General features: G+C 45.3%; 1 protein-coding gene and 1 long non-coding RNA gene across 2 annotated transcripts; one reads left to right on the forward strand and one right to left on the reverse strand.

Moving 5' to 3' along the window:
* Positions 1-22,085: 22,085 nt before the first annotated feature.
* smad6b (SMAD family member 6b) lies at positions 22,086-101,922 on the forward strand. Its single transcript, XM_072278026.1, has 4 exons — positions 22,086-23,278; positions 25,831-25,887; positions 27,753-27,821; positions 101,018-101,922. The coding sequence occupies exons 1-4, from the start codon at positions 22,861-22,863 to the stop codon at positions 101,554-101,556; spliced, it is 1,083 nt and encodes a 360-aa protein (XP_072134127.1). The 5' UTR covers positions 22,086-22,860; the 3' UTR covers positions 101,557-101,922.
* On the reverse strand, positions 28,301-48,923 carry LOC140209671 (uncharacterized). Its single transcript, XR_011889044.1, has 4 exons — positions 48,843-48,923; positions 39,603-39,775; positions 30,221-30,366; positions 28,301-28,737 (listed from the first exon to the last, which is right to left on the reverse strand). It is a non-coding gene; the product is annotated as an uncharacterized lncRNA (long non-coding RNA).
* Positions 101,923-144,179: the final 42,257 nt, after the last annotated feature.

Consider the following 144,179-nt stretch of genomic DNA (forward strand, 5'->3'; position numbering starts at 1 on the left):
TCTCCTCTCTCTCCTGACCCAAACATTGAGCAATTGTCACAGAAAATAGGAACACTTCCAGTCGGCTCGGAATCTATTGGACTTTCCTGTAAAATTTATAGCTCCTGGTCCACATGTACAATTTGAAGAAGGTCCAGGTATCATCATTTGAAATTCAAGGGAACTTCAGAGCTCAGATCTTATGAGGAGTCCTGGAGTGGAAACTCCAGGCCCTAATATACTTCATTCTTATTAGCTGGGTCAGACAACCCAAAAGTTTACTGTGGGACCTTTAGGTGTCTCAGTACGACTATTGATCACCACTTGTCCATTCTGTGGATGGGAGGAGTCAATGTTCCACATTTATATGGAGTATGAGAGGTTGAAGTCCCTATTTGAATATCTGAAGGGGCTTGTCCTCAGGTTTTGGCTGCATTCCAGCCCTGCACTCCTAATAGATGAGGACCGAGTACAGAAGGGACGGGTCGCTCGGAGGACCTACTGGTGGGCTTGTTCTTGGGCCTGGCCAAGATAGCCATTCACAGGTCGAAGCTACCAGCAGTCACAGGCTCTGCCTGGGCCTACTGTCTGCCACTCTTCTGGAGATACGTTCGTGCATGGGTGCCCTTGGAGAGGGAGCACGCAATCACCATGGGTACAGTGGGAGACTTCCAGCAATGGTGGCCCCTCAGAAAATTGACTGTTTATACACATAATGATCATATTTTAATTCGAATTTGTTCACTGCCTTGAAAATGATTGATGTTTGTATTTTGTGTATTTTTGCGTGAATAAATTTTTGTAGTTTCGATGTGCTAGAGCTTTTGAAAAGCATTAAGTTAGATAAGTCACCGGGACCGGATGAGATATTCCCCAGGCTGCTGTGGGAAGCGAGGGAGGAGATTGCTGAGCCTCTTGCAATGATCTTTGCATCATCAATAGGGATGTGAGAAGTACCAGAGGGTTGAAGGTTTGCAAATGTTGTTCCCTTGTTCAAGAAAGGGAGTAGAGATAACCCAGGAAATTATAGGCCAGTGAGTCTGACTTCAGTGGTGGACAAGTTGTTGGAGAAGATCCTGAGAGGCAGGATTTATGAGCATTTGGAGAGACATAATCTGATTAGGGATAGTCAGCATGGCTTTGTCAAGGGCAGGTCGTGCCTTACGAGCTTGGTTGGCTTCTTCGAGCTCTTCCGAAAAGAGCTCTTCCGAAAAGTTTGAGTGTGTGTCTTCATGCTCCTGTCCCTCCTCCTCGATGAAAGTAATGAGAAGGGGGAATGTCCTGGATGGTGAGGATCCTGTCACGTGATCAGCAACAACGAATATATCGAGTCAGGATTTATAAACAAACAAACATTTATTAAACCCTGATAAACAACGAAAAAAAAACGAAAACCCTAACCGGAAGTAAACAGCTATGCGGCCATTCACTAAACCACTACTCAGTACTAGTTCTTAAAGCGATAAATGCGAAACCGGTTCTTAAAGAGATAAATTCTTCGAATGGTAAATTTTGAAGTCCAAGAGATTTATATAGTCAATTAGGAGAGACTTTCATGAAGTAACGAATTCCTCGAAGACACGACGTCACTGCCACTCCCAGTCGGATCCTGCCTCGTCCACAGGATTCACGACGACGGGAATAAAACGGTTTTAAAGGCACTGACCTTCCTCCTCCGTAGAATAGATCCTGCACAGCCTTTTCTGCTGCCTTTTTAGCAGAGACTATCTCATGCAGATCACTTTCTTAAACAAATTCAATAATGATCGATCCTTTCCAAACCCATCAAACGTCTCCTTCAGGGTCCCGTCTTCGCTCTCTAATGTAACTGAACTGCTGGCTCAAAGTTCTGTACCTTACATTAGAACATAAAACTCCGTTTAAAATCAAAACTGCGTCATAATGCAAATAAACATAGAAACATAGAAAATAGGTGCAGGAGTAGGCCATTCTCTAATGTAACTGAACTGCTGGCTCAAAGTTCTGTACCTTACATTAGAACATAAAACTCCGTTTAAAATCAAAACTGCGTCATAATGCAAATAAACATAGAAACATAGAAAATAGGTGCAGGAGTAGGCCATTCAGCCCTTCGAGCCTGCACCGCCATTTATTATGATCATGGCTGATCATCCAACTCAGAACCCCGCCCCAGCCTTCCCTCTATACCCCCTGATCACCGTAGCCACAAGGGCCATATCTAACTCCCTCTTAAATATAGCCAATGAACTGGCCTCAACTGTTTCAGTATCGCATTGATGTTCTAACTGGAAAACTAACTGCGTCACCAGGGGTCTTCCCTTTTATACCCGTGGTGAACATGTCATCACGTGACCTCACGTCGGCAGGAAAATTACATCAGGTGACCTCCAAAAGACCATTACATCATTCTCACAAGATCTCCTTGAGGTATGTAACACTCCTTAATGGCAGGTGCCTCCTTTTTAGGGGTATTGCCTTTTGAAGATGTCCTCAATGGTGGGGAGGCTTGTGCCCATGATGGAGGTGGTTGAGTTTGTACAACCCTCTGCAGCTTTTTCCAATCCTGTGCAGTGGCCCCTCCAAGCCTGATGGCGATGCAACCAGTTGGAATGCTCTCCAGTTCTTCAGTGACATTCCAATTCTCCTCAACCTCTGAATGAAATTTAGCCGCTGTCGTGCCTCCTCTGTAATTGCATCAATATGTCGGGCCCAGGACAGATGTTCAGAGATGTTGATATCCAGGAACTTGATGAGGACGGACGTGTGTTCCCTCAACTTCACCTTCCTGAGGTCCACAATCAATTCCTTGGTCTTCCTGACATTGAGTGCAAGGTTGTTGCTGCAACATCACTTAACTGGCTGATCCATCTCACTCCTGTGTACCTCTCCTTACCATCTGAGTTTCGGCCCACAACAGTGGTGTCATATGCGTTTGAGCTGTGCCTAGTCAGAGAGTAGAGCAATGGGAATAATTTTAAGGTGATTGGAAGAATGTACAGACAGGATGTCAGAGGTAAGTTTTTCTTTACACAGAGGGTGGTGGGTGCAGGCGGGGTGGGGATAAAGGAAAACACATTAGTGGCATTAAGATACTTTTAGATAGGCACATGGATGATAGGAAAATGGAGGGCTATGTGGGAGGGAAAGGTTAGAATGACCTTGGAGATGGTTAAAAGGTTGGCATTACATCGTGAGCCAAAGTGTCTGTATTTTACTGCACAGTTCTATATTCGTTCAAGAGCTGCTCCTTCTAGTTGAGGGCATGGGGATGAGTTAGTGCAGATTGAAGTTTTTGGGCAAGAGTTCAGGTGATTTCAAGGAAGAACTTCCAATGCCATGTGTGAAATGACGTACAACTCACGGCCTGGGAGTGTAATGGAAATTGAGATGATCATTCACTTTGAAAGGAGTTTGGATTTCCACATGAGGGAAATACATACACATGTGGATATGAGGACAGTGCGGAGGAATCTGACTGAAAAACCGCTCCAATGTCAGTCCACGGCCTCCTCTTCTGCCAAAATAAGGCCACACCCGAGTTGGAGGAACAACATCTTATATTTTGTCTGAGTAGTCTCCAAACTGATGGCATGAACAATAATCTATCGAGCTTCCGGTAATTATCCCCCCTCCTGTCCTTCACCATTCCCCATTCCTGTTTACCTCTCTCACCTTCTTTTCTTACCTGCCCATCACCTCCCTTTGGGCTCCTCCCCCACTCCCTTTCTCCCACGGCCTTGTGCCCTCTCCTATCAGATTCCCTCTACTCCAGCCATCCCCCTCTCTCAGTTTCACCTATCACCTGCCACCTTGTACTTCTTCCTCCCCTCTCCCCACCTTCTTATTCTGGCTTCTTCCCCCTTCGTTTCCAGTCCTGATGAAGGGTCTCGGCTCGAAATATTGACCGTTTGTTCCCATCCACAAACGCTGTCTGACCGGCTGAGCTCCAGCACATTGTGTGTACTGCTCTAATGGTAGCCATCGTGGATTCCATGGCCTATACAGCCCCCCGATAAAGGCTGAGTTATTATCCCTCTCAACCCTATTCTCCTGCCTTCTCCTCGAGATTCTTTGACCCCCTTACTAATCAAGAACATATCAAGTTCCATTTAAACATACCCAATGACTTGGACTCCACAGCCAATGAATTCCACAGATTCACCGCCTTCTGCCTAAAGAAATTCCTCCACAAAGTTCAAAATAAATTTATTATCTAAGTATATAAACCACATAAAACCTGGAGATTTATTTTCTTGGAGGCTCCCACAATGAAATACTTACAATAGAATCCATGAAAAACCATACATAATAAAGTCAGAGTCCCCGAATCTGTGTAGTCAGTTCGGCATTGAGAGAATTGAATTTATTTAAATCTTACATCCGCCCCACAACATGAGGGAGTAAAAATCTTTGCATATGACTCTGTCGCGATGTACAGACATGTGAATTTATAAGTCTAATGACTTGAGGAAGAAGCTGTCCTGTAGCCTGTTGCTCCTGGCTTTAACACTGTGGGGCCGTTTGCCAGACGTAAGCGGCTGTAACGGTTTATGGTTGGGGTGACTGGTGTCCCCAATGATCTTGCAGGCCTTCTTTCTGCACCTGCTGCTGTAAATGTCCTCAATGGAGGGAAGTTCACATCCACTGATGCGCTGGGCTGTTTATACCACTCTCTGCAGTGCCCAGTGATGAAGTGAAGACATCCATGCTGGTTCTCATCGCTGTTCTGAAGAGATGTCCTTCTGGAAATATTTCTGAAGATGTGTAGCTCGGCTGATTGATGGTTGGGTTGAGTTGTCCTCTGATTTTGGCAATTTACTTGCATCACTCTTGTGGGCATCCTGGGTTTCTTGTTCTGGTCTCACTGGTCTCAATAAGGCATTGAAGGATGTGTTGCATGTCATAGTCAGTACAATTGTTTGTCTTATCTGCCTTTGCATTTCTTCTGGTAATCTGTTTGACCTAAGCAAGTGTTCTAAACTGGCTGGATAATCTTTGTCTGCCGCTCCTTTGCCAAGATCGGAGGATGTCCTATTCTGAGGCTGTGCTTCAGGACAACTTAAGAAGGAGATGTGTTTGCCCAGAAGAAAGAGTGAGTTGCATATTGAAGATACATGGGTACTGTACTGAAGAAGAAGATTTTTCCCGGTGTCCTGCTTGATCAACATCGCCAAAACAAATAACTTTACCGTTAAGAGATTGCACTCAAACGGTAAATGGTGTTCATAAATTGCTTGTCACATTTTTTTTACAGAAAAAGTTATTGGAGCGTCATGTAATATATAAAAAACACTTTATTTTTGATGGAAGAAGGAGCAGTGAAAATTCAATATGGCAATATACAGTACACTCAGTGGCCACTTTATTAGTTGCCTCCTGTACCTAATAAAGCGGAAACTCTGTGTACGTCGGCGGTCTTCTGCTACTGTAGCCCACTTCAGGGTTCAATGTGTCGTGCATTCAGAAACGCTCTTCTGTACACCACTGTAATAAGGCGTGGTTATTTGTTTTTTTTCTGTAATTTATTTTTTATTGAATTTCATCATCGAACAAACATTCCCATAAGATGTATTTCAGATACTGTACATATATATCATATCATCATATTTGTCACAAATCTCCACATAATATTTATCCGAGGTATACACTTATAGAAAGGAGAGGAAAGAAAGAACAATCGAAAGAAGAAAACTATGTACAGAGTAGGGAGTGATCTTTTTTACAACATATTCATTGACTTGTGAGAATAAAATCAGGCCTATGAGGTGTTATGTAGTTAAACCATTTTTCCCAGTATGAATAAAATTGTTCCAACTTATGATTAACAGATGCTGTTATCTTCTCCAATTTGTAAATGTCCATTGTAATTTCCATCCATACATTTAAAGTTGGGCTCTCCTGTGATAACCATTTCCTGGTAAGGGTCTTTTTACCAGCCACCAGCAGTACATTCATTAAATATTTTTCTCTTTTCAACCATTCTTGAGGTATATACCCAAAATATATGGTCTTACTCTCTAAAGGTATTTCACATTTAAAGATATCTTCTAGGGCATTATGTATCCCACTCCAATAGTCTTTCATAATGGGCAATTTCTGGAAAATATGATAATTGTTTGCATTTTGATTTCCACAATTCCTCCAGCCAACAGGGGGGTTACTATCGTAATGGGATTCCTGAGAGGGCGTAATAAAATATCTTATCAAGTTTTTCCACCCGAACTCCCTCCATTTCTGTGAACTGGTACACTTCCATTGATACCTCCATATTATTGTCCAGTCTTCCTCAGATATTATTATCCCTCCTTCCTTCTCCCATTTTGTTTTAATATATGAAGTCGAATGTGTTTTAAGATTTGACAAACACTTATACACACTTGAAATGATTCTACTACCATTGTCTGAATTATATGCTTTCCTAAATAGCTCTATCAGACATGTACTTGCCTTGGTTACATTTTTAAAGGTAGATAGATAGATATACTTTATTAATCCCGAGGGTAATTTGGTTTCGTTACAGCCGCACCAACCAAGAATAGAGCGTAAATATAGCAATACAAAAACCACAAACAATCAAACAACAAAATGCAAACTATGCCAGATGGAAAATAAGTCTAGGACCAGTCGATTGGCTCAGGGTGTCTGACCCTCCACGGGAGGAGCTGCACGTTTGATGGCCACAGGCAGGAACGACCTCTTATTAGCATACTGTCGCATCTGTAAATACCAGTAAAAGTCTTGTTTTTCTAACAAGTGTTTCTCTTTGAGCATTTCAAAACTGAGCAGTGTTCCTTCTTTCATTACATTGCAAATAGCTGTTATTCCTTTGGCTGTCCAGTCCTTAAATCTAGTATCCAGTTTATTCGGCATAAAATCCAAGTCATATGCACACCATTTAAGAATTGCAATGTCTCTCTCTAGTTTATATTCTTTTATAATAGTTTTCCACATTTTAAGAGTCCATTTCACCCATAGGTTATCAATAGTATTTATGTAACTTTGTAGGTTGTTATCAGCCAAAATTGCCTGTATGGGGATGGAAAGTATCCTCTCCTCAATGTTTTTCCATTGAGCGTCATATGATGGGTTGCACCAGCGTATCATAGCTCTCAACTGTGTTGCAAAATAATAATCTCTAAGAGAAGGTAGGCCCCAATCCCTCTTTTCCTTGGCCAATTACAAAGTTTTGAGACGAACCCTAGGCCTCTTACCTTGCCATATATATCTTGATAGCATCTTATTCCATTCATTGAATCGATTTTGGTTAATCTCTATTGGTAGGGTCTGAAAGAGATATAGTAGTCTGGGCAATATATTCATTTTAATAGATTCAATCCTTGAACTGAGACCAAGAAAAGGAATTAGGTTCCATCTTGTTATATCTTCCTTAATTTTTTTATATATGGGCTGATAATTGCATTCTGATAATTTTGCCAAATCTTTTTGGCATAATGATGCCCAAATATTTGACAGACTCTGTTTGCCATGCCCGAGGATATCTACTTTCAATTTCTCTTGGTGGGCTATAGTTATATGAAAGTAGTTGGGTTTTATCTATGCTGATCTTGTATCCTGATAATTGGCCATACTGTTCAAAGGATTGCATCAATTTAGGTAAAAAGTGTATTGGTTGCCCTAGATAGATCAAAATGTCATCTGCATAACAGGCCAATTTATGCTCTGTCCCTTTGATAATAGTTCCCCTAATATCATCATTTTGTCTGATGTATTGAGCTAATGGTTCCAGATATAATGCGAAGAGTAGCGGTGACCATGCACAACCCTGTCTCGTGCCCCTTTCTAGGGTAAAACTATTAGGTAAATATCCATCGATTTTAATCCTAGCAGTAGGATTGTCATATAATGCCTGTATAGTTTTAATAATTCTGTCACGTAGACCAAATCCATGTAAAACTCTGTAAAGAAAATTCCAATTAACCAAATCAAATGCCTTTTCAGCATCCACGCTTATCACTATTGCTTCAATTTCATTTTTTCGTATATGATCCATAATGTGAAGTGTCCTTCGTATATTGTCTTGTGTTTGGCGTTGTTGCATAAAACCTGTCTGATCATTATGTATCACTGTGGGTAGAAACTCTTCTAATCGTTTGGCCATGATGGAGGTAAATAATCTATAATCCACGTTAAGGACAAATATTAGTCTAAATGACCCACATTCCATTTTATCCTTGCCTTCTTTGGGTATAGCTGAGATTATCGCCCCCTTCCAGCTGGGTGGCCTTTCTTAGAGCCCAGTTCAGTGTGGGGAGTAAAACAGGGATTAGCTCATTTCTAAACTCCTTATACCACTCTGCCGTACATCCATCTGATCCTGGTGACTTGCTTAATTTAAGCCTACTAATTGTAGTTTTTAGTTCAGCTTCAGTTATGTCAGCAGTCATCGTTCTATTTTGTTCTTTACTTAAAGTGGGCAACTCTAAAGAATTCAGGAAGGTGTCAATTTGGGTTATGCTTCCCCCTGGAACTTTGGAATATAGAGTTTTGTAAAATATTTCAAAAGCTTCTTGAATTTCACTTAACTTATTTTTTATTACTTTTGTTCTTGGATCTATGAATTGTATTTCTGCTATCTTTTTTTTCAGTTTCCACACCAGTATTTTCATAGATTTAGATCCACTTTCATAGTGTCTCTGTTCCAGAAACATTAAATTTTTTCTCATTTCTTGTGTAGTCAAACTATTAATATCATTCCCAATTTCTTAAATGTCCTCTAGTGTATCCTGTGCCAAACTCAATTTGTGTTTTTCTTCTAGTTCCTTCAGCCTATTTTGTAATTCCTCTAATGTTTTATTCCTTATTTTTTTCTTACATGAAGATATCGCTATAATTTTCCCTCTTAAGACAGCCTTCAGAATATCCCATAGAATGGGAGGTGAAACCTCTCCATTATCATTGAATTCTAAGTAAAGACCAATTTCTTTTTTAATTTGTTCCTTAAAACAGGGATCATTGAGTAGAGTTGAATTTAGTTTCCAAATAGTATTTTTTGGTTGTAGGTCAAAATCATCAGATAAATATATAGTTGCATGGTCACTTACATCTATTGTCCCAATTCCACAGGTGATTATTTTGCCTTTATCTTTTCCAAATCTTATGAAATAGTCTATTCTTGTATATACAGAATGGGGGGCAGAATAATGAGTGTAATCCCTTCTGTCAGGGAAAAGGTCCCTCCATATATCAATTAGACCAACATCTTCAAAGAGTGTTAACCTTCTTATGTAAGGACTTTGTTTCATAAGTTTTTCTATTGGAAGAGTCTAACTCTGGTTGTAATTGTAAACTTAAGTCTCCCCCACATATCAAGAGACCTTCTGTTTCCGTTACCATAATATTAGTAATTTTCTGGAAGAAACTAATATCACTTCCTTGAGGTGTGTATATATTCAATAAAGTGACTGGATTTCCGTCTGTATTCCCCCTTACCAGAATATATCTGCCCTCTTTATCTCCCATTTCGAATACTTTTTCAAAATTTAGCTTGCTTGCGATGAGAATAGCAACTCCTCTTCTATGTCCTGATTTATATGAGGAGAAAAACAAATTATTGAAACTCATTCTCTTTAATTTTCCATGCTCATTATCACTTAATTGAGTTTCCTGTAAATATACTACATGGGCTTGTTCTTCCTACCTGTGAGTTGAGGGCCCTCATTGCAGTACCTATAAAAGTAAGTTAAAAAATCTATGTCCATTACACAGAAATGATTTCCCTGTGTTTTCCTCCCATGTATATATTCTCATTTAGGTGGGGAAAAAGGAGTGATTGAATGAATTTAAAAAATTGAGTAATATAAGATCCACATTATAATACGTATTTCTCGAGATAGGTATATCACCGTCTATTTTTGCTTCTGTTTAGTTTATCAGCACTTTTAAAGTTAGCCAAGCCTTATGGTTCTTCTGGAGGAGGTGAGGGCTGCCCTCGGAGAACTCACAGTCTCTTCCTAATATCCTTCTCTGTCCTCCTCCTGTCCCCTGCTTTCTCGGTTCTCTTACTAGTTCCCAGGCAGATCGGGATAACTGCTCAGCCAGACTTTCCCTTGGTTTGACCACACTAACAGGCAGCCCTCTGTTCTTCACGTCTGTAGTTGCTTCTTCCACCGTCTGATATAGTTGTATCCCTTCTTCGTAAAATACCTTCAGTTTAGCAGGGTACGGGGTTTGGAATTTAATCTTTTCTTGCTTTAATATTTGTTTCACAAGGCATGATTATTTGAATTACTGTTTCCTTCCTGTCAGCTTGAACCAGTCCGGCCATTCTCCTTTGATCTTTCTCATTAACAAGGCATTTTTGCCCACAGAACTGCCACTCACTGAATGTTTTATTTTGTTTTTCACACCATTCCCTGAAAGCTCTGTAAGCATGAAAATCCCAGGAGAACAGCAGTTTCTGAGATACTCAGGCCCCCCCGGCTGGCACCAACAATCATTCCACACACTTAGATCACATCTCTTCCCCATTCTGTTGTTTTTTCCTTAACAACAACTGAACCCCTTGACCATGTCTGCATGCATTTATGCATTGAGTTGCTGCCACATGATTGGCTGATTAGATACCTACATTAATGAGCAGGTGTACAGATGTACCTAATAAAGTGGGCACTAAGTGTACAGTATAATAATTAATGGAGATAGAAATGAAAAGGCACGCCAGCAGCTATATTTCATTAGGATTTTGAGGACATCTGGTATGCCACCAAAGATTCTAACAAATTTCTACAGGTGTAGCATGAGGAGAACTCTGGTCAGTTTCATCACCATCTGCTATGGAGGATCCAATGCACAGGACTGAAAAAAGCTGCAGAGATTTATAAACTTGGCTCCTTTATCGGCACCAGCTTTCTCAACATTCTCTTACATCGTCAAAAGGCAATGCCTGAAGAAATTGGCATCTGTCGTAAAGGACCCCCTCCAGCCAGGGCATGCTTGCTTCTCATCAAGGCGGAGGTACAGGGGCTTGTACAGCCTCTTCTGGGTACAGCACATTTGCAATGTTTTAGGAACAGTTTCCTCTCCTCCTCCATCAGATATTTGAACGGTCCATGAGCACTTCATCTTAACTGTGTTTTACAGGAGCACCATTGAGCAACCCGACAAGCTGTATCTCCATCTGCTATGGGATCGGCAGAGCGTCAGCCTGGAAGACCCTACGAAGGCCTGTGATAATGGTCTCGCTGCCATCTATCAAAGACATTTATCAGGCGTGCTGTGTATGAGGGCCCTTAGTATTATGAAGATCTCATCCATTCATCCAGCATCCTCTTTGACTTTCCACTCTCAGGCAGGAGACTCCGATGCATTAAGACAAGGACAGTCCGGATGGGAAACAGTTTCTTCCCCCAGGCTTTGAACTCCCTGTCGCGTCGCATTCGAATTTTCATTGATGAATCTGTTCTGTACACTGTACTTTTGTCGCGGAAAAAAGAATACTCGGACCCGGAGGGAGAGTGCCGTCGAAAATTCTTTATTTGTCACATGATATCATGGGGTGCCCAGCACCTAAAAGCCGGATCCCAGAGCTCCGTCGAACAAGAAAACTCAGTCGTATTTATATGTGAATGGTACGTGACGAGAGACACAGGTGGATTTTTACAGAAGTGAAGGTCACGTGCCTCGGGACATTGTATGACCAGATAATCGCTTATCGGACCTTTGTCTAGCATTTTTGAGAACAATGTTTAATTAGTCCACCGCATCCTGCATGACGACTTCAAGGAAAAGCTTAGCGATCAGATCCTCCATATTTAGCGGAACTCCAGCAACGCTACCGAATGGCGAAATGGCAAAATTATGTCCTTGAGGAGCTGCACATTTTACTTCAGTGTTAGTTCTCAAAAAATATATCAGGCAAGCTGTCTGAACCGCAGACATATAAAAATTCCCAGAACAAAGAAGTACAGATACAGTTATTTTTATGTCTCGGTTGCGAGGCACATTTCAGTCACACAGAGCACATTAGTTACAGATAAATAATTGGAGACTTCGAATTCACATCTTAAAACAAATCATGAGCCCCTCAATGCCCATTACAATGCAAGGCCTTGATATTTTCTCCCACAACTTTACTTGGTTTATTTATGCGTAATTCATTTGCAGATTTAATTCTACTTCCCCAGGTTATTGTGTTATTGTTGTGTGTGCTACCATACTTTACACCCTGGTTTAGAGAAACGTTGTCTCGTTTGACGGTACACATGTATATAGTTAAATGACAATAAATTTGACTTGACCACCACCTTTGTTGCTCTCTTCTTGCATTACTGATTTTATATATACAGTCTAAATATATAAATATAAATATATAATCACACTTTATAAGTAGAATACTTATACATAATATATAGATTTAAATAGATTATATATCATATATATTTATTATTGTAACTTACAGTATTTTTATATATTACATCGTCCCGATGCTACAATAAATTTCATGCCACAGGTTAGTGATAATAAACCTGATTCTGAGACTGGTTCTGAGAAATTATCAGTGTACAGAAATAAAGATGAAGTTATATAAGGCCTTGGCGAGTCTGTACTTGGACCTTTGGACTCTGTACTTAAAAAGGAGAAATGACACAGGGAGCGCATCAAAGATTTACTAGTTACAGGAATGGAAAGTTTCCATATGGGAAGCAATTGAGTCATCTAGACCCATATTCTTTCGAGTATAAAAGAATGAGAAATGATCACGTTGATGCTTACAATATTCTTATAGGGCTTGGCAGACTGGATGCCGGGAAGAAAACAAGAAATTCTGTATGTATTCGCAGAGCAATTATGTCATTTACCAAGAGGTCATTTTGTGGATAGAGTTGACAAGGATTAGTTTTATTTGAACATAAAGGCATTGAAACATGCAGGTGAAATGCATCATCTGGTCAAGTCAAAGCAATGAGGTTTGTGCTGCACAGCCCTGAAGTGTTGCCAGGCCTCTGGTGCTGACACAGCATGCCCACAGTTTACTACCTCTTTGGAATGTGGGAGAGACTGGAGCGCCCAACCAAAACCCATGCATGGGGAAAATGTACAAACTCCTTACAGACATTGGTGGAAGTCCAACCTCAATCGGCGATTGGTGATCGCTGGCGCTGTAAAGCGAGTGCGCTAACTGCCATTGCACCACCGTTTCTGAAAGGAATTGATCTAATATGCTTCTAAATTGATTCGTTTAGAGGGAAGTTAGATAGATTCCCTTCAGGAAGTAACATTTTGGGAAATAGCGCATCAAGAAATGGGTCATACAGTGAAATGGTGGTGGGGTTCATGTGAATGATTGGGATGGGTGTGGTGCCAAAACTCTACACAACCATCAATCCATGATGACATAGAATTTAAGATTTATGTAGAATTGATGACACAAAAGGAGTAGATTCAACCCATTGTAGAACGTAGAAGACACAGGAACAGATCCCCTGTATTCATCATCAAGCCCGCCATAACCAATAGACAAAAACAATATTCATTTCAGTTTGATCTGAACCCCAACTCTCAATCAGAGCCCTTGGGGATTATGAAGAAGCCAGAAAAGAACTCAAGATTGGAATTAGGAAAGCCAGGAGCAGCCATGAAATGTCCTTGGCAAGTAAATTAAAGAGATTCCCAAGGCATTCTACACGTCGGTCAAGAGCAAGAGGATAACTAGTGAGAGGGTAGAACCTCACGGGGGGAACATTTGCTTTGTTGTGCAGGATGTGGGTGAGGTCCTTAATGAGTGCATTACATTAGTATTTACCAGGGTGAAAGATATGGAGGATAGGGAGATCAGTGCCAAGCATATTGGTATACGAGGTCATTTTGAGGTAAAGGAGGAGTTGTGTCTCTTAAAGAGCATTAAGGTATATAAGTCCACAGGGACTGGTGGGATATACCCCAGATTACTGAGAGAGGCAAGAGAAGACATTGCAGGGGCCTTGACCAATATCTTTGTGTCCTCCCTGGCCAAAAGTCCCAGAGGACGAGCGAGTAGCTAGTGTTGTTCCATTATTCAAGAAGGGAACCAGGATAATCCGGTGAGTCTTATGTCAGTGGTGGGAAGTTACTGGAAAAAAAATTCTTAAGGATAGGATTTATGAGCACTTGGAGAGCCAGCATGGCTTTGTGTGGGGCAAGTCGTGTCTTACTAACTTGACAGAGTTTTTTGAGAAGGTGATGAGGGTGATTGATGAAAGTAGAGCTATGGATGTTGTCTACATGGACTTTAGTAAGGTGTTTGATAAGGGCACTCATGGGAGACTCATCCAGAGGATTAGGATGCATGGGATCCATAGAGAATTGGATTCAGAAATGGCTTGTGCATAGAAGACAGAGGGTAGTGGTCAAGAGGACTTGTTCAAGCTAGAGGTCTGTGATTAGTGGTGTCCTGCAGGGATCTGTACTGGGACCCTTGCTATTTGTGATGTATGTAAATGAGTTTGGTGAAAATTTAGATTTGTGGGTTATTAAGTTTGCATATGATATGAAGATTGGTGGTGTTGCGCATCGTGTAGAAGACTGGTAAAGAATACAGCATTGTCACGTGATCGGCAACAATGAATACCAATCGAGTCAGGTTTTATAAAAATAATCAAACATTTATTAAACTCTGCTCAATATTAAAAAAAATAAACAAACGAAAATCTTAACTGGAAATAAACTGCTATGCGGCCATTTAACAAACCGCCACTCAGTACTAGTTCTTAAAGCGATAGATGAGAAAACAGTTCTTAAAGTGGTAAATTCAAACGCAGAATGGTAAATTCGAAAGTCCAAGAGATTTATACAGCCAATTAGGAGAGACTTTCCTGAAGTAAAGAATTCCTCGAAGACACGACGTCACTGCCGATCCCAGCCGGAACCTGCCTTGTCTGCAGGATTCACAATGATGGAAATAAAATGGTTTAAGGGCACTGACCTTTCCCTCTGGATACTAGATACTGCACAGCTTTTTCTGCTGCTTTTAGCAGAGGCTATCTCATGCAGATCATTCTTTCTTGAACGAATTCAATAATGGTCGATACTATCCAAAACTGCTGAACAACTCCTTCAGGTTCCCGTCTTCACTCTTCAATACTACTGAAAAGATACATCAACAAACCTGGCAGCAATTGGTTAAACTGCTGGCCCAACACTTTTGTATCTTACAAAAGAACGTAAAACTCCCTTTTAAAACGGAACTGCGTCATAAAAAATACACAGCAGAGTGGAGTATCTGGCTGACGTTCTAACTGGAAAACTAACTGCGTCACCCCAGGGGTCTCCTTTTATACCCGAGGTGAACATGTCATCACGTGACCTCACATCGGCGGGAAAATTACATCAGGTGACCTCCAAAAGACCATTACGTCATGCTCATCAGCTACTCAATTACATCATGGTCATAAGACAGTCACAAGATATCCATGAGGTATGTAACAGCATAATCAGTTGTCGATATGGGCAAAGAAGCGGCAGATGGAGTTTAACCCAGCCAAGTACAAAGTGTTGCACCTTGGTAGGTCAAATGTAAAGAGATGGAATAGAGTTGATGAGCAGAAGGATCTTGAGGTCCAAACTCATAGATCCCTGAAAGTGGCTACCCAAGTTGATAGCCTGGTTAGAGTCATATGGCATGCTTGCTTTTATTATTCGAGGCATTGAGTCAAAAGTTAGAAAGTTATGTTGCAGCTTTATAAAACTCTATATGAAGTTATATAAGGTCATATCAGCGGGATTGCATACATTTCTGGCCACCCCACTATAGGAAGAATATTGAGGCTTTGGAGAGGGTGCAGAAAACGTTTACCAGAATGTTGCCTGGATTAGAGGGCAGGTTGGACAAACTTGGGCTGTTTTCTCTGGAATGATGAAGGCTCAGGGGAGATCAAACAGAGGTTTTAAGATTATGAGAAGCATAGACAGAGTAGGCAAGCAATTCCAAAGATTTGAAATGTCTAAAACCAGAAGAAATGTATTCAAAGTGAGAGAGGGTAATTTCAAAGGAGATGTCAGAGGCAAGTTTTAATGCAGAGAGTGCTGGGTGCCTGGGATGGTGGTAGAGGTGGGAACACTAGAGACTTTTAAGTGACACTTAGATAGGCACGTGAATGTGGGGAATGGAAGGACCGGGACATTGAGATTAGGTTAGTTGGCCATTTCATTACTAATATAATTGGTTCAGTTCAACATTGTGGGCTGAAGGGCCTGTTCCCGTACTGTACTGTTCTATCATCTTGCAGCTCATAGCTCCGTGTCAAATGTCAGGATGGTCCTACCTCTAGCAATTCCTTAAGGTTGTTACAGCCAGGGGTGGTGGTGGGGAGAGGCTCCCACTACCAATTAAAAGCTCCCAATGGCGTGTGTCTCAAATAGCCTCTGACAACCAAGTCCAGCTCCTGGTCTTCACGTGTAGCTTAGCTACTAATCCCAGTGGAATCATTTTTACTGACAGGAGAAGAGGCAAAGGCACCTTAGAATCAGTCCCTTCAGGCAGATGGGGCTCGTCAGCCATGGTTGGCAGCTCACCTAGGACAAGGAAAACCATGATCTCAAACCTCCTTTGTCCTGCAGCTATACCCACTCATGAGGAAGGCTTTCGGAATAAACCCCAGGGGAAAAGTGTGGAGCCAGAGTCTCTAAGGCAATCCTACATTGAGTTCAATGCTGTCTGGCAACCCCCATGTTTGGAGGCGAAAGATCTCTTCTGTCTTCTCTTCTACTAATTACCTTAAATCTATACTCCTAGTTACTAACCTATCTTTTCAGCGAATTAGGTTCCTCCTGTTCATCCTGTCTGAGCCACTGGTAATTTTAGACGCCACGTGTAAACCACCCTTTCTGCTCCCAGAAAAAAAACAACTCAGTCTAGCCGGTCTCTCCTCATAACTATAATTCTCCTGATCTGGCAACATTTTTGTAAAGCCTTCTATGTCCTGCCTAGTACTATCACATCCTTCCTGTAGTGTGATGACCAGAGCTATAGCCTAACTAGTATTTTCTGCAATTTCCACATAACCTCCAAGTCAGTATATTGTACAACCTGGTTAACAACAGTAACTGTGTTTTACCTCTTAGCTATTTTATCAACAACCCTGCTACCTTCAGGAACAGGTGTACCTTCTGTGCCTAATGAATTGGCCAGTGAGTGTATGTTTGTGGTCTTCTGCTGCTGTAACCCATCCACTTCAAGGTTTGACGTGTTGTGTGTTCAGAGATGCTTTTCTGCACACAACTGATGTAACGTGTGGTTATTTGAGTTGCTGCCAACTTCACTCTATTTTTTTTTGTTTTTCACCCCAGTCCCTGCAAACTTTAGAAGAGGTAAAACTCTAACCTTTTACCTCTTCTCACCTGCCTATTACTTCACTCTGGGTCCTCTCCTCCCTCCCTTTCTCCTATGGTTCACTCTTCTTTCTTAACAGATTCATTCTTCCCCAGCCTCCTGGCTTCACCCTTCACCTTCTAGATTGTCCTCCTCCCCTCCCCCCACCAAACTTTTTATTCTGGCATTTCCCCCCCCCCCTTTCCTTCTCAGTCCTGAAAACAGTCCATAGATGCTGCCTGACCTGCTGAGTTCCTTCAGCATTTTATGTGTGTAACTTTAGAGACCGCACGAAAATCCCAAGAGATCAGCAGTTTCTGCGATACTCAAACCACCCCATCTGGCACCAACAACCATTATACAGTCAAAATTAATTTGATCATATTTCTTTCACATTCTGATGTTTGGTCTGAACAACCACTGAACCTTTTGCCCATGTCTACATTCCTTTATGCATTGAGTTGCTGCAACAGGATTGGCTGGATAGATACTTCCATTAACGATCAGGTGTAGAAGTGTAAATAATCAAGTGGCCACTGGTGTACATGTTGTCGTGGTTATCCCTCGACGTCGAGGATGATGGTCTTCATTCTGAAGAAGTGGCCTGCAGAGTGAAGACACCTGTGCGTGTATTTGTTTAACGTGTACTTGATGTTGCACTCCAAGAAGCACACAATACTTCACAAATCAACCAACTGATTCCAATGGCATGGAAACTATGACGATTGCAGCTGATGGATTTGTTGCAGCCTTCATCCGCCTTCACAGCCGTTGAGTTTAAAGTAACTTCGTCCGCCTGTTCCACCGTTGAGGTCTTGGTTGGATTGTTCTTTGTCAGGGACCTCACCCTCGACCTTACCGCCATGGGTGACCCTACCAGGAGCACAGCTCCAGACGGCATTGCTCTTGGGATCACAGGACCACACAAGCTTCTCCACCACGACAAGGTGACAATCCATGGAGAAGATGTATATGTACATGTGCAAGTAATTAAAGGTACAGTGGATGTTCGGGAACATGTGTAAATGGAGAGGCAGATACATTGGGGGATTTAAGAAATCCTTAGGTAGGCACATGGATGATAGAAAAATGGAAGGCTTTGTCGGGGGGAAGAGTTGGTTTGATCTTACAGGAAGTTAAAAGGTCAGCACAACATTGTGGGCTGAAGAGCCTGTACTGTGTTGTAATATTCTGTTCAATGTTCAGTGTGGAAATGTACTCCAAGACGTCTGTTCTGTACATTGAGTGTTCATGGGACAATTGTGACATTACTGGTAAGACCTGGTTCCTTAAGGTTGTTATATCCGGGAGTGGTAGTGGGGATAAGCTCCCACTACCGACTGAATGACTGAATGCGCTCAACGGCATGAATCTCAAACAGCCTCTGACAACCAAGTCCAGCTCCTGGCCTTCACATGTGGCTTAGCTACTAAGCCCAATGGAACTGTTTCTATTGACACAAGGAGGGGCAAAGACGGGTTACTGGCACCTTAAAGCCAGTCGCTGTGGGCAGATGAGGCTGAACAACTGTGGTTGGCAGCTCACCTAGGAGAAGGAAAGCTCTGATCTCTAACCTTGCGGCTACACCCACTCATGGGGAAGGCTTCGTGAGTAAACCCCAAGGAAAATTCCGGACCTAGAATCCCTATGCCTTTCCTTTGGATTCATCAGCTGCGTGGAGGAGGGAGCCTGCTACATTGGCACAGCTTGCTCTCCATATTGTACTGCCTTGATTTACGTATCATGTAGACAGCTAGGGCACAACGTCCATGCTCGACCCTGACCAATGGAAGGGCCCACTGGCCCTTTGGTAAGACAACTTCCCAATAAGGGTGGCAAAATGTATCCACTCTCATTTTTCCATTTTGTAACTGAAGTATTTTGTCATTCTGCAACTTGGTTTTATTTAATTATTGCAATTTTAATCCTGTGCCAATTTCCTCCTTCGAGGCACTGCCCATAACCTCTCCAGCCAGGCTTCTCGTCTCCTGTCCTGATGTCTCTCTCTCTGTCTTTGGCTCATTGTCAATTTTGTTCTTCTGGTAATGCTCCTGGGAAACGCCTGGGGTTATTTTGCTAAATAAATCTTGAGTGGCTGCTTTTGTTGGTGATGATTATCCCTCCACCACATTTCTGCAAAATGGTAATTAACTTCTTCACTGGAAAGGCTTTCAAATTGGTGATTTCGATGTCGGAAATATAGCATATAGCATATTTCCCTTATAATATTGGGTCAGACTCAGACCTCTTCAGTATGAACAAAACTAACTACTTATTAAAAAGGGAGTCTGCATCAGAGAATAATATTTATCAATTTTGTTTAAGGCATCCTTAATGGTTGCCTTTATATTGGCAGTAGAACTGAGATAAAATGAGGAATGTCTTATGTTTGCTTCTCTGGGGATGTTGTAATATGCTCCACCATTTCTGATCTAAAAAGGGAGGGAAGTGTTGGGTAGGGTTTCCAGATTTGCTTTGGTGTGTTCCTCGAGATTCTATAATTCCTCCTCTCACTTCAGTACACTCCAGCTGGACACACCATAGAGTCATAACTTAAAGCTGAAGTACAAAGATTAAGCAACAGTGACTTGAGGTCATAATTAATTGGCACACTTATCATATCATAGACAACACACACAGAATGCCCGAGGAACTCAGCAGGCCAGGCAGCATCTATGGAAAGGAGTAAACAGTTGACGTTCAGGGCTGAGACCCTTCATCAGGACTGGAAAAAAAAGACACCACATTTTTTTTCCAGTCCTGATAGAGGGTCTCAGCTTGAAACATCAGTTGTTTATTCCTTTTGATAGATGCTGCCTGGCCTGCTGATTTTCTCCCACGTTTTGTGTGTGTTGCCTTTGATTTCCGGCATCTGTTGATTTGTGTTATCATATCAGAGTCATCGAGCGTGACAGCACAGAACATCGATTTCCCCTTCTGGTAATTTTCTTCTTTCCCCTACCATTTTTCTTTGTTTTATTCTTCACTTTGGCCTCTTGCCTCTTCTCCTCACCTACCTATCATCTCCCCATGGCACCCCTCCTTCTCCCTCTCCTCCCAGCTTTTTATTCTAGTGTCTTCCTCCTTCCTTTCCAGTCCTGAAGAAGGACCCTGCTTCAAAACGTTATTCATATTCATAGATGCTACCTGACCTGCTGAGTTCCTCCAGCATTTTGTGTGCGTGTGTGTAAAACACAGAAACAGGCCCTTCAGTCCATCTAGTCTGTGCCAAACTGTTATTGTGCCTAGTCCCATTGACCTGCACCTGGTCCATAGCCCTCTATACTCCTTCCACCCATGTACCTATCCAAACTTCTCTGAAATGTTGCGATCGAAACCTCATCCACACTTCCACAGGCAGATGGTTCCATGCCAGTTCCCACCTGGCATGATGAGCCATTGATCTAAGAGATTTACCAGCACATCAGTCAATAGCTGGATTTCCAATGCTTACTCCCGAAACTTAAACACAAGAATACAATGCAGTGCCCAGGGCCAGTCCGATTGAATGGGCCGAATGGCCTAATCTACAAGATTCAAGATTGTTCAGTACACAAATGTAAGGGTCAAGGAAATTATTGTTACTCCGTATCTGATGCAGCGTAAAAAAAACACAGCATAAAGTGTAAGTGCCCACTCATCAGAAACACAAGGGATTCCGCAGTTGCTGGGAATCTTGAGCAAAGTACACAAAACCCTGGAGGAACTCAGCAGATCGGGCAGATTCTATCATCATCGTCGTGTGCCATGTCGTATAACGTGGGCGATCATGGTCTTATCTATGACCATGATTGTTCTTGGCAATTATTTTTACATAAGTGGTTTGTCACTGCCTTCTTCTGGGGCCACCCGTCTTCTGCCAAGACGGGTGACCCCAGCCATTATCAATTCTCTTCAGAGATTGTCTACCTGGCGTCATAACCAGGACTTGTGATGTGCATCGGTTGCTCATACCACCAGCTCCCCCGGTTTCATGTCACCCTGATCGGGGGTCTAAGCAGGTGCTACACCTTGCCCAAGGGTGACCTGAAGGCGAGCGGAGGAAAGGGGTGTCTTACACCACCTTTGGTTGAGTCGTATCTCCACCCCGCAGAATCTGTGCAGGGGAATAAGCAGCTGATGTTGCCGGCGAAGACCCTTCACATTGGTGCGTTCTGTAGCTTCCCTCAGTTGGACATTAAACGATCGTTTGACGTTATTTCAAAGGGAAGGTATATCGCCGGTGCGAAACTTACCGTACAATCAGCATCGCCAACCAGATTTTTTCCTAGATCATGGACTTGAAACTTTATTGTCTCTCTCACTACGCTTACTGACTGACCCGCTGACTATGTCTCTAACTATAAATACAGATTATTAATGCATTATCACATTCCCAAATCCTATATTACAAAATTTGTGGTTAATAGCTTGGGATGTCCAACGCATAAATCCAGTGGACTGGGTGGACCCAGGCGGACAAGAAGCGGTGTGGCCGGGGATGGAACCTCGACGCTTAAGGCGGTCAGTGTGTGGTTGAAAACCCGATCCTCCGGTCCAACAGGAGGGAGAGGACAGGTCGGAATCCTGTTTAGCTGGCGCTCTTTGTCAATCCTTTCTTTTGCTTTGCGTCATTATTTATGCAAACATAAAAACTGCGGTCAACGCCACGGGAAAAAAGGCTTGCAATAAGACCTCTGGTGCACGAAGAGTTAAGAAACTAGAAACCTTGTTTGCGCAACAATCAGTAAAGATCTGAGCCGCGCCAAAATGTCTAGACTACCACATGATTGCAGACAGCCAATGGCTGGGATGTAACCTAGGAGGCCCAGTGTGTTGTAAAGAGAGAGAGTGAGAGAGAGAAAATCTGCACAGTGCAGTCTAACTGTCCGTACAGGGTGCATGAACGGACCCACAGATTTCTACTCTACCACTCTACTTGTGTCCAATTTTTTTAAAAAAACTTGGGATTATTGCATACATCTGTAACTAGCACGTTGCACCGGTGGTCTGCGGTGTGCATTACTTGGAAAGAATCGAAATTACTCCAAGATCTCGCTTGCAAATTATTTGGATCTATTACAGAGGAGGCAAAAAAGAGCATTTGAAGACTGCGGCTTGAACGAAGAGAAAGCGAGAGGTGTTTTGTTTCTGAGGGAGGGGAACGGGGCAGTGCATTGAACAAGGAATTGCAAATCTCACGGAGGAAAATTGTTAAATATAAATTTCTGCCCTTCGTGCATTGCGTTTGTGGATGTGATAGTTTGTTGCAATTATTTTTTTTTGCATTGGTTGCTGTTGGAGTGTTTTTTTTACCCCAGTACCCTTTGCACAGTGCCCTTTTACAGCCGAATGTTGCAGATTGGTAAACTGTGTAGGTGTAATCTGGTCCCGGAGCTGCCTGGCTGTGCTGGCGCACGGCTCTCTCCCCGGCTTGATGCCGTCTGATCTCCCTTTTTAAAAGATCCCCTTCCCTCTCTCCCCCTCCCACCCCCCCTCCAAAGAAAAGACGAGAGCGTTAGAGGGGGGAAGAGGAAAAAAAAAGGACAAGGTTGCATTCTGAAGCTGCGGGGTTATAAATTGCACTCCCCGGCTATCGCGATCATAATCGTCGCATGTTCAGATCTAAACGCTCGGGCCTTGTACGGCGACTTTGGCGAAGCCGGGTAACGGGGAGCAATGGGCAGGAGACGGAGGATTGGAGCGACCCGGCCGGATCGCTAAATGAGCTCAAGTCGGTAACGCACTCGCTGCTGAAGAGGCTGAAGGAGAAGCCCCTGGAGCTGCTGTCTCAGGCGGTGGAAAGCAAAGGGGGGCTGCACACCGCTTGCGTCCTGATGGCTAGGAACGAAGTCAGGGTCGGCAAGCAGACCCTGGCCCCCCAGCTGCTGCTGTGCAGACTTTTCAGGTGGCCTGACCTCAAGCAGCTCTTCGAACTCAAGAGGCTTTATCCCTGCGAGGCTTTTAACAGGAGTGCGGACCACGCTACTGTATGCTGCAACCCCTATCATTTCAGCCGGCTCTATGGCCCAGGTGAACTTTTTTCTCTTTCTTCACCCCTCCACCTCCCCTTCCAGTTTGAAATCCCCCCCCCTCGAGATCCATCGCCTTAATGTATTTGCATTCGTATTAAGCTCCCCCCTGTTCAAATGGCAGAGGGCCGTGTGTGGCTGGGTGACTCGCTAGCCACGGGGGTTTCAGAATTTTCTTTTTCGGCCATGCACACACTTGCAGTTTAAAGAACCACAAAGCCCCTCCGGGGTTACGAGTAAAAAAAGGGCTCTCATCTGAACCCCAAGAACCAGGTTTGGGGAGGTCACGTGTTCGCCTCGCTACCTGGGAGCTCAATATTTATTTTGAGCACATGGGTTTAATCTCAGCCAGCCCGCCACGAATGTCACATTTTTTTTTGGAAACGATTCCGAGCCTGAAGTTCAGTGTAAATTAAGGGTCAGTACATTAAACACCCCCTCCCCGAATCAATTATAAAATATGCCAACAGCCAGTCTCAAGGTTTATTCAGGATTCAAGACTGTTTGTCATCTCCAGTACACAAGTGTAAAGGAGAACGGAATAATTGAACTCTCTTTTCCAAAGTTCACTCGTATCATTTTGTGGAACCTAAATTTGCAATGTTTTTTTTAAAGTCAGGAATTGTGCAGCGTATTCGCAATGTGCACTTTCTTCTGGAATGTGCATTTAGAAATAGATTTGGCGTGAATCATTTAAATAGCAAAAATAAATGCAAATTTATCAAGTCGATAGGCCTGGCTATACTTCATTCATGAGAGCCGTAGCTTTCATTCATTAGGGGATGAATTTTTTCAAGCCATTTGTAAATTGGTTGTCTGTCTCACTCATTCATAAGGTTTCGACAAATATATCCCAGACAGATAATGACAGGGCCGGCGAACAGGTGAAATCTGATGTCCTTGGGTCTAGATTAGTGGGGTTCTGGGAGGAGGGGGGGGCGAAGGAGAAAGATAATTCTACGCTCGGCAATCTAATCACTCTGAAGTGATTGAAATGAAACGGGGTGTGCGGCCCCAGGCGTTTTAATGCACTTTTTTTTGTGATTTTTTTTCCTCTTCCCCACAAGCAACATTAAGACTGGAACCATGAAACTGTCAACAGCATGTCTCAATAAATAAATGTTTTTAAAAAATGTCCCAGCAGACGGGATCTGGTGGGCTACCTAATTTAATCTGTGTCAGCGCCTCGTGAGGACGAGGCGTTGGGTTTGTCGAGGTTTTCACAACACTGGATTAGAGTTCGGTTTGTGTTTCAAACTTCTGCAAATATGGCAAGTGATTTTATTTTGGATACCCCAGTATACAACAACCGGAATGAAATTTGATCTGATTTAAGTATATTTGCATAGTTTAGAATTTAATTGCAGATATTTTCATTGTTTGGGTCACGGTCATACAGAAGGAACTTTAGAACTCATCCCTTCAAAATTTAATTTGTCATATTAATGTTCACAATGCAAGTTTCCATAATTGTAATGAACTGACGGGTGCTCTCTGCAATTCTCGAGGACATAAGGGTTTGGAGTAACTGGGTTTTACGGTTTTATATATAGTAGTATACCAGCTAATCTGAGTTTTGCCTCTTCATTATTGTACCTTTATTGAACGCCAGACTCCATAGCTGACAGAAGGCATGTGGACGGGGGTGGGTGGGGGGGGGAGGACAAATTAAAAAAAAATCTAAGTGTATGTCTCACCTTGTGAAACACCTTGGAATGCTAGTTGGCCTACTGATGTTCCTGGGAAAATTCATGGTGAAAATTTATTTAAAAAATCACGAGTATGTTACATTTTGGCCCAATATAAAGGAACCTGTGTCTCCTTTTATGTAAAAAAACTGCCTTGTCTCAAGTTCCGTTGAGTTTTTACAAATGGCTGAGTTACTGGTGCGTGACGCGACAACTTTTTAATGTCACCGATGCAAGGTATCAGTCTTATTAGAAGAATCTGCCAGTGTTGAGGTCTTTCCCTCGCCCCACATTTTATTTTAATGGGAAAAAGTAGATCATTTGGATGGCAGGTTTTTCTTGCTTTCTCCCGAGATCCGGTTGGAGAGAGGTTGTTGATCCCAAGCAGTTTGGGAAGGCTGGCGAGTCTCCTTTCACCTGGCCGCGCCCTTTCACGTGGTGCTCACAGAAACTCCCTTTTCTGGATCTCCCGATCCTGCCAAACGGTTCGTTTGAAACTCCCAGTTGCACAGAGTGCTCCAAAATTCCAGCGAACGTGACTGAAAGATTTTGTCTCTCTCTTTCCTCTCCCCTCTCTCTTTGTGGGAGGAGATTAAATCTGGAATCATCCCTTTGAAATGAGATCGATTTCAACTCGTGTTTTTTTTCTCCCCCCCCCCCCCAAGAAGTTCGAAAGCTATTTAGGTGAAGGAGTGGCGGTAATATGCAGTTTGCATATGCCTGGCGCCAGCCTGGCTCCTGGTTCATCTGACGACTGAATCTGGGCAATTACTGCACGCTCCCTCTCTCCACATTTAAACAGGATTTTTTTCCCCTCTCTCTTTACTTTTTTTCTTTCTGTTAATTCCCATGTCCTCATTTTCAGATTCTCCACCTCCTCCTTACTCCAGATTCTCTCCGAGCGACGAGGAAAAGCCATTGGGTACGTTTTTGTTTATAAAATTATAACTTTGCGGAAAGTCAATGTAAAGTTTTCAAGGAAGTGGTTGTAACACTGAAGCCAGTATCACTGCAGGGATATGCGAATCTCTAATGAGTATTACGATGTTTTTCTAGCTAAATATTTTAAATATCTTGTGTGAAGTTAAGGATTTGTCAATGGGCACCTGCCGTATCAGAACCAGTGGTTTTGGGAAGGTTGTTGGATTTACAAAGATTCTGTTTTCATTTGTTTTTGTAACAAGGGTTTTGTTATAGCAGTGATTTTTCTTGGAAGGATTTTAACTGGAATTAAGCAGAGCAGCTATGCATTGCTCAGTTGAACTGGCCCTTTACCCTGACGGAGAGGAAGGCTGTGGCTATCAGGACAGCTCGTGAGTTAGTTTGGTGGCCAAACTCCGAAGCTTCAGCGAGGCTGGCTGTGGTTACGAGTGTGTACTACTGGGCTTGCAAGCACTCAACTTAGCTTCAGTTTGGCCTAGATTAAACTCTCCTTCTGTTCCATAGTGAAAGTATTTCCCAATTTGAATGATGTTTAAATAATTTGTGCGGGAAAAAAAGAACTTTTAACGGTCATTTAATAAAACATACAGAAGTACTGCTCATAATACAGGGACGTTTCCCCTGATGTATTCAGATGCCCATGAATTGGATGAGTGAGGAACTGAAGACTGAGCCTTTCAGAGGTTCCCAGCCTGGGTCCCACAGACCCCTCGGTTACTAGTGGCAGTCTATGGCATAAAAAAATGTTTGGAGCCCCTAGTTGGAACAGTGCAGCACAATACAGGTCCTTTGGCCCCAATCTTGTGCCGTCCCTTTAATCTACTCTTAAGATTGATCTAACTCTTCTCTCTCACATCGCCTTCCACTTTACCACATATAAACAACACAGGCCCTTCAGGCCACAATATTGTGCTGTCCTATTAACCTACTCCAAGATCAATTTAACCCTTCGCTCTCACACAGCACCCCATTTTTCTATCATCCACATGCCTATCTAAGAGTTTCTTAAATGTCCCTGATGTATCTTTCTAGCAGTGGGCTCTGTGCATACTGCCCTCTCTGTAAAAATAAAATCCCCTCTTTAAACTGTCCAATCACCTTAAAAATCTGCCCCCTGGTATTATCCATTTCTGCCCTGGGAAGAAGTTTTTGGCTGGCCACTGAATCTGTGCCTCTTGACAGCCTGTACACCTCTGTACAGTCACCTCTCATTCTTCTTCACTCCACAGAGTAAAGTCCCATCTCATTCAACCTAGTCTCAGAAGACTTTCGTTTCTTTCGTTGGAAGTTTTATGGATTTCTCCACCTACCAATAACATCTAAAACCTTGTGAATATTATAAGATGTATGTCCAGTGTTGGGCCGGAGATACAACCCTACCAAAGGAGGTGTAAGGCACTCCTTCTCTCTGCTAGCCTGCAGGTCACCCTTGGACAAGGTGTAGCACCTGCTTAGTAACCCCCCCCTTCCCCTTTCAGGGCCACGTAAAGCCATGGGAGCAGGTGGTGGATGGTCATATGAGCAGCCGGTGCACATCACAAGCCCTGGTTATGTGACCACTGATGCCAGGCAGACAATCTCTGAAGAATATTGATAATGGCTGGGGGGGGTGGGGGTCACCCATCTTGTAAAGGCACTGCCCGGAAGAAGGCAATGATAATGTATCTGCAGGCCCACTGAAATTGTAATATGGTTGAGTAAGCCTGTTTCTCTACAACATTGTGGGTTTGAAGAAGGGTAGTATTGCAAAAGATTTGCCCTTTGAGGCTGGCCAGGGGGGCTGCATAATCTAACAGGCATTTTAATTGGTGCACCCATAAAATCCTGTAATTCTTATTTCCTCAGAATGTACAGTGTCCTACACTGAAACAGAAGCCACCAATTCTCCAAACATCACACCTGGAGATTTCTCAGGTAAGCTGTCTTCTATTTTGTCAATGTAGTGTGCAAATTGTTGGGAAACCTGCATTAGATTGGTACAGTCAGCAATATAGTAAGTATTGTGCACAGTTTTATTTTTAAATGGTTTGGTAGTTCCTTCTGAGAACATTCATGAGGTTTTACCTGGTATGCGATGGACTGATTGCTTTTGAACATCCAATGCCAGTCTGCTTTGATGCTGCGTGGAGTCACTTGAATCCTCGTCATGTTGTGTTGCTTTGTGGTGAATTTACTGTTTTGTGCTTGAAGGACTGGTTGCATTGGAGAGCCTTGTCCTCATGAAACTCCTGTGGTTGTGCGTTAATCCAGTGCATCGCAGCATATTGCCGCCATCCTGGGTTGGTTCGCGTGCCGGAGGCTGACTTGTACCAGTTCTCTGGGTGGCAGAGACGTGACACTTGTGGGCCGTGCCTTCCAGGAGAAGTGTTCCAATCGAAAGGTCAGGTTGTGAGTTGACTGCTTGGGGTGTCTTGGATTTGGCCAGTTGTCACACGAGTGAACGGCTAGTCACGTGGTGAAGGAATTCTTTTCTGCCAAAAACTGGAGTGCTGTGTTGTGTTTTACATTAATGTGAGAGGGAGGAGTTTAAGCATTAACTAGTTCTTTTTGATAACTTCCCTGCTAGCTCTGAGAGAATGTAACAGAGTAGAGGGGAAACCTCTCTTTCTGGAACCCACACTAACGACAATAACTTCACTCACCCCAACACTGAACTGTTCCCACAACCTATAGACTCACTTATCATCTCATGTTCTCAATATTTATTGCTTATTTATTTTTTTCTCTCTTGGTATTTGAAGTGTTTGTTTTTGGCACATAAATTGTTTGCACGTCTTGAGTGTAGCTTTTTCTTGATTTTCTTGTTTTTTTTGGTATTTGTTGAGAACGCCTGCAAGAAAATGAATCTCGGGGTTGGATATGATGACATATATGTATTTTGATAATAAATTTACTTCGAACTTTTGAGAGGAGTGTGAGATTGGTCTTGGGCTAGGTTAAAAGCCCAGCGCAACATCATGGGCTGAAGGGCCTGTAGTGTAGTGTTCTACGTTGAGATTGATCATAGGAGCCCCATTCCTTGATTGACTGAGTTAGATTATACATGCTGTAAACTCAGCAGGCTAGGCAATATTTGTGGAGATGGAGTTAAGATCTCGGATCATTGACCCTTCCGAGTATTTTGCTTTGGTACTTCAGTTAAACTGGCAGTCAAGTATTTTGCTGTTCTGGCATTCACGTAATTAGAAATAACCTATTTTCTAGTGGTGAGGAAGTATTTCTTCAAAAACGTACATAGTTATTTATTTGGCAGAAAAGTGGCATACTGTGGAATGTTGAGGATAGGGCCCCTGCTTTCGTGAGATCTGGGTGTTCTCGTTATGAAACCCAAAGTTAGCATACTGTTACAACAATTAACTAGGAAAGCGTTTGGAATGTTGGTCTTCGTTTCAGAGGGCGTGGAGCACAAGAGAAACTGACGTCTTCACTTGGTGTGGTGAGAGCAGGGAATGCGCTGCCAGTGGAACTGGTGGATGTGGGCTCGATTTCATCATTTAGGACAAGTTTGGATAAGTGCATGGGTGGGAGGGTGTGGAGGGCTGTAGTCAGGTGCAGGTCAACGGGACTAGGCAGGATAATAGTTTGGCCGAAGCGTCTGTTTCTGTACTGTAGTGCTCTATGACTCTTAACTCTTGTTGGATCTGTGCAGGACTTTGGACAACTGGAGAACTATGTGTAGTTCAGGTCACTTTACTAGAGGAGGGATGTACTTGTCAGTCCAGCAAACGTTCAGTTGAGATTGTTACATGAAGGGTTAGTCTTTTGCACTGCAGATTAAATTAGAGGTGATACAAGTGAAGCACGTTAATGTTCTGCAGAAGCACAATAGGGTTGCAGTAAGGATGTTCCAGGTCTAGGGGGCGCGATGTCATGATAAGAGGCCATTGGAGGGATGGAAAGGAGGAGGGAGTGCTCCTTTAAGTCCACAACAAGCTGGATTTCTCCTTCTCGTGGCCATACGTTTTAATTAAAATACCTAATCCCATTCCCAGATGTCAGTTCATGGCCTCTTCTACCGTGATGAGACCACTTTCAGGTTGAAGAAGCAACAGCTGGGTAGTGTCTAACCTGATGGTATGACCATTGAGTTCTTTAACTTACAGTAATTTCTCCCCCTTCCCTCTTCTTCCATTCCCCCCTCTGGCTCCCCTCTTACCTCACCTCTTCTCACCTCCCCTGTGCTCCTCTTTCCCCTTCACCCATGATCCAGTCTCCTTCTTAGCACATTCCTTCTCCTCCAGCCTTTTACCTTTTCTACCAATCACCTCCCAGCTTATTACTTCATCACCTTTCCCCACCTACCCTGGTCTCACCTGTTACCTTCCAGCTTGTCCTCCTTCCCGTCTCTCCACCATCCTTTCCAGTCCTGAAGAAGGGCGCCGGCCTGAAATGTCGACTCTTTATTCCTTTCCAGCTGAATTCCTCCAGTATTTTGTGCGTGTAATTCTCTTCCCAGAGGCTGAATTATTGAGTATGGAGAGAGAGAGAGAGAGAGAGACCTTTGGTCTGTGGGTTGGGTCAACTATTACAGAGACCAGCTGGCACTAAGATTAGATCAGCTGTGATCTGACTGAGTGGAAGAGATGCTAATTGGTCTACTCTGGTTCCTTTCTGCTGTATTTTATTTGCTCAGTGGTTGGAGTCGTGCTACCCCTGGGCTTAAACGCTGGAATAAAATCTTTGCCAAGGTGTCTCCTTCAGATTACAGTGGAGTGTAGTGACTGCTGCTGGAAGATGTGTGCGGACTTGTGGCTGGATGTCGGACGAATGGCTTGCTTGGCCGTGACGCCCTCCCAGTGAATTGCTGCCAAACCCCAACGGAAAATAGCCACTTGGCTGAGCTTACAGTAGGACCTCTGGTGCCATTGGGACCATCGAGTGGCCTGAGCTGGCACACTTGGTGAACGGGGGGAGGGGGAGTGTGGCCCTGTGTCCTGTGTGATCAACACACTCTCCCGCACTTAGTTTCACCATGCATCAACAATTAGCGTTTAGATGGCACCCTTGACACCGCAGATGCAGTTGGCACTGAGCCAAATGGAGATACTGGGATGGCAGCCAATAGCTGTGTCCTTTTAGTAAATGAATGGAGGGTGAGGTGGCAGGGCGGGGGGAGTGGTTCCAAGGAGGAATATCCAGAGTGTACAGCCTTGAAGGCACGGTCGCCATTGGTGAAGGGCGTTATCACAGATACACAAGTAAGTTTTTGATAGAATTGCTCAATAAAGAAGACATATCCACTGCACTATAACAATTCTTTGACACAGAACACTACAACACCGAAACAGGCATTTCGGCCCATCTAGACCATGCCAAAATATTAATCTGCTTGGTCCCATAGCCCTCCATGCCTCTCCCATCCATTCTTTGCTTAAACGCTGCAGTCAAATTGGCATCCACTACTTCTGCTGGCAGCTCATTTCATTCACACTCACACCTCCCAGAGTGAAGAAGTTCCCCCTCAGGTTCCCTTTGAATATTTCACCTTTCACCCTTTAACTTACCTCTAGTTCTGGTCTCATCCAACTTCATTTACCCTGTCTATGCCCCTCATGATCTTGTATACCTCTATTAAATCTACCCAGGGATTAAATTCCTAACCTATTCAGCTTCTCGCTAACCTACTCAGGTCCTCAAATCCCGGCAGCATCCTTGTGAATTTTCTCTGTGCTCTTTCAATCTTATCGATTCCTTCCCTGTGGATTCTCTTTCCAGAAGCCTCTGATTAGTTTTATTAAATATTTTCATTCCATGTTTAAAAGCCTCTGTTAACCTCCTCCAGCTGTGCTGTTTGCTGCTCTTAATAAAAAAAAAAACCTTGCAGATTTCTCAATTTTAAGCACATTGTTGTTTGGTGGCTTTTGCTTTCAGTTACCTGGATCCCAGCTCTGGAATTCTCTCCTCTGTGCTGTACTGCTCTATAACTTTATAAGGTGAAACGGTTAAGGCAAGAGTTTCTGACATGGGGTCTGTGGACTCCTTAGTTAATGGTAGGGGTCCATGGCATTTTTAAAAAAAGAGGTTGGGAACCTTTGGTTTAAGGGGATCCTGAGGGGAAAGCGTCTTCGCTCGGTGGTACGAGCTGCCAGCGGAAGTGGTGGATATGGGTTTGATTTCAATATTTAAGAGAAGTTTGGATAAGTACTTGGGTGGGAGGTGTATGGAGGGTTGTGGTCAAGGTGCAGGTTGATGGGACTAGGCAGAACATTAGTTTGGCTCAAACTAGATGGGCCAAAGGGCTTATTTTTGTACTGTAGTGGTCTATGACTCCTTAAACCTTACTTCCCCCCCCCCACCCCCAAAAACCAAAAGCTTTGACCAAACCATTGGTCAAATGTCTTTACTGTCCTCAATATCAGATTTTGCCCAATAACTACTATTATCATCATATCTGAATCTGAGGTGGTGAAGATGGTACACGTGGTGAAGATGGTCCACCAGGGCCTAGAGTGCACAGTGATCCACAGCTAGCTGTGCACCCCCACTGTGGCGAAAAACACACAATCTATTTGCACCCTAGGGTACGGGTTCCCATCTGGGGTCCAAAGACCCCTCAGCTAAAGATTCGGGGCCCTGGAGGACCGATCATCGGATAGTCATTGAGTGTGCAGCATTTAAACAGGCCCTTCGCCCATCTTGTCCATGCTGAGCAAGGTGCCTTTGTGAGCTGATTTGATTTGCCAATCGCCCCATCTGGCTTCACAAACTGACATGAGGGGCTAGGCAGCAAATGCACACCGGCCTCGGCTGTAACGTTTGTTAAGGGGACTGATCAGTTCCCAGCCCAGCGAGCATCTTTTTTAGTTTCATTAACCACATACAGATGTAACCGCTTGCTTTGAAATAAATTACCAAGGGTGCCTGCCAGTGAGTTTTGGTATTGGGACAGGAGTCAGCCAATTCAGCAAATGCTAATAAAATATCTGTTTTCCCAATTCTTTCCTTGATCTTTTAGCCAAGTTTAGTTATAAACCTTTGCAGAGGGAGAGGTGCAAAGAAGGACGGAATTCTTTTGGAGCCGGCCGTAATTCGAATTACTTTCTATTTGCAATTATATTGCAGCTGAAAAACACTTAACCTTTTCTTACAGTTTGCTGCTTTGAACCCGAGTCTTTTTTTTACTTAAGACTATCCAGGCCATGTAGAATTTATTACATTTCACAGACTGAGAAATAGCATGTGACTTGTTATCTGTTATGATCTTAAGAGAAAATTTGGGAGGTTTTCTGTAATGGAAATGTTTAACAAAAACAATGCACCGGTTAAAATGGAGTGCAGGCTCCATGAAATCGGATACTTGTCTCCGAACCGTGCAAGTTCGGATGCTGAACTACTAACAGTAAGATTGATGCTTTTCCAACAGACAGACCTAGTACACAGGATGGAAGTTTGAGTTTTCAAAGTGACCCTTTCTGTGCATTGAGCCAAGGGCTCAGTTTAACTCTTTGTGGGAAGCTGGTGACAGCTAGTATACACACACAATGCTGGAGGAACTCAGCAGGCCAGGCAGCATCTATGGGAAAAAAAGTACAGCTGATATTTAGGGCTGTTTGTGACAGCTTGTACATACTTGCTATAGAGTCATCACTACAGCACAGAAGCAGGCCCTTTGGCCTATCCACTTCATACTAAACTCTTATTCTGCCTAGTCCCATCAGCCCACACCGGACCATGGCCCTTCGTACCTCTCCCATCTATGTACTTATCCGAATTTTTCTTAAACGTTGCAATCAAACCCACATCCAGTACTTCCACTGGCAGCTCATTCCACACTTGCTGCACTCACTGAGTGAAGAAGTTCCCCCTTAGTTTCACCTTAAATATTTCACCTGCTACCCTTAACCCAGGACCTCGAGTTCTATTGTCACCCAACCTCAGTGGAAAAAGCCTGCTTGCATTTACCATATCTATACCCCTCATAATTTTGAATACCTTTGTCAAATCTCCTCCCATTCTCCTACACGGCCAGGGAATAAGTGCTAATCAATTCAACCTCTCCCTATAACTCAGGTCCTTGACTCCTAGTAATATACTTGTAAATTTTCCCTGCACTCTTTCAATCTTACTGACATCTTTCCTGTAGGTAGGTGACTAGATGCACACAATGCTCCAAATTAGGGGTCGCCAGCATCTTGTACAACATCCCACTGTTCTCTCTCTCTCTCATTCATTAACACGAGAGATTCTGTTTGCTCCTGTCTGTTTTTCTTTGCAGCCCTCAGTTTGTCCATCCCTTGCCACTGACCGCCAGCACCCAGCGCCTGCAAATGAATCGTGGTATTTCATGAAGCTGCCATCCTGTACTCCAATGTAAATTTTTATAGGCGTTTACACTCTGCATTTGGAATTCTGTTTGCTCAGCTGAGGTTTACAGGGCTGGGGAAAGTTGTGAGTTAACATCGGATTTGCATTTGTGAAATGTGTCATTTGTGTTAACAGCCAACACACCCAAGGTTGTGCTGGGGGCAGCCCGCAAGTGTCACCGCACATTTTGGTGCCAACATTGCATGCCCACCGTTAACAGCACAGCAAGCCCTTTTCCTGCCCTTCAGTTCTTTGGAAGCATTGAGTATTTTGTTGGGTGGTTTCTGCGCCGTGTCCAGTTGCTGAAGGCGGCTTGCTGCAACGTTGGACACCCAAAGCCTTGTGATTCCAAGTACTCTTCCATAATGCAGTGAAATCTATCTGTTTTCATTAGAGTTTTTCTCTGGGAGGTGTATCCTGGGATTTAGCACCTGCACACGCAGGTTGGGATTTTCCATGAGGAAATATTGCCTAGGCAGCTCCTCCAACCAGTGATCACCACCTGTCCTTCCGGGTTTGCTCTGGTACAGAGCAGTATGTTGTGCAACTGGCCATCACCGGATGATTTCTCTCCCCTCCCTTCTTCTCACTCTTTCCATTCTCCATTCTAGTTCCTCTCTCAGCCCTTCTCCTCACCTGCTTGTCACCTCCCTCTGGGTCCCCTCCTCTTCCCCCTTCTCCTATTGTCTACCTTCTTCTCCTGTCAGATTCCACCTTCTTCAGCCCATTGCCTTTTCCACCTATCACCTCCCCCAGCTTCTTAGTTCAAAGTCACGGTTCAGATTCATTTATAAGAAATGTGGTGAAATGCGTCACGTGCTTTAGCGTCCAGCATCCAGCGCACCCGGGAGTGTGCTGGGGTCTGTCCGCAAGTGTCGCCACACATTCTGGCGCCGACCTAGCATGCCCACAGTTCTTGGCAGAACAACCCTGAACACAGTAGGCAAAAGAAGAGAAACAAAACCAAGCCCCACTTCTCTCTCTCCCCGTTCATTCCCCCTCACCCACGTACCTTTCCCCTCACTTATCACCTGCCAGCTATCCACCTTTACCCTCCCCCATTCTTATTCTGCCTTCTTCCCTCTTCCTTTCCAGTCCTGATGAATAGTCTCAGCCCAAAACTGTTTATTCCTCTCCATGTCCTGCTTTCGTCCTTCAGCGTTTAGTATGCATTACTCTGGATTTCCAGCATCTGCAGAATCTCTTGTTTTTGTGCTCATCTGGGGTGGAGTGGGAAGGGGGAGGGCCGCAGACTGGGTGGCATCGAAAGCCCTTTCCAGCACTGAAATGGTTAATTGACTCTTGTCATTGGAATCTGATTCGGGATCTATCAGGCCAGTGTTAGTCAGGATTTCATTGTGCGTTTAGAAATCTGATGGTGGATGGGAAAAAAACGTGTGTCTTCAGGCTCCTATACCTTCTCCCTGATGGCACAAGTACTTGTAAGTTTAAAAGAAAATAATCGTTATGTTCAATTATAGAATCAGTGTAGGAATGAAAAATGTAAAAAACCCAGAATCTGAAGACCTGAATTAGTGTAGGAATGTCCCAACAGGGTAAGCACAAACAAAAGAGCTTGTTTACCTCATTTTGGGTATTTCAGATTGTGCTGTGTTTCACAGAAATGGCAAACAATCCTTGATTCCACCTTCCTGGGGCCTCTTCCTCCACCCTTTCAGTTACAACCTCCCAAATCCTGCCCTGTTCCTCACTGCATCGGCCCCAGGCATCCATCCATCCATCCATCCATCTCTTTATTCTTACACTCTCTCTCTTTCCCCCTGTCTTCTGGCCCCCTCTCTCTCTCCCCCTGTCTTCTGGTCCCTCTTTTGTCTCTCTTCTCTCACGCCCTGTCTGTGACTTCTCTCAACACCCCCTCTCTGTCTCTCTCTTTATTCTCTCGCCTCATTCTTGATAGATACTATCAGAGCTGTGAGTTCCGTGTAGACTGGGATCTGGGGCGCGTGGGTTACTATGTGATGTTATCAGCACAGGCCTTTTGACTCTTTGCCCATGGCATGCTTCAAAGACGAAGCTTCAGTTTGTGCTGTGATTTACGTGACCGCTTGAGCTAATTCATCATAGTAACCTCTGTGAGGCACACCAGCAGGCAGGAGCCAGTGACCTCTGTGGGGCACACCAGCAGGCTGGATAGAGCCAGGGACCGCTGTGGGGCACACCAGCAGGCTGGATAGAGCCAATGACCTCTGTGAGGCACACAAGCAGGCAGGAGCCAGTGACCTCTGTGGGGCACACCAGCAGGCTGGATGGAGCCAGGGACCTCTGTGGGGCACACCGGCAGGCTGGATAGAGCCAGGGACCTCTGTGGGGCACACCAGCAGGCTGGATAGAGCCAGGGATGTCTCTGGGGCACACCAGCAGGCTGGATGGAGCCAATGACCTCTGTGAGGCACACCAGCAGGCGGGAGCCAGTGACCTCTGTGGGGCACACCAGCAGGCTGGATGGAGCCAGTGACCTCTGTGGGGCACACCAGCAGGCTGGATGGAGCCAGGGACCTCTGTGGGGCACACCAGCAGGCTGGATGGAGCCAATGACCTCTGTGGGGCACACCAGCAGGCTGGATGGAGCCAGGGACCTCTGTGGGGCACACCAGCAGGAAGGAGTCAGTGACCTCTGTGGGGCACACCAGCAGGCTGGATGGAGCCAGGGACCTCTGTGGGGCACACCAGCAGGAAGGAGTCAGTGACCTCTGTGGGGCACACCAGCAAGTAGGAGTCAGTGACCTCTTTGGGGACATACCAGCAGGCTGGATGGAGCCAATGACCTCTGTGAGGCACACCAGCAGGCGGGAGCCAATAACCTCTGTGAGGCATTCCAGCAGTCTGGAGCCAGTTAGGTTAATAGTTGTTGAATTCATTCATGAAAACCATTTCTACAAAGATTAGATCTCAGTGTGTTTTTTTTTTATCATCCTTTGAGTTCCTGAACTGGTTTGCGAGCTTTTTCTTTTAGTTGATGAATTCCTTAACAGTCTCCAATCAAATACTTCCCCTAAAGAGACCAGCCCTTCCTCAATCCCAGTGATAGACTTTAGTGTATACATTGAGGAATTTGTTCCCATGTGGATGCAATCTGGTGACAGTGCTAGATCACCACTTACTCACATTCTCTTAAATCTACTTTTCTAATATTTTGTTTATGAATAATCCTTGCACCGTGGCCTCCCCAACCCCTCAGTTCCCCTGCTTGGAGGCACCAGCACTTTCTGGATTGAGGACATCAGTGATGTCGCTCTATTTCTTCATCAGAGAAATATGTTGGTAGTATTTAGTGGATATCGGGCTAATTCAGGGGTTCCCAATCTTTTTTGTGCCATGGAACCCTGCCATTAGTCAAGGGGTCCACGGACCCTAGGTTGGGAACCCCTAGTCCAATCCTTCCCTTCCTCAAATTCCCCTGTGATTTCCTTTTATCCAATCTTAAATGTCCCTAATATAGCTGTCTCTAACATCACCCCTCGCAGTGCGTTCTATACACCTACCACTCTTATGTTTAACAAAAACTACCTCTGACATCTCCCCCTCCTTTACTTTTCTCCAACAACCTTAATATTATGTTCCTAGTATAAGCCATTTCCATCCTGGGAAAAATTGTCTGGCTATCCAGTTGATCCATTCCTCTTGTACACTTCAATCAAACCACCTCTCATCCTCTTTTGCTCCAAAGAGAAAAGCCCCAGCTTGCTCAACCTTTCCTCATAAGACAGTTTCTTTAATCCAGGCAGCATCCTAGTAAACCTCCAGTGCACCCTCTCTCTGAAACTTCCCCATCCTTCCTATGAGGCCTCCACAGCCGAGCACAATATTCCGAGTGTGGTCTAACTAGAGTTTTATAACGCTGCAGTCTTGTCTCATAGCTCTTGAATGGCAGCCACACGGTAGCGTAGTGGTTAGCGTGATGCACGGGGCGCCAGGTTTCAATTCCAGTGTCCTCTGTAAGGAGATGTTGTATATCCTCCCCATGAACTGCATGTTTTCTCCAGGCCTTCTGGTTTCCTCTTAAAGACGTATTGGCTAGGTTAATTGTCCCATGATTAGGGTGGGGATAAATTAGGGTTGTTGGGGAGCACTGGGTGGTGCGGCTCCAGAAGGGCTGATTCTACACTGCATCTCTAAATAAAATAAATAAATTCCATCCTCCGACTAATGAAGACCAGAAACACCTATGCCTTCACAACACTATCAACAGATCTACGGATGTGAACCCCAAGATCCCCCGCCCCCTCCATGTTGCCAGGAATCCTGCCGTTAACCCTGCAATCTGCCTTCAAACTTAACATAGAAACATAGAAAATAGGTGCAGGAGTAGGCCATTCGGCCCTTCGAGCCTGCACCGCCATTTATTATGATCATGGCTGATCATCCAACTCAGAACCCCGCCCCAGCCTTGTCTCCATACCCCCTGACCCCCGTAGCCACAAGGGCCGTATCTAACTCCCTCTTAAATATAGCCAATGAACTGGTCTCAACTGTTTCCTGTGGCAGAGAATTCCACAGATTCACCACCCTCTGTGTAAAGAAGTTTTTCCTAATCTCGGTCCTAAAAGGCTTCCCCTCTATCCTCAAACTGTGGCCCCTCGTTCTGGACTTCCCCAACATCGGGAACAATCTTCCTGCACCTAGCCTGTCCAATTCCTTTAGGATCTTATACGTTTCAATCAGATCCCCCCTCAATCTTCTAAATTCCAACGAGTACAAGCCCAGTTCATCCAGTCTTTCTTCATGAAAGTCCTGCCATCCCAGGAATCAATCTGGTGAACCTTCTTTGTACTCCCTCTATGGCAAGGATGTCTTTCCTCAGATTAGGGGACCAAAACTGCACACAATACTCCAGGTGTGGTCTCACCAAGGCCTTGTACGACTGCAGTAGAACCTCCCTGCTCCTGTACTAGAATCCTCTTGCTATAAATGCCAGCATACCATTCGCCTTTTTCACCACCTGCTGTACCTGCATGCCCACTTTCAATGACTGTTGTATAATGACACCCAGGTCTCGTTGCACCTCCCCTTTTCCTAATCGGCCACCATTCAGATAATAATCTGTTTTCCTATTTTTGCCACAAAACTTGAGTTTCAAAAGTGAATCACTTCACGGTTTTCCGGAATGAACTCTTAACCTGCCACCCCTCAGCCCAGCTCTGCATGAAGGGAGCCCTTTCAGTGCTGTAGGTCTTTGGCTGGCCGTGTGTAGCCGTGTGGGTCATCTGAGTTGGTAGGCAACGTTGCTGAGGTGCCTGGTCACGGTGCCCAGGGGAAGCAGCTGACAGCCAGATGTCACGAGGAATCTTGTCCAGATCACTTAATGAGCTCAGCAAAGTAAAGATCAGATGTACAGATGCTGAGGAAGAGAGGCAGTAAGACTAGACTCACCTGGACTGCTCTGGGGAAGCACTATCCGTCTTCTCAGTGGCCCAAATGAACTCCCAGTGAACAAGGCACTTCTTAATGACACGCACAAAATGCTGGAGGAACTCGGCAGGCCAGGCAGCATCAATGGAAAAGAGTAAACAGTCGACGTTTTGGGCCGAGAACCTTCATCAGGACTGGAGGAAAAAAAAGATGAGAAGTCAGAGTAAGAGGGTGGGGGGAGGGGAGGATGAAGTACAAGGTGGTAGGTGATAGGTGAAACTGGGAGGGGAGGGGTGAAATAAAGAGCTGGGAAGTTGATTGGTGAAAGAGATAATGGGCTGGAGAAGGGAGGTTCTGATAGGAGAGGGCAGAAAACCGTGGAAGAAAGGGAAGGGGGAGGAGCACCAGAGGGAGGTCATGGGCAGGTAAGGAGATAAGGTGAGAGAGAGAAATGGGAATGGGGAATGGTGGGGAGGGGTACGGACATTACCGGAAGTTTGAGAAATCGATGTTCGCGCCGTCAGGTTGGAGGCTACCCAGACGGAATATAAGGGGTTGCTCTTGTAACCGGAGTGTGGTCTAGAGGAGGCCATGGACTCTCATATGGGAATGGGAAGTAGAATTGAAATGGGTGGCCACTGGGAGTTCCTGCTTTTTCTGGCAGATCACACTTTTTAATGAGATGATGTATTCTACATATAGTATGAAACCCATTCCTTTGCTTGCCAAATCTCTCTCTCTGTCTTCCTTTCTGTTTCCATTCTTTAATATTCAATTTAATTCAGCTCTCTACCCCAGCTGCTGATAAAATAAAATATTTTTTGATTTGGTGGCAAGATGGTGCTCAATGCTCCTCAGAGGTGAACTGGGACATTTGATCACAGGCATTGACAATTCAATTCCCACCGCTGTCTGTAAGGAGTTTGTACGTTCTCCTGTGACCGCTTAGATTTCCCCCAGGTGCTCTGCTTTCTTCCCACATTCCAAAGACATACGGGTCAGGATTAGTGAATTGTGGGCATGCTGTGTTGCCGCCGGGAGCGTGGCGACAGACTTGCCGGCTGCCCAGCACAATCCTCGCAGATTTGTTTTGGCACAGAATGATGCATTTCATTGGTGTGGTGTTGGATAACGGTTTAACTGGGTGGCATGGTAGCGTTCCAGTGCCAATTTCTGTAGTGTTGGTTCTCCCTGTGACTGTGTGGGTTTTCTCTGGGTGCTCTGGTTTCCTCCCACATTACATATATGAGCTAGGGTGACTAAGACTTTTATACTCATGACTTGCACGGTTGTGTATATGAATTAATAGCTAAGTTGGAAAAAAATGATATTATTTACATAATATATAATTACAATGCCCCCAGTTGGATAGCAAGCATGGGTGTGATGAATTAAAGGAAAGAATTGCTGTACTGTGTAAAAGTCTTATTTTATCATCAGTCACATAGGTCACAAATTTTTTTTGAGGCAGCAGTACAGTGCAAGACATAAAATTACTACGGTTCTGTGCAGAGGCTGTTACACCTAACAGCATGAACTCCACTTGACAGCAATGGAGGTGACAGATCATGCCAGGCTTTCTCCTTTGTGCGTATGCCCTTCTCTAATAGGAAGAATGAAATCGAATTGTTTTAAAAGTTGAGCCAGGAAAGTAGGAATAAACAGAACCAATTTAATGGAGACTATGTTTAAGGCAATTACCAGAAAGAATCCTTTACTTGAAAGAATATTGGTTTGTTTATTACTTGTTTTATTTAGAGTTACAGCGTGGGATAGGTCTTTCCGCCATACAAGCCGCGCCGCCCGGTGACCCCCAATTTAACCCTAGCCTCATCGCTGAACAATTTACAATGACCAATTACCCTACTGACTAGTACGTCTTTGGGCTGAGAGGAAACCCACGCGCTCACGGGAAAGGTGTACAAACTTCTTCCAGGCACTGTTGGCATTGAACTCCAGACTTCAGCAGCCTGAACTAAAATGGCATCGCGCCAACTGCTCTGCTGCCGTGGAACCCGCGTGTCCAAGTGGCCACCCTTAATGACCATCCAGAAACCCTTGTTGGGAGTCCCACACAGGTAGCACTCCAGCATCGGGTATTTTGTGGATAAATATTGCCCTATTGTCACGGCGCCACAGTAGCATAGCAGTCAGCGTAATGCTATTATGGCTCAGGGCATTGGAGTTCAATTCTACTGTCATCTGTGAGGAGTAGGCCGGTTAAATGGTTCTGTGTCGACGAGATGGGCTGAAGGACCTGCTTCTGTGCTGTACTTTTCTATGACTCTGAGTCTATGCGTCGCCCCTGTTGGAATGCATGGGTTTTCACCGCTTTCCTCTCGCAGTCCAGAGACACCGGTTGCCAGCTCTAATGGTCGTTGTAAATTGTTCTGTGATGAGGGCGATTGCTGGGGCCGTGCGGCCATGAAGGGCCGTCTCCGCGCTGTATCTTCAAGTAATAAAATGTACCGAGATACAGTGACGAGCTTGTCTTGTAGACCCTTAATACAGATCAGATCATTGCACAGTGCACTGAACTAGAATCAGGCTGTGGTGTGCTGACATGATGCACAACAAAAAATAACATTCAACAATTATAAGGAATTGTATAAGATAAAAGCTAGCAGCGTTGATGGGAAATAAAATGCACATAAATACCACCATGTATTTATGATGTAAACTTTGTTGTAAACATTGATTTTAAAATGTTTACAGTGCAGTGACTGAGGTTTTAAATAGAGGAGGTGGGAGGGGGTGCGGCTAGCTAGAATGGGTGGTCAGATTAACTGCCCGGGGGAAGAAACTTTGAAGATGATATGAAGTTTTTGTTTTGATAGCCCTATAGCACTGTCCAAAAGGGAGTTTTTGTAAAGTACAGTTTGCTGGGTGGGTATCTCTGCCCGCTTCTTTGTCCTGGACATGCAAAACACTGGATGTGACGGTAGATTGCAGTCTGCCATCCTGACTGTCCTAAGTATGGGGCATTTTATGCTGGTGGGTTAGCACAGCTTGAGTGGGCTGAATGGACTGGTCTCCCCGCCAATAACATTCTTTGTGCTTCGAGTTCCCTCGGCAGCCTGGAATGTTTTTCCATGCATTATGTTAATGAGCGAGCGCGAGGGAGAAGCCGGTGTCAGCTGCTCAGAATTAATATTGTGGTCTCCTCCCTGTCTGCAGGCAAATCGCCCAACACAATTATACATTGCAGTGGAGCATATTTTTTTTAAGTAGTAAATCTTAAAACTACGCACCCCAGGCAGAATTAAACACAGCTGTTAGCAGCACTTCAGTAGAGCTGGTTTCCCAGAAACACCCTGTGTAAACTATCACTGCATAAAGAGCTGTCTTTTATATTTTGAAAAAATTGCACTTTTTTTTTGTAATGCTTATCAAAGTGAAGGATATCCGTTGATGGGACTGTCCCATTGCAGGTTGTGCATATAGGATTAGCACACTCCCAAGGGCAGGCATGGAGGAGGTTTCTGTGTCCCTCCTCCATGTATCACTCCCTCAGGGCAATGTTCAAATCTTTTCTCTCCATCCAGTGGTTCCTACGGAGGCCATGAGGATTAGACTGAGAGATACTCCTTATAATATTTCAATGAACCGTCACGATAGAGTTATAGGGCGTGGAATGTACCTTTTGGCCTCTAGCCCTCCAAACCTCTCCTATCCATGAAAGACCGCAAATCTGCTCCTACGTTTTAAGCCATTCAGCCCATCAAATCTGCTCCTGATTTTTTTTTCCCCTCAGCCCTGGTCTGCCTTCTTCCCTTTAATTTTGTTGCCCTGATCAATTGAGAATCTTAACTACGTCCGCTTTAAGTATGCACAATGACTTGGCCTCCACAGCCGTTTGTGGCAATGCATTCACTGCCCTCTGGCTAAAGAAATTTCTTTTCACCTGTTCTGAGGGATGACCCTCTCTTCTGAGGCTGTGCCCTCTGGTCCTAGACTGGACCACTATGGGAAACATCCTCTTCATGTTCACCCTGGGCCTTTCGATATCTGATAGGTTTCAATGAGATCCTCTACCCCCTCCCCCCATTCTTCTAAACTCTGGTGAATACTGGCCCAGAGCCATCAAACGCTTCCCACGTTAACCCTTTCGTTCCCAGGATTATTTTCATAGAACTCCTCCAGACCATCTCCCAAAGCCAGCCCATCCTCTCTTGGATACAGTCCACTCCAAGTGCGGTCTGACCAATGCCTCGTAAAGCCTGGGCGTTACACGAGGGGTCTCCCAAGCCCCGCTGCACTTCTGATTGATAACTTGCGTTGCTGATGTGCCCGCTGTTTCCAGCGCATGCTCATCGCCCTTTGCATGATGTGGCTCCCCCCCCCATATATCACTTTGAAATCATTTTGCCACTGGCCTCAGACCTGTGGCCTCTTGCTTTTAGCACCCCCCCCCCCCACCCGTGGGAAAACCACGATGTGCCCCTCATGTTCTTGCACACCTCTGTCTCACCACCTCTCAGTCTCCTACGTTCCAGTCTACATCTGTGTGGTCTTTACTTGCAACTCCCATTGCCAAGTCCGTGCCACCTCCTGGTCAATTTTTCAGGGTAACACGACACCATTGCAGCTCAGCGCATTGTCCTCCCCGTGGCGGGGTTCTTCTGCCTGCTCCACTTCCCTCCCCCAGTCCAAAGATGTCCCTGGTTGGTTAGCTGGTGACTGTAAGTTGCCCCTTCACTAGGTTAGAGTTAATCGGCTTTGTCAGGGTTGCTGGGGAAGGATGACTCAACAGGCCAGAAGGGCCTATCCCGCGCTCTATCACTAAATAAATCCCGCCATGGCTGGATCTCTGATCAATGACTGATTGTTGTGGACAGTCCGTGTGAGGCTTGCAGTTGAGTATTGACGTTGTTCTTTGGTATTTACTAAAGTTGGTTATTGTTGGTAGTATATGCTGACATACATGTACTTTGATGATTACTTTGAGCTTCACGCTTAACTAATGCTAGATTGGGGTTAACAAGACGGTCCATGCACCTTTCAGGCAAACCTGACTGACTAGAAAGGTGTTTTGATTTAACCCCATTAGCTGCTGCACTGTAATTGCTCTAACACTCTAATTCTGGGACCAAATGGCCGATAGGCTCCTTCTGCACATTGCTTATCAAAAAGAGCACTAGGCTGGTTTGAATATTTTTCTCTGCACCACCACAGCCTCTATCTGCTCTCTCAGATGTTAGCCATTGCAATGCAATTGTGCCTGTAAGCAGAGGTTAGAGTGCCTGATGTTTTCTCAAGTCGGAAGTCCTCGAGCTAATTTTTGGCTCTCCATAGAGATGTCCTGATTGGCCAACCTGCAGCACGCTGATCACATTTAAGCCTTTTTGTTCTGCATGTAAGACCGTAAGATATAGGAGCAGAATTGGGCCATTTGGCCCATCAAGTCTGCTATGTCATTTCATTATGGCTGATCCATGTTCCCTGTCAGTCCCAATCTCCTGCCTTCTCCCTGCATCCTTTCATGCCCTGACTAATCAAGAATCTATCAACCTCTGCCTTAAATATACCCAATGACTTGGCCTCCACAGCTGCCTGTGGCAACGAATTCCATAGATTCACCAATCTCTGGCTAAAGAAATTCTTCCTTATCTCTATTCTAAAAGGACACCCTTCTATTCTGAGGCAGTGTTCTCTGGTCCTAGACTCTCCCACCATAGGGAACATCCTCCACATCCATTCAATCAAGGCATGTAGGGGTCCTGCCAACGATGCTGGTTAGTGTGGGCAACTAAAAGGCACAGCCTTAGGGATGTCCTTTTAGAAGAGAGGTGAGGTGGAATTTCTTGAGCCAGAGAGTGGTGAATCTGTGGAGTTCGTTGACACAGGCGGCTGTGGAGGCCAAGTCATTGGGTATACTGTATTTAAGGTGGAGGTCAATAGGTTTTTGATTAGTACGGGCATTAAAGGTTACGTGGTGAAGGCAGAAGAATGGGGTTGAGAGAGATAATAAATCAGCCATGATGGAATAGCGGAGCAGACTCAATAGGCCAAGTGGCCTAATTCTTTGTCTTTTGGTCTTAGAGTGAGATTCTCTATGAAGTCACACTTACGGTGACTTTTTTGGTCAACTCGTCAGGTAGGGTTTTAATTGTTGGTCTCCTTTCTGAGGAACCATAATCCAATGAGTCATTGCTATGGATGATTCTTAGTTGGAGTAAAGCAATACTAGTCATATTCTGTTATTTGGCTCAAGTGTAGAATGAGAAGAATTGGGTGATTGGTCAAGTCATTGTCTGAATGTGCTCCTCACTGTTTCTCAATCCTATAGTAACTTGTAGTGAGTCCATAACCATAACTGTGCGGTGACATGGGATCTTCTTAGAACCAGAAGATCGGAAATACCCTTCATCTTCCTGGGTCTCCAGGGGCAATATGGTGGTATGACTTCTCCGATCATGTATCAAAACCACCACCTTGCTCCAGGCAAAAAGGAATGTGCATAATTGGCCCATCATCTGTCCTTATCACTTTGAATATTGCTTTAATTGGCCACTAAGATCGTTGGTCCCTCAACCATCACGCTCTTGAACTAGAGGGGATAACTTCACTCAACTTTACTTGCCCCATCTTTGAAATGGTCACACAATCTATTGCTCATTTTCAAGGACTCTTTATCTCATGGTCTTGATATTTATTGCTTATTTATTTATTATTATTATTATTATTTTGTTTCTGTTGTATTCACACAGATTGTTTTGAACATTGGTTGTGATTTTTCACTGAGTCTGTTGTGTTTCTTTGTTTAATCTTGGGTGTATATGGTGAAATTTATGTACTTTGATTTTAAATTTACTTTGACTTTGAAATTTTTAAACTTTTGGAGTTTGGTCATTCTTAGTAAGATGCACGTAGGTGAAGGAGATCTTGTATTGGGTAACACACACAAAATACTGTAGGAACCCAGCAGGTTGGGCAGCATCTATGGAGGTGAATGAACAAACCTCAGCTACATGAAAGACCCTTACCATCCAGGACATGACCTCCTCTCATTACTACCATCGGGTGGAGGTAGAGGAGCCTGAAGACACACACTCAACGTTTTAGGAACAGCTTCTTCCTCTCCACCATCAGATTCCTGAACGGTCCATGAACACTATCTCACTATTTGACTCTTCTTGCACAAATTTTTTTTAACAAAATATTCTGTAAGTTACAATAATATAAAGTGTATTGCATTGTACTGTTGCAAAACAACAAATTTAATGACATATGTCAGAGATAATAAACTTCATTTCTTAAGATGCATCAAGACTGTTTATCAAGTGTAAAATGATTCTGAGATTTTGTCCTGCAACTTTCACAGGCACAGCCGTGAAGTGAATATGTGACTGTATCTTGGGTACCACTCTTTCCCCCCCCCCCGCCCCAACCCCCAAAACAAAACTATGAAGAGAAATGCAGGGATACTCTGATCAGATAACGTTTGTGAAGGGGGAAATGACAGGTCATTGATCTGTTCTCTCTCCACAACTGCTGCCTAACACACAATGGTATCCCCACATCTTTCTGGTGGTTTGCATTGCAATGAAGGAGGTTTGATACATACGGTAACTGGTCTAGGAGCACACTAAGGTTCAGCACACTCAAATTAAGGCACAAAACCTCAAATCAAGAAATTCAAATCACCCAGGACAAGGTTACGTTAACAGGGCCACTCAGGTTGGAGGAGCAACATCTCACATTCCATCTCTATAACCACCAACCTGATGACATGAACATCGATGTCTCCTTCCGGTAATTTCTCCATCCTCTCCGCTCTCTTTTCCATTATCCATTCTGCTTGTCCTCTCACCCCTTCTCTTCTCCTCACCTGCCTGCCACCTCCCTTTGGTTCCCGTCCTCCTCCCCTTTCTCCCATGGTCCTTCCTCCTCTCCTATTGGATTCCTCCTTCTTCAACCCTTTACCTCGTCTACCTTTCACCTCTCAGCTTCTCACATCAGCCTCCTCCCTCACCCCTCTCTCCTGGTTTCACTTAACACCTACCAGCTTGTACTCTCTTTCCTCTTTCCCCCCTGCCCCCCAACCTATTCTGGCATCTACCCCTTTCCAGTCCTGATGAAGAGTCTTGGCCTGAAATGTCATCTGTTTATTCCTCTCTGTAGGTGCTGCCTGACCTGCTAAGTTCCTCCAGCACTTTGTAGGTGTTGCTCTATAATACCAGTTTCTGCAGAATCTCTTGTGTACATTCTTATGATGGGCTGAATGGCCTTTTGTGTCGTAATCACTTAAGTGACGCTATAGTGGTTCAGCTTTTACTGGGGGGGCGTTTGGAAAACGGATACAGATCAACCGAAATACAGGCTGCCAGTAATGGGGTCACAGAACAATCACGAATTGTAACTCCCCCTTCACTCAAGAGCATTAAAAAGTCTAATCAAAAGTTTGAAGTACGTGTACGCATCACTATATGCTACCCTGAGATTCATGTCCTTGCAGGCATTCACAGTAGAACAAAGAAATACAACCAAATCAATGAAAAACTACACGCAAATACCGACAAACAACTAATATGCAAGAGATGACAAACTATGCAAGTTCCAAAAAAAAAAAAAAATAATATTGGGAACAACAGTTGTAGAGTCCTTGAAAGTGAATCTGTTGGTTGTGGAATCAGTTCAGAGTTGAGGTGAGTGAAGTTATCCTCACTGGTTTAGGAGTCTGATGGTTGAAGGGTAATAACTATTCCTGAACCTGGTGGTGTGGGACCTGATGGTTGAGGGGTAATAACTGTTCCTGAACCTGGTGGTGTGAGACCTGATGGTTGTGGGATAATAACTGTTCCTGAACCTGGTGGTGTGGGACCTGATGGTTGAGGGGTGATAACTGTTCTTGGGCCTGGTGGTGTGGGACCTAAGGCTCCTGTATCTCCTACGTGATGGCAGCAGTGAGAACAGAGCGTGGCCTCAGCCCAGATGTGTCCGTTTGTGTCAATAAACAAGTGGGGTTGCTGATTGGTTGCTGCTAGGCGTAGCGGCCTGCTATCCTCTTATTAACTTTCTCGCGGTGGCTTAGTTTACTTGTATGCATCTTACGTGGAAAATGGCCTACCCCCACCCCTCGCGCTTCTTTGCATTCTTTGAACCCTGCAGAGGCCTGGGAGCCTGCCGTGTTACTCGCCGAATGCCAGGGCCGTTTTAAGTGAAGCAGGCCCAACAAAGAAGAAATTGGTAACAGCTGGCTCCTTACAATACGAGTCTTACCTTTTCTTTCATCCCGGCCCCCCCAAACCTCTCCCTTACCTACAAGTAGTTTGGTGGAGCCGTGTCCGTGAGAGGAAGCCTGGGGGTTGGTTTATCGACCTTTGATGCCTTCTACAGCTCCAGTCGTAGGGCAGTCTCCCAGGGTTCTGTTCAGCTTCCAGCTGTAGCTATGTTTTAAAACGCTGCTTACTGATAGATTTTTCAGAGTCTCCCAGGCAAGCTCGATTGATTATGGTAATGAATGTGGAAAAAATAAAGGCTTGAGTACTTCCACTCTGGTGCCTTGCACTCTCTGAATTGGTTGTGAATTGTTTACTTGGGGGAAGTATGGGTCTCAAACATGTTTCCTTTCTCATTACGGTATTGTTCCAGGCGTGTGGTAGCTCCAAGTTACTGTAGTTCATGTTTCAGCCTTGGACATGTCACTTTTGGCCTTTGTGTGCGGTCATTCTTTCTGACGTCGTTGCAGCCCCACTGACAGCCTGCACGCAGTCAGCTCGTCAATCAGTAACTTTATTCAACTGCATTGGGGGCAGAACTAGGCTACTCGGCCCATCAAGTCTGCTCCGCAATTCCATCAAGGCTGATTTTAAACTGTTCCCAGTTCAGCTGAAGCCATTAGAATTGTCAAGGTGCTGAGATTGAAAGTGTGATCTGCATGATTTAACCCTCCACTTCGGCCAGAAGTGTTGGCGCGTGGCCAAGTGGTTAAGGCGTTCGTCTAGTAATCTGAAGGTTGCTAGTTTGAGCCTTGGCTGAGGCAGGGTGTGTGTGTCCTTGAGCAAGGCACTTAACCACGCATTGCTCTGCGACGACACCAGTGCCAAGCTGTATGGGTCCTAATGCCCTTCCCTTGGACAACATCGGTGGCGTGGAGAGGGGAGACTTGCAGCATGGGCAACTGCTGGTCTTCCATACAACCTTGCCCAGGCCTGCGCCCTGGAAACCTTCCAAGGAGCAAATCTATGGTCTCAAGAGACTAACAGATGCCTATATATTCTGCCAGAAGGGAGAACCCACTGAGATATGGGTATTAAGACCCTTAAAACACAGGAGCAGAATTGGGCTGTTCAGGCCATCAATTCTGCTCTACCATTCTATCATGGCTGATTTATTTTCCCTCTTAACTCCATTCTCCTGCCTTCTCCCTGTAACCTTTGACGCCCTTACTAATCAAGAACCTACTAACCTCCACTTTAAATATATCCAATGACTTGGGCTCCACAGCCATTTGTGGCAATGAATTCCACAGATTCACCACCCTTTGGCTAAAGAAATTCCTCCTCATCTCTGTTCTAAAGGAATGTCCTTCTATTCTGAGTCTAATCCTAGTCCCCCACACTATAAGAAACATCCTCTCCACATTCTCTCTGTCTAGGCTGTTCAACATTCGATAGGCTTCAGTGAGTCCATACCCCCACCCCCCATTTTTCTAAACTTCAGTGAGTACAGGCCCAGAGTCATTGAGTTGTTTGATCTGGTGTTGAGACAAGTTTGCACAATTTCTCTTCTTTTGCACATTGGTTGTTTGTCAGTCTTCATAGATTCTATTGTATTTCTTTATTTTCCTGTAAATACCTGTAAGAAAATGAATCTTGGGATAGTATATGTTGACGTATATGTACTTTGATAATAAATTGACTTTGACTGCGTTCCCTTTACTGCTGGTTGTGCTCCTTCCCAGGCTGAAGGAGAGAATTGTACCTTTCCTAGCTGTCAGATAGTTTGGCTGTGCTGAAATTTCCTCGGGTTAAATTTTCCGTCACATGTACACTTACTGCCCGTTACACCTACTGGTGTTCAGGACAGCAGTGAAGGTCTTGCACCTCTCTCTGTCCTCGGCCATCTCTGACGGTGCTCAGGACTTGCATCATTGTGCTGGTAGCTTCCTCTGGGTTTTCACTACTGTCAGTCATGCAAGACTGAGGTGGAGACACAGGAATGCCATCAAACTCGGATGTAGAAGGATTCTTCATTGCTGTTTTCGTAACAATTTTGTTTGACCAGTTATGGTTGTTAGCCCTGAGCTGAACCCCTGAACCTGGAGGACCGGTGGACCCCTCTTAGTCTGGCCTCTGCTCTGTGACCTGTTTGGCATGGGTGACCCTACCAAGAGCCAAAGCATAAAGCCCTGACTCCAGCCAACATAGCTCCCCAGGATATTGAGGCAGGCCAGCCTCCAAACCTTGACACGGTTGTGGTCCTCTTGGAAGACATGTACACTTAGTGGCCAATTTATTAGGTACCTCCTGTACCTACGTAATAAAATTCAACACTCTGGGTCTGCAGTCTCCAGGCTTTGACTTCCAAGATTGTTTGCTGTCATTTCCTGTGCACAAGTGTAAGGAGAACAGAATAATTGTTACTGTGAATACGATGCAGCACCAACACGCCCACAAAAGACCACACAATAAATGTAAATACATAAGACAGCTTGTGTACATTGATTGTATTTCTGTAGAGTGATATTAGGCTGTACTGACGGGAAACACTACAGTTGTGGCGGAGTTAGTGGGTGGAGGTGTTGATCAGCCTTACTGCTTGGGGAAAGGAACTGTTTCTGAGTCTGGTGGTCCTGGCCTAGCCTCCTCCCTGATGGGATTGGGACAAACAGCTCTGAGCAGGGTGTGTGGGATTCTTCATGACGTTACTGGGCCTTTTCCGGTCCCTCTGATAGATCTGTCCTTGACTCTGGAACAGAGCCAGAATAGAAAATGCACACAACAAGAGTGGCTGAGGATGGAATCCCTTGATCCAATTACTATCGTAAAGGTTACTTGTGATTAAAGAAACTGGGAAACAGAAACCTTTTTTGTGCGAGAGTTGAAGCTTGGAAATGTTGAACCTAATTACACAAAGATTTATTTTAAAAATGGACTTTTACTTTGTGGTTCTGACTTTGCTTTGGACATTAATGTGACGCTGATACTGAACGTAGATCACTACAGCAGAGTACAGGCCCTATGGCCCACTATCTTGTCCTGACCTTTTAGCCTACTCTTAAGGTCAATGTAACCCTTTCCTCCTGCATAGCTCTCCATTTTTCTATCATCCATGTGTCTAAGAGTCTCTTAAGTGTCCCTAAAGTATCTGCCTCTACCAGCGCTGGCAATGCATTCTTCACACCCACCACTCTCTGCTTAAAAAAAAAAAATTACCTCAGACATATCCCTCCAAACACCTTAAAATACTCCCTTGTGCTCGTCGTTCTGGCCCGGGGAAGTGTCTCTGGGTGTCTGCACGATCTATGCCCCTTATCATCTTTTATACCTCTTATCAAGTCACAACTTGACCTCCTTCATTGTAAAGAGAAAAAGTCCTAGTGCCTCAACTTTTCCTCAGAAGACATGCTGTCTAATCCAGGTCGTGGTCCGTCTGCTCTGTACCCTCTCTAAAGCTCCCACATCCTTCCTATAATGAGGCGACTGAAACTGAACACAATACTCCCCCAAGTGTAGTCTAACCAGGGTCTTACAGAGCTGAAACATTATCTCGCAGCCTTGAACTTAGTCCACTAATGAAGGCCAACACACCATATGCCGCCTTTAACCACCCTCTTAACTTATGATCTTGGACCTAGACACCAAGATCCCTCTGTTCCTCCCCACTGCTAACTATCCTGCCATTCATCCTGTACTTTGTCTTGAAATTCGTGTTCGGTTCGGATTCCCCTGTTCTCCGTTGTTCCTCTCTCAGCCCAGTCTTTCAGCTGAATCGGATTGCTTCTGATATTATCATTGTACCTCGCTGACTGTTCTCCTTGAAGGTCAGGAGCCCTTTACTGCAGGCGGCAAGGTAGTAGCGTAGCGGTTCGCGCAATGCTGTTACGGCACCAGTGACCTGGGATCAATTTCCACTGCTGTCTGTACGTAAGATGTTTGTACGTTCTCGCCATGACTACACTGATTTCCTCCAGCTGCACTGGTTTCCCCTCTCATTCCAAAGACAAACTTGTTAGTAAGTTAATTGATTAAAAGGTTCATTTGTTATCAGAGTACGTATGCAGTAGTCAGATCTGAGGTTTGTCTTCTCCAGATAACCACGAAACAAAGAAAACCATGGCAGTCGTTCAAACAAAAACCTCAACCAACCCCTGCACAGGAAAAAAAAACAAACCTCGCAAATGGCAACATAATCATCAACACCCCACGTGGGAAAAAATTGCACAAATGGCAATAAGAACATCAAACTTCAAACCCCAAACCCCCAATTCTCTTGTGCACAAGAAACTTAACACAATAGTGTAATTGGGCGGTACCGGCTCAGTGAAGGGCCTATCACCATGCTGTATCTGAAAATAAAAGTTTTAAACTTGGAGAGGGAGATTTGAAACTCGTCCTCTAGACACCTCTGTTAGATTGTTTTATTTTAATGAGTTTTTGCAGCTTTATTGAAAATATTGTGGTAGGTTTGCTGATTAACACCTGTTGGAATATGTTCTGAAAAATGACAGAGGCCAAAATATTCATGACCATTGCCGTTCTTTTGCGTTCCTCTTCCTTGATCTTTGCTTCATTTCCCTTTGCTTTCCTCGCTAGTTTTTCCCTTTCCATTTGTTTCTCTCCTCTGCCCTCTCCCCAGCACCCCCAGAGTGAAATGGGCCAAACCACATACCCGTATTGGCACCCAGTTTAGTCATCAGCACAGGTCTGTGGGTTGCATTTAAAGCACAAAATGCAGATAATGTTCAGCAGTTTAGGCAGTATCTTTAAAGATTCACTTTATTTGTTGCATGTACATTGAAACTTTGGATGGCAAGGTAGAGCTGTGTCTCTACAAAAGGAGGTGTAAGGTGCACCTTTCCTTCGCTAGCCTGCAGGTCACCCTTGGGCAAGGTGTAGCACCTGCTCAGCCGGCTGATCAGGATCATGTGAAGACGTGGGAGTAGCTGGTAGATGGTTGTATGAGCAGCTGGTGCATATCACGTCCTAGTTATGCAAACACTGATGCCAGGCAATCTCTGAAGAGTATTGATAACGGCTGGGGGGTCACCGTCTTGTAAAGGCACTGCCCAGAAGATGACAATGGCAAACCACTTCTGTGGAAAAATTTGCCAAGAACAGTGAAACAGTCATGGTCATGGGAAGACCATGATTGCCCACGTCATACGACACGGCACATAACAAACGGACATGGGAACGTACAATGAAATGTGTCTTTTGTGTCAATGATCAACACAGCCCATGGATGACATGGGGGCAGCCCACAAGTGTTGCCATGCTTCTGGCACCAACACAGCATACGGGCAACTTGCTAACTCTGATCCGTATGTCGTTTGGAATGTGGGGTGGGGGGTGAGATCAGAGCAGCCGGAGGAAACCTAAGTGGTTGCAGAGAGAACATGCGAACTCCTCACAGACAGTGCCTGGAATTGAACCCTGATCTTGATCTTGCTGCAGGTGCTATAACACATTGCATTAATTGCAGCATGACCATGCTGCCCACTATGTTACCATTCTGCGGAGACAGGAAGACAGGGTTAAAGTCTCAGGTCAATAAACACATGATAAGGAGTAGAAGCTTGGACAAACACTTCTAGAAACACATCTTAAACCATCCATAGGAATTCATAAACAGCGAAAAAGTCTGCAGATGCTGTAAATCCAAGGCAACACACACAAAACGCTGGAGGAACTCATCAGGTCAGACAGCGTCCATGGAAATTTATAACAGTCAATGTTTTGGGCCAAGACCCTTCTTCAGGACTGGAAAGGAAAGGCGGAGAAACCAGAATAAGAAGGTTTTGTTGGGGAGGGCGCAGTGGAAGGGAAGAGTAGAAGCTGGTAGGTGAGTCCAAATGAGGGGAAAGGTGGCTGAGTGGTGGATTAGTGAGTGATGAAGTAAGAAGCTGGGTGTTGATAGGCAGAAGAGGTAATGGACTGAAGGAGAAGGAATCTGATAGGAGAGGACAATGGACCATGGGAGAAAGGGAGGTTGGGAACCGGAGGAAGGTGATCGGCAGGTGAGGAAAAGAGAAGAACCGGAATGGTGAATGGAAAAAGAGAGGGGGAGTGCAAAATTACTGGGAATTGGAAGAAAGCGATGTTCATGCCATCAGGTTGGAGGCTACCCAGATGGATTATGAGGAATTGATCCTCCAGCTTGAGTTTTGCCTCATCGTGGCAGCAGAGGAGGCCATGATTCTGTGTGTGTGTGTGTGTGTGTGTTCAAGGTTTCCAGCATTTGTGTTTATGATTGACTGTTTGTCTAAATGCGTGCTCCTTATCAAACTGGGTTCACAGGAGATCCGTGACTGTTGGTCCTGGTGGAAGATTAGCACAGTTAACCCCAGTGAGGTGTTTTTGTTTTGTTTGCTGAGAGATATTAAGGTCAGTGTATTTGGCACCTGGTCAGTTGAATAATGCAAAGCAAACAAAACGTGTTTATACAGTGCTCTCAGGTATGCGCTGCTAGGTGATGGGTCACAGTTTTACTGGTCGAAATGGCAGATACTTTATCTGAGAGAAGGATCCTACGAAGGGGAATATCTTTGTCCTGATATCTTTTGACCAGACCTGATGAAGGGTCTCGGCCGGAAACGTCGACTGTACTCTTTTCCCATAGATGCTGCCTGGCCTGCTGAGCTCCTCCAGCATTTTGTGTGTACGCGTTGCTTTGGATTTCCAGCATCTGCAGATTTTCGCTTGTTTGTAAGAGGAATGTCTACTTGATTTCCTTTTCAGTGGGATTTAGCCAAGGGTTGAATATTAGCAAGGATGACAGAAGAATTTCCTTTCAATAGATCTTTGGGATCTTAGTCATCTCTTTAATATTTAAAAAAAGTCACTCACTCAATTAAATTCATTCTAATTCTCAGAGCATTCCAGTTAGTCCCGTTCCCCACTCTCGTCCATTATTTCTCTCTTTTACTTGCCCTGTAATAGAAGGGACAGGGCAGCACGGCAGTGTAGTGGTTAGCGCCAGTGACCAGTGATGGGGCTTTGATTCCCACTGCGGTCACTGCATGGGTTTCCTGCGGGTGCTCTGGTTTCCTCCCACATTTCAAAGACGTACTGGTTAGGGTTAACAAGTTTTATTTTACTTAGAGATACAGTGCGGAACAGGCATTCAAGTACAACGTGCCACACCGCCGAGCAACCCACTTATTTAACCCTAGCCCAATCATAGGACAGTTAACAATGACCAATTAACCTACTGACTGGTACATCTTGGGACCGTGGAAGGAAACCGGAGCACCCTGAGGAAACCCACACACGCACGGGGAGGACGCCAGAATTGAACTCTGGCACCCCCGAGCTGTAATAGTGTTACGCTAACTGCTACACTACAGTAGTGCCCCCACCATCTGCCAAGTTGTGGGTATGCTGTGTTGGAGCCAGAAGCATGGCGACCCTTGCGGACTGCTCAAACTCTGTTGGTCGTTGGCGCAAAGGATGCATTTCACTGTATGTTTTGATGTAACAGGTAAAGTTAACCTGTCTTTCACCTGCACTTGGGGTAAATTACAGTAGCCGGCTAACCTACCTTCGGTGTCTGGAAGGATCCCAGAGCATCTGGGAAAACCTACATGACATGGGGGTGCATGCATACTCCTCTTAAACAGCACCCAAAGTCATGGTCCAGGAAGCTGTGAGGGAGCATCACTAGCTTCGGCCCGAACCAATGAGGCAGTTGCATGGGATCTGTACTGCTCACAACGTGGCATTCTTGCAGTACGGCCCTGGTATGTCAGCCAAACATTAGACAAAGGGCCTTGGCCTGAAGCGTCGACTCTTTATTCCCCTCCATAGATGCTGCCTGATCTGATGACTTCCTTCAACATTTTGTGTTGTAGAGTAATGTAACGGGTGACAGATAACACATATTGTTCATAATGGAAACTGTTCTAGCTAATTCACCAACATTGTCATTGAGTTGTGTTCGCTTTAAGAGACGAGTCAATGTGAGGCGGCTGCTCTTGGTTTGGTCATGATGGGAATAAAGGGCTGCGGCTTTTGTTAAGTATGTAAAACGACTCTCGTGTGTTTCATTCACAAAGTCCTATAGTGCTTTATATCTGAGGTCTGAGGATTTGATTTTTACTTGCCTCATTTTGCAGCAGAGCAAAATGTCCCACTTCCATCGAGGAGGAGGCTACGTAGCATCTGCACCAAGACCACCAGACTCAAAAATGGTTACGTTCCCCGAACGGTAAAGCCGATCAGCGCCTCCACCCACCAACTCCACCACTACTTTATTACTTCCCATCAGTCACCTTACGTACAGCCTGCCGTCACTTCATAGACACACAGTCAATCTGTGTATATAAGTTATTTATGTATTTTGTGTTTATTGTGTGTGTTTTTCTTTAGTATCATTGTGTTCTTTATCTTTTGTGGGGGGTTTTTTGTGCAGCATCAGATCCGGAGAAACAATTATTTCTTTCTCCTTACACTTGTGTACAGGAAATGACATTAAACATTAAACAATCTTAAACAAAAAACTACTTGGAACCAACTGCTTTGCTGCGTTCAAGAAAAAAAAAATTCAATAAGGTTCAGTTGGAGGAGATCCAGGTCCACTTTAGCAGTTAAGGAGTGAGGAGAAACATTGTTTTTGTGCGGTGAGGAGTTGGGATTTGGAATGCTGAGAGGACAGTGGAGGCGGGTTCAATAATAAACTCTCGGAGGGTATGGGATAACAAGTTAAAAAGGAAGTACTTGTTGGGCTGTATGGGACAAGCAAGAAAGTGAGATTATTTGCATAGTTCTTCCAAAGGCCAAAATGGCCACCTTTGCTCTATGATGAAGCGTCATGGTTACCTTGGTGACAGGTCATAGTTACCTAGGTGGGTTTCTGCCAAGTCGATAGGTTGAATAGGTTTGAACTTTATTCCCTGGAGCGTAGGATAATGAATCAAAGTCAAAGTAAGTTTATTATCAAATGCATATATGTGTCACTATATACTACCCGGAGATTCGTTTTTCGCCAGCATTCACAGTAGAACAAAAAAAACAATAGAATTGATGAAAAAGTGCGCATGAACAAAGACTGACAAAAACCAATATGCAAAAGGTGACAAATTGTGCAAATACACAAAAAAAAACCCTATAAACAAATAAATGCTGATAACATGAGTCCTTGAAAGTGGGTCAATAGGTTGTGGAATTAGTTCACTGTTGGGGTTAGTGAAGTTGTCCACACTGAGTTGATTGAGATTTCCAGAACTGAGTGGTGTAGATAGGAGATTTTTTTTTCCCCACTGAGGTTGCGTGAGACTAGGTCATAGGTTAAGAGTGAAAGGTGAAATATTTAAGAGTACATGAGAGAGAGCTTTTTCACTTGGTGGTGTGAGTGTGGGACACACTTGTGAGTGGTGGATGTTGGTTCAATTTCAGTATTTAAAGGGAAATTTGGATAAGTGCGTGGATGGGAGGAGTATGGAGGGGGGCTATGGTCAATATACTGGTCGATGGGACAAGGCAGAATAATAATTCAGCATGGACTAGATGGGCTGAAGGTCCTGTTTCTGTGCTGTAGTGCTCTGTGACTGTAGAATGATTTAGTTGAATAGCTACGTGTATTAAAAAGGATGGAGTACAGGAGGTCGCAAGGTGAGAGGGCATAAACGCTACCATGGACTAGGTGGGTAGAACGTTCTTTCTGCATGGTGTACAACTCAGAGGGCAGAAGCTCCCGAATGGATTTGTGTTCCCTCAGGGAAGACCTGTACAGGAGGGGTTAACTGAGTGGAAAATGGGCCGCTGTCCAGATTTCTGAAATTCTGGAGCCTAGGCAGGCGAGGAACTTCATACTGATTAACTGGCCCGTTTTTAGTTGTGGGCTGGCTCTGCTGAGCTCCCACAGCTAAAGCCATGAAGTGGTTTCAGTTGAACAGTGCAATGTCTGGCTCCATTTCAGCTACAACTGGAGGTGTGTAGAATTCCGTGCTCTATGAAAGACGGACAGGCAGCTGAAGGGTGCTGTCCATACACCGTCCTCCGAGGCTGCAGCAAGCCTGCTGTCTCTGCTTCTGGGTGCAAGTGTGAGTCTAATCCCCACACACATGTACTGGTCCAGAAACCAAATTGATAAAAATCTTTGTTTATTTAGAGAGACATCATGGTAACAGGCCCTTCCGGCCCAACGAGCCCGTGGCGTCCGATATCACACGTGTGTCCTATTAACTTACTAACCCGTGCGTCTTTGGAATGTGGGAGGAAACTGGAGCACCCGGAAGAAACCCACGCAGTTTTGGGGCAAACGTACAAACTCCATACAGACAGCGACGGGAATTGAACCTGCGTCACTAGCGCTGTAATAGCATTGTGCTAGTCTCTATGTAATCATGCTGCTCCTAGAGTGAGCATCACCAGCAGTGGGAGTTGGTCTTTCCAGTAAAATAATGCAGGAAGAAATTTCAAACTCCTATTCTGGAAATGTTTCTCCAATGTAGAAGTAGCCTTTGCCCTTTACTAGTGACACTTTACACCTGCGTGGCTGAAGCTCGAAATGATTTGCGATTGCCCGAGGACCCAGTTGTCACCTGCCAACCTTACATTGGGGTGGAGGACTATTGTTCACAGAAGGCACTCGATCTGAGTTCCTTCGTAGTTGATTGAGTTTCCTGTATTAGTGTAAAAAGTCTCAGGCACATGTATATAGCTAGGGTGCCTAAGTCTTTTGCACAGGACTGTAGTAATCTTAGGTTTTGCACTGTACTGTTGCTGCAAAAAAAAAACAAATTTCATGCCCTATGTGGGTGATGATAAACCTGATTCTGATACGGGTCTCCACTGTGGACTGAGAGTGGGAAGGGGGCAGGGAGAGGGGAATCATGGTTGGGAAAAGGGGAAGGAAGAGGGGAGGGAACGGGAAGCACCAGTGAGACATTCTGTAATGATCAATAAACCAATTGTTTGGAATCGAATGACTTTCCTTGCCTGGTGTCTCAGGGCTGTGTGTGTCTGCACCCACATCAGCCTAGACCCTGACACTCCTCTGCCACCTTTCCCACACCCCTCTCGTGGTGTTCCACCCTCATCATTCTCAACATCCTTTGATTTACAAACTCGCCCTCCACTCCACGTTGACAAATACAGTACTGTGCAACTTTATTTAGAGATACAGCACGGCAACAGGCTCTCCTGGCCCAACAAACTTCTGCAGCCCAGTTACACCCCAATGGCCTGTACGTCTTCGGGATGTCGGAGGAAACCGGAGCACCCGGAGGAAACTCGCGCAGTCACGGAGAGGACGTACAAACTCCTTACGAAGAGCGACAGAACTGAACCTGGGTGTCTGGTGCTGTGATAGCATTACACTAACCGCTGCACCACTGTGCTGCCCCATGCTGTGTAGTGTAGGGGCATGAGTGAGAGGTGAGCTGTGGCCAAGGAGCTACGTTCATCATGCCATGAGACGCCACCCTCTTCCTCCATGATAGTTTCATCTGTCAACAGTGCCCTTCTCTTCATGTTTGAGAACATAGAACAGTATAGCCCAGTATGGTCTCTTTGGCCGAGACTTTTAACCTATTCTAAGATCAATCTAACCCATAGCCTATAACCCTCCATTTTTCTATCAACCATGTGCCTGTCTGAGAGTCTCTTGTATGTCCCTAATGTATCTGCCTCTGCCACCACCCCTGGCAGGGTGTTCCACGCACCCACCACTCGATGTGTGTAAAAAGGGCAGAGAGCTTAGCAAAAATGCTTCCCAGCACCAGCGATCGGGGTTCAATTCCCGCCACTGTCCGTAAGGAGTTTGTACGTTCTCCCCGTGACCGGTTATGTTTCCTCTGGGTGCTCCGATTTCCTCCCACATTCCAAAGATGTGCTGGTTGGTGGGTTAATTGGGTGGCTCAGGCTCGTTGGGCTGGAAGAGTCCATTACTGGGCTGTATCACTAATTTAAAAAAAAACCTCTGATGTTAGTCATTACCACACTGGGGAAAAAGATATGAGCTGTCTTGGATTCATAGCTTGTACACCTCTACCAAGTCACCTCTCATCCTCCTTTGCCCCAAACAGAAAAGCCTTCGCTCACCCAACCTATCTTCGTAAGGCGTGTTCTGTAATCTAGGCGGCATTCTGGTGAATACTTTCTGTAGGTACTGTATATTTAAGGCAGAGGTTGATAGATTCTTCATTGGCCAGGGCATGAGGGGATACAGGGAGAAGGTAGAAGATTGGGGCTGAGGGGAAAATTGGATCAGCCCTGATGGGGTGGTGGAGCAGGCTCGATGGGCCAAATGGCCTAATTCTCCCATATCTTATAGTCATTCTCACAAATCTCCTCTGCTCTCTCTCTGTAAAGTTGCCACATCCTTCCTATAATGTGACCAGAACTGAACCCAATACACCATCTTCCAGAGCCAGCCATGGAATATAGACTGGCGAATTAGTGAACCATTAAAATGGATTGTTTTATTGATATGTGGGCTGGAGGAAAAAAATGTAGAAATTTGCGGTACTCTGAGTGCCAAATGGGCTGTGGCCACTACGAGCAATCCAGTGACCCCGAGCTCCAGGGATAGAGAGGCATTGATAAGAAATTAGGTTGCCAGAGTTTGCGCACTGTTTTAAATCCCTCCTGTCACAGCTTGTGCAGTGGGGGTATCCCTGGCTCGGCAGCCTACAGCTGCCAGCGCTTGGACTTCCTCCACATGATCAATGATCATGTTGGCCAAGATTGAGACTGTCAGCAGGCTGTTTGGTAATCCCCTTTGCTTGGTGTTAAGGGACTGCTCTTGTTTCCATTGGGTCAGGGAAGAGTGTGCATTAAGAACGGGTTTCTTCCCCGGTACCATTCCTTCAGGAAGAGTTGTTTTCATGTATGTCAAAGATTAAAGGTAAGTTTACTTGTCACACGCACATCGATACAGTGAAATGTATCAACGACCAACACAGCCCAAATATGTGCCGGGGGCAGCCCGCAAGTGTCACCAACAAAGCGTGGCCACAGCTTACTAACCCAACCTGTACGTCTTTGGAATGGGGGAGGACACCGTGGCACTCGCGTGGTCACGGGGAGAAGATGTAAGCTCCCCACAGACAGCAGCAGGGATTCAACCCACGTTGCTGGCACTGCAATAGTGTTATGCTATCATACTTCCTTTCTCTTCTACTTCGTGCTTCTATTCATTAAGTCCAGATTCGTGCATCATTTTAACCGCTTCTTCAGCCTATCTGTTCTACAGACTATGCACACACCTTGTGCTCCGTTTAGACTGGTGCCTTCAAGTTTTAAGCCCCTATTTTTATTTTTCTCATTCTCCTTATGTTCCAGGGAATAAAATCCGAACCTATTCACTCTTTCCCTGTAACTCATATCTCAGCAGTCTCCTGGTAAATTTTCTCCGCACTCTTTCAAGCTTTAGGTAGCTCATCAGAACTGCTCACGATTCTCCAAACTTTGTCTGACTGTTCCATACAACTTCAGCATAACATCCCAACTCCTGAACTCAATCCCCTGATTTATGATGGAAAAATAGATCACAGGTGTTGGTGATGGGATTAGTTGAAGCTACCTAGTCCAGTGGCCTAGCTCTGCTCTGTAAGAAAGAATTTGTAGACATCAGAATTGGGGCCACCTGATCAATGACATGAATCCTGTTGCTTAGGGTACTTTAGTAAGGGGATGGTAAATCTATGGAATTTGATGCCACGAGTGGCTGTGGAGGCCAAGTCATTGGGTGTATTTAAGGCAGAGATAGATAGGTCCCTGATGAGCCAGGGCATCAAAGGGTAGGGGGTGAAAGCAGGGGAGTGGGGATGACTGGAAGAATTGGATAGCTAGATAGATATACTTTATTAATCCCGAGGGAAATTTGGTTTCGTTACAGCTGCACCAACCAAGAATAGAGCGTAAATATAGCAATACAAAACCCACAAACAATCAAACAACAAAATGCAAACTATGCCAGATGGAAAATAAGTCCAGGACCAGTCTATTGGCTCAGGGTGTCTGACCCTCCACGGGAGGAGCTGCACGTTCGATGGCCGCAGGCAGGAACGACCTCCCGTGCCGCCAAGTGTTGTATCACAGTGGAATGTGGCCGAAGTCCAACAGTAAAAAGTTCAATATCCAGTCTGGAAACACGTTCCTCAATCGTAATATGCCCCGGATTGCACCATCTGTTGTTAACCAGATCAGTAAGCACCCAACTCCTTTACGCTTACTGCTCTCAGTGCACTTCCGGTCAGCCGGAACAGTATTACCCACCGAACTCCTCTTCTCCAAAAGTCTCTGTTGTCTCGACCCAGTCCTCTTTCCTCGACTTTGTGATTTCCCTCTCTGTGTGTTTTCCTCCGGATTTCAACAGGGATGTTCGCCGCTCTGCTCGCTAAACCGGCCGGCATCAGCTGGTCCCTGGAATACACAATGCGACCTTGCTTCTGTCCCGCGTGTCGGGATGTAACCATTTCCAGCGCTTAAAAAAAAACCCAAATAGAACTCTCTCTACCAGCATGTTAGAGATGGTGCAGCTTCGACATGTTACCGTGAGAAAAAAAATACAAAAAGTAACGTAAATTAAAAAGTAAGAAGAAAGTAAGAACAGATGAGAACGGCTGTACCAGGCTGCATGCACGACCGGCACATGCACACTAGGATCAGCCCATGATTGAATGGCGAAGCAGACTCAATGGGCCGAATGGCCTACTTCTGCTCCTATATCTTATGGAGTCCAGGAACATTTGTTTTTCAGGAATAATACTAACTGTATGGGTCTGTGTTCTGGCCAATGTGCAGGGTAAAGCGGTAAACCTCTAAGACTTGTTACTACCCATTCCTCTTGTAAGTGGGCTTGACAGAGCCGGTGTTAATAGGGTTCCCCTTTCTTTGTGCTCACTTTGATTCGACAGCCCAATCCAGACAGCAGAAAAATGGCTTACCGCGGTCTTAATGAACTCTTTGGGAGTTGTATTTATTGTGCTCTGGTAAGCCTGGAGTTCAGCGTGCTTTGTATAAACTGCTCTGGGTCTCTGTTAGTGGCTGTTTCCTTTCAGTCAGAGGCCCACTCTGTCAGGGTCGTGACACTTGACCTTCTGGAGAAAGCCATGTCATCCTGTTTAAAATATGGAGAGCATTCTTCTCTCCCCCTCCCTCTCCCCCTCCCTCTCCCCCTCCCTCTCCCCCTCCCTCTCCCCCTCCCTCTCCCCCTCCCTCTCCCCCTCCCCCTCCCCCTCCCCCTCCCCCTCCCCCTCCCCCTCCCCCTCCCCCTCCCCCTCCCCCTCCCCCTCCCCCTCCCCCTCCCCCTCCCCCTCCCCCTCCCCCTCCCCCTCCCCCTCCCCCCCCGTCTCTCAAGACCACACCCAACGGGATGAACAAAAACCAGCATGCGAAAAAGAAACAAACTGCAAATACAAAAAGAAAGAAAAATATAGAATAATTAATAAATAAATAAATAGGCTGTAAGAATCGAGAACATGAGATGAAGAGTAGTCTGTAGGTTATGTGAACAGTTCAGTGTTGGGGCAAGTGAAGTATCCCCTCTGGGTTCAGGAGTCGGATGTTTGAAGGGTAATAACTGTTCCTGAACCTGATGGTGTGGGACCTGATGGTTGTAGGGTAATAACTGTTCCTGAACCTGGTGGTGTGGGACCTGATGGTTGAGTGGTAATAACTGTTCCTGAACCTGGTGGTGTGGGACCTGATGGTTGAGGGGTAATAACTGTTCCTGAACCTGGTGGTGTGGGACCTGATGGTTGAGGGGTAATAACTGTTCCTGAACCTGGTGGTGTGGGACCTGATGGTTGAGGGGTAATAACTGTTCCTGAACCTGGTGGTGTGGGACCTGATGGTTGAGGGGTAATAACTGTTCCTGAATCTGGTGGTGTGGGACCTGATGGTTGAGGGGTAATAACTGTTCCTGAACCTGATGGTTGAGGGGTAATAACTGTTCCTGAACCTGGTGGTGTGGGACCTGATGGTTGAAGGGTAATAACTGTTCCTGAACCTGGTGGTGTGGGACCTGATGGTTGAGGGGTAATAACTGTTCCTGAACCTGGTGGCGTGGGACCTGATGGTTGAGGGGTAATAACTGTTCCTGAACCTGGTGGTGTGGGACCTGATGGTTGTAGGGTAATAACTGTTCCTGAACCTGGTGGTGTGGGACCTGATGGTTGTAGGGTAATAACTGTTCCTGAACCTGGTGGTGTGGGACCTGATGGTTGAGGGGTAATAACTGTTCCTGAACCTGGTGGTGTGGGACCTGATGGTTGAGGGGTAATAACTGTTCCTGAACCTGGTGGTGTGGGTACTGAGGCTCCCGTACCTTCATCTTCCTAAAGGCAGCAGCGAGAAGAGAGCATGGCCTGGGTGATGGGGGTTCCTGATGATGGATGCTGCTTTCCTGCAGGAGTGCTCAGTGTCGATGTGCTTAATAGTGGGGAGGGCTTTGCTCGTGATGGACTGGGCTGTATCCACTACTTATTGTAGGATTTTCTGTACAAGTGCATTGGTGTCTCCATACCAGGCTGTGATACAACCAGTCAATATAATCTAGACCCCATAACTCACTTCCTCTCTATTTCTCTGTCTCTCTCCACCCATGTCTATCTCCCTCTCTCTTTCTGTCACTGTCCCCTCTCCCTCTCCCTCTTACACACAGTCTTCCTCTTACACACCCTCACTCCACCCTCTCTTTCATTGTCTCCCACCTGTCCCCTTCATTCCGGACTTTGTCACAGAGTTTTCTTTAATCCCAACAAGCAGTTACCTTGGTTTCATTCCAGAAGCTTGTTTGTGGGGTAACTGTTTCTCTGCAAGTTGGTGTTCTTGTGACAGAAAGTCAGAACAGCCCATTGTAAACTGCCATTTCCAAAAGAACTGGGTGGAGGAAGCCGTGGGCTTTTGTTGCCATAGTGGCCATCTTGGTTCAACCCCCAGAGTTCCCAGCATCTCCTAATTGAAGATGACAATGTAATTTAGAGAAATGCAGACCTTTATCTCCTTGGGTTTCTTGTGGATTTCGGCCATGAGAACATTTTGGCCGACTGTATAATTTAGGCTCTGTGGTCATCTTGGAAGGGTGTAAAGGTTATAATTTTCAATGTATGGTTTCATTCTAGAAGATTGTGGGATAGCTGTTTCTTCATAAGTTGATGTTCCAGTGAAAGAAAGTCAGAACAGTCTGTTGCTCTGATGAAGGATCTAGACCCGAAATGTCGACTGTTTATTCCTCTCTATAAGTGTGCTGTCTGACCTGCTGAGTTCCTCCAGCATTTTTAGTACGTGTACCTCAAGATTTCCAGCATCTTATAATTTTCATTGTTAAAAGCTGGGTTAAGTTTTCAGCTACTAAGTAGATCATTAGAATGTCAAATTAGGACCCAGTTTACTAGTTTACCAACTATTTTAGTGTCGTTTGCCCAGTTTTCCCCTCTCTTGTTTGAAGATAATAGTCCCTGTTCTGGGTTCCTTCAGATATGCCCTCAGAAAGGGCTGTGCTCCCTTGTCTAACTGATGACATTAAAAAGGCCCATCAGCTATTGGTTTTGGAGGTGATTCAAGATTCCTATTTATTTATCATGTGCACATTGAAGCATTCAGTGAACTGTGTCAATTGCGTTAGCAACCAACACGACCAAAGGATCCGCTGGGAGCAAGAGCTACTTTCGCAGCTCCCATTGAGCAGGGAGGTACAGAAATCTGAAGTCCCACGCTACTGCTTCCCTTCAGCCATTTGGTACCTGAACAGCCCTAATCACTACAGCTTAGCAACGGTATGACCATTTTGATCACTTTGCACTGAAATGGACCATATACAACCCTGAGAACCATTTTTTACAGAAAAATAAATACAATAGAATTTACGACAATCTATGCATAAAGGCTGACAAACAGCTGTCTCTCTCACACAAAATGTGGCGGCTCGATGCAGCTCGCTGCGGCCACTCCGTTGGTGGTGTCTGTTATTTGTCAAGTAGGGCGCCGTGCACAATCCTGATTTGATGGCGACGGATGTGAGAGCACGGAGGAACATCTGGTGAAACTTCTGAAATGCCTGCATCGCTGCTGCTGCTACTGTGTGATCCAGAATCTCCAGAGGGGAAGGCCCCAAGTCCTCGGCTTTGCTTGTTGCTTGGCGGCCGGGGCGGGGTCGAAGCGCTCGGCAGAGGATGGTGCTCGGTGTCGGAGGGGCTGCTCGGAGGCTCAAAGTTTTCGGATGGACTCAGAGTCCGCTGCGGTCGGGTGCTTCCAAGGGTGCTGCATCGGCAAGTTGGCGGCGCTTGGAGGTTCGTGGCTGGGAGAGTTTCTCCCTTCTGCCGTCTGTGTGAGATGATGAGGCTATCGGGACTTTGAGACTTTATTTCACCGTGCCCATGGTCTGCTCTTTATCAAATTATGGTACTGTTTTGCACTGTTGTAACTGTACGTTATAATTATGTGGTTTTGTCAGTTTTAGTCTTGGTTTGTCCTGTGTTTTCTTGTGATATCATTCTGGAGGATGAATAAACGAACAATAAAGGAAAACTGAACTGAACTGAAAATGCTGGAGGAACTCAGCAGGTTAGGCATCATCTATGGAAAGAAATAAAGTGGTTATTGCTCTCAGACTGGCAAACAATCAGTGTACGGACTGTGTGAATTAAAGAATAAATAAGTAATACTGAGACGAGAGTTGCGGAGGAGGAGATAAAAGTTGGGGAAAGGCTGGGTAGAACAAAGTACAGTCCAGGTGACTTAATCGGTGCAGTTACAAGCACATTATGCTGTTTTGCCCATGTAATGTATGCTGGATTCTGGTTAATTGGGACATAACAGGACCAGTACACTTTGGCCCAATTATGCAGCAGCCACAATTAGCCAAAGTTTCATGGAAATTATTAAAAAGGTATTTTTTAAAAAAAGACAAACTGAGTAACAAGTGATGTATGTAAATGAAATGCAGAACAAATTTGAACGATTTACCAATACCACTATTGTAATATAAAACTGTGTATTAGTTCCTAATACTTATTGATGGAGGAATTCTAACGCATTGTGTTCTTTTGACTGTAAATGAACGAAATCAGCACTGACACAGAGTGCAGGTAATGGGCTGCATTCAAACAATGCTGTCAACAGTTGCGTCTTCCAAATTTCATTTCCATTGTAACATTTAGATGATTGTCAATACCTTCAAATTTTCCATAGCTCCTAACTTGTTGGAAGTATTGAAATCGTTTCCTTTTCACCCCTGGCTGTTTCTGGCATCTCCAAGCCTGAATGCTTGAAACCGCAGCGAGCAAAACAATTCCAGTTGTCTTTCTGCTTATTTCTCGCCAGCTATCAGTGACAAAAATTTTTGCTTTTTGAACATAAATAGTGCCGGTTGTGTGTGTTTAAGAACTGTTTACCCGAAGCACGGTGTAGTGTCTTTAAGCCTGATTTTTTACTTCTGCGTTAACTCGATGCCTTAACCTACGCAAGTGACTTACGCACATTGTGAGCATTTATACTTCTGCGTTGGTGTGTCTGCATCGCTCTTGAATTCACGCAAGGCTTCATGGTCATGGTAGTCTTTCTCGGGGTAAACAAGAAGCGAGGGTCTTTTTTCGTAAAAGTGAAATGTGTCCTCCATAATTTCGGAGGTTTGTAAAGCTTTATGGAAAGCACTGCAGCCGGGGTTCCTTCCCTGCCCTTCAGTCACCCAATGGGAAGCTGTTGCAGCGTAGGATGAATGTGATGCTATGAAGCAGACCAATCACAGTTCTTTACAGTCTGCGTTGCCACGACGCGCGGTTACATTTTGGGAGAGGTGCGCGTTGCAGCAACACAGGCTCTCGCATAGAGTTCTGCGTCGGCTTTGCGGCAACGCAATACTTACGGTGACACGTTGACGCAGAAGTATAAATCAGGCTTATCGACCATGCAAGCTCTCACTGCCGACGCTGGTTAGAAACTGGCAACCGTCTCCTGTCCCAATTAAGTGGAATAGTGTCCCAAATAAACAAAGGGAATCCCAGCTATTTTCTGGATTAGTGTTTGTTCTTTAAGAGTTGTTTCAATTACCGATGGCCCAGTTAACTGGAATCCGCTGTAAACTTCAAAGCTTTTGAGCATGCCAACCAGGCCAGGCTATTTGATGGAATAAAAATAATCAGATTGAAAATGATGACTGGTAGAAATGGCCAGTTCTGAGCCAGCTGGAAAGTTACGTGAGGACAGAAAATTCTCTATTCAGTCCAGAGTTTGTTGCTGTCCACGGCCCCTTCCTGGAGAGGTGGTTGTTTATGGGCTATGGAGCTTTGAGACCTGATTGAGCCTAGTTCCGATGCCCTTTGTGACTGACACACTCACCTGAAGAATGGGTGCTTTGTGCTGGGGGAGCCAAGGTGCCACAGGGGGCTGCTGGTATTAGTGAAACCTGATCAGCCCTTTCAGGGAGGGGTGGAAGAAATTTGATGGGGGTAGGGAATGGAATATCTCATAAAAAATACAAGTTGATTTGTATTTTCATTGGGTCTACCAACAGCTGTAACCTTAAGGGAATGGCTAACAGTGAGTGCACTGTTCCATCAGGAAATAATCACAGATCGTCAAAAGACCTTTTCACAAGGTGTTCGTCCATGGTTCACCTCTGGTACGCCTGCAGTGGCTGTAATGTCATCATATCGTTCAGCTTCAACGTCCTGAGAATATATTAACTAGAGGCAGGGAAATGACACATCCTCTCAAGTCTGCCGTGCCCTTCATTGTCGTAAGTGATCCTGTGCCTTGTCTGGACCCAGATCCCATGATTCCCTTGCCATCCAGTCTTCAGTCCATCTCTGCCTTGAATGTGTGATTATTCTGGCTTCCTCCCCCTTCCTTTCCTGTCCAGAAGGAGGTCCTCGGCCCGAAACATCGTCAGTTTATCCTTTCCATAGTTGCTGAGTTCCTCCAGCATTTTGTGTATGTGTGTGTGTTACCTTGAATATATGACCTGGCTTCCTGCAGTATGTTTTGACTGAATGGGTTATCCTCAGTGTCAAGTCAAAGTCAAGTTTACTCTCGTATGCATGAGAACATAGGTCGTCAGCAAAGACTTAACAAATTGCTCTAACACGGGTTTCCAACCTGGGGTCCGCAGACCCCTTCGTTAATGGTGGGGGTCCATGGCGTATAAACGGTTGTGGAGCCCTGCTCTAGTAGAGCATCCTGACTGGAATCGATTCTCGGGGTACCGGGATTAATGGGGATTCTCTAATATCTGAGCATAGACTTGATGGGCCAAATGGCATCCTATCACACAAGAAAAAATGAGGAAGTGCAAGTCCTCACATTTCCTGTACCACCTTCTGACAGATGGTTCAAATCCCAGTTCGTAATATTGAGCGTTTAGCACTTTGAGTATGAAGTGGTGCTAAATTATGGCTGAGGTATTAAACTTGGTCGTTCAGGTGGGTAAGCTATCTAACGGGACTCTTTGATGTCTTGGTCAGTAGTTGGCTCAGAATCAGAAAGTAGACAATGTGGCCATTATCTCATTGGTGTGTGTGGACACCGCTCTCTCTGCAAATCGGTTACTTGCATTCATCTGCATTATGACTCTGGCTGTACTTGAAAATGTATGCCATTTTCTTCAGGCGCTTTGGGTGTCCTGGAGTGGTGAAAGCTGTCATTGAAATTAAAATAAATTTATGCAAACATAAAAGTTTGCAGATGCTGGAGGTCCAAAGCAACAGACACACAATGTTGGAGGAACTCAGCAGGTCAGGCAGCATCTATGGAAAGGAGTAAACAGTCAATGTTTCACGCTGAGACCCTTCATCGGGGTGGGGGGGGGAAGATACCTGAATAAAAAGTTGTGTGGGGAAGAGGAGCAAAGAGGCCAGCTGGAAGGTGATAGGTGAAGCCAGGTGTGTGAGAAAGGTGAAGGGCTGGAGAACAAAGAATCTGACAGGACAATGGACAATAAGAGAAAGGGAAGGAGGAGGGGGACCCAGGGGGAACCAGTAGGCAGGTGAGGAGAAGTGAAAGGTCAGAATGGGGAAATGGAGAGAGTAAACTTCTGCATTGCTTCACGTGATAAGGACTTTCTGAGATAAAACTTTTGATAAGAATATGAATTGGTTTATTGTTGCCAATGGCTAATACAAGGGGGTATTATTTTAAGGTGATTGGAGGAAAGCGTTGAGGGGATGTCAGGGGTAAGTTTTTACACAGAGAGTGGTGGGTGTGTGGAGCGCACTGCCAAGAGGTGATGATGGAGGCAGATACATTGGGGACGTTTAAGAAACCCTTAGATAGCAACATGGGAGTCAGAAAAATGGAGGGCTGTGTGGGAGGGAAGGGCTAGGTGGATCTTTGGTTAAAAGGTCGGCACAACATTGTGGGCCCGAGGGGTCTGTGCCATTCTGTGGAGAGGTACAGTGAAAATCTCGTTTTGCATACAGGTCAATTCATTACAAGGTGTATTGAGGTAGAACAAGATAAACCAACACCAGAACGCAGAATGAAGTGTTAACGGTTACAGAGAAAGTGCAGTGCAGGCAGGCAATAAGGTGCAACAAAACAGATTGTCAACGGTTTTCAAAAAATACTATCAGTTCGAGGTTCCCCGAGAACTGAGCTTTTACTTGCGTGGTGCTCTTCCGTCAACTCAAGTTGATCTCTGCGTTAGAGCCGTCACTCTGTACTCGAGACCACAGCTCAGATGTTTTCCTGTATGTGCAGTGTTGGCAGGTCTGGTCAAATGTAGTCATGAATAAAGATTGGGGTTGCTTTTCCTTGGAATGGTAGAGGCTAAGAGCGATTTAGATGAGGGTTAGAAATACCTTTTAGACCAATAGACAGAGAAGCAGATTTGGGCCATTCGGCCCATTGAGTCTGCTCTGCATTTTCCCCTAATCCAGGGGTTCCCAACCTTGCCATGGACCCTTACAATTAACCAAGGGGCTCCCGGTTTGAGAACTCCTGTGACCTAAGCCAAGGAGTCAAAGCCCAAGAGCAGGAACTCAAAAGTAATTGGTAGACGGATTAAAATGTGTGGGGGAAGTAACAGAAGAACTTTCCCCCCCCACTTGGATGATGGTGGGGGTCTCAATCTAACTCTCGGAGGGGGTGGGAGGAATGGGAGCAAGTACATGTCCAGGATGCAAGTACACATCAGTGTTCTTGCAGAACCAGGGACCAATTGCTGGAAGGTGAGATTAGGCAGGAAAGGTTATTAAAGCGAGTACTTCACGCCATTTTACAAGTCTCTTCCCCAGGCAGTTAACCTGATTAACCATTCTAGTTAGTCCCCCTCCCCACCCCCCCCCATGTATTACCTCAGTCACAGCACTGTGAACACGTTAAACCACTTTTGATAATGTTGTTTACATTGTTAATACAGGCTGTCATTTTTGAACACTTCTTCCCATATCTGTACTGCTAATTTTCTATATAATTCTTTATAATTGTTGAACGCTGTCCTTTAGTTGCATGTCATGCATGCCCTGACCAGTGCCCCGCAGAAATTCCTAATACATGTAAATGTATAGGGTGAATAAAGTTGGATCCCTGTTGTCATCTGGCACATGCATGACAAGGTTTGAAAAGTTCAAAATAAACTTTATTATCAGAGTACAGATATGTCACCACATACAGCCTTGAGATTCCTTTTCTTGCAGGCATGCATATAGAGTAATAGCTATAACAGTAAGATCAAACCGAGCGTAGACGGACCCTAATGGCGTTCTGTGTTGAACATTATCTTTCTGCGATTCTAAAATCCAAGTTCGATAGGATATATCAGCGTGTTTTTCACTGTCCAAGATGCAGATAATCCACCAGCATGGTAGCATTAAGAAAAATAGTAAACCGCCATAATTTCTCCCCTGGGAAGTAATAAATGAGTAAGATAATCTGTAAACTAAGGGAAACTCGCGTCGCATGGACCTGTGGAGAGATTTAATTAGAGGCCTTGACTGCACAGCTAACCCCAGGTCGAAAAGTAGCCAAAACCTTCACTTCTCAGGCTGAGGAATTCCAGGAATTTTCATTTTTTTTCAATGGGAATTTGATAGGCCTGAGTTGCATGGAAAAGTTACCGCTGGTCTAAAAGGCATGTGTGTGTGTGTGTGTGTGTGTGTGTGTGTGTGTGTGTGTGTGTGTGTGTGTGTGAGCATATGCGTCATCAGCCCAGAGCGCCTTGCGCACTTTCTGACTAATGCCGTGAACTCGTATCATGGAAGATGCAATCAGCTTTTTGGAAAGCCCCAAAATCTGCCCTGTGGAGATGGCTGTGATATTAAGGAGGCTCTGCCATTCTCCATTGCGGGAACTAGGTGGGTATGCAAATCAGTGGGTCGTCCCACAGTATAACAGAGATTGTGATTGAAGCGTCTTTCGTCACCTATAAAGCACTCTGGAGATATGCCCATTTACCTGGTGCGGTTGCTCATCCGTTTATTGCAAGCAACACAAAATAGAAAAGAGTTGTCTTGCGTGTTATAAGCAGAAGAGTGTGCACATGCTGGAAAATCCAGAATAAAACACACACAATGCTGAATGAAGGGTCTCAGCCTGAAATGTCGACTGTTTATTCCTCTCGATAGATGCTGCCTGTCCTGCTGTTTATTCCGCTGCCTGTCATGCTAAGTTCTTCCAGCATTTTGTGTGCCTTGCATGTTATAAATGATTCGGGATCAGTATGTTCTACCAATCTCTCAGACTGAAGGATGGGATGTGGGATGGAACTGGTTTACCTTCCTTGAACTTCCAGTATGTCTATCATTTAGGAACCCGGGGCCCACCTTGTTTAAAGTTTGGTTCTGATTACAAGGGGGCTGCATGACAGCATGGTTAGCGTAACACTATTACCAGTGTCCCGGGTTCATTTCCACTGCTGTCTGTAAAGAGTTTACATGCTCTCCCTTTGTGTAGTGCTCCAATTTTCTCCCAGATTCCGAAGAGGTACGGGTTAGTAGGTTAATTGGTTATATGGTGTAAATGGGCTGTGCAGGCTTGCTGGGTCAGAAGGCCTGTTGCCACACTGTATCCCTACATAAACATAGGAAGAGTCACAGTCATAATCTCAGACTTGAGGGTGAACAGGTGTCAGTCTGTGAGGCTCTAAATATACCAGCTTTCCAATTTGTACTTCATACATTTTTTAATTGTTCACTACTTTAGAAAAGTCCCTCTCTGCTTCACTATCCTCCAGATCGATGAAGTCCCCAATAGAACAGATGATCAGGTATCAGTAATAATCTCTCCGTGTTTTACACCTCCTGCACACTCTCCAGAGCTCCATGATCTCCAAAGCTCAAAAACAATTTCTCTGCAGTGTTCCTACTCGAGCCTCCTGCGTATTCCTGATTTTTTTTTTCAATGTTGCATCCTCATCTTCCCAATTTCTGGAATTCCTTAAACTTCTCTGTCTATCCAAATTAGGCCTCAAAATGCCATGTACAACGTCAACACAACATCCCATTGTTCTCTCTCTTTCTCTCTGCCCTACGTCTCTCAAAGTTCAAAGTAAATTTAATATCAAGGTGCATATATATCACCATATACTAGCCTGACATACATTGTCTTGTGTTGGCGCATGGCCAAATGGTTAAGGCGTTCGTCTAGTGATTTGAAGGTCGCTAGATCGAGCCTTGGCTGAGGCAGCGTGTTGTGTCCTTGAGCAAGGCACTTAACCACACATTGCTCTGCAACGACACCAGTGCCAAGCTGTATGGGTCCTAATGCCCTTCTCTTGGACAACATCGGTGGCATGGAGAGGGGAGACTTGCAGCATGGGCAACTGCTGGTCTTCCATACAACCTTGCCCAGGCCTGTGCCCTGGAAGCCTTCCAAGGCGCAAATCCATGGTCTCATGAGACTAATGGGTGCCTATATATATAAGACACATTGTCTTGTGGGCACACTCAATAAATCTATAACAGAATCAGTGAAAGACCTCGCCAATTTGGGTGTTCATCTAGTGTGTAAAAGGTGATAAACTGTGTAAATACAAGAAGAAATAAATAATAAATAAGCAGTAAATGACGATTACGTGAGATGAAGAGCCATGGAATGTGAGTCCAAATGTTTTGGGAACAGTTTAGTGATGCTGCAGGTGAAATTGAGTGAAGTTATCCACTTTGGTTCAAGAACCTGATGGTTGAGGGGTAATAACCTGGATGTATGGATCCTGAAGCTCCTTTACCTTCTTACTGATGGCAGCAGCAAGAAGACAGCATGTCCTGGGGGGTCCTTGATGACAAGGCTTTGTGTAGAAGTGTTCAGTGGTTGGGGCAACATTTTGTGTTGTCTGTTTCTCTATCTGCATTTCTGTATGGTGGGGGGGGGGGTTCTCACTGAAACCTATTGAATATTGAAACGCATGAATACGTTGGATGTGGAGAGGATGTTTCCGATAGTGGAGGAATCTAGGATTAAGGGCACAACATCCCTTTAGATTGGATTAGATTCAACTTTATTGTCATTGTGCCGAGTACAGATACAAAGCCAATGAAATGCATTTAGCATCTGACCAGAAATGCAAAGAATAGTGTTATTTACAAAATAACTGAATAAAAAGTAAGTGCTACAGCACACAAATATAAAAGTACTGAGACAGTACAATACGGATGCAATACTGCTTAGCGCTGTGATGTGAGGTTCAGCAGTGTCACAACCTCAGGGAAGAAGCTCTTCCTGTGCCTGCTGGTGCGGGAGCGGAGGCTCCTGTAATGCCTACCGGATGGGAGGAGAGTAAAAAGTTCATGGTTAGGGTGAGATGCTTTAGAACAGAGATGAGGAATTTCTTTAGCCAGAGGTTGGTGAATCTGTGGAGTTCATTGCCATAGACGGCTGTGGAGGCCAAGTCGCTGGGTATATTTAAAGTGGAGGTTGATAGATTCTTGATTAGTAAGCACATCAAAGGTTACAGTGAGAAGGCTGGAGAATAGGGTTGAGAGGGGGTAATAAATCAGCCATGATTGAATGGCAGACTGGATGGGCTGAATGGCCTTATTCTGTTCCTATGTCTTCTATTCTCACTTATTTTGCTCCTTTAAAACCTTGCAGTTTGATGACACTCCTTGGTCATTCGTCCCTCTAGCTGTATGTACAAATGTGGCTGAGTAGCAAGTTCTGCCAGGAGTTTTCTGCGTGTGTACTGCACAAATTTTGTGTGTGTGTGTACTTTATTTTGTAGGATATTTGTGGAAATTATTAGTGGAAGGCTATGAGAACGTGGACTTGGTGGTCTAACTGTCCTCGTCGGTGAGCCTAATGACTGGAAGGGAGCTGCAGGAAGTGGTTTGTTGTCTTGGAATGCACTGTGTCTTTGAGATTAACTTGTCATGAGGTCTGGGCCAGGCCCATCACGACGACTGTGAGGACTGAGTGGAAAAGGAGGGGCAGCGAGTGTCAGAGGAAGGAAGAGCTGGAGTCTTTCGAGGGTTGAGTGGCAGGGGGAGTGATTTATCGAATTGAAATACTCTGCATATTCTTGGCTTCCATTAAGATCACTCACAGCAAAGTGCCCTGAACCCAGAGGACAGTTCTGGCACACAGTGTTGGAAAAAGTACACAGGAATTAAAACTTACAAGATTTTTTTTTTGGAAAGGAAAGACTGCTCCAGCCAAAAAACATAGGGTTTTTTTTTGAACAAAAAAATTGTATTTAAACTGGTTATTTGGGAATAATTGAAAAAGTCTGGATTGGGAGGAGCAGTTTCTTCTTGTAGGCTTAGCCCACTGGGAGCCGGATTCCTCCCTGGTCTGTATCCTATGTGGAGATGCGTCAGGAAGAATTTTGCTTGCATCTCTGGTTGCTTAGAATGTCTTGTGGATGGTTCTCTAGTGAAAGAAACTAGTTCAGGGAGCTTCACTTTGGAAAGGGAGTGGAGCATGGATTCAATTCTAATTAAGGGAAAATGGCATACCAGTTATCATTATTTGATCCATTTCTCCATTGGGTCAGACCAGCCTTGATTGACAGTGCAGGAACTAGACTTAGAATCAGGAGAATTGGGTTGAGAGGGAAAATAAGTCAGCTATGAGCAGGCTCAATGGACCGAATGGTAATTCGGCTCTTGTGTCTTATGGTTTTAGTACCGACATACAATCTGGCGTGTAATTTGTTTTACGGCAACAATGCAATGCAATACAAAGGTTAGGCTAAGAATGTATAAAATATTAAAAATCGTGCAAAAAGAAGGCAAGATAGTGGGGGAGTATTCATTGTCCATTCAGTAATCTGATGGTGGACGTGAAAAAGCTGTTACTAAAAGGTCAAGTGTGTGTTTTCAGTCTCTTGTACCTCTCCCTGATAAAGGTTAGTTTGACTTGTCACGTGTACATTGAAACACACAGTGAAATGCATTGTTTGCGTCAACAACCAATACAGTGTGAGGATGTGCTGGGGGCAGCCCACAAATGTCGCCAAGCACTCTGGTGCCAACAGATCACGCCTCGAATTTACTAACCCTAACCCTAGCTCTGGAATATGGGAGGAAACCAGAGTGCCCAGAGGAAACCCGTGCGGTGACGGGGAGAACGTACAAGTTCCTTTCAGACAGTGGTGGGAGAGAAACCAGGGTCTGTGCTGCTGTTCTAGTGTTTCGCTGCGCTGCTGTGCAAAGAATTTTGATCATTATCTGGCTCTGTGAGATCTTGCCGTGTAGCATCTCAGTAGTTTCCACTCATTGAGGCAACAACCATACTTTTAAGGGTCATTTGTTGACATGAAGGTCTTCGCGGCACCCTGGGGATGCGAAGGGTGCTATACAGGGGGAGGGATTGCCCTTGTTCTGTGCAGAGCGTGGCTCACCCCTGCCGTCAGCAGAGCAGAGCGGGACTAGCCCTCACTGAGAGTTCTGTCCCGATCACTACAGATTGCACTGGAATGTGTGTGGGGCTGGCACTTGCATGGGGAGAACTCTGGACTTTATCAGTGATGTGTGATCACTGATTTTGCTAGCCTGCACAGATCCTGGAGAGCAGCAGTATGCACGCAGCTTCCCTGGTCACGCTCCTTGCCAGTATTTACTTCTCGGGCAGCTCTAACACTGATGTAGCGCACGCAAAATGCTGGAGGAGCTCGGCAGGTCAGGCAGCGTCTACGGAAGAGAGCAAGCATTTCAGGCTGAGTCCCTTCATCAAGTCTGGGAAGGGGGAAGATGCTAGAATAAAAAAGGGAGGGTGGGGGAAAGGAGCAGGCTTCCCATCCTTGTTTATGCCGTGGACCATTACCGTTAACTGAGGGGTCTGTGGACCCCTGTTCTGGAAGGTGACAGGTGAAGCCTAGTGGGTAGGAAAGGTAAAGGGCTGGAGAGTAATGAATCTGATCGGAGAGGAGAGTGGACCATAGGAGAAAGGGAAGGAGGCGGGGACCCGGGGGAAGTAATTGCCAGGTGGGGAGAAGAGGTAAGAGGCCAGATTGGGGCGTAGAAGAAGAGGGAAGGGGAAAAATTACCATTAAGTTGGTGAACTTTAACACTGATGGCTGGGTGGGAATCACCCAGAAGCACAAGGAACTCCAGGTTATAGAATGTGGAACACCACACAAAGCACCACAGGAACTCTGCAGATTTATTATCACTGACTTATATGATGTGAAGTTTGTTCTTTTGCAGAGGAAGTACAGTGCAAAGACATAAAAACCCATAAATTATGATAATAAATACTGCAAAAAAAAAACAGGAATAGTGAGATAGCGTTCATGGATTCATGAACCATTCAGAAATCTGTTAGTAGAGGGGAAGGAGCGGTCAAAGGTTTGAAGGTTCATTTGTTATCGAAGCATGTATCCATACACAACTCTGAAATTTGTCTTCTCCAGATAGCCACGAAACAAAGAAAGAACACGGAAGTTGCTCAGAGAGAAATATCAACCACGCGCGCACACACACACACACACAAATAACTAACAAAACATCAACCCCAAACCCCCTCCTCTCCCACAACAAAACAGAAAAGGAGTGGGTGATTTTTTGTAAAAACAGAATATAAATACCCCAAGTCTGAAAAAGTTGGATTTCAATTCCCGCCGCTGCCTGTAAGGCGTTTGTACGTTCTCCCCATGACCATATGAGTTTCCTTTGGTTTCCTCCGACTTTCCAAAGATGTACAGGTAGGGTTAGTGAGTTGTGGGCATGCTATGTTGGCACCGGAAGTGTGGCGACCCTCGAGGACTGCGCCCAGCACAATCCTCGCAGGTTGGATTTGGTGCATAGAATGCACTTCACTGTATGCTTGGACGTGCGTGTGACAGGTAAGCTGATTGTTGTAAATAGGTAGTGGGATCTGCCTAATGAAGTCATTTATTAAGCAGAGGGCGCCACGGAAGCTATTACAGCTGGTGGCATACCAGAGAGTTCGGAGTCCAATTCTGGTGCCGTTCTGTAAGGAGTCTTTACATCCTCCCCGTGGAATGTGTGGGTTTCCCCCAGTGCTCCAGTTTCTTCTCTCAGTCCAAAGGCGTGCCTGGTGGGTTAATAGGTCATTGTAAGTTGTTCTGTGATTAGGTTAGGGTTAATCAGGGGGCCGGGGGGGCAGCTTGGCCAGGAGGGCCTACTCCAGGCTGTATCGGTAAATAAACTAAATCAATGAATATGTCTAGCTCTGATGGAGGCAGTGCTGGCTGAGGGAGGAGAGCCAGCCTGCTTCCTGGGAGTTAAACATGAGAGATTCTGCAGATGCTGAAAACCCAGAGCAACACACACAAAATGCCAGAGGAACACAGCACGCCAGCAGCATCTATGGAAATGAATAAGTAGTCGACAATTTCCGACCGAGCATTCAAAGGCTTCCTGAGTGTGTGATCATCTCCCCAGGAATACTCAGTATTTTTTCCTTCTCTTTTTTCACTACTTACTTAATTTCCTTAATTTTTATTTCATGTAATTTGTAGTTTTAATTATGTTTTAGTACTGCTGCTGTAAAGCAACACATTTCACGGTGATGTTAAACGTGATTCTGGCTCAGGGTGTGAGTGAGAGCCACTTGCCTCTCCAACCCTGCTGTTAGCTGCCCTCCTCCAGAGACGTAACGTGACCCCCTGCTCGGCCTGCGGTGGAGGTAAGGGGAAGGATGGTTTGCCTCGGGAGAGAGGCAGCGGCCGCCCAGGCCCTAACGTGGGGGTGGGGACGGGGCTATTTCACAAATCTTTTCCCTGTGAAAACGAGAGCATTCTTTCAGAGCCTTTCACCAATGGGGGCGACATCCTGTGAAGTGTTATTTTTCAGCGGTATGTTGCTGCTATTGTGGAACTTCAGAACATCAGAAGCGGAAGACAGAGGAGGCTGTTCAGTCCATTGTGCCTGCTATCCCCCCCCAAAAAGATTGAAGCTGAACTTTTCTCCCTAGAACCACTTATGTGCACTAGTCCCATATCTCTTAATATCTAATAATCAGTATTGAATAACAGTATATTTTTCCCAGGGTTGAAATGCCTAATACCAAAGGGCATGCTTTTAAGAGATGTTTAGCTAGGCACATGAATGTGAGAGATATGGAAAGGTATTGACCTTGTGTGGGCAGAGGGGATCAGGTTAGCCAGCCATTTGATTACTAATTTGTTTGGTTGGCACAACTTTATGGGCCAAAGGGTCAGTTTCGGCACTGTACTGTTCTAGACCAAGCACTGTGTCGGCACAGCAAGATCCCACGGGCGGCAATGTGATGACGACCCAGTAGCCTGTTGGTTGAGGGGCAGACGTCGGTTCGCAGTTTGTGTATGCGTTGTGCTCAAGAGCCTGTGCAAGTAATGTCCAGTACGGTGATGTTGGACCATTTGACGGTGGATGTGTGGGTACTTGGGGCAGCCTTGATGGGCCGAGTGGCCTAATTCTGCTCCTCTGCCTGGTGGCTTACTGTTCTCGCGTGTACCAAGATACAATGAAAAGCTTGCCTTGCGTACTGTTTACACAAGGCAGTACTGCACAGTACAGACTCGTTGGCCCACGATGTTGTGCTGACCTCCCCCATCTTCTCCAATATCATCCTATCCCTTCTCTTCTACATAGCCTTCCATGTGCCTAAGAGCTCCTTAAATGTCCTTAATTACCAATTGGGTGGCGGGGTGGTGATGCGTCTCTACCAGAGAAGGTTTATGGTACTCCTTTCCTCCACTAGCCTGCAGGACACCCTTGGGCTAGGTGTAGGGTCAGCTTGGACCGCTCCCCTCCCCATATCAGGGTCACATGAAGCCAGCTGGTGGACGGTCATATGAGCAGCCGGTGCATATCACAAGTTCTGGTTATGCGACCACTGATGCCAGACAGTCAGTCTCTGAAGAGTATTGATAAGTGGATGGGGTCACCCCTCTTGTAAAGACACTGTCCAGAAGAAGGCAATGGGAAACCACTTCTGTAGAAAAATTTACCAAAAACAGTCATGGTCATGGAATGACCGTGATCTACCATCACCCCTGGCAGGGTGTTTCATGCACCCACCACTGTTAGTGTGAATAGAAACAACAGCATACATCCCCCATACAGATAGGAATCCACAAACAGGGGAACATTTAATGCTTTGTTTGTACAGATCAATGCATTGAGCTAGAACAAGGTAAAACAATAACAATGCAGAATAAAGTGTAACAGCTACAGAGAGGGTGCAGAGCAGGTAAAGTGCAAGGTCATAATGAGGTAGATTGTGAGGCAGAGTCCATTTTATTGTACCAGAGGCCCAAGTCTAAAAGTGCATTTATTACCAAAGTATGTATACAGAGTACAAGTATGAGGCTCGTCCTCCCACAGGCAGCCATGAAACAAAGAAACACCATGGAACCCATTCTAGAAAACATCAAACACCCAACGCGCGGGGAGAGAAGAAAAGAACAAATTGCACAAACAGCAAGAAGCAAGTGGAGGACATATAGAATATCACCAACATCAAACCAGGAGTCCAGTGGTACTCAGTTCAGTTCAGTGTCGCGCCACTACCCCACTGCAGGCCGCGGGGCAAAGCATTCTTTGCTGAAGCGCCCCGGACCACGTCAATCGACCTGATCAAACTGCTCAAAAACAGCAATAAAAGGAGTACCCAGAATCCAGGAACGCAGGCAACACGAACCTCAAAGTCCCCCAAAATGAATCCACCAACCTCCTTTATCAATCCTTGCAAGGTGAATCCCAAGACTCGTGCACTTAATTCAAGAGGCAGCTAGAAGCCGTCCTTGAGCCTGTTTTGTATGTTCTGCGTTATGGGAGAAGGGAGAAAGGAGAATCTAAACTTTTTATAATGTTTTTGATAAAGACTTGGGCCAGTGATGCAGGTTCAAGTCCCACCACTGTCTGTAAGGAGTTTGTACGTTCTCCAAGTGAGCGCATGGATTTCGTCCTGGTGCTCAGGTTTCCTCTCGCGTACCAAAGGCTTACGGGTCAGGGTTAGTTAGCTGAGGACATGCTATGTTGGCACTGGAAACATAGCCACATTTTCGGCCTGCCCCCAGCACATCCTCAGGACAGTGTAGCTGAGGGAAATGGTGAACTCCACCGTATGCTTTGGTATTTCAATGCACATGTGAAAAGTAAGGCTAATCTTTACATGCAGGGCACAAAAAATGCAGGAGAAACCGAGCATGTCAGGCAGCATCTGTAGAGGGAAATGGACAGTTGACATTTCTGGCGGAGTCTCTTCATCGGGACTGGCAAGAAAGGCCTGACCCCTGACCTCTTCCTTTCCAGTTGTGATGAAGGGTCTCGGCCCAAAATATCAACTGTTGATTCCTCTCCATAGATGGTGCCTGACCTGTTCCTCCAGCATTCTGTACATGTTTTACTCAAGATTTCCAGCATCTGCAGAATCTCTGGAGTGTATAAATGCAAGATCTTTCTTTCATACACTTTGCCAGTTAGTAGTTTCCTGTGGTTTCTTCAATTTCAAGGCACCTTTTTTCCCTCCCTTCCTGGCTTTGATGATATCCACCCAAATATTTGTGGGTTTTTGTTCCTCTTTTCTTACATAATCCTTCGTATTTTTAGAATTATTTTGAAATTCACATCTAAAACGCAAGAGATTCTGCAGTCGCTGGAAATCCAGAGGAGCACACAAAATGCTGGAGGAACTCGGTAGGTCAGGCAGCGTCAATGGAGAGGGATAAGCATTGGAGCGGAGGGTGGCTTGCAAGTGTAGTGGCCAGCTTCGGTTTTCTCCCACGGTGCAAGGGCATACTGGGTTGGTAGATTAATTAATCATTGTAAATTGTCTCATGATTAGGCTAGGAATAATTTGGGTGTTGCAAGGCCTGGAAGGAAGGGCCTATTTTGTGCTGTACCTCATAAATATTTTTAAAAAGTTGACTGTTTATTCCTTTGACTGTATACAGAAAGGTGCAGAAAAGGGCCAGGAATATCATGAAAGATCCCACCCACCCTGCTGAGGCACTGTTCGTCCCACTCCCATCAGGGAGGAGGCTACGTAGCATCCACGCCAGGACCACCAGACTCAAAAACAGTTCCTTTCCCCAAGCAGTAAGGCTGATCAACACCTCCACCCAGTAACTCCACCACTATCTGAATCAGGTTTATTAACACCGGCATGTGACATGAAATTTGTTCACTTACCAGCAGCAGTTCAGTGCAATACCTAATATAGAAGAGAAAAAAAATAATAATAAATAATAATAACTACTTTATTATTTCCTGTCAGTTGCCTTATGTACAGTCTGGCATCACTTTATCAGTGTACGATCAATTTGTGTATTTAAGCTACCTTATGTATTGATACTTATTGTATTTATTATTATGTTCTTTATCTTTTGTGTTTTTTATGCTGCATTGGGTCCAGAGTAACAATGATTTTGATCTTCTTTACAGTTGTGTACAGGGAATGACATTAAACAGTCTTGAATCTTGACTCCTTCCATAGATACTGGCTGCCCTGCTGAAATACACGTCTATTTTTCTTCTTAAGCAGATTTAAATTTGCTTGGACTGTTGGTCTGCCTGCCTGCAAGCACAATTCTTGCAAAAGGGAAGTACTGACTGCCTGAAACAGCCCCATATATAAACAAGGGCTCTGTTTCAGTGTGTTTGTCTGGCTGATAAGTTGGCTTTCGATGGGAGAGATAGCAATGTCGCCAGGCTGAATGTTGCTGTTAGAAGTTCTTGTTGTCTCTGTAATAATAGTTGTTTTAAAGTGCTGGAACGGTACCACTTCCTCCAAACAGGGAAGACAGCGGGAGCCATTATATTAAACCTCTCTAATTCCGAGTCAAAATATTGACCAGATTTTAATGCCGCACTATTGGACCCTGGGTTTAAATGCTGCTTTTCCTTCCCAATTTATCTGCCAGAGTTGTTCTGCATTCAAAGCTTTCGGGGCCCCTCCCCCCGCTGTCTCCATAATGGCATCACCTAATGGCTTGAGGCAAAAGCTACAGATTGAGACAGCGCAGGCCCCTTGTGTTCACGGCTGGCTGTGAGGGCTCACATCTTCAGGGGCAGGGCGATCTGCTGGCTCAGTTCTGTCTTTTTGAGGTTTTGTTTAAAAGTATGTCTGAAAAACTTTAAAGGTAAAAGGAAGCGAATGGTTTGCATTTCAGTAAAGCGTTTGCTGGAACACTCGCAGGATGTGTTTGGGGGGAAGGGAGAACATAATCTCCTATTTACTGCCTAATAGTTTCCTTAAGGCACCATCTCTTTATTACCAGCCCCTTCTTTCTCCCCTTTCACCTCACTCTCCTTCCTGCTAATCCGTTTTGTTCCTGTTTTTTCTCTCTCATTCATTTACACATTCTCTGCATTTTATCACCCTCCTCTCCCCACCACTGCCTTCCATCGCCTTTTGAAGACCCTTTCCCCTGAACTTTTTTTCATCTCTTCCTTTTCTTTTTCTTCCTGTTTCTCTACCTCTCTCTCCTTCGTGTCTCCTTCCTCTCTTCTTTTCTCCTTCGCCCTCATAACATTTCTCTTCCCCTCTTCCCCTCTTCCCCTCTTCCCCTCTTCCCCTCTTCCCCTCTTCCCCTCTTCCCCCCTTCCCTCTCCTTCCCTCTCCTTCCCTCTCCTTCCCTCTCCTTCCCTCTCCTTCCCTCTCCTTCCCTCTCCTTCCCTCTCCTTCCCTCTCCTTCCCTCTCCTTCCCTCTCCTTCCCTCTCCTTCCCTCTCCTTCCCTCTCCTTCCCTCTCCTTCCCTCTCCTTCCCTCTCCTTCCCTCTCCTTCCCTCTCCTTCCCTCTCCTTCCCTCTCCTTCCCTCTCCTTCCCTCTCCTTCCCTCTCCTTCCCTCTCCTTCCCTCTCCTTCCCTCTCCTTCCCTCTCCTTCCCTCTCCTTCCCTCTCCTTCCCTCTCCTTCCCTCTCCTTCCCTCTCCTTCCCTCTCCTTCCCTCTCCTTCCCTCTCCTTCCCTCTCCTTCCCTCTCCTTCCCTCTCCTTCCCTCTCCTTCCCTCTCCTTCCCTCTCCTTCCCTCTCCTTCCCTCTCCTTCCCTCTCCTTCCCTCTCCTTCCCTCTCCTTCCCTCTCCTTCCCTCTCCTTCCCTCTCCTTCCCTCTCCTTCCCTCTCCTTCCCTCTCCTTCCCTCTCCTTCCCTCTCCTTCCCTCTCCTTCCCTCTCCTTCCCTCTCCTTCCCTCTCCTTCCCTCTCCTTCCCTCTCCTTCCCTCTCCTTCCCTCTCCTTCCCTCTCCTTCCCTCTCCTTCCCTCTCCTTCCCTCTCCTTCCCTCTCCTTCCCTCTCCTTCCCTCTCCTTCCCTCTCCTTCCCTCTCCTTCCCTCTCCTTCCCTCTCCTTCCCTCTCCTTCCCTCTCCTTCCCTCTCCTTCCCTCTCCTTCCCTCTCCTTCCCTCTCCTTCCCTCTCCTTCCCTCTCCTTCCCTCTCCTTCCCTCTCCTTCCCTCTCCTTCCCTCTCCTTCCCTCTCCTTCCCTCTCCTTCCCTCTCCTTCCCTCTCCTTCCCTCTCCTTCCCTCTCCTTCCCTCTCCTTCCCTCTCCTTCCCTCTCCTTCCCTCTCCTTCCCTCTCCTTCCCTCTCCTTCCCTCTCCTTCCCTCTCCTTCCCTCTCCTTCCCTCTCCTTCCCTCTCCTTCCCTCTCCTTCCCTCTCCTTCCCTCTCCTTCCCTCTCCTTCCCTCTCCTTCCCTCTCCTTCCCTCTCCTTCCCTCTCCTTCCCTCTCCTTCCCTCTCCTTCCCTCTCCTTCCCTCTCCTTCCCTCTCCTTCCCTCTCCTTCCCTCTCCTTCCCTCTCCTTCCCTCTCCTTCCCTCTCCTTCCCTCTCCTTCCCTCTCCTTCCCTCTCCTTCCCTCTCCTTCCCTCTCCTTCCCTCTCCTTCCCTCTCCTTCCCTCTCCTTCCCTCTCCTTCCCTCTCCTTCCCTCTCCTTCCCTCTCCTTCCCTCTCCTTCCCTCTCCTTCCCTCTCCTTCCCTCTCCTTCCCTCTCCTTCCCTCTCCTTCCCTCTCCTTCCCTCTCCTTCCCTCTCCTTCCCTCTCCTTCCCTCTCCTTCCCTCTCCTTCCCTCTCCTTCCCTCTCCTTCCCTCTCCTTCCCTCTCCTTCCCTCTCCTTCCCTCTCCTTCCCTCTCCTTCCCTCTCCTTCCCTCTCCTTCCCTCTCCTTCCCTCTCCTTCCCTCTCCTTCCCTCTCCTTCCCTCTCCTTCCCTCTCCTTCCCTCTCCTTCCCTCTCCTTCCCTCTCCTTCCCTCTCCTTCCCTCTCCTTCCCTCTCCTTCCCTCTCCTTCCCTCTCCTTCCCTCTCCTTCCCTCTCCTTCCCTCTCCTTCCCTCTCCTTCCCTCTCCTTCCCTCTCCTTCCCTCTCCTTCCCTCTCCTTCCCTCTCCTTCCCTCTCCTTCCCTCTCCTTCCCTCTCCTTCCCTCTCCTTCCCTCTCCTTCCCTCTCCTTCCCTCTCCTTCCCTCTCCTTCCCTCTCCTTCCCTCTCCTTCCCTCTCCTTCCCTCTCCTTCCCTCTCCTTCCCTCTCTCTCCCTTGCTCACGCCTCCTGCTTTAGCTCAGTCTCTCCCCCCCCACCAGCCCCTGTCTCCCTGTATCTCCCTCTCTCTCCCCACCCCTTCGTGTCTATCCGCAATATTTTCACACACAGTTCTTTCCTCTGATTTAACACTTTCACTTCACTAATCTGCCCGCATGTAATCACTGAGTCAGTTAGGTCTCTGGGTTTAAGTCCAAGTCCGTGCCTGGAGTCACCAAGTCTGCACGCACATTTTAACCGTGTCAGTGCTACAGCAGCCCAGGGATAAAAGGAAAGGAGTTGCATTCAGCCCTAAACCCGCTCGTCGACTACTCTGCTGTTAACTCCACTTCAGAGCCTTGATTCCATGCCCGGCAAGTTTGAAGTTTTCATTTGACTCCCAACTTGTGGGGGACAGATTCCCAGATTTTTACTCACCTGTGTCTGACTAAGGGAATTATCTAAGTGGAAAGCAGCCACGCGGTACAGACAGACAAGGGTTATCTGGGTGATCACTAGCAATATGAGGGTAGAGCGAATAATTAGGAAGACCAGTGGAATGTTGGCCTTTATTGTGAAGGGAATAAAAGTAGTAATGTCTTACCACAGTTGTGAGACTACACCCAGAATCCTGTGTGAAGATTTTTTTAAAAATTCCTATATTTAAACAAAACAGTTTAGAGAAGCTTCACAAGGCCAATTCTGAAAGAATAAATTTGAAATAGAAGACTAAGGGAGGATCTCATTGAAACCTATCAAAATTGGCCTAGACAGTGGGCATGAAGAGGATGTTTCCTATGATGGGGGATGGGGGCAATCGAGGACCTAAAGCCTCTGTAGGACGTCGCTTTAGAACAGAGATAAGGAAGAATTTCTTCAGCCAAAGAGTGGTGGATCTGTGGAATCCATTGAAACAGGCGGCTGGAGAACCCAAGTCGTTGGATATATTTAAAGCGGAGTTTGATAGGTTCTTGATCTGAACAGTTGGTGAACACACGAGTTTCTGCAGATGCTGGAAATTCAGAGCAGCGCGCGTGCACACACACACACACAAAATAAAATGGTGGAGGAACTCAGCAGGTCAGGCAGCATCTGCAAAGGGAAAATGGGCAGTGGATAATTTGAGTTGAGGTGTTTCATCTGGCCTGATGAAGAGTCTCAGCCCGAAACATTGGCTGCCTATTTCCCTTCATCAACGTTACCTAACCTGCTGAGTTCCTCCAGCATTTTGTGTGTGAAGGCAGATTCAATGCTGAACTGCCTCTGTTTATCAGTATCATCTCCCTGTGCCTTGCTTCCATCTTTTCACTGGCCTTGTCCTCTATTCCCTCCTCTGCTTTCTGTTTTTCTCTGCACCTTTATATAGGCATCCGTTAGTCTTGTGAGACCGTGGATTTGTGCCTTGGAAGGTTTCTGGGCAAGGTTGTATGGAAGACCGGCAGTTGCCCATGCTGCAAGTCTCCCCTCCACGGCACCGATGTTGTCCGAGGGAAGGGCATTAGGGCCGATACAGCTTGGCACCGGTGTCGTCGCAGAGCATTGTGTGGTTAAGTGCCTTGCTCAAGGACACAACACGCTGCCTCAGCTGAGGCTCGAACTAGCGACCTTCAGATCACGAGACCGATGCCTTAACCACTTGGCCATGCACCAACTTTAAATGTGCCCCATTTCTGACAACTTTCAGTACTGAAGAGACTCCATTCTCTCCTCCCCTATCAGATTCCTCCTTCTCCAGCCCTTGACCTTTCCCATCCACCTGACTTCACCTATCACCTTCTAGCTAATCCCCCTTCCCCTCCCCCCACATTTTTATTCTGGCAACTTCCCCCTTCCCTCTCACTCCCAAAGAAGGCTATCTTTCCAAAACCTCGACTGTTTACTCTTTTCCATAGATGCTGCCTGACCTGCCGAGTTCCTCCAGCATTTTGTGTGTGTTGCTTTAGATTTCCAGCATCTGCGGACTTTCTCTTGTTTCCGAAGGGTTAACTTTCTTCTCCCTCGACATGCACTGCCTGACCTGCTGAGAATTTGCAACATGCTCTGTCTGCAGAATCTCTTGTGTTTATGATGTGCGGCTACAAGTCACGTTGAGGTACAGTACTGTGCAAAGTCTTAGGCACATAGATCGGGTGCCTAAGATTTTTGCATAGTTCTGTGTATTTACCCTGAAGAAGTTTAAATCTTCTTTTCAGCGTGAATTCATTGAGACCTTGTCACTGCTGGCCCCCTTTGTGATCTCTGCTGCCCTCTGACCCACCTTCTTATTCTGGCTTCTTACCCTTTCCTTTCCAGTGCCGATGCAGGGTCTTGGCACGAAACATCGATTGTTTATTCCCTTTCCTGACCTGCCGCATTTTGTCTGTTGTTACTCTGTGTTGTGTGTTGTATTTAGCTGTGTCGAGTTGAGCGGGCCATTGCCTGCGAGGTGGGGAAGAGTAGAGGGAGATGGCAAAGTAAAACTGTTCTTTCAGAAAGTTCTCATTGAGGGAAGTTTTGATCCCACACTACAGTCTCAGAATAGGGGGATGTCCATTTAGAACAGAGATGAGGGGGAGCTTATTGCCAGAGACGTCTGTGGAGCCTACATCATTGAGTATGTTTTAAGCAAAGGCTTTTGATTCATCAGGCCATCAAAGGTTGTGGGGAGAAGGCAGGAGAATGGTATTGAGAGGAATAATAAATCAGCCATGATGAAATGGCAGAGCAGACTTGATGGGCCGAATAGCCAGATTAGTTCATATGTCTTGATCTTATGGTCTTACATGTTGCCCTCTTCACTCCCTGTTGTCATTCTCTTCGTAACTTTCTCCCACATGTTCCCTACAACTGTGCTTGATGCAACGCTTGTGGGATTTTGTACGAATGACGTTGGGATACAAGTGTCTTATGGAGCTTTCTCTTAAATGAACTCTCTAATATGTGTGCAAAATGTCCATTTCTGTTTGAATGGTTCCAGGATTCAGCTGGGGAGAACATAGATCAGTATGGCACAGGATCGGCTTCTTCAGCCCACGATACCGGCGCTGAACACAAAGACAAATTAAAATGTCTTCTCAGCAAGCCAGGCAGCATCTGTGGCAAAAAGTACAGTTAATGTTTCAGCCCAAAACATCGACTGTACTTTTATTCCATAGGTGCCTACTGGCCTGCTGAGTTCCTCCAGCATTTTGTGTGGGAGATTTCCAGCTTCTGCAGATTTTCTCTTGATTAAAATGTCTTCTGCCTGCACACGATCCCCTTCCCTCTGTTCCCTGCCTGCTCATTTATCTATTCATTTAGAGATACAGTGTGGAACAAACCCTTCTGACACATTGAGCCACACTACCCCACCAACCCACCTATTTAACTCTGGCCTAATCACGGGACAATTTACAATGACCAGTTAACCAACTACCTAGTACGTCGTTGGACTGTGGGAGGAGACCCGGAGGGAGAACGTACGAACTCCTTACGGACGGGCAGCGCTGGAATTAAACTCCAAAATGCCCTGAGCTGTAATAGCGTTGTTCTAACCGCCACACTCAGGATATGTCTTGTCTCAGCCACATAACTGCCTTTATCATGTCTGCTTTCTCCACTCTCCCTGGCTGCCCACTCCCGGCACCTCCCACACTCTGAGTGTAAAGACAAAACCTGCCCCTTTAAACTTCCTCCCCTCCCACCTTAAGTGCGTGTCATCTAGCAACGAAAAGCATATCTGAGGCCCTCGGAATTGAGGTAATTTCATGGCAGTGTGGTTCGGACAGCATTCAAAGACATGCGGGTAAGGGTTAGTACACTGTGGGCATGTTATGTTGGCGCTGGAGGCATGGCGAAACTGGTGGACCCCTCCCCCTCCGCCCCCATCACATCCTCAGACTGTGTTGGTCTTTGAAGTAAATGATGCATTTCATGGTATGTTTCGACGTACGTGTGACAAATAAAGCTAATCTTTTAAATCTTCCAAGCCCTGCGTTACGCCCTACAAACATGACCTGTTTAGTCAGTTTCTGCATTCATTGGGCTGGTGGCTGTGATCAGAGTCAGTCTGACTGAGTTCCAGCTCCGGACCGATGTTAAAATTCCAGAGTCCTGTTATCAGTCAGTGGAAGTATTAAAGCGAGGAGCACTGAACGCTCGTCAATCAGCAGATACATAACTGTTGGGGAATCCAGTCAGATAAGGGGAGGGCGAGAGAAATGAAGCCATCCAGACCCAGGGGCACCAGCCAGCGAGACAGCTGCCGTCATCTCCAATGTTTCCCGTTCTGGTTATCTGATAACTCGAGCCTATTAAGCGCTTGGTTCCTGGTTTGTTATTTGCATTGATTAGATTAGTTCTATTTGTCACGCGTACATGGAAACATGCAGTGAAATGCAGTGTTTGCGTCAACGACCAGCACAGTCCGAGGAGGTTCTGGAGGCAAGTGTCGCCGTGCTTCTGGTGCCCTGTCCACAACCCTAACCTGCATACCTTCTGGAATGTGGGAGGAAACCAGGGCACCCGGAGGAAACCTATGCAGTGACACAGGGCATACAAACTCCCTGGGCGGTGGGAATTGAATCTTGATTGCTAGCATTGTAATGTGTTACACTAACCTCTACATGACTGTCCCACCCATTAATGCTTAATTTTTCTGCTTTTTAGTGCATAAAGATATGTTGAATTGTTGCAATGGACATTTCTGTATCTAAAGAGACCCTGGGGTAGATCTTGAAATGGAATGGGTGGGAGATCACACAATGTTCACACCATTACACGAAGACACTTAATTTCCTGTGTCTCCCCGCAATTCTAAGGAGGGAACATCACACGTGGGTAGGTTCCTTTCAATGCTTTCTAGCTGAAGTTCAATTTTGTCATTTGAAACACGCACAGTTCTGTGCACTCTAGCTATTTATTTGTGCCTTAGACTTTTGCACAGTACTGTATTTGTCAATGTGCAGCGGAGAGCAAGTTTGTAAGTCTGGCGGGAGCAAAGGACGTTGGGAATGGCGAGGGTGGAGCGCCGCTGGAGGTGGGGTGGGACAGGTGGCAGAGAAAGAGTGCCAGGGGTGGTGGGTGGCATGGGTGCAGACACACCCAGCCCTGAGACAGCAGGCAAGAACATTTCAGCAGGCAAGAACATTTACTTCCAAACAATTGGTTTATCATCACTCAGATAAGGCATGAAATTTGTGTTTTATTTTGCGACACCAGGACAGTGCAGTACATAAAATTACTACAGTTACACTAGTGTGCAAAGGTCTTAGGCACCCTAGCTCTATATATATATATATATATATATATATATATATATATATATATATATAGTGTGTGTGTGTGTATATATATATGTGTGTGCGTGTGTGTGTGTGTGTGTATATATATGTGTGTGTGTGTGTGTGTATATATGTGTGTGTGTATATATATGTATGTGTGTGTATATACACACACACACACACACACACGTATATACAGCTCGTGTGCTTAAGACTTTTGCACAGTATATAAGCAAATGAAACAACTTTCTTCCAGACCACAATGCACTCTCAAATCATCTATCTCACACAGCATAAAAAAAATTATCACAAATACTGTATGTCAATAAAATTCAAAGTGCGGGTGGCGCTCAACTCGGGTAAACCGTAAACAGCTCTCTGTCCTTGTGACGAGACCCTGGTGGTGACAGGGTATACAGCAATCTCACAGTCTGAGGGAAGATGCTGTTTCCCAGTCTGGTAGGTCCGAGTCCTGGTGCTCCTGTGCCTCCTTCCTGATGGTAGTGGGTCAAAGAGATTGTTGGACGGGTGGTTGGGATCCTCAACAATGCTTCAGGTCCTTCGTATAGAATGCTCCTGGTAAAAGTCACAAGGGAGACCCCAGTGATTCTGGCAGTAGTTTTTCCCATCCTGTGTAGGATCTTGTGGTTGGGTGCCCTGCGGCTTCTACACCACACACTGATGCAGCCAGACAGGATGCTGGATGCTGCTCCTGTTGAAAATGGGTCAGTCATTCTCTCATAAATGGATTGAAGGAGGAACTGAGGTGAGGTATTCAGTATCAACGTCAGAGTCTAAAATAAATCAGCAAAATTTATTATCAAAGTACAAAGTGCGTGTACGTTACCATACACTATCTTGGTTCATTTTCTTGCAGGCAATTACAGGAAAATAAAGGTGTAATAGTATTTGTGAAAAACTTAACATAAGTAGTTCATGTATTTGTGTGTACATAAGCTATGTATACTATAGAAAGCAGTGAAAACGACCCCATCCATCACAGAAAAAGCCCTCCCCACTATTGAGCGCATTAACATGGACCACTGCCACAAGAAAGCCCCATCCATCATTAATGATTCCCACCGTACAGTCCAGGCTCTCTTGTCACAACCGCCATCGGGCAAAGTTCATAGTACATTCATTGTCCAGTATGTATATTATACGAGGGGTGATTGATAAGTTCATGGCCTAAGGTAGGAGGAGTCAATTTTAGAAAACATAGCACATTAATTTTTTAACATAGTCCCCTCCTACATGTACACACTTAGTCCAGTGGTCGTGGAGCATACAGATCTTCCTTTGTAGAAGTGGTCCACAGCAGGGGTGATTGATAAGTTCATAGCCTAAGGTGGAAGAAGATGAGTTATTAACTTCAAATTTTCTGCATTATCACTCAGAGTTGAACTGCACGTGCATGTAACGAGAGCGTCTTTGACCTCCAGGTGGTCCGTAGCAGGGGCGATTGATAAATTTGTGGCCTAGAAGGAGATGAGTTATACAGCTTTCGTTACATGCACGTGCAGTTCAACTCTTTGAGTGAAAATGCAGAAAGTTTGAAGTTAATAACTCATCTCCTTTTACCTTAGGCCACGAACTTATCAATCACCCCTGCTGTGGACTGCTTTCTGGAGGTCCAAGTTGCCGACTTCTATAAGGAAGGGATCCATCCGTATGCTCCATGACCGCTGGACTAAGTGTGTAAATGTAGGAAAAGTAAATGTGCTAGGTTTTCTAAAATTGACTCCTTCTACCTTAGGCCACAACCTTATCAATCACCCCCGTATACAACCTTGAGATTTGTCTCCTTACAGGCAGCCACAAAGCAAAGAAAACCCAAAAAATAACTCAAACAATGTGCAGAACAAAAAAACAACACACGCGAACAGTAATAGCTAATGACATTCAGGAGTCAAGTTCACAAAAGTGAGTTCACAGCCGCGAAGCCAAGAAGAGAGCAGCACATGTACTATTTCAACTCCTTCCTTAATAAAACTTGGGAAACAGTTTAATGGGCCACGAGAAGAAAGGCCTGCTTCTAAGCAGGCCATAAAATATCTCCAGGGCTTGTTTCTCTGGTGGCCCCTGCCAAGCTCTCCTCTCTCCACCCTTGACCCACTCAGGAAGGAGAGGAGAGTTATTGATGCAGAAACTGGTGATATGTAGCTGCTAACAATGTGGGTTATTCAGATAAGGGTGATGGTGTTCTGGGGTAAGTGGATGCCAGATACCGTAGGTGGACAGTGTAGAGAGAGCCACACCCACCATTCCCCCTCACCTGCCAGCTTGCCCCTTTCATTCCAGTCCTGATGAAGGGTCTCAGCCCAAAATGTTGACTGTTTATTCCTCTCCGTAGATGCAGCTTGACCTGCTGAGCTCCCCCAGCATTTTGTGTGTGTAAGAGTTAGCGTGTTTTCAACACATCATCAGCACTGTTTCCTTTGATGTGCACCCTGACTACAGGAGGTGAGCATGGTGTAACGGGAGGTGGAAGCCTGGGACGGAAGGTATGAGAGATGGACCTAGGGTGAAGGTTTGAGGGAAAGAGGAGCACCGTTTCATGGCAGGAAGAACATTAGAGAGGTAGTTCCCCTCGAGGACAGGAGGCTGGCTTCAGAGCTGCCGTGGCAGCAAGTGTGTGAAAGGGAAGTAAATGGCATCACCGTGGTGTGAGTTAATCAGAACTGACGGCATGAGGAGAGGGAGGTCGAGAGGGCACCATTCTGCTGATAAGTTGTCAGAGAGCTGAACGCAGCCTTGGAGACATGCTGGCTCAGAGAAGCCCCCTCCCCCACACCTGTCTTACTGCTCCGCGCTAAGGCCCAGATACAGCCTGAGGGACGTGTCTGTGTGTGTGTGTGTGAGAGAGAGAGAGATTTCAGATTCATACCTGGAACTGCTATCTTCATTTTGTTTGCAAACATGGTTAGATTCAGATACAGATAGACAGACAGACCGACCGACCGACCGACCCTTGCAGCCCGTCGAGCCATACCACCCGAAGCAATCTCCCGATTTTAACCCTTGAGACAATTTTCCGTGTCCAGTTAACCTACCAACCGGTACATCTTCCGACTGTGGGAGGAAACCGGAGCACCCCCCCCCCCCACCTCTGCCAAGAACGTACAACCTCCTTACAGACAGCGGCGGGGTCACACGTGCATTGAAACCGGCAGCGAATCACGTTGTTGGCATTAAGAACCAACTCGGGATGTGCTGGGGGCAGCCCACAAGTGGTGCCACACATACCCGCGCCAACGTAATACGCCTACAGCGGGGGGCACAGCAAGCAACAAAACAACAACGGTAAAACAAACCCTTTTCCTCCTTTCCACCTACTTACTCCCACACACGGATAGTCCTCCAACTCCCAAGACAGGCTTCCAGTCTCCAGTGTGTGCGTATGTGTAGGGTAAGCGAGCCAGTCTGATGCGGGTGTAGTGTCAGTATGAGTTTCATTATTTACGTGCTTGCACCATTTTTATTAGTCCTGGTGAACACAGCCTCTCCAGAACCTGCCTTTAGCCGACCTGCTTAGTATTTCGTCCTCAGTTGCTACGCGGCCGTGCCGCGCTTCAGTATGTCCGAGGAAACCCACCCAGGGTCAAGTCAGCGTGACCCCAACATCCAGAGCACCTTCAAACGGTGGCACCCATCATGAAGGACTCTCGCCACCCAGGACATACCCTCTTCTCATTGCTACCATCAGGGAGGAGGTCCAGGAGCCTGAAGACACACACTCAACATTTTAGGAACAGCTTCTTCCCCTCCGACATCAGATTTCTGAATGGACAATGAACCACTACCCCACTGCTCTTCTTTCATTCATCTCTTTTTGCACTGTTTGTTTAATTTATTGTATATATACTGATTGTAATTTATAGTTATGTATTGCACTGTACTTTTGCAGCTAAACAACAAATGTCACGACATTTGTTGGAGATAATAAGCTGATTCTATTTAGTTCTGTTATTCTAACTTCTTTTTCAATGTGATGTAAAATATTGAAGGTGACGGTGAAGAGAAGAGTTTGTATTTGGGGGTTTGGAGTCACTCACACTTAGATATCAATTCAGATTGTGAGCTCGGCATGAACTAGGAATTGAGTTCTAATTGCAGGCATATTGATGTCAAAGTTGCTCCAGTGTCGTCACAAAGCCGGCTAGTCAATGGATGTAAATGCAGTGTAGGAGAAACCACATTTAATAAAATAGACATTAATATAGAACATATTTCTTGTAAGGCATCGTTAACCTGTCAACCCTACAGCCAGCGAATTCCAGACTCTGCCGAAGGTGCACAGCGATCTGTAATCTCTTTAGTGAGGTCATTGCAAGTACTACTAATCTCATCACGGGACCATATATCTGTACAGACTCCAGTGCTGTGTTGGAGGGAGAGAGAAGCTGGTGAGGGATTCGCCCTGCTTACGTGGCTGTCCGCCAAGTGCCGCTTCCGTCTCGCCGGCTGGTGATCGGGCTGAGATTATGGATCGGTCACTCATGCTGTTTGTTCTGCGAGGTGCGGTTGCACTGTCGAGCAAGTTTGGGATGAAATACCATGGATTCTAATTAATTGGAACACACCGGGACCAGGGCATTTTGGCCTAATTAAGCGGCTGCCCCAGTTCGTTGAAGTTAAAAGTATATTTTAAAAAAAAGACAAACTGAGTAACAGATTATTCATTTAAATGAAATATGGGACAAATTAGTACAGGTCCATTCTGCTGCTGCCATCTGGCAAAAGGCACCAAAGTATTCGGGCTCTCACAGCCAGACTATGTAACAGTTTCTTCCCCCAAGCCATCAGACTCCTCAATACCCAGAACCTGGACTGACACCAACCTTCTGCCCTCTACTGTGCCTATTGTCTTGTTTATTATTTATTGTAGTGCCTGCACTGTTTTGTGCACTTTATGCAGTCCTGGGTGGGTCTGTAGTCTAGTGTAGTTTTTGTGTTGTTTTACGTAGTTCAGTGTAGTTTTTGTATTGTTTCATGTAGAACCATGGTCCTGAAAAACGTTGTCTCGTTTTTATTGTGTACTGTACCAGCAGTTATGGTCGAAATGACAGTAAAAAATGACTTGAGGGCATTGTCATTATGTGCCATGTGGTATGACAAAGGTTAACAAATGGGTTTATGATTTCTTCTTATCCATGGCATGAGGCATCTACTGATCAAATGTGCTGCAGAAGGTTGGGTGACTTAGCAAGAGAAATTTTCTTTGATCAGACGATGGTGAAGTAATGGGTCTCGGTCATTGTGCCAACTCAAATTCCAGGCATTAAGGAAATCAAGGGCCACAGAGAGAGTGCTGGAAACTGGCGTTGAAATAGATCAGTGAGGGTTTGAATGAGTGGGGATACAGAGTCATACAGAACACTACAGGTACCTCTTCTTACCTGCCTATCAGCTCCCCTGGGTCCCCTTAAGATGGTTGCTGCCTTCTTGAGGGATCACCTATTGAAGATGTCTTCAGTGGCGGAGAGGTGAGTGCCTGCGATTGAGCTGGCTGAGTGTGCAACTCTCTGCAGCTTCTTCCGATCCTATGAGTTGGTACATCCGTACGGGACAGTGATGTATCTCATCAGTGCTTTCCGTGGTACATCTGTAGAAATTTGTGAGTGTCATAGCAATTCTCAAATTTGTAATGAAATTTAGCCACTGTAATTCTTTGTAATTGGGTCAATATGTTGGGCCCAGGATAGATCTCCAGAGATGTTGACAACCCAGGCACTTGAATCTACTCACCCTTTCCACTACTGATCCCTCAATGAGGACTGATTTGTGTTCCCTCGATGTCCACTTCCTGACGTCCACAGTGAACTCCTTGATCCTTCTGACGTTGTGTACAAAGCTGTTGTTGGCGACATCATTCAACCATATGCCTCCTCGTTACCATCTGAGATTCTGCCAGTGACAGTTGTGTCATTGGTGAATTTACTGCTGAAGTTTGAACTGTGCCCAGCCACACAGTAAAATGCAGTCCTCCCAGTAAATCAGGGGTTCCAACCTTTTTGATGCAATGAACCCACGGGCCCCAGGTTAGGAACGCCTGCAATAAACGATACTTAATGAATCTTTTCACATCTGTAAATGAAAGATCTCGTCCCGAAACATCAACTGTTTATTTCTCTCAGAGATGCTGCCTGACTTGCTGAGTTCCTCCAGCATTTTCTGTGTGTTTTGTGGAGAATGCATTTCCATCTACAGCAAGGAACTTGCTGCCGCCCAAATGCGACGAGGTTGCAGCATTTAGTCGATACTGAGATGCAGTATAAGCTATGCAATTCATTGGAAGAAGTTAGTTCAGTTGGCCAAGTCAGTTGATAACTTCACTTATTTAGCAATGAAATATTGGTTGAAATGAAAGACTTCACGATTTTGTCGACAGCACCACACACTGACCACAACTTGTAACTGCAACATGTTACAGCCAAGTGTTTACATACGGAAATCTCATTCTAAGTATTTGAAGATGACGGTTCTAACATTGGTTCTTTACAAGGATGTTGCCAAGACCAGGCTAGGTCTATTTCTTGCAACATCAGAGATTGAGGAGTGACCTTATAGAAATGTTTAAAATTCTGAGTGGCATGGATAAGGTGGATGGTAGCTCTCTTCTCCCCGGGTAAGACGAGAGGCATAGATTTAGGACGAGAGGGAGGAAATTTCGAAGGGACCTGAGGGGCAACGTTTTTCACGTAGAGGGTGGTGCTTATATGGATCGAGCTGCCGGGGGGAAGAGGTTGAGATATGTACAATAGTAAGAAGCACTGAAATAGATGTGTGGAGGCACTGGGCTTAGAGGGAACGGCCAAACACAGGAAATTGAGACTAGAGCACCGTAGACCGTATGGACTGGTTGAGCCAGAGGGTCTGTCTCTGGCTATGTTGCTTGAGGACTTGATTGTTCGGAATCTGACAACAGGCGAAGGGGTGATTAGTAATGTTACTGCCAACATAGTGGCTAGCACATGGTTTTACAGCACCAGCAATCATCAATGGGTGTTCGGTTCCTGCCGCTCTCTGTAAGGAGTTTGTACATTCTCTCCGTGGCTGCATGATTTTCCTCTGGGTGCTCCAGTTTCCTCCCACATTGGAAAGATGCGGGGTAGGGTGAGTGAGTTGTGGGTATGCTATGTTGACACGGGCAGCAGGCGTGACCAGCACAATCGCAGTTGATTTGATTTAATGCGAACAGTGCATTTCACTGTATGTTTCGATGTACATGTGACGAATAAAGCTAATCTGTAACTTATGAGTGTTAAATTTTGTGCCAGAAACACCTACAGTACCTTGCAAAAGTGTTAGGCACGTGTATGTAGCTAGGGTGCCTAAGATGTTTGCACAGTACTGTAGTAATTTTATGTATTGCACCGTACTGCTGTCGCAAAAAAAATCATGACATGTGAGTGATAATAAACGTGATTCTCGTATGGGTCTCTATTGTGGACCGAGAGTGGAAGGGTCAAGGAGAGGGGAATCATGGCTGCGTAAAGGGGAAGGGAGAGGGGAGGGAGTGAGAAGCACCAGAGAGATATTCTGTAATGATATGGTCAATAAACAAATAGTTTGGAATCCAGTGACCTTGCTTGGTGTCTCAGGGCTGGGTGTATCTGCACCCCTCCACGTAGACAAATACAGTACTGTAAAAAAAAAAGTCTCCAGCACCCTGAACGTGCCTAAGACTTGCACAGTACTGTATGTGAATGGAACTAACAGCTAATTTGGAAAAAGTAATACTATTTACATAAATATATAGTTGCAATGCCCCATTGGAATAGCAAACATGGGCGTGATGAATTAAAAAGAAAGACTTACTATATATTTCTGTAGTTTTCTTTTACAGCTTCCAGATGCCCACGTTTGATTTTCTGTCTGTGAAATGTCAGTGTTTAATTGTCCCATGATTAAGTTAGGCTTATTGGGGATTGCTGGCTGGCGTGGCTGGAAGGGTCTGTTCTACTCCGCATCTCTAAATAAAATCACGGGAAACCCAGCAAACAGCTGTGTGATGATGGGAAAGTGATCTGATCGAGAGCGACTGGGGGAATGATATTTGTCAGTCAGGACAACTGGAGATTCCTCCACTACGCCGATCACCCAGGGGAAAGAGCTGGCAGTCCTCTCATGCAAAAGGCAACTTTCTTCGGTACTCAGTGAACCCTTGGTACTGCATAAACAGAGAGTGGTGAGTGGGTGGAACATACTGCCAGGGGTGGTGGTAGGGGCAGGTACATTAGGGTCTGTAAGAGCCATGTATCCGTTCTCTGTGTGCTTTATATTCTGTGTTGTGTGGTTATCGTGGTAACTGGTCACATGATTGGGGCATGGTAATGGCGAAGGGAATAAGTTACGTATTCTTGTTTATTTCGTGACAGTTTAGTACATCTTTTGCTGACTGCTTAATACTGCTTAGCTTACATAGTGGTATGTTTCATCGCTTCAAGATTACACGTTTGCTAGTTGCTAATGAAGAGTCGAATGAAGGATTCGACTTTGGTAGTAATCATAGAAGCTGGTGGGGGGGGGCGTGTCGTGCAAGTATATACAAATCCGTTACAGTGGCAGGCTAGCGGTAATTGTTTTCTCGTTTTGGTTTGGTTTTGCCGCTACAGAGACGTTTGGGAGGCCCTTAGTTGGGCAGGTAGGTGAAGGATAAATGGAGGGCAGTGGAGGAAGTCTGTCCTGTGGTGGTGTGGTCTGGCACCAGGTCCTGGGTTGGAATTGGCTGGCTCCTTGTGCACTTTCCAACCGTGCTGGGTTCAGCGTCGAGCTGGCAACTCGGCCTCATACAGCAGACAGACGCCAAAGAAATGGCAAGCCCAAAACGCCGGGAGGAACTTCGACCTTTTTTTTGTGTGAGAAGAAAGGATTAGATTGATCTTATAGTAGGTTAAAGGGCCAACACTACTTTGTGGGCCAAAGGGCCATACTGTTCTGTGTTCTAACTCTCGGGGAAATATCAAATATTCTTCAGCAATATATTAAAGAAAAACAGGGTTATTCCTTCTGCCCTGGCCTGCTGATAATCAGCAGTAGCAGTCCTTGTATTGCTGTTACTGAAGAGCTTGCTGCCTTAATTGGTAACTGACTATCTTTCAAATACTTTATTGTTTGCAAAAAAAAAAGGCCCTTTGGGACATGTTGAAAGGGATGTTAAATGCACTATAGAAATGTAAGTTTTCTTTTGTTTGCCTGAAGTTGATATTGAGTGTGACCATCAGTGTCCTGACATCTTCATTTCTCTTCTTTGCAGATGCCAGCCTTTCACCCGACACAATGAAGCCGAGCCACTGGTGCATCGTGGCCTACTGGGAGCACCGGACCAGGGTTGGGCGCCTGTACACAGTTTATGAACAGTCTGTCAGTATATTCTACGACCTACCTCACGGGAACGGCTTCTGCCTCGGTCACTTGGCTCTGGATAACAGAAGTGAGACCGTCAAAAGGACTCGAAGTAAAATTGGCTACGGGATCTTGTTAAGCAAAGAGCCAGACGGGGTGTGGGCCTACAATCGGAGTGAGCATCCTATCTTCGTCAATTCCCCAACGCTGGACATTCCCAATTCTCGGACACTGATCGTTCGGAAAGTGATGCCCGGATACTCAATAAAGGTTTTTGACTATGAAAAATCTTGCCTTTTGCAGCAGACCTCAGACACCGACTATGCGGACGGGCCGTATGACCCAAACAGTGTTCGAATCAGCTTTGCAAAAGGCTGGGGTCCGTGCTATTCAAGACAGTTCATAACATCTTGTCCTTGCTGGCTGGAAATAATGCTTAACAACAGATAACAGTCAAACTCCAGGAATGAGATCCTATATTAAAAAAAGACCAGATTATTCCAAATATCATTTACCTAGATTTAATATAAAGTTTTATATATTATATGAATTATATATTATACTTGTAAATAATGGAGTCATTTTTACATTGTAATTATTTATGTATGGTGCAATGTCTATGAATACAGAACACAACAGGAAAAAGCACTTTGGTTTCCATATACTCATTCAACACCAGATTCAATTATGCACCAAAAATAGGTGGAAAGCCTAGCTTTGGTGTGTAGTTCTGCCATACTATTAGTACCAAGACAACAAAGCTAACGTACCAGTAAACAACAAGATGAGTCACTTGTTGATAATAAAATATTTGCATTATGAATGGGTTGTATCTCGTCTTTGTACCCGGTCACATTCTGTCACTGAAGAAGCAAGTTAGTTGGTCCCTCCGTCGAGCACTACAGAACAGAAATGGGCCCATTGTCCCACCTAGTCCATGCCGAGTTGTAACTCTGCCTCCCTCCGTTGACCTGCTTCTCATGGTGGCAGTTGAAAGGACGCTATTACGGTTTGGGGCGTTCCAGAGTTTGGAGCTCAATTCCGCCACCATTCTGTAAGGCATCCCTATATGTCCTCCCTGTGGAACGAGGGTTTTCTCCAGGTGCTCTGGCTTCCTCCCACAGTCCAAAGATATACCGGGTAGGTTAATTGTAAACTGTCCCGTGATTAGGTTAGGGTTCATCGGGTTTGTCAGGGTGGCTGTGGTGGCGTGGTTCAGCAACGGGAAGGGCCTACTGTGTGCAGTATCACTAAAATAAAATCTCCATACCCCTCCCATCGATGTACTTATCCAAGATGAGAAGAACCAGAAGATGTAAGAAACACTCTGCTGATCAGTCAGCATCTGTGGAGAGAGAAGCAATTTCCATCCTCTCCCCTGAAGCTGTATCATCCAGTTTACAACCCTGAGGTCCTGTCTGGTCACATATTCAGAGCACTACAGCACAGAAAGAGGCCTTTTGGCCCATCTAATCCATGCTGAACCGTTATTCTGCCCCGTCCCATCAACCCACACCTGGATCGAAGCCTTCCCATCCATGTACTTACCCAAACTTCTATTAAATCAATGGTACCCAACGTGGGGGTCCATGGGACCTCTTGTTTAATTGGTCCACGGCATAAAGAAAGATTGGGAACCCCTGGATTGAATGTTGCAATCAAACATGCACCCATCACTTCCGCTGGCAGCTCTTTCGCACTCACACCATCCTCTAAGTTACAAAGTTCCCCTTCAGGTTCTCCTCACTGTACGTATTTCAGCTTTTATCCAAAATCTATGACTTCCAGTTCTGGCCCCATCCAACCTCAGTGGAAAAAGCCTGCTTGTATTTACCCTATCCATACCCCTCCATAATTTTGTATCCCTCTATCAAATCTCCCCCTCATTTTCCAGGGAATTGGTCATACGGGTATAATTAGGCAGAGGAGTTTTGTTGGGTGGGAAGGGTCTGTTACTGAGCTGTAATAATAAATCTTGACTGCCTGCACTTCGGCTTGACAATATCTTATAATAGGGTACGAATTTTTAAAAAAGATAAAAGATTAGCTTTATTTGTCAAACATACAGTGAAATGCATTATTTGCATCAAAACAAATCAGTGAGGATTGTGCTGGGCAGACCCCAAGTGTCACCAAGCCTTGGGCGCTAATATTGTATGCCCACAGCTCACTAACCTTAACCTGCTTGTCTTTGGAATGTGGGAGGAAACCAGAGCACCCAGAGGAAACCCACGCAGTCACAGGGAGATTCCTACAATGCAGGTGTGGTCTCCCCACTGACTTGTGTCTGCAACGTAATGTCTCTACTCCTGAACTTGATACCCTGACTGATGTTTAGTGTTACTAAAGCTTTGCAGAAGGATAATTAATACGGCTAATGCTGCTGTAGACTGTTGGAATACAGGAGTGGGAAAGATGGGTAGAAACCTATTGATATCTCCTTTGTGAGTCATCCTCTTCAAGATGACCCCTCTAACTACACTAGCAAACAGATAGTATTAGTGCGATCACTCAAATGGAGTATGATCTAAATGCAAACACGAGGAAATCTGCAGGTGCTGGAAGTACAAGCAAGACACAAAATGCTGGTGGAACACAGCAGGCCAGGCAGCATCTGTAGGAAGCGGTACAGTCAACATTTTGGGCCGAGACCCTTCGTCAGGACTAACTGAAAGAAGAGATTTGAGAGGGGGAGGGGGAGATCCGAAATGATAGGAGAAGACAGGAGGGGGAGGGATGAAGCTAAGTGCTGGAAAGTTGATTGGCAAAAGGGATACAAGGCTGGAGAAGGGAGAGGATCATGGGACGGGAGGCCTAGGGAGAAAGAAAGGGGGAGGGGAGCACCAGAGGAAGATGGGGAGCAGGCAAGGAGTGATTGTGAAAGGGACACAGTGAGAGGAAAAAAAGGAAAAAATAAATAATGAGGGTTGGGGTATGAAGGGGAGGAGGGGCATTAATGGAAGTTAGGGAAGTAAGTGTTCATGCCTAAAGGTTGCCTGTTGGTGGGTCCTCAGACGGCTATGGAGTCCAGTGGGGAATCCACATATTCTGATTCAGTGTGGACAGGGGTAATTGTGGCTGGGTCTTTTAGTTGTTCAGACTCTCCTTTCACAGCTGCCGCTTGTTCTCTGAGGCACAGCAGAGGTCATTCTAATGTGGTACAGCTCCCCCCTCGAACAGATTTGCTCCAGGTGGATCTTACTGAGTGCCATGTCTTCCCAGCCTTTAGATGGAAAGTTGAATTTTTCAGGCTGAATTTGATGTTATCTTTGAAGCATTCCTTTTGCCCACCAGGGGTTCACTGACCTTTTCATTGGGAATAAAGGGTCTGTTTGAGGAGATATGAGTTAGGCATCTGAATGACATGACCGATCCATCGGAGTTGGTGTTGCTTTATCATGGTGGAGATGCTGTTCATGTTGGCCTCCCCCATTATGCTGGTGTTAGTGCATCTGTCCTTCCAGCTAGTCCTTAAACATGTTGAGGCAAAGTGAACTACCTCCACTCCCTCCTCCATCTACCAATCACCCTCCTCACCAGTTCTTGCTCCACCCCTCCCCTCACCCTCTGTCTTTTCTGTCCAGCTGAAGGGTCTGGACCCAAAGCATCGATTGTCCATTTCCCTTCACAGATGCTGCCTGGCTCGATGAGATCCAGGATTTGAGCACCTGCAGTCTCTTGGTTACCTCCTCGAGACGCCTGCGGAGGCCAAGTCACAGGGTGCCTCAGTAGCTTAGTGGTTAGCTTTGGGCATTGGAGTTTGCAGTTCAATTCTGGTGCGCGCCTGTAAGGTGTTCGAACATTGTGCCTGTGTCCGTGTGGGATTCCCCCCACAGTCCAAAGATGTAGTGGTTAGTAGGTTAATTGGTCTTTGTAAATTGTCCTGTGATCAGGCTTGTTTTAAATAGATGGGTTGATCGGCAGCACTGAAAAGCCAATCCCACGCTGTATCTCTTAAATTAATGAAAGTAAGTATATTTAAAGTGGAGGTTGATAGGTTCTTGATGAGTAAGGGTGTCAAAAGGTTACAGATAGAAGGCAAGAGAAAAGGGTTAAGAGGGATAATAAATCAGCCAAGATCGAATGGCAGAGAAGACTCGATGGGCAGAATTATCTAACTCTGCTCCTGTGTCTTATTAGTTTTAAGCGTACGAAACTTATTATCGAGTCTTTTTTTAATCTTGAGAAACAGCATTCAGTTCTTGCATCACAGTATCCATCTGCTGGTTTGGTTTCAGTGACTCCAGTGTTTAGTTCCACTGTACATCAGGAAGTCCACAGCATGTTTTGATCAATCTTTCTGTTAAGAATTTCCTGTCATCAGTGCTTAACTTGCTGGCTGCTCCACTAAACCAGTGTTCTGTGTCTCTAGCTTGTTCTGATCCAGCTTTATCATCTGCCCACAGATGGTTTATGGTGCTTTGGTCTGGCTGCTGGATTGCCTTGCTCGTATTGAGCACAGACACGATGAAGGCTAAATTGAGGGAGCTGGTGGACAAGGTCCATTCACAGAATTCTGCCTCCACCTCCTTTCAAAAAGGATTATGAATAGATGTCAAACTGCATTTTATTTATTGAGAAACAGTTCTTCAAGCCCTGCCACCAACAACCTCCAATTTTACCCTGTCCCAATCACAGACAATTTACAATGACCAATTATCCTACCAATCGGTACAGCTTTGGACTGTGGGAGGAAACCGGAGCACCTGGAGGAAACCCATGTGTTGACCGGGAGAACATAAAAGCTTCTTACAGGCAGCAATGGGGAGTTGAACCCCCATCACCTGTACTGTAAAGTGTTGTGTTAACCACTACACTACCGAGCGGCCCTGAAACAAAATTTAAAATTTATCACAACAGGAGAGAAAGTAGTTTATACTCCACACATTGCTTACAGAAGTAAGCTGGGTTTTATAGAACAGTGTATGGGGAACAGGATGAGACTATTCAACAACCCATCCACGAATCTAACCTAAACTCAGATATTTTACACCGGAGGTTCAAGAAGCCGGAAATCTTAACACACAAAATGCTGGAGGAACTCAGCAAGTCAGGCAGCATCAATGGAGAGGAATAAACAGTTGGTGTTTCAGTCCTGATGAAGGGTCTCTACCAAAAGCATCGTTATTCCGCTGCTGAGTTCTTCCAGAGTTGTATGTGTGTTGCTCCATAAACCTTTTCCACCTTTCCCTTGCAACACACAAAAAATACTGGAGCAACTCAGCAAGTGAGGTAACACCTATGGAGAGGACAGTCGACATTTCAAGCTAAGATCCTTCATCAGGACTGACTGGTGAAGGGTTTTGGTCTGAAGTGCTGACTGTTCATTCTTCTCCATAGGTACTGCCTGACTTGCCGAATTCCTCCAACATTTTGTGTGTTGTCTTCTTCTTAAAGCCATCACCCCTACTGGAGCATAGGACAGCAACGGCAGCTCGCCAGAGTTCTCTGCCCCAGTCTTTCAAGTTGTCCAAGGTGTAGCCGATCTTCATGGTAGATCCTTCCTCTCTCTGGGATGAGGTCTCTGGAGCTTCTGTTGGCTTAGGAGTGTCCATGGCAGAGTTGTGTGTGTTGCTGTAGAAATCTTTTCCACCTTTCTCTTAGCTTTAGTTAACACAATTTATATCAATTTCAAACTTAGAATTAATAGGTGTCATTTGATGAAGGAATTATCAAATTTCTATTATTCCTTATCTGCAGCCGACTTTCTTAACTTCACTAGGAAAGGCCTAGCTATATTTTCTGCTACTGCCTTCTGCTCTGAGACCGCAAACAATAAAAATGGACCCTTTTCCTCCATCCTGTCGGAAAGCTTTAGTCAAATCAATTCTTTATCATCTAAATTCGGGGAGCGCTCCCCCGTTGGAATAACATGTCATAGAACACTACAGCATAGAAGTAGGCCCTTCTAGCTCACCTAGTCCATGCCGAACTATTCATCTGCCTCATTCCATCGACCTGCACCCGGACCATAGCCTTCCTCACCCTTCCCATTCATGTACCTATCCAAATTTCACTTAAAAGTTGAAATTGAACCTTCATCCACCACTTAAGACCAGAGGATATAGGAGCAGAATTAGGTCATTTGGCCCATCAAGTCTGCTCTGCCATTTCATCATGGCTGATCCATTTCCCTCTCAGCCCCAATCAACTGCCTTCTCCCTGTAGCCCTTCATGTCTTGACGAATCAAGCTTCTACCGACCTCTGCCTTAAATATACCCAATGACTTGGCCTCCACAGATTCACCACCATCTGGCTAAAGAAATTCCTCCTCATCTCTGTTCTAAAAGGATGTCCTTCTACTCCCGTTGGTCCTAGACTCCCGCACTATAGGAAACATCCACTCCAGAGTCTACTCTATCTAGGCCAGGGGACCACAGATTGTAGGGGTCCATAGCTTAAAATAGGTTGCGAACCCCTGATCTAGGCCTTCCAATATTTGATGTTTCAATGAGATCTCCACCCCATTCTTCTGAACTCCGGTACATACAGGCCCAGGGCCATCAAACAGTCCCTTGAAAAGTAGCAGACCGCTTAAGCAAGTAGTTTAAAATCCAAGACTGAAGTTTCCTGCTTCAGGATTTTAAGCAATGTGAAGTGTGGGTGGGTGAAGGGAGTTAGGGTGCAGCATGTAACTGGATTGAGGTTCTATTCCCGTAAGGAATCACCACCCTCTCCCACCCAGTCAAACGCCGGGGAGACTGGAGGGTAGGATAAGAGCGCACTCCATTCAAAATCTCCGAGCGTGAAGTCAATCAAAGGTCAGCCTCTAAAAGAGCATTGGTATTTTGTTTAAACTCAGGAAAACTAGATTGCTTCCTGTTTACAAAGTAATTAGGTCACAAGAGCAAATAGCAACTAAATAAATCTAGTCCCAAGTAAAACAGCCTGGTCTGGGGGGGCGGGGGCGGGTGGGGGGGTTGGGGGGGTGTTGGAGAAACACTTTGTACGGTGGACTCTGTTCTGCCTCTCTTCTCACTGCTTCTATTGGGAGGAGGTTCAGGAGACTTGGGTCCCACACCACCAGGTTCAGGAACAATTGTTACCCTACGTGGGTAACTTCACCCACCTCAGCTCTGAACTGATCGCCCAACTCAACCTAAGATTTCGCTGGGTCCAACCCAGTCATTGATCACAGCCACAAGAAAGGAAGCACTATCCGTCACCAAGGATCCCCACCACCCAGGTCATGCTTTCTTCTCACTGCTACCATTGGAAAGCAGCTGCAAGAGCCTTACATTCTGCACCACCGGGTTCAAGAATAGTTTTACCCTACAACCGTCAGGCTCCTGAACCAGAGTGAAAAACTTCACTCACCTCCACACTGATCACTGAACACAACAAATAGATTGACTTTCAAGCACTCTAGTTCTCAAGTATCACTTATGAACTTGGGTCTCAGCCCAAAACGTCGACTGTACTTCTTTCTATAGATGCTGCCTGGCCTGCTGCGTTCACCAGTATTTTTGTGTGTGTGTCTTGCTTATATATTTATTATTTGTTTTTTTCTGTATTTGCGCCATCCTGTTTTTTGCACATTCATTGCTCGTCAGTCTTTGTAGTTTTTCATTGGTTCTATTGTATTTCTTTGTTCTATCGTGAATGCCTACAAGAAAATTAATGCTCCCTCCTCCAGTCACCCTACCACTCCTCCCACATCACTAACCCTCAGTCTCTTCCCTTTGCCAACTTCCCTTAAACCCTTCAACACCCCAAATCCCTCTCTCCTCTTGAATCCCCTGCCCTCCCCCTCCTCTCCATCATTCTCTCCTTACCCAGCTTCGGTTGAATTATTTACATGGGTGTTCTGCTACCTGTCTCATGGCGTATTCTGACAAGGCACTGAACCTTGCTCTGTCCTCGAACTGCTGACAGGAAAGGAGTTAATAAAGACCAGGCTATTGGAGGAAACAAGAGGACAAGCAGACAACTGACAAATCAGAATCAGGGGTACAAAGGGACTTGGGAGTCGAAGTACAGCACTCCCTATTGGTTAATTGGCTGCTGGTGACCAGTGGTATTCTGCAGGGGTCGGTCTGCTTCTTTTCACGGTATATGTCAATGGTTAGACGACGGAATTGATGACCTTGTGGTCACGTTTGTGGATAATACAAAGAAAGGTGGAGGAATAGGAAGTGTTGAGGAAGCAGGGAGGCTGCAGAAGGACAAAGAATGGACAAAGGAGTGGCAGATGGAATATAATTTAGGGAAGTGTATAGTCATACATTTTAGAGGAAGCAATAAAGCCAATGACTTGTTTGCTAAATGAGGAGAAAACTCAGAAATCAGAGGTGCAAAGTGACTTGGGAGTCCTCATTGCAGGATTTCCTGAAGGTTAACTTGTAGATTGAGTCAGTGGTAAGGAAGGCAAATGCAATGTTAGCATTTGTTTTGAAAGTACTAGAGTACAAAAAGCAAAAAGCAAGGATGTAATGCTGGGAATTGATAAAACATTGGTCACACTGCATCTGGAGTATTGTGAATAGTTTTGGGCCCCTTAATCTAAGAAAGGATGGCATTCGAGAGGACCCAGAGGAGAATTGACAAAAGTGACCCTGGGCATGAAAGGATTAACACATAGATACATTTGATGGCTCTGGACCTGTACTGGCTGGAGTTTAGAAGAATGATGGGGGACCTCATTGAAACTATTGAAAATTGAAAGGCCTAGATAGAGTGGACGAGGAGAGGCTGTTTCCTATAGTGAAGAAGCACAGGACCAGAGGGCACAACCTCGGATGCTGTGGGCCTATTCTATTCTGGAGTTTAGAAAAATGAAGGGGATCTTATGAAAACCTAGCTCTTCTGATGCTGGAAATCCAGAACACATCCAAAATGCTGGAGGACTCAGCACCTATGGAGGGGAATGAACATTCGACATTATCAGGCTAAGACCATTCATCATTATAGAAAGGAAAGAGGCAGGAACTAGAACAAGATGGTAGGGGAAGGGGGAGGAGCACAAGCTGGCAGGTGAGAGGTGATAGTCCCGATTAAGGGGCTTAACCTGAAATGTCACCTCTTTATGCCTCTCCATCTCTCCATAGATGCTGTCTGACTTGCTGAGTTCCTCCAACATTTTGTATGAGTCAGAGAAAAGTACAGCAGAGAAACAGGCACTTTAACCCATTTAGTCCATGCCAAAACCATTTAAACTGCCTACTCCCATTGACCTGCACGAGGACTACGGCCCAACATACCCCTATCCAAACTTCTCTTAAATGTTGAATTTGATCTACTCCACTACTTGTGCTGGCAGCTCGTTCCACACTCTCACGATCCTCTGAGTGAAGAAGTTTTCCTCATTTTAGGTGATAGGTGAGGCCACGTTTTGGGGTGGAATGAAATAGTCAGCTGGGAGGGTGTATGCAGATGAGGTGAAGGGCTGAAGGAGACGGAATCTGATGGGAGAGGAGAGTGGAACATGGAAGAAAAGGAAGTGAGTTAAAAGGGAAGGCTAACGTGTTTAGCAGGACCCAGCAGACAGCCTCATGAAGCACACTTATACACTACTTCCCTCAAACTTTTCCATGAAGATTGTGCCTGCCACTTTAAGAAAGGTCTAATGCCTGCATCAGCACCTGACAATTATTTAAGCTATCACTTCAAGTTCTGTGCTTAATGTGACTAATTAAAATAGATTCAAGCTCAGCATAATTATTTCAAACATAAACTGCTATTTTGGTCCTTTATCCTCACATGAAATAACTACAAAGAGTGTTCTCTTTCAGATACACAAAATTAATCCTGGTTTACAAACTCAGGGTGTAATCTGACTTCAACGAATATGAGCAACTGTGTATGCACGTTTGTACTTCATTGGTGGTCTGTAGTTGTCTGACTTCTTGTTTATCATTCACTTGGAAGTGATTTTAGTAACAATGCAGGACTTTGAATCTCTCGTATAAGGAAAGGCACACACAGCAAAGGGCAGAAGGTAGTGTACAGTCAACCTGGTGGGCAGCAATCTCAACTCAAAAATTCATTCTGAATCAGAATCAGGTTTATTATCACTGATAATGCCTCTCCTTTCTGAGAAGTGTGCGCACATTCAGCACGTCACCAAAAACGTCCAAAGTTCAAAGTAAATTTATTGTCAAACTACGTATATGTCATCGTATATTATCCTGAGATTCGTTTTCTTGCAGGCATTCACAGAAGAGAAGAGAAATACAATAGAATAAAATGAAAAACTCCTCACAGAGACTGACAAGCAACCAATGTGCAAAAGAAAGCAAACTGTGCAAATACTAGCTAAATAAATAGTTAATTAATACTGAAAACATGAGTTGTAAAGTCCTTGAAGATGAGCCCATAGATTGTGGAGTTAGAACATAGAACATAGAATAGTACAGCACATTACAAGCCCTTCGGCCCACAATGTTGTGCTGACCCTCAAACCCTGCCTCCCATATAACCCCCCACCTTAAATTGCTCCATATACCTTGTCTAGTAGTCTCTTAAACTTCACTAGTGTATCTGCCTCCACCACTGACTCAGGCAGTGCATTCCACGCACCAACCACTCTCTGAGTAAAAAACCTTCCTCTAATATCCCCCTTGAACTTCCCACCCCTTCCCTTAAAGCCATGTCCTCTTGTATTGAGCAGTGGTGCCCTGGGGAAGAGGCCCTGGCTATCCACTCTATCTATTCCTCTTAATATCTTGTACACCTTTATCACGTCTCCTCTCATCCTCCTTCTCTCCAAAGAGTAAAGCCCTAGCTCCCTTAATCTCTGATCATAATGCATACTTTCCAAACCAGGCAGCATCCTTGTAAATCTCCTCTGTACCCTTTCCAATGCTTCCACATCCTTCCTACAGTGAGGCGACCAGAACAGGACACACTACTCCAAGTGTGGCCTAACCAGAGTTTTATGGAGCTGCATCATTACATCACGTTAGTTCAGTGTTGAAAGGAATGGTGATCCGCGTCAGCTCAGGAGCCTGATGGTTGAGGGGTAATAACTGTTCCTGAACCTGGTGGTGTGGGTCCTGATGGTTGAGGGGTAATAACTGTTCCTGAACCTGGTGGTGTGGGACCTGATGGTTGAGGGGTAATAACTGTTCCTGAACCTGGTGGTGTGGGACCTGATGGTTGAGGGGTAATAACTGTTCCTGAACCTGGTGGTGTGGGACCTGATGGTTGTAGGGTAATAACTGTTCCTGAACCTGGTGGTGTGGGACCTGATGGTTGTAGGGTAATAACTGTTCCTGAACCTGGTGGTGTAGGACCTGATGGTTGAGGGGTAATAACTTTTCCTGAACCTGGTGGTGTGGGACCTGATGGTTGAGGGGTAATAACTGTTCCTGAACCTGGTGGTGTGGGACCTGATGGTTGTAGGGTAATAACTGTTCCTGAACCTGGTGGTGTGGGACCTGATGGTTGTGGGGTAATAACTGTTCCTGAACCTGGTGGTGTGGGACCTGATGGTTGTGGGGTAATAACTGTTCCTGAACCTGGTGGTGTGGGACCTGATGGTTGTAGGGTAATAACTGTTCCTGAACCTGGTGTTGTGGGACCTGATGTTTGAGGGGTAATAACTGTTCCTGAACCTGGTGGTGTGGGACCTGATGGTTGTGGGGTAATAACTGTTCCTGAACCTGGTGGTGTGGGACCTGATGGTTGTAGGGTAATAGCTGTTCCTGAACCTGGTGGTGTGGGAAGGTGTTGGATTTTATGGTACTGACAATGGGTATTCAGAATCAGGTTTAATATCACTAGCTCTAAACTGCAATAGTATATACAAAAATTAAATTAAGTAAGTAGTGCAAAAAGAGAGGGAAACAGAAGAGTAGGGTTGTGTCCATGGGTTCATTGCCCATTCAGAAATCTGATGTCAGAGGAGAAGAAACTATCCGCCCAGTCTGCCGGATATAGGCATATCCCTATCTCACCGGGGTATAATTCTGCTGGCTACCCTCACTTGGTTTAGCCCGCCAGTGGCCGCTGTTGCATGTAAACAGCTACTTGGAGCCCGCAGTGAGAGCTGAGTGTCTGGTATGGTCAAAGGTGAGTGAGGTGCCCAGGGCCAGATTAACCTAGTAGCAAAAGTAGCATATGCTACGGGCCCCGCATTTCAGAGGCCCCCGCCCACACTAAGTGCTTGCAAGCTGCAGTCTGGTGAAATCGGCATCTCACCGTATTGTCACGACTGTTAAAGTGAGTTTTGGATAGACGATTCATTTACACTTAATTAAATGACTTCAGCAATCAGTCTTCTGTTCTTTGACCAAGTACTGTGGATTGAGTTCATAACAATGCATTTCCTAAAAGCTGTGAACCCAGTTTCATTTGTAACAATGCATCCCTGGCGCCTCTGGGACAAGAATGCTCAGTTTACAGGTAGCTGCGAAGACACCATATCTATGCTTTTTGAATATGAATTGTCCTCTATCTTAGCACGTAACATACCAAATAATGTATTATGGATTTTAACTTGCATTTCTAAAGGTCATGAATGCCAGCTTAGCCCTACTGGCGCCGATGTGAAAACTTCAAAGAATTGTCTATACTTGTAACTATGAACTATCCTTTGTGTTTAGCAAATAAATAATGAGCCACAATCGCAAGGCGGTTAGACCTGTTCTGCCAGGGGTCTCTGCCTGCTGTAACCTTGTTTTGTCGATTAAAGAAACTGCCTTGTACCTACCGGTAAGGCAACGCTCTGTAATTTCATCCATGCCACAACAACGACGATCCGGCAACCCTGTTGTTTTCATGTCGGGGGAGCTGCATGCTGCATGGTACAGCATGTGTGTGCAGGCGTGTGTTGGCTCCTTGCTGTGTAGTGGTATAAATGCTTATGAAAACCAAGGAAGGGGACATAAATTATACCTATCTAAAACAACGTGTGTGGAACTCATCAATCTGATTGGATCCAGCATACTGGATCACATTATCGGTGAAGTGAAGAAATACAAGTATTATTCTGTTTCATTGGATTCTGCTCCAGATATATCTAATGTGGACCAGCTGACTTTGACTGTGCACTATGTTTTGCCGTCTGGACCAGCTGAAAGGTTTGTGAAGTTTTTTGGATATGGAAGGTCATAGTGCTGAACAGCTCGCTCAAAGTTTACTTGACTTTTTAAAGGAAAATGACATTGATATAAGAGACTCCCATGGTCAAAGTTATGACAATGCCAGCAACATGAGTGGCAAGTATAGTGGCTTACAAGCATGAATTAAAGGGCTGAATGAGTTTGCGGATTACATTCCATGTTTTGCACATTCACTAAATTTGGTTGGAAAATGTGCTGCTGAATGTTGTCAAGAAGCATTAATTTTCTTTCAATTTGTAGGAAGCCTGGACACATTTTTTTCTGCTTCTACCTATCAGTGGGATCTCCTTTCTGCTGCATTATCTGATGGTGGTGCTCATTTGCCCATTGTGAAAAGAATGTCAGATACCAGGTGGTCAGCTCGTGCAGATGCAACAAAAGCACTTTTACACAGCTTTTCTGCAATAAAACAAGTCTTGGATGACATTTCAAATAACAATGATCAGAAGGCAGAGTGTCACAACAGGCTCGTGGACTACTTTCATCCATGATGAAGTTGGAAACAGGAATAATGGTCATATTGTGGGATCAAGTATTATAGAGTTTTCAAATGACCAGTGCTTCTTTCCAATCTGCTGGCCAAGACTTGAACACAGCTTGTGCACTCTATGAATCCTTGCATGGATATATTCAAGCTATGCGGTCTGCTTTTTCAGACATTGAGCAAAAAGCCAAGGATCTGACTAAGTATGAAGATTATCAACAGCAATCTTGAAGAAAACATAAGCAAAATCACGTGTATGATGATTTCAGTGGTTCCAGCACTCTTGATCCACTTGTTGAATCTCAAACGCCTTCTTAGAAGTTTAAAAGCCGAACATTTCTTGCCATTATTGACAGCTTGCTTTCTGCCCTTTCAAAAAGACAGAAAGCTTATCTAAAGGTGAATGGTGTTTTTGGATTCCTTCATCAGTTACAGTCGTTTACACCTGAAGAGATCGTAAAGAGGTAATCAAATCTTATTAAATCATATCCGGAAGATCTGGAAGAAAGTCTTAATGAAGAGTTTGTGCAGTTTACTGAACTGTTGAAAACTGATCTTGCTTCTCATATTGGCACCAAACAAGACCTTGTAGAGTTACAGTTGTACCGTTTGATAACTGACAATTCTTTGGAGTCATGTTTTCCAAATGTAGAAAATGCTTTGTGCATCTATTTGTCACTCACGGTTACCAACTGCAGTGGAGAACGCTCATTTTCAAAACTGAAAAGGATTAAAAATGAACTGAGGAGTACCATGGGTCAAAACAGATTGAACAATCTCACTCTAATGAGCATTGAACATGAACTCCTGCATGAAATAGACATTCCCAGTATCATCAACAAATTTGATCATGCTAAATGTAGAAAATCTAACTTTTAAATTGTAGTTTTGTTGCTTTTGACATTTGAAATTGATACCCACATGTAAGTAATACTATTACTGAAGTGTCAGACATTTGTCGTATTACCTGGCTGTATAGCAAATGAAAAAATTGAATTACTTTACTATGCAAGTAAATAATTCATGTTTTAATACTTATGTGCATTTTTAAAATTTAGGGCCCCTTTATAACATGTGTTACAGGCCCCGCACTAGCTTAATCCAGCCCTGGAGGTGCCCCAGAATGGACAGGACAAACCCCTTCACCAGAGTTGCCACCCCTCCCTGGACACCCCATAAGCCCCACCAATAATAATAATAATAATCCAATTCCAAACACCTAAAATTACTATTAATTAGAAAATAATTAAACAATGCAGTCTCTAATATTAAATAGAACCATCGAAAAGGAATAATGACCCTATTAATGAGGTAATAATAACGCTTATGGTTTCATGGTTGCAGACTCTAAAAACAGTTGAAATATACAAACATAATTTTCAAAGTTATTAACATAGAGTGCCACAGCATGGAAACAGGCCCTTTGGAACTCACCCATGCTGACCAAGGTGCCCACCTAAACTCATTTGGCTCATTCCCCCTCTAGCAGGGATCCCCAACCTTTCTTATGCCATGGACAAATACCATTAAGCAGGTTGGGAACCCCTGCTCTAAACATTTCCTATCCATGTTCTTTTTAAACCAAGTGCAATTTAAATCCACTGTTACCTGATATTAATAGATTAAGAATATTAATTAAAATAGGGGAAAATGTCAAGTTTCTTCCTTTCCTGTCCCAGGATGCTCCTATTTAAATGAAAGGGCCTTTGACAGGTTCAGGTTTGTCATCATTCATCCGGATACCGACAAACAAAACAACGTTTCTCCACGTCAGGGAGCACAGCACACTACATATAACTCCCACACAACATAAAGTAAAATGATCAGAAATAAATTAACAAATAATAAGGTGCATTTATGACACAAGTTTAAAAAGTAAACGGCATAATGCCACTACGCGATGAGACCTGGGTGGTGGCTGGGAGTTCAGTGGTCTCATGGCCTGGGGAAAGAAACTGTTCCCCGTCTCAATAGTCCTTGTCCTAATGCAATGGTAAGTCCTGCCGGACGGTACAAGATCAGAGAGATTATTGGACAGATGGGAGGGATCATTGACAATGCTGAAGGCCCTGTGGATAAATATCTGATGGATGGAAGAGAGACCCTGAGGTTCCCCTCAGCAGTTGTCACAATCCTTGTTGGGTCTTGCGGGTCTGATGGCTTGCAATTCCTGTACCAGACGGCAATGCAGCTGGTCAGGACACTCTCAATGGTAAACATTGGTCAGATTGGGGGGTGGGGGAGGTGGTTAGAGAGGCTCACTTGTCTCAATCTCCTCAGGAAGTGGAGACACGACTATGCTTTCTTGACTGCAGAGGTGGGACCAGGTGAGAGCCCCAGAGGACGGTTTCCACACAATCTGCCAAACCCACCACAGGATAAACGAAGCAGTGTCAGTTTGTTGTCCTCTATTGGTTAACGCCTCCAGTACTCGAGGTTGTAATTACACTCAGACAGTTCCATTGACTTCTGAAGCTGCCTGTTCTGAGCTTTGCTGTGGGAAGCGTTCACAGGCAGTTAGAGAAACAATTGCAGGATGTTGTCAAAGCCTCATTGGAGAAGTGTAATGTTCCTGATCACTTCTGGAAATCTCTGACCCATGACCCCTCAGAGAGGTACTGAGATCCTCGGGTCCATGGGTCAGGAGCTCGCAGGAACCCAGTATCTAAGGTGCAATCTGTCTCAAGCCAAGAGGTTCAGATTCAGGTTTATTTATCCAATGTACGCCAAAACTTACAATGAGATGTGTCATTTGAGCTAAAAACCACACTCACAAGGATGTCCTGTGGATAGCCCTCAAGTGTTGTCATACACTCCAGCGCTAACATAGCATGCCTGCCATGTTCAGAACCACGACAACAGCAAACAAGCCACCTTCCCACCCTTCCACCTCCACTCATACACAGAGATAGTCCTGCAGCCCTGGGACAGGCTGCCTCTGAGCCTTCAGTCCTTTCGGCCTCAGACTTGCAGACGTCAGGCCTCCAAGCCTAGTCCCTGGCCTGGCGTAAATTGGGTGAAATTTCTGTTGAATTAGATTTTCTTGGGAATGCTGCTTATCTGATGCGGTGTGCCTGCAGTGCTGCTGCTGGTAAGTTTTTCATTGCTCCTGTGCGGACATGGAGTCGTGCGGATGACAATGAACTTTGCTTGACAGTGTATATCAGCAGATTGTACAACCTCACGGAGATACAATCCTGATATTTACATGGAGGATGCCGGAACAGCTCAGCTGGTCAGGCAGCATCTATGGAAATTAATAAACAGTTGATGTTTCGGGCCGAGACCCTTCTTCAGGACCGAGTTCCTCCAGCGTTTTGTTATCCATTGTTGCCTTGGATTTCCAGTACCTGCAGATTTTCTAGTGTTCCTGATATTTACGTAGCTGTGTTATATACCTGTGTTTCAGGAGCAGTAGGAACTGCAGAGCAGGATCCTTCGGTGTTTTTAAACATTCTGCTGGGGTCTAGCATGACTTGCTTTCATCCAGTCATAGATCACTACAGCACGGAAACAGGCCCTTCAGCCCATCTGATCTGTGCTGAACTAATATTCTGCCTAGCCCCATCGCCTCACACCTGGAACAGGCCCTCTATATCCCTACCATCCATGTACTTATCCGATCAAACCCACATCTATCACTTTTACCAATAGTTCACTGCACATGCGCACCACTCTGAGTGAAGTTTCCCTTTATGTTCTCTTTAAATATTTCACCTTTTATCCTTAGCCTAGAAGAAGAAGTAGAAAAATTTGTCAAGAACAATCACGGTCAATAACCATGATCGTCCACATCATACGACATGTCATAACCCTTAACCTATGACCTCTAGATTTAGTCTCACCCAACCTCAGGGTAAAATTAAGCACGTTTTTTCCACTATCTTTACCCCTCATAATTCTGTGTACCTCTGTCAAACCTCCTCTCATTCTCCTATGCTCCAGGGAATGAGGTCCTATTGAACCTTTCCCTATAACTCAGATCCTCAAGGCCTGGCAACATCCTTGTCAATTTTCTTTCCAGATCCGTTGGTTCAAGGTGTTTGGTTAGTGAGGAATCCCATAGCCCTTGTGTTATGTTTTATAACTTCAAAGCATTAAACTAATTCAAAAGGAAGACGCAAGAGTCCAAAATTGTGTTTTCTTTAAGCGAGGCACGCAGGTAACACGTGGCAGTGTGATGATGTATGCAATTCACTTATTTGTACATATAACCAGTAAAAGCATCCGTTAGTCTTGCGAGACCATGGATCTGCGCCTGGAAAGTCTTCACTCTCCAGGGTGCAGGCCTGGGCAAGGTTGTATGGAAGACCAGCAGTTGCCCATGCTGCAAGTCTCCCCTCTCCACGACACCAATGTTGTCCAAGGGAAGGGCATTAGGACCCATACAGCTTGGCACCAGTGTCGTCGCAGAGCAATGTGTGATTAAGTGCCTTGCTCAAGGACACAACACGTTCCATCAGCTGCGGCTCGAACTCACGACCTTCAGGTAGCTAGTCCAATGCCTTAAACACTTGACCACGTGCCCACATATAACCAGTAATGAATTATTTAAACAAGCAAGAATGCTTAATCAAACTATATATACAAGATTACTCAAATATGACGGAAATATTCAGTACACAATATTCAGCCTAGATGGACCAGAAGGTGCATCGTTTTGGAGATGTTGGCGCCTGAGTGTTCGACACTTGCGGGCCACCACCAGTATACCCCAGTGCGCTGGTTCTTAACACAGACAATGCGGTTCATTGCAAGCTTCGAGGTACACGTGAATTGCAATCTGAAACTGTGGTGGTTAGTAACACACGGCAGAAACCTGCGCGACACACCACCGGTGGAGAGGTCAGTCACAGAACACCACAAGCAGCTGTAATGTGAGTCAGCCTCTGCCTGACGTGCTGGAATTTGTGCTACAGGTCCCTGGCCCCGAAAACCTCCACACAATTAGGTGGACCCTCATGTAGCAATCTGCCTTTCTCTTTGTTTACCCTTGTAATGCTGTGTAAGTGGCAGGATAAAAGGCCTGGATTTCATGCTGTTTTATCGAAAACAAAAACCCAGGCATTTTGTTTCCGTTACCAGGTATTTTAGGCCCCACACCACCTCAGATATGTGTGAATCTAAGCAGAGCTGACGGCCTCCTGTTAAAAATCACTCCGGTGTCTGGCTAATATTCAACTGCAGGTCATGTCAGTTCTGATGATGTCACCAGAGAGCTGACCCTGGTTTAAAATTTAATGACATCACCATCTTCCCGAGGAGGGGCTTCCAAGCCGCTGCTCCCCTCCCACCTTCTATTTATGTATTTAGAGACACATCACGGTAGCAGGCCCTTCCGGCCCAGTGGACTGGCGCTGTCCAACCACAACCATGTGACCAACTAACCTACTAACCCGTATGTCTTTGGAAGGTGAGAGGAAATCGGAGCACCCAGCGAAAACCCCTGTGGTCACAGGGAGGACGCACAAATGGCTGACGGATAGCGGTGGGAATTGAACTCAGGTCGCCAGCACTAGAATAGTGCCTTGCTGACCTGCACGCTACCATGTGTTAGAAACGCGGGTTATGCCCAAAGGTGAAATGGATGGAGTCGCTCAGCCCTTCAGCACAAGGGTGTCTATCAGGTGCGTCAAAAATCAAACTTACAAACATTAGTGAAAAGAAAAATGCCAATGTTTACAAAATGATATCCACAAGAAAGCATAATAGCTACATACTTATTCTTGTCCAGTGTGAACTCCTATTGATCCCTCATACTCAGGGCGATGAGCTCCATTTGGGAGGCACTAAGACACCATCATCATCACGACGTGCTGTGTTGTGTGACATGGGCGATCATGGTCTTATCCGTGACCATGGTTGTTCTTGGCAAATTTTTCTACAGAAGTGATTTGTCGTTGTCTTCTCCTGGGCAGTGCCTTTACAAGATGGGCGAAGCCAGCCATTGTCAATACTCGTCAGAGATTGTCTGCCTGGCGTCAGTGGTCACATAACCAGGACTTGTGACGTGCACCGGCTACTCATACAACCATCCACCACCTGCTCCCGTCGCTACATGTGATCCTGATACAGGGACGAAGCAGGTGCTACACCTTGCCCAAGGGTAATCTGCAAGCTAGTGAAGGGAAGGAGTGTATTACACTACCTTTGATAGAGACTTCTCTCCACCCCATCACTAGGACATACCATTTTTAATTACCAACAAAGTTAACTTAAGACTACAGATAAATCAGAATATGATGCACCCCACAATATAGTTACAATCATATTACAAAATAAACAGAAGTAGTTACCTTAAATACAGTATACAAACAACATATTCACATTTACACATCCCCAGTACTAAAAGAAGGGAATATTCTGCCGTGTATGGTGGGAAAGACACCGTAAAGCCAACCCGAGTACATCAGCCTGGTTTAGGGCCCAGCAAACGCCACAGGACTGCCGGGAAATGACACTGTGAAACAGCAGAACGCTCAACACCATCGCACGCTTACAGTCAGGTACAAATAGAGAATGAAATTAGGTCAGACCTCTGAACGCATGCAGCACTGCAGAGGGAAGCCCGTGGGTCAGCTGTGAGAACACGCGGGGGGGAAGGCAGTGGAGTGCATTCGCTCACCGCAACGATAGCGGAGCGACAAGGCCACGTTCGTGCCAGAGTGAGTGAGCGCTTGTAAGGAGTGTGTTTACCAAGGGCTCCCCAAGTTAGAGGGTAAAAGGTACAGGAGCCTCAGGACTCGCACCACCAGATTCAGGAACAGTTATTACCCCTCGACCATCAGGTCCCACACCACCAGGTTCAGGAATAGTTATTACCCTTCAACCATCAGGTCCCACACCACCAGGTTCAGGAACAGTTATTACCCTACAACCGTCAGGTCCCACACCACCAGGTTCAGGAACAGTTATTACCCCTCAACCATCAGGTCCCACACCACCAGATTCAGGAACAGTTATTACCCCTCAACCACCAGGTCCCACACCACCAGGTTCAGGAACAGTTATTACCCCTCAACCATCAGGTCCCACACCACCAGGTTCAGGAACAGTTATTACCCCTCAACTATCAGGCTCTTGAACAAAACGGGATAACTATACTCACTTGCCTATCCGGTGAGATGTTCCCACAACCTGTGATCTCATCTTAAGGACTCTATATCTTGTCATCTTGTGTTCTTGTTATTTTTTGCTATTTATGTATACTTCCATTTGTACAGTTTGTTGTCTTCTGCACTCTGGTTGATCTTTCATTGATCCTGTTATAGTTACTATTCTATAGATTTGCCGAGTATGCCCACAGGAAAATGAATCTCAGGGTTGTATATGGTGACATAGAGTATATATACTTTGATAATAAAATTTACTTTGAACTTTGAACCTCTTAGAATGACAGGCAATGTTAGCAGTTACTGAGGCACGATTATTTTGTCTCTCCTGGTTAGCAGAACCAGGTTTTAACCAAGCGTTGTCTACCTCAAGAGACTTTTCAGCTTCTTTTCCATTTCGGGCCACGGTCAGATGGAATGCATGCTTGAAGAGCAAGCACATACCTGTCTTATGAAGCGAGTTAAGCATATGGTTCTGACCGATGTACTCCTTGAGGAAAGCTGCTTCTGAAGGGGTGTTGAATCACGGCAGAAAACATTCCTACACATTGATTTTTTTGTTGGTTTTCAAATTCACAGGAAACCACAGACCTCAATAACATTATGCTTCCCGAAGTCTGTAATCCAACCCAGAATGCTCTACTCCTAACCTATCAACCTCTGATGAATCCTTGTAAGTGAAACAAGAAATTGCAAAGAATGACTTGCATTCATATAGCACCACTAATCATCCCATTGGGTGGTGGGGTGGAGATGTGTCTCTATCAAAGAGGTGTAAAGTGCTCCTTCCCTCCGCTAGTCTGCAGGTCACCCTTGGGCAAGGTGTAGCACCTGCTTAGCTCCCTGATCAGGGTCATGTGAAGCCATGGGAGCAGGTGGTGGATATCACGAGTCGTGGTTACATGACCACTGACGCCAGGCAGACAATCTCTGAAGAGTATTGATAATGACTGAGGTTACCCACCTTGTAAAGACACTGCCCAGAAAAAGGCAATGGCAAACCATTTCTGTAGAAAAATTTGCCAAGAACACTCATGGTCATGGATAAGCCCATGATTGGCCACGTCATATGACAAGGCACAAAATGATGATGACGATGAATCATACTAACAATTGGCTGGGTACAACACGGATTCAGGATAGTTTATTGTCATTCTTCGGTATATGAGTATAACGGAGAACCAAATGACTGTTCCTTCCAATCCAATGCAGCATGAGAAAAACACAATGAGCATATTGAACGGAATAAGCTGTGACTAGCTTCGTGGCTGTGGAGTCACTTCTGTGAAATTCAATACTGAGTGTTATTTGCTTACTTTTATTGTTTGCAAAGTCTGTTATTTTTCTGCTCATTGAGTGTTTGACTTTCTTTAATGGGTTCTACTGGGTTTCTTTGCTTTGTGGCTGTCTGTAAGGAGAACAATCTTAAGGTTGTATATTATAAACATACTTTGATAATAAATGTACTTTGAACTTTGAAAAAAATGCAAAACACACTATAAATATACCAGCAATCCTATAAAACACAACGTACAAGTAACTGTTATACACATAGAATGATTGTATGTACATAAAGTGATGCTAGTGCTGGGGGGTGTTAAAGGGTGGGCTAGCGGGTGGAGGTGTTGATCAGCCTTACTGCTTGAGGCTAGTAACTGTTTTTGAGTCTGGTGGTCCTGGTATAGATGCTATGTAGCCTCTCCTTGATGGGAGTGGGACTAACAGTCCATAAGCTGGGTGGGTGAGATCCTTCATGATGTTACTGGCATTTTTTTATGACAATGCAATAAAAATTTTATGAAAAAGTATACAAAAAGAAAACTCTTATGAAAGTAGAGACACTGTCATGCCTCCTTTGTGATGACACGTGCGCTGGTCTCAGGACAGATCCTCTGATACGTTAACACCAAGGAACTCAAAGCTATTGACCTTCCCCAAGTGGGGACTGGCTCATAGATCTCCAGCTTCTACCACATTGTTTACAAGTATGAAGGAGAATAAAATGATTGTTACTCCGGATCTGATGCAGCATTATAAACACACAATAAGCATAAAAGTACAATAAAACACAATAAATATAGAAGCAAGAGCAACACACACAAAATGCTGGAGGAACTCAGCAGGCCAGGCAGCATCTAGGAAAAGAGTACAGTCGACGTTTCGGGCCGAAACCCTTCAGCAGGACCGATTCCGATGTCTAGCATCTGCAGATTTTCTCGTTCGGAAATATAAAAGAAATCCTATACAACACAATGTACAAGTAACTGTTAGACACATAGACTGATTGTACGGTATCTACGCAATGTGGATTTAGTGCTGGCTAATACATTTACAGATGTTAGCACTGTCGTTGGAGAAATCTCACTTTTTCCTTATTTGGTAACTTATAGTAAGTTTATGTCTTTGCTGTGCACTGCTGCCACAAAACAACAAATTTCACGTCATATAAGACTGTGATAAGAAATCTGATTCTGATTCTGAATGTAGCAGCCGGCGTTTCACGTTGCAGTGCCAGTGATCTCCTACTGGGGTTCAATTCCCACAGCTGTCTGTACCTTCTCCCTGAGACTGTGTGGGTTTCCTCTGAGTGCTCTGGTTTCCTCCCACATTCCAAAGGCATGCAGTCAGGGGCCAGTGAGTTGTGGGCAGACTATGTTAGCATCACTTGTGGACTGCCGAGCACAATCTTCACTGGTTTGGTTTGACACAAATAGAGCATTTCACTGTATGTTTCGATGTACGTGTGACAAATAAAGCCAATCTTTATTTGTATTTATTTGTTAATCTTAATGTTTCCAAACATTAGTAGAATTTGACCTTGCCATCTGCATTCATACGCTGAGCCTGAATACAACATACACACTCAGTGGCTACTTTATTAGGTACACCTGCTCGTTAATGCACATATCTAATCAGCCAATCATGTGTCAGCAACTCGATGCATAAAAACATGCAGACATGGCCAAGAGGTTCAGTTCTTGTTCAGACTAAACATGAGAATGGGGAAGAAATGTGATTTAAGTGACTTTGGCTGAGGAATGATTGTTGGTGCCAGAGAGGGTGGTTTGAGTATCTCAGAAACTGCTGATCTCCTGGGATTTTCATGCACAACAGTCTCTAGAGTTTACAGAGAATGGTGCGAAAAACAAAAAAAAAAAAAAATCCAGTGAGCAGCAGCTCTGTGGGCAAAACATCTTGTTAATGAGAGAGGTCAGGGGAGACTAGTCAGACTGGTTCAAGCTGACAGGAAAGTGACAGTAACTCAAGTAACCATGCTTTACAACAGTGGTGTGTAGAAGAGCATTGAACCTTGAAGTGGATGGGCTACAGCAGCAGAAGACCGCACCAGGTTCCACTCCTGAACCTAATAAGTAGGTCACTGTGTGTACAAAAAAATATCAACAGCTTCGCAAATTGATTGGCTGTTGCACAGAAAACGCCCTACAAACTTCAACACTTCAGCCATCAGGCTCCTGAACTAGCATGGATAACTTCACTCACCTCAACACTAAACTAATTCCATAATGCGCCTTCCTCTATCACCGTCCCTGAGATCCTACTGTGTCAAAAACCTGACTCTGACATCACCCCTATACCTTCCTCCGATCTCCTTAAAGTTATTGTCCCTGGTGTTAGCCATTTTCATCTTGGGAAAAAGTCTTTGGCCTTACACTCAATCTATCCCTTTATCAATTTGTACCCCTGTATCAAGTCACCTCTCACAGTGCGTGGAATGAATGGCCTAGAAGGAACGTGGCGCTATCCAAATCCTGCCAGTGTGAGAAGAGGTGGGTGGAAGATTCACAGGATCGAGTACCTCATTTACTATGGTTTGTTTCTGCTCTCTCGCTGCAGTACTGGGGGCACTTTGTAAATACTTCATTGGCTGCAAAATATTTTGGGGTGTCTTGAGAGTGTTCAAAGTTCAAAGTAAATTTATTATCAAAGTACGTGTGTGTTACCATGTACCACCTTGGTCATGCAGGCATTTACAGGGAAGTAAAGAAATACAATGGTATTTATGAAAAACTATACATAAACAAAGACAACCAATGTGCAAAAGAAGACAAACTGTGCAGATACAAAAAAAATAATATTGAGAGCATGAGCTGCAAAGGGTCTTTGAAAGTGAGTCTGTCGGTTGTAGAATCAGTTCAGAGTTGTGGTGAATGAAGTTATCTCCCCCGGTTCAGTAATAACCGCTCCTGAACCTGGTGGTGTGGGACCCAAGGCTGCTGTACCTCCTGCCTGATGATAGTTGCAAGAAGAGGGCATGGCCTGGATGGTGGGTCGGGGTCCCCGATGATGGATGCTGCTCTCCTGTCACAATGCTCTTTGTAGAGGTGCTCAGTAGTGGTGGTCATTCCAATAGAAATAAAAGTTCAAATTAAACTTATTGTTGAAGTACGTATGTGTCACCATATACGACCCAGAGATTTGTTTTCTTGCAGCCATACACAGTAGAACAAAGAAGTACTATCCATCCATTTTGTTCCGTGTCATATGACATGAGTGATCATGGTCTTTACCATGATTGTTCTTGGCAAAATACAAAAGTGGTTTTCCATTGCCGCCTTCTGGGCAGTATCTATACAGGAAGGGTGACCCCAGCCATTATCAATACTCTTCAGAGATTGTCTGCCTGGCGTCAGTGGTCACATAACCAGACTTGTGATCTGCACCAGCTGCTCATCCGACCATCCACCACCTGCTCCCACGTCTTCACATGACTCTGATATCGGTGGGGGGGGGGGGGGCGGGGGTGCTAAGCAGGTGCTACACCTTGCCCAAGGGGGACCTGCAGGCTAGCGGAGGGAAGCAGCACCTTACACCTCTGGTGGTGGAGACTTATCTCCACCCCGTCACCCAAAAGAAGTAGGATAGAATCAGTGAAAAACTACACACAAAGACAGACAACCAATGTGCAAAAAAAAGGCAAACTGTGCAAGTACAATGATAATAATAAATGAAGTTTTCCAACACACAAAATGCTGGAAGAACTCAGCAGGCCAGGCAGTGTCTATAGAAAAGAGTACAGTCGACGTTTCGGGCCGAGACCCTTCATCAGGTGTGTATTGCTTTGATTTCCAGCACCTGCAGGTTTTCTCTTGAATTGAATTGACTTTATTACTTACATCCTTCACATACATGAGGAGTAAAAATCTTTACGTTACATCCCCGTCTAAATGTGCAATTTATAGTAATTTATAATAATTATTATGTACTACAGTATAGTCAATATAACATCCAAATACAATTGTGTTGAATTAATCAGTCTGATGACTTGGTGGAAGAAGCTCTCCTGGAGCCTAGTGGTCTTGTCTTTTATGCTGCGGTATCATTTCCCGGAACGTAGAAGCTTGAACAGTTTGTTGTTGGGGTGACTCGGGTCCCCAATGATCCTTCGGGCTGTTTTTACACACCTGTCTTTGTAAATGTCCTGAATAGTGGGAAGTTCACAACTACAGATGCGCTGGGCTGTCCGCACCACTCTCTGCAGAATCCTGCGATTGAGGGAGGTACAGTTCCCATACCAGGCAGTGATGCAGCCAGTCACGATGCTCTCAATTGTGCCCCTGTAGAAAGTTCTTAGGATCTGGGGGGGCCACACCAAACTTCTTCAACCGTCTGTGGTGCCTTTTTCACCACACAGCTGGTATGTACAGACCACGTGAGATCCTCGGTGATGTGTATGCTGAGGAACTTAAAGCTGTTCACCCTCTCAACCCCAGATCCATTGATGTTAATAGGGGTTAGCCTGTCTCCATTCCTCCTGTAGTCCACAACCAGCTCCTTTGTTTTTGCGACATTGAGGGAGAGGTTGTTTTCTTGACACCACCGTGTCAGAGAGATGATTTCTTCTCTGTAGGCTGCCTCATTACTATTTGAGATTGGGCCAGTCAGTGTAGTATCATCAGCAAATTTAATTAACAGATTGGAGCTGTGGGTGGCGACAGAGTCATGGGTATACAGAGAGTAAGGGAGGGGGCTTAGGACACAGTCCTGAGGGGCACCTGTGCAGAGGAGTAGAGGTGAGGGAGCCCACTCTTACCAAAGGCCGAGGACTCTGGGCTTCTTGTTAAGCCTGGAGGGAACTTTGAAAGTCTTCCTTTATTATTTATTGAGATACAGCACGCACTAGGCCCTTCCAACTCTTGTGAGCCATGCCTCCAACCACTCACCTACTTAACCCTAGCCTAATCATGGGACAATGGCCCAATTACCCTATCAACCAGTCTGTCTTTGGAATGTGGGAAGAAACCAGGGCACCCGGAGGAAACCCACGTGGTCACGGGGAAAACTTGCAACATCCTTATAGATGGCACAGAAATTGAAATTGAACTCCTAGCTTTACTAGGGCCCAGACTATAGTAACATCACACTAATCACTATGCTACGGTGATGCCCGATGTTCTCATGAGCTGCTTCTCATGATCATGTCGTCAACTTCTCAATATCATTTATTACGTTTTTATTTATTATTGAAACAAGAAAGGGATTTATAAAAACTGAAGAAAATAGTCTTTCCAAAGATGACATTGAATCCAGAGTTTTGGAAGTTGCTATGGCGATGAATTGCTCCTTTCATGCCTGTGCTATTGAAACAATCATTTTTTTTTTAACTCAGCAAGTTTGACCGCTGTATCCTGTTAAACAATTGTTTACAAGAGCAGGAAGGATAAATAGTGTGACAAGACAAATATAGTCCCTGCCAAGATCATTGGCCCATGCGCGCTGTGGTCCTCGATGTTCCTGACACTCGGAGCTCTCAGCTCGTCATTGCGGACCACACAACATAGCTTATTGGCTGCTTTCTGCAGAAACATCTCCCTGTCCAACTTGGCTCCCGTCGTTGGCTCTGAGATTTGCCAAGTCTCCAGTGAGAACAACAAGCAAAAAAAAAATCTCAGCACCTCTCAATATGCAGGCGCTCCGCAGCAGCGTTTCCTTTCTTCGGCGTATCTGGAAAATTTTATCAGAAAAGGAACTTGGCTTGTGGGAGCTGGGGCGGGGAATTGTGGGGAGATTGTGCAGACGGTACTGGGGGATAGCGGAGGTTGGTGGGGAGTGTTGGGAGGAGTGTGGTGAGGGAGAGTGAGTTTGTGGGAAGATAGGGGGTTGAGGATTGGTGGGGATTAGTGGGAGATGGTGGGGCAGTGTGGATTGATGGGCGTACTAAGGGAATGATGGGGATTGTGAATTTGGGAGGATGGGAGAGGTAGAGCATTGAGGAATGGTGGGTGTGCATGGGGATTAGTTGTTGGACGGTAGGGAGGGTGGTATGACGGGGTGTGGGGGTAATCTGTGAGAGGGTCGGGGTGGAATCGTGGGAGGGGTTTAGTGAAGGGATGTGAGGAATGAAGGAGTGAAGGGATGGTGAATTTGGGAGGATGATGGGGTGGAGGATAATTAGGGATGTTGTGAGAGGGTGGGGGTGTTGGGGGATGGTGGAGAGGGGGTTGTGACATTTACTAGAAGGATGGAAAATAACAATAGGAACTTTTTCATTCCCCCATTCAGCAGACAGGCTTGCATTTGACCATCCTGTCCCAGCGACTGCACTTCCATCTGTTACCGCACTCCCTCAGTACTGCTGTGCAGTGCCGGCCTGTATTTCTGTGCTCACCCGTACCTGAAGTTGGTGACTGAGAGGTGGGCATGATGCCTGCTGAGCCACGGCTGACACCGGGGACAGGATCGGCGGTGGGAAGGAAATGCAGTTTGGCCAAGTTTCAAGAGGTAGCCAATGAGATCTTTTTTTCTTCACAATGGGCAGGGTGATATGTGGATAGGCACCATGACGGGGAGGTCATGTGATTAAACCTCCAGGAATTGTCACTCTCCAGACATCGGCAGACGATGAAGTCCTGATGGTGACTTCTTTGCGTCATCAGCGACATCCTTACTGCTTTGGCAATGGGTTGCAAACCGGCACTGATGTAGACTCAGAATTATTTCTCACACGTACGTATAAACATACAAATGTGCTGTTTGTATTAACAGCCAACACAATGTAACGATGTGCTGGGGGCAGCCCACAAATGTCGTCGCATATTCCACCCTCATTCTCACTGGTCTTCGTCCACAGCACTTGCTAACCTGACACCTGTCTAGAGATGTCCTTCGTTGCATGTTCATGCTGCTGGCCGTTGAGTATGGAGCAGAGATCTAGACCCCTTCCTGACCTCCAACACCCCACACCCTAAACCTAACCTGACCCTTAACACCCCAAAGCCATCCAAATAATTACATCTGAGTCATGACTTCAATGGAGTCTGCAGTTCAATGCCATCTTGACTGGGATTGATGGTCAATTGGGCAGGACAAGATTCCCGCTGCATTAAGGATTGGGTCAGATAGGAGCAGATGCTCGAATAACACACAAAAATCTAGTCAGCCGGCTGGTGGTGTAGTGGCATCAGCACCGGACTTTGAGGCGAAAGGTCCCAGGTTCGAATCTGGCCAGCTCCTTGTACGCTTTCCAACTGTGCTGGGTTGAGCATTGAGCGGGCAACTCGGCCTCCTAAAAGACAGACAAATGTTACGGAAGCAGCAAGGTTGCCGCCTGATGTGCTACAAGACGCAGAAAGGAACAACACACACAAAATCCCGGAGGAACACAGCAATCAGATGGGAAATGGATAGTCAATAGTTTGCGCCCAGACTCTTCATCAAGTCTTGACACAAAATGTCCACTATCTGTTTACCTCTAGAGATGCTTCCTGACCCACCGAGCTCCTCCAGCGACTTTTGTACGTCGGGTCAGCTGGAACAGGAAGGCATGGAGGTGCTGAACTCAAACCTCAGCACTGGAGATACAAACATCTTAGTTGAGGTGAAGTTAGAGCAACCGATGAATTATGTGAAAGAGCGTGGTTGATGAGGCATGAAATCCACAAACTCTGGGCAAGTATCCACAAGGAATTTTCATGCAGTCAGCTGCTGGTAGAGAATTTGGTTTGCTGCACCTTACACGCAATACAGTCCGATCAATAGTTAACAAACCCACTCAAACAAATATTGATGTTGTGGGGAGATTGATGCAATCTATTTATACGTGGGAATACTTGGCAGTAACCTTCAGCATGCTTTTGTTGAATAAAGTAAAACATGTTTATTTCTCTTTGCTCTTTAAGACCAAAAAAAAACCCACAGAAACCTGAACAAGTATTACTTATTTCTTTTCCTGATTGATTCAAGTTTGGTTAAAGTCATTTCCACAACTATAAAGGAGAATGAAATAATTGTTACTCCGGATTCTGTGCAGCACAAAAACAACACAGAAGATAAAGAACACAATAATAAAAAACACACATATAAATACATGAGATAGCTTTATACGTGTATGTCTATAAAGTGATGCTAGGCACATAAGGAGGCTGACAGGAAATGATAAAGTTGTGGTTGTCGGAAGCGTGCAGAAGTGAGCTTGTGGGTGGAGGTATTGATTAGCCTTACTACTTGGGGAAAGTAACTGTTTTTGAGTCTGGTTCTCCTGGCGTGGATGCTACGGAGCATCCTCCTGGATGGGAGTGGGACAAACAGTCCATTAGCAGGGTGGGTGGGATCCTTCATGATATTGCAGGTCTTTCTCTGGCACCTTTCTGTATATACGTCCTCGATGGTGGGTAGACTGGTGCTGGTGATGTGCTGGGCAGACCAGTTGCAGAGCTTTCCTGTCCGCTGCAGAGTGGTTTTCATACCAAGCAGTGACCCAGCTTGTTCAGATGTTCTGTACAGTGCATTTCTAGAATGACATGCGTACAGACGTGCATAGTCCAGTTCTCTTCAGCCTCCTCAGTAAATAAAGGCGTTGGCGAGCTTTCTTGATTGCGTAGGACTGAATTGGTGTCCATATCAACAACTCTGTACATGTCACACCTTTGAGATGGCAAAATACTCTGGTGTTCCATGGAAGTATTATCAAGCAAATGCTGATTACATCCATTTCAGGAAGTTTCGGGGAAAATGATTCAAACTTGGACTTGTGAGTGGTGGGGGGGGGGGGAATGATTACAATGGGTTCATTCAGATATTTGGAAACTGCCCTGCCCATGACCACAAGAAACTACAGAGACTTGTAGCTCAGCACATCAAGGAAACCAGCCTCCCCTCCACCGAACTGCTGTCTACACTTCTTGTTGCTTTGGTAAAGCAGCCAGCATAATCAAAAACCCATTCCACCCCGGACATTCTCTCTCCTCCCTTCTTCCATCAGATGTCAAAGTTTGAAAACGTGCCACCAGGCCCAAAGACAGCTTCTAACCCCCCCCCCCCCCCACCGAGAGACTATTGAATGATTCCCTGGTATGATCAGATGGACTCTTGACCTCAAAGTCTACCTTGTTACGATCCTGCACCTTATGGTTCACCTGCACTGCATTTTCTCTGTAGCTTTGCACTTCATTCTGCATTCTGTTATTATTTTACCTTGATCTACCTCAATGCATAGTGTAATGATTCGAACTATATGGACAGTATGCAAGACAGACTTTTCATTGTATCTCGGTATATGTGGGCATGCATTTAAGGCGAGAGGGGATCGTTTTAAAGGAGACGTGAGGGGTAAGTTCTATGTGACAATAATAAACCAGTTCCATTCAGTTCCCTGGAGAACACGTAGGGCTTCCGCTGAACATCCCAACATCACACGACCACAGAAGGATTCTTTATTGCTGTTTCCGTAGCAATTCTGATCTACTTGTCAGGGTTGTTAGCTCTGAACCGAACTCCTGAACCTGGAGGACTGGTGGACCACTATTAGTCTGTCCTCTACCCTTTGACCTATTTGGCATGGGTGATCCTACCAAGAGCCAATGCACGAAGCCCTGACTCCAGGCAACATAACTTTCTGGGTCATTGAGGAATGCAGGCGTCCAAACCACGACAAGGTCATGGTCCTCTTGGAGGCTGCTCATCTCAACTGAGTATAAATTGACTGGGGCATAAATCGGGCAAGGAGACTGCCTGCTGTGCATTTTTATAGCATCTTTCGACACTTCACAACAATGAAGAGTTTTTGAACTGTAAAGGCTGTGGACATGTGGGAAATGTCAGATTCCAGTATGGACACAGGGAGTTCCCAGAAACAGGACCTTGATTGTAAGCAGATGACCAACTTCAAATCTGGATTGATAAAAATGTTACTGCATAGGAAGAACACCATCACTGATTTTATCCGCTCAGGGGATCTCCCATCCACTGCTACCAACCTTATAGTTCCCACACCCCGCACTTCCCGTTTCTACCTCCTACCCAAGATCCACAAACCTGCCTGTCCTGGCCGACCTATTGTCTCAGCTTGCTCCTGCCCCACCGAACTCATTTCTGCATACCTCGACACTGTTTTATCACCCCTTGTTCAATCCTTTCCGACTTATGTTCGTGACACTTCTCACGCTCTTAAACTTTTCGATGATTTTAAGTTCCCTGGCCCTCACCGCTTTATTTTCACCATGGATGTCCAGTCCTTATATACTTCCATCCCCCATCAGGAAGGTCTCAAAGCTCTACGCTTCTTTTTGGATTCCAGACCTAATCAGTTCCCCTCTACCACCACTCTGCTCCGTCTAGCGAAATTAGACCTTACTCTTAATAATTTCTCCTTTGGCTCCTCCCATTTCCTCCAAACTAAAGGTGTAGCTATGGGCACCCGTATGGGTCCTAGCTACGCCTGCCTTTTTGTTGGGTTTGTGGAACAATCTATGTTCCTTGCCTATTCTGGTATCTGTCCCCCACTTTTCCTTCGCTACATCGACAACTGCATTGGCGCTGCTTCCTGCACGCATGCAGAACTCGTTGACTTTATTAACTTTGCCTCCAACTTTCACCCTGCCCTCAAGTTTACCTGGTCCATTTCCGACACCTCCCTCCCCTTTCTAGATCTTTCTGTCTCTGTCTCTGGAGACAGCTTATCCACTGATGTCTACTACAAGCCTACTGACTCTCACAGCTATCTGGACTATTCCTCTTCTCACCCTGTCTCTTGCAAAAATGCCATCCCCTTCTCGCAATTCCTCCGTCTCCGCTGCATCTGCTCTCAGGATGAGGCTTTTCATTCTAGGACGAGGGAGATGTCTTCATTTTTTAAAGAAAGGGGCTTCCCTTCCTCCACTATCAACTCTGCTCTTAAACGCATCTCCCCCATTTCACGTACATCTGCTCTCACTCCATCCTCCTGCCACCCCACTAGGAATAGGGTTCCCTTGGTCCTCACCTACCACCCCACTAGCCTCCGGGTCCAACATATTATTCTCCGTAACTTCCGCCACCTCCAACGGGATTCCACCACTAAGCACATCTTTCCCTCCCCCCCTCTCTCTGCATTCCGCAGGGATCGCTCCCTACACGACTCCCTTGTCCATTCGTTCCCCCCCCCCCCCATCCCTCCCCACTGATCTCCCTCCTGGCACTTATCCGTGTAAGCGGAACAAGTGCTACACATGCCCTTACACTTCCTCCCTTACCACCATTCAGGGCCCCAAACAGTCCTTCCAGGTGAGGCAACACTTCACCTGTGAGTCGGCTGGGGTGATATACTGCATCCGGTGCTCCCAATGTGGCCTTTTATATATTGGCGAGACCCGACGCAGACTGGGAGACTGCTTTGCTGAACATCTACTCTCTGTCCGCCAGAGAAAGCAGGATCTCCCAGTGGCCACACATTTTAATTCCACATCCCATTCCCATTCTGACATGTCTATCCACAGCCTCCTCTACTGTAAAGATGAAGCCACACTCAGGTTGGAGGAACAACACCTTATATTCCGTCTGGGTAGCCTCCAACCTGATGGCATGAACATCGACTTCTCTAACTTCCGCTAGGCCCCACCTCCCCCTCGTACCCCATCTGTTACTTATTTTTATGCACACATTCTTTCTCTCACTCTCCTTTTTCTCCCTCTGTCCCTCTGCATATACCTCTTGCCCATCCTCTGGGTCCCCCCTCCCTCCTTGCCTTTCTTCCCGGACCTCCTGTCCCATGATCCTCTCGTATCCCCTTTTGCTAATCACCTGTCCAGCTCTTGGCTCCATCCATCCCCCTCCTGTCTTCTCGTATCATTTTGGATCTCCCCCTCTCCCTCCAACTTTCAAATCCCTTACTCACTCTTCCTTCAGTTAGTCCTGATGAAGGGTCTCGGCCTGAAACGTCGACTGTACCTCTTCCTACAGATGCTGCTTGGCCTGCTGCGTTCACCAGCAACTTTGATGTGTGTAGCCTGCATAGGAAGAAGTCATTTAGACCATTAGGTCTGATGAAATATTGCTGATCTGAAACATTCAGTCTTCCTTCCACAGATGCCGTCTGGCTTGCTGAGTGTTTCCTGTACTTACTGTTTTTGTTACAGAATTCCAGAATATGCAGGTTTTTCTTTATTTTTATTAGTCTAATAAACCATAAGACTATAAGACAAAAGAGCAGATTTAGGCCATTCAGCCCATCGAGTCTGGACTCCCATGCCATGAACATTTTTCCTCAGAAAAGACGACCAAAACCACAGGCCCACACATGGTGTCACTGATGCTCAGCACATCTGCATCAAGACATCTGTACACAGAGCCTCTTGCAGTGAAAGGAGTGATTTTCCTTCCATTTACTCTGACCAAACCTCTCATGACCTTGCACAACTTTACCAAGTTCTGAGGGACCTTGGGAAGTCAAATTAAGATGGGAGGCCACTGGAAAATTCTGTCTTTTGAAAGTGCTCGACGAAGTGGTCCCCCAATCTATGTCGGGTCTCACTAACGTCCTTGAGTGAGAAATCTACCATCTTACTGAAATGTTCTCCAACATCTCTCCAACATGAGTCAGTAGCTACGTTAACAACTCAGCGTTGCTGTACAGGATGATAGGGTAGTTAAGAAGGGAAGTGGTGTGTTGGCCTTCATTAGTTGAGGGATTCATTCATTAGTTGGGCGGATCTAGGACCAGAGGGCATGGCCTTAAAATAGAACAAAGTTGAGGAGGAGTTTCTTTAGCCAGAGGCTGGTGAATCTATGGAATTCATCGCCACAGCGGGATGCAGCAGGTAGGTTTTTTTACACAGAGAATGGTGGGTGCAAGGAGCATACCGTGAATGGTGGTAGAGACAGATACATTAAGGACATTTAAGAGACTCTTAGATAGGCACATGGACGATAGAAAAAAGGAGGTTTACATAGGAGGGAAGGGTTAAGATTGATCTTAGAGAAGGTTAAAAGGTTGGCACAATATTGTAAGCTGAAGATTGTAAGCTGTACTGCTCTGTGTTTTATGTGTATAGAGACTATCTTTTAATATTTAGGTTTATCTAATTACTTGTTAATTATTCTACGTCCATTGATCCTGAGGTGAATTCAGATCCCACCATGGTATCTAGGGAATCCAAATTCAAGAAAGCACATTGAAAATAGCCTGGGATAAAGACTGGTACCAGCAATGGTGACTGGGTGTTTATTATAAAAATCCATCAATCCTTCAGGGAGGAATCTACCACTTTACCAAAGTGATCTCCAACCTCTCCAATATCAGACATTAATTTTATCTCATTTCATTAACCGTCAGTGACAAGCAATAAATACTGACGGTTCCAGTGATGTCCACGTCCCTGAATAAATATTTTTTTAAAAGTACGTTAAGCAACGTGAAATGGTTGTCCTACCTGTTCCTGAATTTGTTCTTGTGGCTGCCATCAGCTGAACCTTCACTACATTTGTGTGGTGACTCTTTAACCAGACCTCGCCTTCACGTGTGAATTGTGGACTAACTTTGCTTTGTCATGTTGCGTCAGCAGTTGGCTCTGGACTTGACCTTCAGTCAAGCACTCTGACCTTGTTAATGATGCCTTCATGTGGTCCTTCTGTTAAAGTTCAAAATACATTTATTATCAAAGTATGTACACTTTATACACCCTTAAGATTTGTCCCCTTATAGGCAGCCACAAAACAAATAAACCCAGTAGAGCCCATTCAAACAAAAGAAGACTGTCAAAAATCCAATGTGCAGAGAGAAAAAAAAACAAATTATGCAAACAATAAAAGTAAGCAAGTAGCATTCAGAACTGACGTTCACCAAAGTGAGTCCACAGCCCTGAGGTTCAGGCTACAGCCTCAGTTCAATGCAGAGACGACCCACCCAGCCAACATACTTTTTGTCTCTCTTCCCTCCAGGAGAAGGCTCAGGAGCTTGAAGACTCATATGGGCAGATTTTGGGAACAGCTTCTTTCCAACTGTGATAAGACTGCTGAACGGATCCTGACCCAGATCTGGGCCGTAACCTCCAAATATCCGGACCTGCCTCTCGGTTTTTTTTGCACTACCTTACTTTGCCATTTCTATTTTCTATTTATGATTTATAATTTAAATTTTTAATATTTACTATCGATTTGTACTCCAGGGAGCGCAAAGCGCAGAATCAAATATTGCTATGATGACTGTATGCTCTAGTATCAATTGTTTGGCGACAATAAAGTATGAAGTATTAAGATGAGTAAACATTGCGGAGCAGCGAGCTAAATCTCGCTTCCAGCCCCGATGCCCTGATCTTTTCAATCTGGCCTGGCGCTGAAATTGTCCAAACCTCGGGTTGTTCTTTATTCTTGGAACTGGGCCCTGTCACTTCAATACGCTCTCGGGCCCAGGCCCTGCCACCTCAAATCGGCCCATACCCAAACATTCCAATTTGGCTGCATGCTTAAATCAATCAAATGTCAGGTCTAATGCAAATCTTCAAGCAAGGTAACTGAATCCAAGATGCTGGGATCGTGACCTGATCAGGAAACAATCAGGAGACGTCGGTCCCTCTTGGGATCGGAACCAAGTCTGGTGAAAGGAGGGACCACAGGTAATATCGTCGAGAGCATAGAAAATAGAACATTACAGCACAGTACAGGTCCTTCGGCTCACCTATGTGTCAACCTATTAAGCTACTCAAAGATCAATCTATCCCTCCCGTCCTACATAGCCCTCAATTTTCTATCATCATGTGCCTATCTAAGAGTCTCTTAAATGTCTCAAAGACCATTAGCATAAGACATAGGAGCAAAATTTGGCCATCTGGTGCATCGAGTCTGCTTTGCTATTCAGTCATGGCTGATCTTTTTCTCCCCTCCTCAACCCCATTTCCCTGGCCTTCTCGCCATAACCTTTGATGGTGTGTCCAATCAAGAACTTGTCAATCTCTGCCTTAAGTACATCCAATGACCTGGCCTCCACAGCAGCATGAGGTAACAAATTCCACAAATTCACCCACCCTTTGGCTAAAGAATCATCTCTGCATCTTTGTTTTAAATGGACACCCCTCTATCCTGAGGCTGTGCCCTCTTGTCCTAGACTCCCTCACCATGAGAAACATCCTTTTCACATCTACTCTGTCTAGGCCTTTCAACATTCGAAAGGTTTTAATGAAATCCCTCCCCCCCCCATCCTTTTAAATTCCAGCGAGTACAGACACAGAGCCATCAAACATTCCTCGTATGATAACCAGAAGCATCCTTGTGAACCTCCTCTGGACCCTCTCCAATGCCAGCATATTTTTTCTTAGATGAGGAGCCCAAAACTGTTCACAACACTCAAGTTGAGACCTCACCAGACCTTTATAAAGCTTCAGCATCACATCTCTGCTCTTGTATTCTAGACCTCTTGAAATAAATGTTAACATTGTATTTGCTTTCCTCACCACTGACTCAACCTGCAAGTTAACCTTTAGGGTGTTCTGCCCAAGGTCTCCCAAGTCCCTTTGCATCTCAGATTTCTGGATTTTCTCCCCGTTTAGAAAATAGTCTGTACATTTATTTCTACTACCAAAGTGCAAGACCATGCATTTTCCGACCATGGTATTCCATTTGCCACTTTCTTGCCCATTCTCCTAATCTGTCTACGTCCTTCTGTAGCCTGCCTGTTTTCTCAGCCCTACCTGCCCCTCCACCAGTCTTCATATCATCTGAAAACTTGATGACAAAGCCATCTATTCCATCATCTAAAGTATTGGTATACAGCATAAAAAGCAGTCCCAACACCGACCCCTGCTGAACACCAATAGTCACTGGCAGCCAACCAGACAAGGATCCTTTTATTCCCACTCACTGCCTCCTACCAATCAGTCAATGTTCTAACCATGTTAGTAACTTTCCTGTAATACCATGGACTCTTAACTTGCTAAGCAGCCTCATGAGCAGCACCTTGTCAAAGGCTTTCTGAAAGTCCAAATATGCAACATTCACTTTATCCTCTTTATCTATCCTACCTGTAATCTCTGCAAAGAATTTCAACAGGTTCATCAGGCAAGCTTTTCCCTTAAGGAAACCATGCTGACTTTATCCTTCCTGTCCTGTGTCACCAGGTACTCCAGAACCTCATCCTTAACAATTGACTCCAACATCTTCCCAACTACTGAGGTCCGGCTAACTGGTCTATAATTTCCTTTCTGCTGTCTTCCTCCTTTCTTAAAGAGTGGAGTGACATTTGCAACTTTCCAGTCCTCTGGCACCACGCCAGAGTCCAATGATTTTTGAAAGATCATTGCTAATGCCTCCACAATCTCTACCACTGCCTCTTTCAGATGACACGACTTTGATCGGCCTTATTTCTAGTGGTACTGAGACAGCCTACAGAGGAGAGGTTGACACCCTGACACAGTGACTCCTTCAATGTCCAAAAACCAAAAGAGCTGATTGTGGATTACAGGAGGAACAGAGACAGTCTCAGCCCGATCCACATCAATGGGAATGCAGTTGAGAGGGTGAGTAATTTCAAGGGTCTCGATGATCTCACCTGGACTGTACACACCGGCTTTGTGGCAAAAAAAAAACACAACAGCATCTCTTCCGCCTCAGGTGACTGAAGAAGTTTGGCATGGGCCCCCAGATCCTCTAGACCCTCTACAGGGGCACCATTGAGAGCATATTGACTGGCTGCATCACCACCTGGTACAGAAACTGCACCAACCTTGATCGCTGGGCACTGTGGAGAGTGGTATAGACAGCCCAGCGCAACTGTGGATGTGAACTTCCCTCTATTAAGGACACTTATAACAGCATGCAGAAAGAAGACCTGGAAGATCATTGGGGACACCAGTCACCGGAAACCCTAACCATAAACTGTTTGAGCTGCTTCAGTCTGGCAGCATTAAAGCCAGGACCAACAGGCTACAGAACAGCTTCTTTCTACAAGCCATTAGACTTTTAAATTCACATGTCTGTACATTGCAACGGAGTCAACACAAAGCTTTTTACTCTCTCATGTTGTGGGATGGATGTAAGATTTAAAATAAATTATAATTCTAATTCTAACCCTAGGGTGCAGTTCATCTGGTCTGGGTGTCTTATGTACCCTTATGTCTTTCAACTTTTTGAGCACCTTCTCCCTTGTAACAGTAACTGCACCTTCTCTTCCTTCACACACTACAACTTCTGGCATACTGCTAGTGTCTTCCACAGTGAAGACTGATCTAAAATACTTACTTAGTTCATCCGCTATCTCCTTGTCCCCCATTATTATTCCTCTGGCCTCATTTTCTAGTAGTTCTATATCCACTCTCATCTCTCTTTTATTTTTTACATACTTGAAAAATCTTTTATTATCCACTTTGATATCGTTTGTTAGCTTGATTTCATATTTCATCTTTTCTTTCTAATGATTCTTTTAGTTGCTCTCCATAGGTTTTTAAAAGCTTCCTAATCCTCTATCTTCCTATTAATTTTTGCTTTGCTGTATCCCCTCTCTTTTATTTTTACATTAGGTTTGACTTCCATTGTCAGCCACGGTTGTACTATTTTGCCATTTGAGTATTTCTTCATTTTTGGAATACACATGTGCTGCACCTCTCTCATTTTTCCCAGAAACACATGTCATTGCTGCTCTGCTGACATCCCTGCCAGCAGCTCCTTCCAATTTACCTTGGCCAGCTCCTCCCTCATACCACTGCAATTTCCCTTCCTCCACTGAAATACTGCTGTGTCAGACTTTACCTTCTCCCTATCAAATTTCAAGATAAACTCAATCATTTTGTGATAACTGGTTTCTAAGGGTTCTTTTACCTTAAGCTCCCTGATCGCTTCTGGTTCATTACTTAACACCCAGTCCAGTATAGCTGATCCCCTAGTAGGCTCAATGACAACTGTTCTAAAAACCCATCTCATAGACTCTCACTCTCGTGGGATCCATTACCAACCGATTTTCTCAATCAACCTGCATGTTAAAATCTCCCATGACTATCACAACATTGCCCTTTTGACACACCTTTTCTATTTCCTGTTGTAATCTATGGTCCACATCCCAGCTACTGTTGGGAGGCCTGTATGTAAAATGCCATCAGGGTCTTTTTATCTTTGCAGTTTCTTAACTCAACCCACAAGGATTCAACATCTTCCGATCCTACGTCACATCTTTCTACTGATTTGACACCATTCTTAACCAGTTGAGCCACGTTACCCCCCCTGCCGACCTTCCTATCCCTCTGATACAACGTGTAACCTTGGACATTCAGCTCCCAATTACAACCATCCTTCAGCCATAATTCTGTGATGGCCACAGCATCATACCTGACAATCTATAATAGTACAACAAGATCATCCACCTTATTTCTTATACTCCATGCATTGAGATATAACACCTTGAGTACTGTATTTGCTACCCTTTTTGATTTTACATCCCTAATGCACTGTTACTCACCCTGCTGGCTACAATTTCATCCTATCATCTGCCTGCCCTTCCTGACAATCTGATTGCATGCTATCTTTGCTTTTTTACTATCCATCCTATCCTGAGTCCCTTCACTCTGGTCCGCACTCCCCCGCCAAATTAGTTTAAAACCTCTCCAGTAGCTCTAACAAACCTGCCCGTGAGAATATCGGTCCCCCTCAGGTTCAGGTACAACCCATCCCTTTTGTACAGGTCATACCTGCCCCCAGAAGAGATTCCAATGATCCAAGAACCTGAAACCCTGCCCCCTGCACCAGTTTCTCAGCCGCATATTTATCTGCCAAATCATCCTATTTCTTCCCTCACTAGCACATGGCACAGGTACCAATCCAGAAATTACTATCCTGGAGGTCCTGCTTCTCAGTTTTCTGCCTCACTCTCTAAATTCTCGCTTCAGGACCTCATTGCTTTTCATTCCTATAACATTGGTACCAACATGTACCAAGACATCTAGGTGCTCTTCCTCTCTCTCCAAAATTGCTGTGGACGTGATCCAAGATGTCCTTGACCCTGCACCTAGGAGGCAACGTACCGTCTGGGTGTCCCGTCCACATCCACAGAATCTCCTGTCTGTTCCTCCGACTACTGAGTCCCTAATCACTACTGCTCCCCTCTTCTCCCTCTTTTCCTTCTGCATCACGGACCCGAGCTCAGTGCCAGTAACCTGGTCTCTGTGGCATTTCCCTCTAATGCAGGGGTTCCCAATCTTCTTTATGCTATGGATCTGTACCATCAACTTTTATATTCCAGTGTTGGGAACCCCTGCCCTAATATATCTGCCTCTGCCATTAAGCATGTCACAACTCACTAAACCTAACCCATACATATTTGGAATGTAGGAGGAAACCGGAGCACTCGGAGGAAACCCACATGGTTACGGGAAGAACGTACAGACTCCTTACAGACAGTGGCAAGCATCGAGCCCAATCTTACAGGTGGCGCTGTGCAACGATTGCCCCAAGATTAGCTTTCATTCAGTCGAAAGTGGACATCGCTGGCACAGCAGACACTGACTGCCCACCCCCAAGTGCATTCGTAAAGGTGGTGGTGAGGACTTTCTCGAGCTGTTCTTAGAGACAGTGGTTTGCAGCACAGCAAACAATTTAACCGTCAGTCAGTGAGAGTGAAATGATGTCATTCACAGTAAGTTTGCCAAGGTGAATTAGAATACCCAATGGTTGGCACTCACGGGCACCTCGTACCACTCCTGAATGGTCAAAGTGGGGCAACAGTCAAAAGGGCCATGGTAGACGTGAGTTCAGGGACTGGGCAGCACCCCTCTGTTTCCAGGGTGTTGGTGGGAGGTAAGAGAACGTGAGGTTATGGATCCTCCAAGGATGGTCACACTGTCGTGGTGGGGAGGTTTGAGTGTTCCGGAGATCCTCAGATCCTGACCTCCTGGTAGGATCAACCATGGCGGTAAGGTTAAAGGTGAGGTTCCAGACGAAGAGCGATCCAGCCGAGACCTCAGCGGTGAAGCTGGCAGAAGACGATGATGCAGCTCAGTGAAGGCAGAGGAAGGCTGTAGCAATGAAGGGTCCCCCCAGTCGTCTTGCATTCCATGCCTCCGAACCCTGATGCTGATCTGACTTGGACCGTGTGGCGGCTGCCCGTGCGTCAGCCTTCCTGCAGTAAGTAAAGTCACAGACAGGTGTTCTCCATTAAGGGAAACCACCCGAACACCCAGAACATGTGATTATCGGCCTCTGCAGCCATCTGAGGAGCCACCATTGACAATCCCTTTGGGAAGAACATCATATTCAACTCGACTGATCACACCGCTACTGCTGTATTCTGCAAAGGCATTTCCTCAGTAGCTCTCATTAAGCAACAGTGGTGTCTTATTGCATTCTACTTCCTCGATGTACGTCTACTGAGTTCAAAAGAGAGCTTTCCAAAGCATAGCATTGAACAGAACTGTCGCCATGCACATACATAGAGACACACATCAAAAGCACCTTGGGAGATGCTGGAGTTATGAAAAATGATTTATAATAATCGGCCTTCTTTTTTGTACCATGACAATAGCTAGAAGCCGCAGTCGTTCTAATCAGGTCGGCCTTCCGATCTGAGAGTAAATTTTTATCTTGGCACAGACCTTCACATGCCAGGAGCTCATACAGAGAATCAGGCAAGTTTCCAGAATCACATCACGCACCCCTGGAAAGGGGAGACCTGCCAAGTTTACTCAGGATGGACGTTAACCCGTTGCTGAAACCTCTGTTGTAGTTCCAGATCTATCTATTTGCCACTAATCTCCTTCCATTTCTGCTGAAAATGTTGGTCCTTGTTCAGAAACAGGTTTCACATTCTATTCTGGCTCTTTCATGTAAACAGTGGTAAAGCTTGGAACTCTTTTCTGCGAATTGCAGTTATACTTGAGACAGGCTGAGGCAGTTAACCAAAACGCAGCTTATATTGAGCCAAGATGGGGATTTAAGATACATATCAGGCAAAAAAAAACTGAATGCCAGAACAGGCTTGAAGGGGGGAGTGGTCTCCTTGTGGTCCAATTTTCTAAAGTTCTATTTCTATCCTTCTGAATTTAAACATTGCTGCCACTGAGCTTTCAAACTATAATGTGCAGTCTGACATACACTCAGTAGCTACTTTATTAGATGCTTCCTGCACCTAATAAAGTAGCCACTGACTATATATTCACGGTCTTCTGCTGCTGTAGCCCAGCCACTGCAAGCTTCGACATGTTGTGCATTCAGAGACGCTCTACTGT

This window comes from Mobula birostris, chromosome 14, assembly GCF_030028105.1.
Source record: "Mobula birostris isolate sMobBir1 chromosome 14, sMobBir1.hap1, whole genome shotgun sequence".
In the NCBI taxonomy this organism is placed as follows: domain Eukaryota; kingdom Metazoa; phylum Chordata; class Chondrichthyes; order Myliobatiformes; family Myliobatidae; genus Mobula; species Mobula birostris.

Bases quoted from the DNA above. Each gene is read 5' to 3' on its own strand.
- smad6b (XM_072278026.1), top strand. From the start codon at position 22,861: ATGTTCAGATCTAAACGCTCGGGCCTTGTACGGCGACTTTGGCGAAGC. The intron at 25,888-27,752 runs GTACGTTTTTGT...TTATTTCCTCAG, and splicing joins CGACGAGGAAAAGCCATTGG to AATGTACAGTGTCCTACACT. The intron at 27,822-101,017 runs GTAAGCTGTCTT...TCTTCTTTGCAG, and splicing joins CACACCTGGAGATTTCTCAG to ATGCCAGCCTTTCACCCGAC.